Below are 143,390 nucleotides of genomic sequence, written 5' to 3'. Positions count from 1 at the left end.
TTAGGGGATTGTAGATAGGGAACTTTAGGAGGCTCTGGGAGACCACAGTAAGATCAATGATCACTCAAGAAAGCAGGTTTACTTAACCACAAAACCAAGCAGGCTTGCCTAGCCACAAAACCACGTGACAGAAGCACGAGACATGCCCCAAAACAAACAATGGTGGCATGAGACCCACATCCTGCCCAGTGAGCTCAGTATGGAAAGGTGCTCATTGTACAGAGACCTGAAATAATTTTTAAAGTCCTGGCTTGACCATGTAGGGACAAAAAACTCCCCTGCCCAACCTGGACGAGGAGTTGATGATGGAAGCATGACGTCTACTCAAGAATGAAGAAGAGGTGCTTCCCTGGTGGCACAGTGGTTGAGAGTCCGCCTGCCTATGCAGGGGACACGAGTTCGTGCCCTGGTCTGGGAAGATCCCACATGCAGCCGCGGAGCAGCTGGGCCCGTGAGCCATGGCCGCTGAGCCTGCGTGTCCGGAGCCTGTGCTCCACAATTGGAGAGGCCACAACAGTGAGAGGCCCGCGTACCGCAAAAAAAAAAAAAAAAAAGAATGAAGAAGAAAGTGGTCTTTTCCCCCTCCCCCCTTTTCCTTTATTATAAATGTAAGTTCCCACTAAGTTCTCAGGCGTGGCACCCTCTTGCCTGTCCGCTTGTAAGCCTCACAAGCATCCCATTCTAATAAATCACTTCTTATCTATCACTTTGCCTGTCGCTGAATTCTTTCTGCACTGAGACATAAAGGACCAGGCTTTTCGGAGCTCGCCTGAAATGACACCTATCAGTTTCAATAAGACTGCTCTAAATATGGGTTATTATTGAGGACTGGGCAAGAAACCCTTTCTACAAGTCTGGTGGGTTTCTGATTCTTTGCTTTCGTTATGATCTGAGGAGGATTTAATCATGTTGCCAGCTAATGGGTCATTAAAAAAATTTTTTTTGAGGCTACATAATTAACAGAAATGAAAAGAGATGACATTGTCAGAGAAAACTCCTTCCACTTCTATCTGCTTTTTATGTGAACAATGTTTTTAATCAGTGTTTACCTCCATAAAAACAAAACAGAAGGCCCAACTTTTTCCCATTCTTGCAAAAAGTGATATTCATCCCCAGATTTATAAACTTAATGAAAAATAACTGGCTCCATCTATCTCCTAAAGAGACATGTTTCCAATGGCATTTCTAATTAAAACTCACTTTTTATGTGTAAAGATTATTGCTCATATAATGAAATGCTGTATATTTATCATTTGCTCACTTGTAATAGAAATAATAGCAACAATGTCTCAATCCAGAAGGAAAAAAAATAACACGTGGAACCTCATGGGTCACAGGACATTTTTCTAGAGTTAACAAGTTCAAATTGGTATACATAATTTTGTGACATTAAAGTATGATCAGGTTCTCCAGAAAATATTGCCAAGCATGAAAATAGATTATGTTAGGATAAATCTCCATAGTGGAAGTTGAATGGAAGTGTAAGTTGAAGAAGAAAAAAGAATGTTGCATGTAATAAAAAATAAATCCAGATTTAGGAAGGAGAGACTTTATTTGAAAGGATTAGGGGGGTGGGTGTTTGGGAGGGGATATTTATTGCAATAGAGAAAATGCTCTGCTAGTTCTCAAGGGTAGGCAAAAAGGGTTTTCCTTTATAGGGAGGAGTAAAGGGGGCTAGAAAGAACAGGATATGGAGATGGCAGTGACCAGATCCCAGATCCTATTAGGTTAGTAAATTGAAATTAGATACGGAGATTGTTTTACCCTGAGGCCAGCCTATTCCCTGGAGGGGTCATTAAGGAGGGATTGTAAACTGGCTCTGGCTGAGGGTGGGCCATAGCTCAGGGACCTAGGGGAAGAAAAGAAGCTTAACCAAAGTTTGGTTAATGAGCGTTTTATTCCAATTGATCCATGGGTCCAGCAGTTCAGCTAATCATCAATGAGGCAAAGAATGGGAATTTGGAGTGTGCGTGCCAGGACTCGTCATAGGTAAACAATGGGGGAATCCTGGAGTCTTTTCACAATCATATGGGGCAGGATGTTTCTTTGCAGTAACTAGTTTCTGGAACACAGAAGGATGGGAGAAATTTCTTCACCATTGCTGCTTTCCAGGAGCATAGGACTCAGATAAAATTTAACATTGATGGTAAGAGTTTTTTCATGTATTTTTAAAATGGTTAATGTTAGTATCAAATTGCTCTGATAGATATGTGTCCACTACATTCATTTACAGACACAGTTTTTAAAAAGATGTCAATATTTACGATACGTCATTTGTAACTACCACAACTTACAATAGAAAATATTATCAAGCAAAAAATTTGAAGGTCCACAAGTATACAATATGGATGGCCCAATACTGGCATCTTGACTGTGAATGGCAGTACCTCCAACCCCAACCTTTAGGGACTTCACCTTCCCGTTCCTGAAATGAAACTATCTCCTCCTTCCACAAAGACTGGGGCTCCTCTATAACAGACCCTTTTGAGTTGGGGCTTGGTGGGGGAAAGCCCATGATCCAAGCCCTGCCCCCAGGGACCCCACACTATTCCCCCCCAACCCTGTCAATCCAGAAGCACTTGAGACATCGGACTTGACCTGTGTTTTGTGCTTACAAATCATTATGCCACACTCGAAGCACCATTCTGCCTTCCTTGCATGCCTGCTTTGAGGACTATTTGGGATGCTATGGGGATTCCCATGTTGCTGGAGCAGGTGCAGACCTGAAGGCAGGTGTCGATCTGGCCATTTTTTGTAGCAGCGATTCTCTAAGTGTGGTCCTAAACCAGCAGCCTAGGCATCACTTGGAAATTTGTTGGACCCACTGACTCAGAAATTCAGGGGTGGGTGTGGCCCAGCGATCTGTGTTTTAACAAGCAGATTAGCAGCTTCCTCATGCATGCTCAAGTTTAAAATCCGATGTGTTAGAGGGTATGAAGCGGACACAACCTGGGAGCCAATGTAAATAACTTATTTTATTCAAGCACATTCCCGCTCTACTAGCACTCTTGATCCAACAGTGACTTTGAACCTACCTGGACACAGCCTGTCATCAAGACAATTACAGTATTTTATACCTTCTCCCAACTCCTGAGATTTTCCAGGATTTTTAGAACCATGTCAAGTCTCATATGACTGACTTTTTGTGGAAAACTGGCAAGATTTGATCCAGGGGAATTTTATTCTCCACCGTTAACTTTTTCCATTCTACACTACAATTTCTTCACATAAAAAATTAATCTGTAATTATTGCTCAATCTTGGCTGAACATTAAAATTGCCTGCGGAGCTTTAAAAAATATTGACACTTGGGTGACACCCCTAGATTCTGATGTAACAGGTCTGCAATGTGACCTGAATATGGAGATTTTTAAAACTTATCAGGTGATTCTAGCTTGCAGCCAAGATTGAGACTGGGCGCTAAGGCGCAGCTACCTACAAGATCCATCAGAGGGCGCTGCCTCCCCGCTCATCCCTGGAAACGCGCCCGCAGATGGGGCTGCTGGCTGCATAAACCCGGGCGATGCAGTTGAGGTAAGGGGACTCCAGATGCCTGACCCTTGGATCACCAACCATTTTGTGTTCTGAGACTCCTAGAAAGTTACTTTAAGAAGTAGTAAGCTGTCTATTTTGCCGAGTGACTTAGAGGTAAATCATACAACCTAAGTGTTGGTTTCTGCATTTTTAAAACGGAGAAGTGTGGGGAGGGGAGAGGAGGGGGGTGGGGGCGGGGACACTTGGTCTATAATCATTCTTTAAATATATATTGAGCTCCTGAAGTGGACAAGATACTGATCTGGGGAGGGGAAGGATAAACGTTTAAATGGGATAAAACTTCTATGCGATGTGGGAGACTAATAGAGAGATGGTGGTTCTCATTTGTTGCTACTTCAGGAAAGGGGACTTGTGGGTACCCCAGATCCTGGAAAAGAAAAACTATGAAAGAGGAGGCAAAAGAGACTACTGTTGAGTATTTACATATGCCATTATATATTATTGGCACTTCTCTTGATTAATTAACATATAACCTAGCAAGGTAGATGTGATCAATTTCATTTTACAATTAAAGAATCTGAGGCTCAGAGATGTTAAGTGACTGCCTCAATGTCACACAGCTAGTAAGTGGTGCAGCCAGGATTGGAACTGGGGTGTGTCTGACTTTGAAGCCAGGACTCCCTCCCCACCCCCCCAGGGAGTACCTTGCTCCCTCTATTTTGTACCTTGCTACATATCAACAGGGGCAGTCTTGTCCATCTCTCAAATCAGGAGTGCACCCCACTACCCTCTCTAGATGCTTGTTTCGCTGAGGCAGGATCTCTCTCCCTTCTGTCTCCATAGCAGCCCTGGATACTGAGGACTGCCTGGGAGAGATTTCACTCCCCTCCTCCCCTGTTCCCCACCTCTGCCCCCTTCTGCCCAATCCAGGCCCCTTTCCTCCAGTGAAGGGCAGGCACCTGCTGACACCAATTTGCAGCCTTCTCAAGTGTGAATGAGATTTCTAATAGGACTGGCTGCCCACTGGTTTCAGGCAGGATTGGAGTAAAGAGAATTTAAGAGGCAGGAAATGGAGAAGGAGAGAGCCAGTTTGGAGGAGCTGAGACACTGACAGCAGCAGCCTCTGGGTGGAAGTGAAGGACTGATTGGTTCAGAGAGGTTAAGTGTCTTGCCAAAGGTCACACAGCTGGCAAGTGGCAGAAGCAGGGTAAGCTCAACAATGGTTGCATTTTTAGGGTTCCCTAAAGGAGTACAACTCCCAACCCAATTTAAATTGGTAAGATGTGTTAGTGTTCTAAAACAAACAAACACTTTCCCAGTCTTTTTTTTGCCTCCCGAGGCTGCTGACCAACACTTCCTTTCTCTGGCCCAAGGGCCCCAGGAGTGCCTCCTTCTCCAGGGTGGAGGAGGAGGGTGGGAATATACTTAGAAAGGACTGGGGAGGGCATTTGAGTTTGCTGCTTGAAAAATTTGTCCCACTGAGAGTCTCACCATTGGAACTTGGCGACCATCTGAGGGTAAGGTGCCCCCCACACGGAGGCATGGACAAAGGATGGGAAATGGTTTGTATGATCACTGCTTCTGCCATAGTGGGGGACTGGTTTCCAGGCTCAGATGTGGGACTGGGCTTTCTCACCTCAGTTTTCCCTTGGCGACACCTCTGGGCCCAGCAGCACGGAGGCAGATTCTGGGGCCAAGAAGAAGTTCTATACGCACAAGTCCACTCTCTCCTCCCTGGGTAGGCAAGGTGAGGTCCGGGCCGGCCAGGGTCAGGCGTGTCCTCCAGGTGGCTGCCAGGGCACCAACATCGCAGGCACCCTGGTCATAAGTACATGCCGCTTTGTGCCTGCACACGCTCTGGCTCTCTCCTGCCAGAGACAACTAGACGCCTGGGCACCTGCGGGGGGATTCTCTCTCCCTGCCCTTGTCAGTGATGTGGAAGCAGCTCGCCGCTCCCGGAGGACTGTGACCCTGTCCATCCCTCCCACCCTCATGCTTCCCCGCACCCCACCACACACACTCACACACACACACACACACACACACACTGTAGTCTGTTCTTGTTTCTGGAAGAGTCCGCCTGAGGTGTGCTGCCCAAGGTGGTGCTCAGGGTAGTTTCCAGAGGTGCTTTCTAGGAGACAGAGAAGGCACAGAAAGAACACACGGAGGAAGAGCCACAAAGTGCTCGGCCCGCCCCAGGCCCCAGCGCACCGCCCCCCTCCCCCCCGCTGCGGCGGCCGGCACCATGCGGCAGACTGGGACTTGTTGTTGAGCGCAGGGAGACAACAACAAAATCACTAGTCTTCCAGATGGGGCTGGCTGGTCCACGGCCGCACCCGCCGCTCGGGCCAGGCGTTCAGCCAGCCCGACACTCCCGCCGGGCCAGCTTGTGTCCCCGCCCCCGCCCCCAAGGTCACCTCCTCCCACCAGCCCACCACCCCTCGCCCACCCCAGAGTTCTCCGGAGCCTCTGATGGAGATGGGGGGATGGGGGGATGGGGGGATGGGGGTGGGGGGGTGGGGAGGGGATTGTTTTATTATTTTCTTTTTCTTTGGAATGTTTCATTTTCTCTAATGAACGTATTTCCTTTAATAATAGGGGGATCTTATTTTTAAAGGGAGACAGCGGGCGACTCATTTCTCTACCTTTTTCTGGGAATCACAAAGCGCTGTACTATCACGGAGAAGGGAAAAGTGAAGAGCTCCAGGTCACGGTGACCCCTCTCTACCAGCCTCCCCCTTCCCATCTCAGCCCTAGTCCACGGTGAAGGCCCAGGGTGACAATCCACCCAATGCTTACTGAACCACGGCTCCGAATGAAGTGGGGATGGGGGCTGGGCCTAGCAGAATAGGCAGGAGAGGAAAAGGGACAACGGTTGTGGGCCTGCGCCCCCGCCTCCACCCAGCCAGTCCCGGCACTGGGCTCCGGGCTGAATTTCCCCAGGCCTGGGCACTGATGGAGGAGAGGCCAGGCCCCCGGTGCCTGGCCGGCCTCTAATTGTGCTGCCAGGGCATATCCGCTTCATAATTAGCAAAAGCCACAGTATCCTGGCGGCTCAGAGAGCACGGCCCTAATTGTATTTCTGCAGCAGCTGAAGGGTAATTACCCTTCCCTTTTGGTGCTGCTTTTAATTCTTTCTCTCTCTTTTTTTTTTTTGTTTGCGGTACGCGGGCCTCTCACTGTCGTGGTCTCTCACTGTTGTGGCCTCTCCCGCTGCGGAGCACAGGCCCCGGATGCGCAGGCTCAGCGGCCATGGCTCATGGGCCCCGCCGCTCCACGGCATGTGGGATCCTCCGGGACCGGGGCACGAACCCGCGTCCCCTGCATCGGCAGGCGGACTCTCAACCACTGCTCCACCAGGAAAGCCCAATTCTTTCTCTTTTTAATTACAACTCTTCCTCTGTAGCCCAGCCCGCCATCCTTGGGCTTGTTCTGTGCACCCGGAGTGGGGAAGGGCTGGCCCAGAGAAACTGAAGGTTAGAGGGGGGACATGGAGAAGACTGGAAGAACCGAGCTCGGAGGCCCAGCCCCCCAGCTCTCAGCTGGATGTAAGAGAGGGGTATCCCTCCCCAGGAGGTTAAGACCCCCCCCATCTCTCCACTCCCCAGTGAGGTGCTAACTGTCCAACTCCAAGCTGCAGGGAGCTGAGGACTCCCACCCCCGCAGCTAACCCATCAAGGAAGAAAGAGGGACTTGTTGCCTTTAATTTTTTGTAAAATGATAATGATAATAATAATAGGGACTTCCCTGGTGGTTCGGTGGTTAAGACTCCGCACTTCCATTGCAGGGGGTGTGGGTTCAATCCCTGGTCAGGGAACTAAGATCCTGCACACTGCGTGGTGAAGTCAAAAAATTTAAAACAACAACAACAAAAAAAAACCCTGTGTCTCTTTGGCACTGTTGAGAGAGGACTAGTTCAGCATCCTTGGTGTATAGTTTCAGAGACAAGGGCCTGAGTGCTAATATCAGAGGGCAAGCCTAACCAAGGTGCAAGGTGTTCACTGGAGAGGCTAAAGCCCTAGGTATTCCCAGGAAAAACAGGCCTTCCTCAGTGACCTCTCAGGTAAACTTCAGGTGGTAATAGATAAGCTAATAGGTATTACAAAAAGAGTTTGGAGAGACTCCTGACAGCCCTCTGTACACTGCCATGCAGGACTGTCCAATCCAGCCCATGTGAGCAACCCTGGCCCTAGAGCCACCAAGTGGCTGTCCTGCTATCAGCTCACCATGAGAGCAGGGACTGTTTTGCTGATGATTATTTTCCAGTGCCCAGAACAGTGCCTGGCTCATAACATACAAAACTGATTGGCAAGGAGGCAAAGTTCAGAAATGAGTATAATCATGAGGTGTGAACACAATAATTCCATTTTCATTGGCTTTTCCCTTGCAGGACCAATAAAGATGGACTTGAGCCTGACAGTGGCCCCAGTTTTCTAAAATTTTTTAACTCTGGGTTCTGTCTGGGTTGGGGGAGGATGCAAGAAGTGAAAGAGGCTGCTCTAGCCTCAGAGAAATGTACCTTGAAAAATAACCTGCCCTTGAGCCCACCAACTCCCTCTCCCCACTTCTAGTTTCTTTCCTCTGAATTTAGAGCCATCCCCTTAGCAACGCTTGTTTCCATGGTTTCCTCTGTGACAAAGATCCCAAACCCCTCCTCTCTTTTTCCTTCAGACAGTAAGGGTGATAGGGATCCTCAGTGTGGCCACTTCCATGTAACCATGGAAACAATTAACGGAGCCTTCATTTATCTTTTGTGAAGACAGCTAGGGAATAGAAGCTTTTGGAAGAGATGGGTGGGGGATGGTGCAGGGCTAGAGCTGCCACTGTCATAAAAAGGAAGTTGAGGGACTTGCCCTAACAGTAGCCTGTAGGATTCAGTTCAAATATTTGCTGGGCCCCTACTTTAAGCATGACTAAGCTCCAGGGAATCAAAGGTGTACATGACATAGCCCCTAATATTGAAGGGCTTATACTCTGGTCATGGTCCCACTCAAACCCTGGCACAGATTGGGTCACTAAAGGAGATGGCTCTTGATAGCATCCTCATGGTCAAGCATCTGTCCATTCCCAGCATCCCCTCCAGCCAAAAACAAGAAAAGATCGACCAAGGGGATCTGTACTTACGTTAAGATTTCTCAGGCTGTTGTCAGACGGTTTCTGTCTTGGAAGGGAAGGAACTTTGATGCCCCCTTCCTTTTAGAGAAGTGGAGACTAATGCCAGCATCCTTAAATAGGGCTGTTTGGTGGAGGGAGAAAGAAAAAAATAGACCTGCCCAACTCCAGTGCCATGACAGACTGGGGTAATCTCCAGTTCCAGGGATCTCCACCACCTACCTGCCACAGCCTTCCTGGGAAGTTATGTCTTCTCTTACACCTAATTAGAGGGTCATTGTCTCCATCCATCCAGTTTTTCTATTTGTCACTGAAAATGCAGGCCAGCAGGGCAGCTGTGAAGAATTAAAATAGAAAAACAAAAAATAAAACTACCAGGGACACCAAAGTTGGACAGAATGAATCCAAAAGCTGAGATATCTGTTCATCATAAGTAACAAAGCTCTTCTCTCTTCTGACTTCCCATCCTCATCCTCCCAGATTTTCACCAAATCCCTAAGGGTGGGGACCAATTCTACACTTCTAAGGGAAATCAGAAAGATCCCTGGACCACTGGTGTGCTGATACCAATAATCTGCACTGACTTGGAAAGATGATCATAATATATTTTAAAATGGAAAAAAAAGAATCATAGAATAACGTGTAATCCAGCTGTGTTCAAGTAAGCTAAAAATAACTAGGTAGTGAATTCATCATTGCAAGTCAAATGCAATCTGGATTAGTCAAAACAAATAGCAGATCCTGGGTCTCAGAACTCTGAGTTCCAACCTTTGCTACTGGATGGTACTAACACAGATTCAATCATTTTGGGTACTCTGCTCACTTAGCTAGTCAGAAAAGGATAAATGGCATCCTCTGATTGGTTAACAAGGCAATACACACCAACAAATGAAAGAATGCTTCTTCTTTTCTGGCCAATAAGATCTCAGTTCTCTTCTTGAAAGGAAAGTAAAACCTTTGTCCATAAAGAAAATGAGCAGAAAGGGAATAATAATTTTAAAAAAAGAAAAAAGAAACCACTGTTGCTATGGGACATTATTGATGTGATCAATGATAGCTGCCCCAGAGAATTCATAAAGGAAGGCACTTCTTTGGGAAGAAAAGTACAAAAAGCAGACCAGCTGTCTAGTCTGGACTAAAAAGAAGTTTCTATAGTAACATGTGAAGGAGAAGCATTTTAATGCAAATGTCCCCAAAACTATATCTAGCCAGCCCATGGAGGATAATTTTGGCCTTCAACATAGTCTGAAATTATAATGATTTTTTTAAAATTTTACATTAGCAATGAGTGAAGAAAAAGTGAAAAGGAAAGATATGTGTGTTTGTGATGCAGGGCAACAAAGATGAAGATATGACAGTTACTGCCTGGAATAGAGATTTCCTCCATTCCTGGATTGTCAGGTGATAGCTCAGTTTAAAACAAGCTTTTGTTGTGAAAAGACAAAGTTCGTGGCTCTTAAGAAGTGTTCTAGATGAAGTAGTGCACAGAACACAGGTTGTTCTATTAACTTACTAGTGATTTCCCCTTAAATCATTCTGAGAATGTTACAGCTGCCTTGGGAAAATTATGGATAAAATGATTTTCTACCCAGATACTACAAATGAATGCAGGCAGACAAGTCTGACAGGTAAAAAGTGGAATCAATGTTTGTCAATCCAGGGAAATGAAAAAGATCAGAGTATTAGAAGCTTTAAGTGCTGCATTCCCTAATTATGAAGGCAGAGCTGAAGAGGAAGAAAAGAGAATTTTGAGGAATCTGAGGCTGGTGATGCTAGTGGCTTTTTCTAAGGGAGTCCCGTTTCTACCTATCTGTGCTTTCTGTGTGGTCTGCGGGAAGAGGTGAAAAGAGGTGATGATCTAGAATTCACCCCTTCCAGCATGAGAGAGGTGCTGAGGGAGGGAGGAACCACTGCCAAACCCAGGAGAAAGCTGCTCTCCCTCCAGTTCATCCATGAAAAACAAATGCGTCTTTCTCATTCAAAGGGGGAAAAGCAAAGCGTGCGGGGTCAGGGTGGGGGAAGCCCTTGCGTCTAAAGGACCACATGAAAAAAATAAAAGCCCTAATTGTAAATCCCAGAGAAAGGACAGAGTAGGATATGCTCACCTCTCTGAAGGGGGCAAGGGAGAGGGTGTGAAGGACTGCGGTGGTGGAAAGGTAGCTGCTTCACCAGGCACCTTGACTTCAAAGGAAAAATTTGCCTTCCAGGATTTCCTCTTAACCCCCAGGGATTTTACGGGGGCGGTTGTTGACTCACATCCACACGGGGGAAAACAGGGGCTCCCAGCAGATATTTTTAAGAATAAAGGTGCTCACGGATAATCAACGGCCAAAGCCCCTCCACTCACTGTAACCAAGGCAACAAGAGGCTGGGGCTGGTTGCCTGGTAACCACACTCTAGTGCCGGGGTCCTGTCCCCTTCTCCTCCTCCCCCCACCTCTGTTAGCCCTTTTGTGATAACGTCTTCCCCTCTGCGGCTTTTTTCCTTCCTGGCTGAACAGTCATTCAGCTCCTCATACAAAGGGCACATTGGGCGCCTTTGGCTAAAAATGCAGACCTTGATGTTCAATTAGGACAGATTTCGTCTACACCGAGCTATGGCAACCCCGAAAAAATGTGCTTTTAACCTCGACCTCAATATCTTCTCCCACCATCCCACGCTTTTCCCTTCATTCACCGGCGTTAAGGTGTATGGAAGTTGTGGGGAGAGAGGCTGGGCGGGGTCGAGGTGGGGGGAAGAGGTAGAGAGAACATGACTTGAATGTGGCGACCTTTCACAGTACACCAGTGCCTGGGGTTCCCAGTAGAACCACTTTCCCGCTTGTGCGTAACTAAGCTCACCACTTCCAGGCGCGCCTCTTTTCTCTTCGGGCATCCTGCCTGCATTTAGCACCAAGTTATTCCAGCTGCTCTTAGCGGAGGAGAGATAGAATGCCCTCCTAGAATCCGATACCTAAGCTCCTGGAGTAACGGGGAACATGAGTACCCCCCCCCATCCATTTCTCGGTGAACCCTGTCTCGCCTCCTTGCCTCCTCCGAGTGGGATCTGAGAGACTGCGAGCGGCGACGAGCTAGGAAGCGGAGTAGCCCGCAGGAACCCACCCTTGGGCGCAATTCGGCGGGGCGCTGTCCAGCGTCTGGTGCTGAAGCTAGAGCTTCGGACTCGCCGTGGAGGGGCTCTGGGGACCTTGAGCAGCTCGGTTCTAACCCCGAGGCAGGGAGCTGAAGTGCAGGCGCTCCGTCCGCCGGGGCCAAAGGCGAGACTCGGACGTGTTTGCACCAGGTGCGCTTTTTCAGCGGACCCAACTCCCTCCCGGGCTCAATCCCCCGCGCCTCTCCTTTTCCCTCTCCGGGTTAGTGGGATTATTTGCCGCAATCGCAGCGGGTACGAAGAGCCCTTTGCAGTGGGATGGCTACAGTTGCCTCCCGGCAGTTCTCCCCTTTTCTCTTTCAGCACTGGGCTCTCTGGGAGTCTGCAGGCAAAGTCCCGGGACTCCCGGCCCTCAGATCTTGTGGCGGGCGGTGGCGGGCAAGGCAGGGAGGAGAGGCCTGGAACACCTCACCACGCCGCTTTTCTGCACGCAACAGGTCCGCTGCATCCGGAATCTGAAGGTCGAGCAGCGCTGGAGACCAGGCGGCGGCGGTGGGCTTGGGGAGGCTGGGGCCGGAGAGCGCCCACTCCAGAGGCTGTGGTGCTGCCCATCTCCGATGGGGTGCCGGACCGAGCCAGACAAACGGCAAACCGGGTTTCGGCGCGCGCCGAGAGTGGGTCCGAGAACTAGATGTCCCCACAACTCGAGCTGGTCGAGCACCCCGTCAGGAGCGCTCGGGTGCCGGGCTTAGGAGCCGCTTCCCGCTTTCCAGGCGCCCTCACCGTCTTCCCTCCTCTTCGTGAATTTGGCGGCGGGCTCGGCACCTTTAGCAGATGCCAAGCCCGATTGCCCCCTCCTCCGGCCTTCCGAAGCAGCCCCAGACAGCCTCGCGAACCTCACTCAGTTCCAGTCGGCTGTTCTTCCAATCCCGAGCCCTCGACCTGGGACAGAGAATCGGACGGGGGACCCTGGTCGGGACTTTACCTGGCATGGGTCTCCACGGCCAGGGAGAAAGACCGCTGCTCTCCACTTCTTTCTGTAAGAAACCCCTCAGCCACCACGCCGCCGCTGGCTCGTCCCTTCTCCCCCCAAGAGCTGCAGATCAGGGGCAAGGGGGAGGGGCGGAGAGGCGGTTGGGCTTTGAGGAAGATAATTTGTGAAGCATCCCTTGAATACTTGCCTCTCTCGGGTAATCAGTGCTGTCCGGAGCAGTGGCCGCTCCGCCAGGACGAGAGGCAGGTCCAGAGTCCCGGCATAGTCCTCTTGGTGATGACACAAGTCGCTGCGGCTGCGGGGGCCGGTGGAGAACAGCTGCTTTAAAGCGAGACCAACCCACAGGTGGCCTGTCAGGGCCGCGGGCGTCCATGACGTCATCCAGAAGGCAGGCAGAGAAGGTAAGTGGAGGGGGGGTCACCGCACTTCACATCAAAAGTCCCCTGTGGCCATAGCAACAGCTCGTGGAGGGCGGCGGGCCAGGAGTTCACCGCCTTTCCTGTCTCCTCCGGAGCGGTTGGGCTCCGGGATCCCGAGCCCCTGCGGGGTTGAATGCTGGAGTAGCGTCCCGCATAAGTGCCCAAGCCAGCTTTACCCTCATGGGACAGGCACTAGAGCTAGACCCGGGTCCACCTGTCTGTCCTGGTCCTTGTCCCACTGCCCCAGCTGAGCAGGGCAGGAGAGGGGCCCTCGAACTCCAAGGATACTCCCAAAGGGCGATCCCGCAGAAAGCTTCATTTCCACAGGGACAATTCCTATAGCCCCACTTCCCCCAAATCGCCGCGCCTTGGCAGATCAAACCCAGATCGCCTGACCACACGCAGACTAGTTCTCCCCGAATTCAAGTATGCAAACGCTCACCCTTCTCACCAACTCTTCAGGCGCGCGCATCCCTGCGCGAGCGCACCCAGGCAGCGCCGACACAGAACCACCTGCCCCAATCCTCGCCTGTACACGAGGGTAAACCGAGACTCCAACTTTACCGTTTTGCTTCAGAAAACAGCCAAACCAACGGAGAAAAACCCATGGATCTAGGGTTCGCGAAATGGTGGCCGAGGGTGCCAGATGGGGCACAAAAATGTTTACTGGGCTCTTACAGAATTTAAAATATTTGAAGTACTTGTCTTCAAGATCGAAAATGTTTGCACAGAAATCTGGGATTTCTGTGTCTCTTGAACGTGGGAGCTGGCATTGTGCACGCCAAAAAGCACTGACCCCATAGGAAGGGCTGGGGTCCCGTCCAACCTAGGCCCACCTCTCATTTTTGTCAGTGTCACCAAGGCCATTTATCACCAACCTTATTTTTTTTTTTTTAGTAGTAGAGAGGAAAGTGAAATATTTTTGTCCCCACCTCACCTGCTTACTTCATTACTGTCATCTGTCAGGCCCTGCACTCATGTGAGTTTTCTGCCCTCCTGTGTTTGACAGGAACTGATAATGGCTTCACTCAAGCTGAAATTTTTGCTTCACTACTGGCTGGCTGGTGCCCTGCAGGTCCAGAGATTTGACTGACACACAGATATCTGTGCTACCCACAACCAGACCACACAGAGCAGCATATTTCCTGCTGATAAGGCTGTTTTCACCCCCCTTCCATTTTCACATTTCAAAACATGCAGGTATCTGGAAACACTTTTAAAATCATGTTTTTCATTGATCACCCAGATATTTGCTCACACAGAACATTCTTTACATTTCTAAATCTAAGGACTAAAATATCTCATTAATAAAAATACAGAAAAATAGGGAGAAGAAAACAAATTTAATCACTCACCACCTAAACATAACAATGTTTTACATTTTCTGACTGGCAGTTTAAATGTAGCTGTAAAAAAAAAAAATTCTCGTGAACACAATCAACATACAAACAAACCAGCAAAACCCACCACCATCAACAACGGAGCCATATATCAATAGCTGTGCCTCAGGTATTCACACTTATACAGCCACACTTACTGGGACAGTCATTAAGTGTGCATTTTGAATATATGCAACAGTTGGGAAGGGCAATTATCTTTTCTCCCCCTTAGCAGTAGAATTCCCCCTAAGGAGAAAGAGGTTTCTATTTATATGTACTTGCTCTCCTATCCAAGTGTCTGGAAATTTTCGTTGAAAGCCAAGGTAACTTTGTACTAGATCAACTCCAAATCTTGCCCAATATGGATTACTTTTAGCTTATTCAGGAAAATTAGGTAGGAGAAAAGATTCTGCATCTGTCTCTTGGTGGGAACCTGGTAGGTTTCTGGGTAGTACATGGTGTCCTCCAACATCTCGTCATTTGGCCTGATTTTGCCCCTTCATCCAGCATATTTTTCTTAGAGCCATTCTCTTTGTGAATCTTAGAACTCTAGGCTGTCAATGAATTGAGAGTAATAATATTAATTATCTATTCATTACCTTTCTAAAATGTTTGAGAGTTCACCAAGCATTTCACATGGTGTATCTCTCTTGATTCTAGAAACTGCCCGTTTTATAGATTAAGAAGCAGAGGTCAAACTGCTTAATTCACCTTGAGTTATCAGTGCTCTTTCTGCTGGAAAGACCCACTTGTCTCCCTTATGTGAATCATCAAAATTATTTATTCAGTGGTTAAGAGGATTAAACAGACAATTTACAAAAGTGGAAAAACAACGAATATACCAAAATTTGGAAAAAATTTCTGCTTTATTTAATATACAAATGTAAATTTTTTTCTTTGACCCCAAATTTATTCAATTTATTTGCACCTAAAATAGTAACCTTTCAGTGTTGTGTGTGTATGTGTGCACACACACATGCTCTCAAGTGGCTAGTACACATGTGTAACTATGTCCTGCTACTCCCTTCTGGCTTGCAGAGTTTCTGCTGAAAGATCAGCTGTTAACCTTATGGGGATTCCCTTGTTGTTATTTGTTGTTTTTCCCTTGCTGCTTTTAATTTTTTTCTTTGTATTTAATTTTTGATAGTTTGATTAATATGTGTCTTGGTGTGTTTCTCCTTGTTTATCCTGTATGGGACTCTCTGTGTTTCCTGGACTTGATTGACTATTTCCTTTCCCATATTAGGGAAGTGTTCAACTATAATCTCTTCAAATATTTTCTCAGTCCCTTTCTTTTTCTCTTCGTCTTCTGGGACTCCTATAATTCGAATGTTGGTCTATTTAATGTTGTCCCAGAGGTCTCTGAGACTGTCATCAATTCTTTTCATTCTTTTTTCTTTATTCTGGCCTGCGGTAGCTATTTCCACTCTTTTATCTTCCAGGTCACTTATCTATTCTTCTGCCTCAGTTATTCTGCTATTGTTTCCTTCTAGAGAATTTTTAATTTCACTTATTGTGTTGTTCATCATTGTTTGTTTGCTCTTTAGTTCTTGTAGGTCCTTGTTAAACGTTTCTTATATTTTCTCCATTCTATTTCCAAGATTTTGGATCATCTCTACTATCATTACTCTGAATTCTTTTTCAGATAGAGTGCGTATTTCCTCTTCATTTGTTTGGTCTGGTGGGTTTTTACCTTGCCCCCTCATCTGCTGTGTGTTTCTCTGTCTTCTCATTTTTCTTAGCTTACTGTGTTTGGGGTCTCCTTTTCGCAGGCTGCAGGTTCGTAGTTCCCGTTGTTTTTGGTGTCTGCCCCCAGTGGCTAAGGTTGGTTCAGTGGGTTGTGTAGGTTTCCTGGTGGAGGGGACTGGTGCCTGTGCTCTGGTGGATGAGGCTGAATCTTGTCTTTCTGCTGGGCAGGACCACGTCCAGTGGTGTGTTTTGGGGTGTCTGTTACCTTATTATGATTTTTTTTTTTTTTTTTTTTTTTTGTGGTACGTGCACCTCTCCCGTTGCGGAGCACAGGCTCCGGACGCGCAGGCTCAGCGGCCATCATGGCTCACGGGCCCAGCCGCTCCGCGGCATGTGGGATCCTCCCGGACCAGGGCACGAACCTGCCTCCCCTGCATCGGCAGGCAGACTCTCAACCACTGCGCCACCAGGGAAGCCCCCTTTTTATGATTTTAAGCAGCCTCTCTGCTAATGTGTGGGGTTGTGTTCCTGTCTTGCTAGTTGTTTGGCATAGGGTGTCCAGCACTGGAGCTTGCTGGTCATTGAGGGGAGCTGGGTCTTAGCGTTGAGATGGAGATCTCTGGGAGAGCTTTTGCCATTTGATATTATGTAGAGCTGTAGGGTCTCTGGTAGACCAGTGTCCTGAACTCAGCTCTCCCACCTCAGAGGCACAGGCCTGACACCCGGCCGGAGCACCAAGACCTTGTCAGCCACATGGCTGGTTAGTTGTCCTTGGGCAGCAGGGCCCTCCAAACCTGTGGAGCTAGGTTCAGGCTCCAAACACCAGTAGAGTCTCCATGGTGGAGGCCACCAACACCCCGAAAATCATTCTGAGGCTGCAGCTGCAAGCTGACAACTGACAGTCCTCATTTAGACCTGCTGCCAGATCCGGGCTGGGGCTTCTAGAAATGTAAATTTTGAAAATGTGGGATACCATTTTTCACATATGATGTTAACAAAAAATTAAAATGTCTACTTCCCAATGCTGGAGAGCGTATGGTGAAATGAGCACTAATAACTTGTGAAGATTTTAAGTTGGTTAAATTCATGGGAATGTAATTTTGCAACTTGTATCAAGATCCATAAACATATTCACTCCCTTTGGGCCAGGAACTTTTCTGTGGATCTATTCTAATAAAATAATCTTAATTACAGGAAAATCTAAACGCATAAAATTGTCCATTATAGCATTACATACTTTTTTAAAAATGGAGGTGACAAGGGCTTCCCTGGTGGCACAGTGGTTGAGAGTCCGCCTGCTGAGTCAGGGGACACGGGTTCATGCCCCGGTCCGGGAAGATCCCACATGCTGCGGAGCGGCTAGGCCCGTGAGCCATGGCCACTGAGCCTGCGCGTCTGGAGCCTGTGCTCCCGCAACGGGAGAGGGCACAACAGTGAGAGGCCCGCGTACTGCAAAAAAAAAAAAGAAAGGAATTTCCTCAAACTGATAAAAGGTGTCTTAAAACAAAAGAAAAAAACAAAAAACCTCATAGCTAACCTCACACTTAATGGTGAAAGACAGAGTTTTCCTCCTTAAATCAGGAACAAGATGAAGATGTAAGGTCTCACCACTTATATTCTATATTGTACTGGAATTTCTATTCAGGGCTATTCAGCAAGACAAAGAAATAAAAGGATTAGAAAGGGAGAAGTAAACTTCTCTATTTGCAGATAACATGGTCTTTTATATGAAAAATTATTAAGGAATCCACAAAAATCAATTAAAACTAATAAACAAACTCAGCAAGTTTGCAGGCTAGCAATATACAAAATCAGTTCTATTTCTAGCAATGAACAATCTAAAAGTGAAATTAAGGAAACAATTCCACTTGCAATAGCATCAAAAGTAATAGAATGTGAGGAATAAATTTAATGAAAGATGTGTGAGACTTGTACCTCAAAAACTAGAAATCATTGCTGCAAGAAATTTAAACATCTAAATCAGTGGGAAAATATCCCATATTCATGTATTGGAAGACTTAATATTGTTAAAATGACAATATACATAAATTGATCTACAGATGCAACACAATCCGTATCAAAATTCCAGCTGCTCTTTTTTGTTGCTGTGGTTGCAGAAATTGACATGCTGTTCCTAAAATTCACATTGGAATTCAAGGGACCCAGAATAACCAAAACACTCTTGAAAAAGAAGAACAAAGTTGGAGGATTAACACTTCACAATTTCAAAACTTACTGCAAAACTACCCTAATTAAGACTACATGGTACTGGCATAAGGATAAACATAGATCAGTGGAATAAAGTTGAGGTCCAGAAATAAATCCATACGTCTATGGTCAATTGATTTTCAACAACAGTGCCAAGATAATTCAATGGTGAAAAGAAGAGTCTCTTTAATAAATGGTAGTGGAACAACCGGATATCTATACGCAAAAGTGTGATTTTGAACTTGTAACCTCACACAGTATACAAAAATTTACTCAAAATGGATCAAAGACAAAAAGGTAAGAGCTAAAACTACAAAACATTGGTATAAGTCTGTGAACTTAAATCCATGTGGCTTAGGCAAATGTTTCTAAAATATGACACTTAAAGCTCAAGCAACCAAAGGAAAAATAGATAAATTGAACTTAATCAAAATTTAAAATGCTTGTGTTGCAAAGGACACTACCAAGAAATGGAAAGATAACCCACAGAATGGAGGAAAATATTTGCAGATCACATATGTGATAAGGGTCTAGGATCCTTAAAGAATTTTTATAACCCAATAATAAAAACACAACTCAATTAAAAAATGGGCAGAAGATTTGAATATACAGCTCTCCAAAGAAGATATATAAATGTCCAACAAGCACACAAAAAGATATGCAACATCATTAGCCATTAGGGAAATGCAAATCAAAGCCACAATGAGATATACCCCCTAGGATGGCTATAATTTTAAAAGCGTTTGAGAACAAGAGCGGGCAAGGATGTGGAGATTTTGGAGCCCTCATACATTGTTAGTGGGAGTGTAAAATGGTGCAGCTGCTTTGGAAAACAGTTTGGCAGTTCTTCAAAATGTTAACTCGATTTACCATATGACCCAACATTTCCACGTTTAGGTACATACACAAGGTAATTGAAAACATGTTCACATAAAAACTTGTAAACAAAATGTTCATAGCAGCATTATTCATAACAGCAAAAAAGTGGAAGCAACCCAAATGTCCATCAACTGCTAAATGAATAAACAAATGTGGTCTATCCAAATAGTGGAATATTATTTGAAGTCCTGATACATGCTACAGCATGGACGGATCTGGAAAACACTATGCTAAGTGAAAGAAGCCAGATGCAAAAGGCCACATACTGTATGATTATATTAATATGAACTTATTTCCAGAGGAGGTAAGTCCATAGAGACAAAAAACAGATTAGCGGCTGCCAGGGACTAAGGGGAGTGGGAAATGTGGAGTGACTGCTAATGGTGCAGTGTTTCTTTTTGCGGTGACGAAAATATTCTGGAATTGCAAAACCTTTTGAATATGCTAAAAACTGCTGAATTGTACATCTTAAAAGGGTGAATTTTATGGTGTGTGAACTATTTCTCAATTAAAAAAAAATCAATAGCATTCCTGAGCAACACCTTACTCAAAAAGGTAATTTAATAAATGAAGTTATTCAGAATAACAAGAAAAATTCTTAGGTACCTAGGAATAAATCTAATAATTATGTGTTACTTATTGAGGATATTCTAAAATTTTATTTTATTTTATTTTTTAATCATTTGGCCGTGCTGCACGGCATGTGGGATCTTAATTCCCTGACCAGGGATCAAACCCTTGCCCCCTGCAGTGGAAGCGTGGAGTCCCAACCAGTGGACCGCCAGGGAAGTCCCTATTCTAAAATTTTATTGAAAGTCATAAAAGAAGACCTAAATAAATGTAGAGACATGGCATATTTGTGGATTATGACAATAACATTACAATGTTAATTTTCTTAGTTTATAAATTTATGACAGTTCTAATAAAAAGGGGATTTCTTGTGTGAACTTAACAAACTGATCTTAAAATTTATATAAAGACAAAAAGCCAAGAATACTGAATAGAATTATGAGGATTAAGGAGGGAGACTTCCCTATGAAATATCAAAGTTTATCATAAAACTATTCCATCCAGTAATTAGTACTAGATGGAATAGCCATAGAGAAGTTAAAATATGCTGACAGACCCAGAGAGCCCAGAAACAGACCCATGGATAATACAGGAAACTGTTCTATGGGTGTTTGACAATTGAAACATTTATATGAAAACATTTATAAGGAAAATAAAATAAAATTAGTTTCTAACCTCATATCATATCCAAAAATAATTTACATTTAGGATTAAAAACAAAATTGTGAAAAACTTATAGAAAAAAAAGGAAAACGTACAGGAGAATGACCTTAGAACAGTGAATGATTTCTTAAACAAGATATAAAAAGTACAAATAAAAAGATAAATTCAATAACATTAAACTTTAAAACTTCAGTGGAGGCAAATGACATAAACTAAGCTAAAATCAAGCTAGAAACTGGGAAAAGATGTTTGGAAAGCATATCATCAACAAAGAATTGATATCTAGAATCCCTGAAGAACTTGTATACATCAACTCAAAAAGATAAAAATATTGAAAATTGAGTAAAGGGCATAACCAGGCAATTCACAGAAAAGGACACTCTGATGGCCAATAAACTTAGGATAGATGCCCAAATTGACTAGTCATGAAGGCAATGAAGTTAAAACAATTATAACAATCAATCACACCCATCAATTTGGAAAATTAACCAGACTAATAATAGTCTGGTTAATAATAGTCTGGTTATAATAGTCTGTCTAAAAATTCCTATTTCCCCATATCTTCACCAACACTTTAGGACAGCAATGACTTCTAGCAAGAAAGAGAGGAAGTGGGGAAGTGGGGTGGTGATAACTGTATCTGTATCATTTTATTTCTTCTTTAAAAGGATTTGAAGGAAATAAGTTAACAGCTGTTAAAACTGGGAGATAGATAACGTGGCTTTTATATTTTCTATATTTTACATATCTTTGAAATATTTAATAATTTATCTTTACAAGTAGACACAATCCTTGCACAAGGTTGTTTGATGGTAGAAATTGATATTTGACCTTGGGGAGCCCTTTAACCTCTGTGTCACAGGTTCTCTTTACTCAGAACTGGTGACCTTTATTTTTCTAATAGCATTTTAGTGAGCATCAAATACACTTACACACAAGAGAGCACTTTGAAAACTATAAATTCTGCTTAATGCTGATATTAGTGTTATAAAATGAAATGGCAAAAACATAATGAGCTAAGAACAGCTTAATCTGAGATTTACAACTAGAGCACACACTAATTTTGAATTAGGTTATAGATGAAGAGATGGTACTCAATTTCCCCTTCATGTTTCCCCAGGGTGTTCTAAGTAGTGCAGATAAAGGCGTTTTCCCCAGGGAGGGGGTGAGAAGGTCCTGGGTTTAACGTGAGCATAAATCACTCCTTTGGCAGTCTGCTGGGCTATCCATCAGGGGAGCCTGTTAGTGGAAAATGCCAGAGGCGGCAACCGAAAGCAGCGTGTAGAAGTGATCAGTTAGCTCGTCTAGGAGGCAAATCATTTGAGAGAGGATACCAGTGAATTCTTAGCATTCTTGAGATAGGAAGGTCCGCAAGACTTGCCTCTGAGCCGCTCATCTTCTCCTGCCCTTGGGAAGGACATTGATGAGTTAACTAACATGCACAGGAGATGCCAGCACTGGCTGACTGACTGCTGCTGCTGCTCACGATTATTACTAAAATGATCTCAGCCTTTCAGCTAGATGGGGAGAAACCCGTTTCCTGGGGAAATCTCAATAAAATCATTGTTTTCCTATCATCAGATAGAAATCTTATTAAGTGCTCCAAGGACCTTAGTTTTATCGGTTTGTGTTCCATAGCCCCTGGCAGCCTTGGCTAGGATTTCATTCTAAAATAACATTTCCTCTTGGTAAAAAATGTCTTGTTACTCCAGGCTTGGTGGCTCAATGACCTTTGTGAGTTTTTGACTCCAGGAGATGCAGGGGTGAACTGAAGGTTTGCAATTTATGTCAAACACACACACACACCCTCCTAGTTGGCCTATAAAAAGAAGTGAGGACTCCTTCTGTGAATATCAAGACAGGAGAGATACTGTGTTCTTCTCAGTGTGTCATATCAGGGGGTACAAGGTGGTGTTATCTTATTACTGGCGATGTTAACCTTGATCACTTCATTAAAGTGATGTCTGCCAGGTTTCTCCACTATCAAGTTATTTTTCCCTTTGTAATTGATAAATATCTTTAGAGCAATCCTTTGAGATGATGTTAATATCTCTTTTTCCTCAAACTTTTGTCCCCTGATTTTAGCCTCTATCTTGTCTGCAACAAATATTACTGCAGGCACATTATTTCTCTCTTTTTTAAAAAAATTAATTAATTAATTAATTTTTGGCTGTGTTGGGTCTTCGTTTCTGTGTGCGGGTTTTCTCTAGTTGTGGTGAGCGGGGTCCACTCTTCATCGCGGTGCGCGGGCCTCTCACTGTCGCGGCCTCTCTTGTTGCGGAGCACAGGCTCCAGACGCGCAGGCTCAGTAGTTGTGGCTCACGGGCTTTGTTGCTCCGCGGCATGTGGGATCCTCCCAGACCAGGGCTCGAACCCGCGTCCCCTGCATTGGCAGGCCCCACATTATTTCTTAAAACAATCTTTTAAAAATTATACTTTTAATGCATGAATATATTCAGTTTACAGAGTATAACTTTAAAAGTTCCCCTTTATCGTTGCCACTCAGTACCACTTCCAACCCAGAGGGAACGTCTGTTCAATGGTGTTTGTCCAGGCCTTTTTCTATGTATATCAAGAAAAATCTCCATCCTGTTCCTGTTCCTCAGCCATCAAATGCTCTCTGACGGCAACAAATGTTATCAGTTCCTTGACTATCCGTTCAGGGATATTTATGTATATATGAGCACTGTTTATATCCTTCCCCCATTTTTTACCCAAATGGTAGTATACCTTCCATACAGTTCTGCACCTTAATTTATATTTTTACTTAATATACACCTCAGAGATCATTCCATCTTAGTACATAAGGTGTCTCCTCATTAGAGCTAATGGTGGCAGAGCATTTCATTGTAAGTTTTCCATTATAAGGACTATTTAATTAATTCACTAATGATGGATGTTTAGGTAGCTTTCGATCTTTTGATCTCTCAATGACATGGCAATGCATTATATATTCATATAGGTGAAGTATTATTTGTAAGGTAAATTTCTGGAGGTGGAAATGCTAGGTAGAGGGCATGGGCATTAATAATTTCCACAGATACTAATGATAAGTTATCTCCCTATCAAGGTGCTATCAATTTGCACTCCCGTTAGCAATATATGAGGGAGTTCCCTTTTCCACACTTTTATTAACACAGAGATCAAATGATTTGATCTTTGCCGACTTCCAGGTGAAAAATTATATCAATGTGGTATTTTAAAATAAATTTTATTGACATTTAACATACATGCAGAAATGTGTACATATCAGCTCCACCAGTTTCCACAAAGTGAATTCATCTGCAAAACAGCACCCAGATCAACAAGTAGAATTTCACGAGCCCTTTCAAATCCCTGGCTCCATACACCTCAAGATAACCACTACTCTAATCTTTAACATCTTTAATTAGTTTTACCTGTTTTTGAATTTTATATAAATGTAATTATCCAGTATGTCTTTTTCTTTAACTCAATATCTTGATGTAGTCTGATTTTGCAATTAATTTTATTGTAAGCAGAATGAACTACCACATCATGTGGTTTAAGAGTCATTTCTTTTTTAAAAATTTTTGTTTATTTATTTTTGGCTGTGTTGGATCTTCATTGTTGCGTGTGGGCTTTCTCTAGTTGTGACCAGGAGGGGCTACTCTTCAATGCGGTGCACGGGCTTCTCATGGCAGTGGCTTCTCTTGTTGCAGAGCACGGGCTCTAGGTGTGTGGGCTCCAGTAGTTGTGGCACGTGAGCTCAGTAGTTGTGGCGCACAGGCTTAGTGGCTCTGCAGCACATGGGATCTTCCCGGGCCAGGGCTCAATCACGTGTCCCCTGCATTAGCAGGCAGATTCTTAACCACTGTGCCACCAGGGAAGTCCCTAAGAGTCATTTCTTAAATTCCCTTTTCTGTGAACTCTTGGTACATATCTTTTGGCCATTTTTCTCTTGGGCTGTTGGTCTTCATTCTTTTTTTTTTTAATTGAGGTATACTTGATTTATGTTAGTTTTTATTCTTAACAGTTTATAGGAGAACTTTACAAATAAGGAAAATCTTCCTTTGTCTGTGATATAGGTTGCAAATATTTTTTCCCAGTTTATCATTTGCTTTTGCCTATGGTGGCTTTTGCCACACATAATTTTTTTTTTAATTCTACAGTGGCTGAATATATTAGTCTTTTGGGGTATCTGAAGTTTGTGTCATATTTAGAAAGACCTTTCCTATGCCAAGATTATTTTTTTAATTAACCATAGTTTATCTAGTTTTTGTTTACATTTAAATCTTCAAACCAATTGGTTGTCTTTCATTTCTAAATAAATTATAATTTGATTTCTTTTCTTAATCTAAGAATTATTTAGGAGAATATTTAAATAATTTTTCTAGGCAGATTAATATTTTGGTTATCCCTTTAGAATTCTTAATCTTGAATACTATTGCATTGTGTTCAGAGATTGTATACTGTTTATGATTTTTGATTTTTAGAATTTGTCCAGTTTTCCTTTGTAGCCTAAGGCAGAGTCAATTTTTTGAGACTGTTCCCTATATGCTGTGTATTGTGTGTCTTTTTATTGAATTTTGTGTGTACCTATGTATATACATACATGTATAATACATTTATATATGATCAAATTTAATTATGTTATCAAATCTCTTATTTTTACCCAGTATCTGATAAATACAGTCAAAATCTTCCACCATGTGGATTTATTGAGTTCACTTTATTTTTCTATCCATTTTTGCTCTATGTATTTCAAAGTCATGCTTGTAAGTGCATGAGGAATCATGATTTTTATTTACTTTAATTTTACACCCAAGTTAGTACACGAATGCATCCTTGTTAAAATGAAAACAATACAGAAATAGAAGTGAAAGATCACTACTCAGTGTTAACATATATTAAAGATTGGGATTGACATATATACACTAATATGTATAAAATGGATAACTAATAAGAACCTGCTATATAACTTTTTTTTTTTTTTTTTTTTTTTGCAGTACACGGGCCTCTCACTGTTGTGGCCTCTCCCGTTGCAGAGCACAGGCTCTGGATGCACAGGCTCAGCGGCCATGGCTCACGGGCCTAGCCTCTCTGTGGCATGTGGGATCTTCCCAGACTGGGGCACGAACCCGTGTCCCCTGCATCAGCAGGCGGATTCTCAACCACTGCGCCACCAGGGAAGCCCAAGAACCTGCTATATAAAAATAAAATAAAATAAAATTCAAAAAAAGAATAAAACAAACAAAAACAGCAACAATGAGATGCCATTTTCCCAGTAATAGGTTGGCAAATAGATTGGCAAAACTTTTAAAGATTAGTAACGTTCTCTGATGGCAAGTGTGTGGGACACATACATAGTGTCATGTATTGCTGGTGAGAGTGTAACAAGGAGAGTCCTTAGAGCCTTGCCTGGCATGTATTAAAGGTACAATGAATGTGACCTCTTATTACAAGTGAAATTACTGGGTGTGATACCACCAAGTTGCCCACCTAAAAAGCTTTAATTGCTCTACATCAAACCCACTCTGCTGAGTCCCCATCTGGCCTCAGTGTGAAGGAAATGCAGTCTAAGTCATTGTTTCCTCTCCCACCATCAGGGTTGTGCAAAGGTTCTGGGTCATTGGAGATGCTAAGGTATTGAAGTGGCCGCTCTGCACCTCTCCAGCTCACACGTGTTTGCCTGAAGCCATGCATTGCCGGCTGCCCATGTGGTTACTTCTCATCATGAGGTGCTGAGCTACACGTGGGTTAAGGAACCCTTTGGTGCGGTTGGGAGCTCAGGTGCCTGGACTCATCTGAAATTGAAACCAAACAGGACCCTGCTGGGCCTTCCCAGGGACAGACACTACCACCCGCCCCTGCCCCTTCTGAGACTCCTCACATTATCCCTTGTTCTGTGGGTTAATATTTTACCAGAGGGGAAAGGTCTTTGCCTATCGGCTGTTTCTGCTTTCTGTCCTCTTCTGATTAAATAATTACAAGTCCTGCTCAGTTACTAGAATTGAGGAGGCAGGAAGGAAAATTAAAGTGTACACAGATAAAGTGTGATATTTCATAAATTATCCTGCCATGGTATCCTTTATTGTGATTCCATCTTAAAGACTAACACTCCTTTATTCTTTCCCAGCTCCCTTTGCATATGCACCCCCAACACACACACACACACACACACACACACACACACACACACACACACACACACACTACATATAAAAAGACAGCTGGAGCAATGGGAGCCAATGCCAGCCAGGCCTTTCTTGCACCTCTCAGTGGAGCAGAGGCTCATGTTCAATAGCTGCTAACTAGGCTCTCTGGCCCTGCCGCTCTCTCGAGTTTGTCTTTCGGTAGGAGCATCAAGGTTGCCTGGCAACCACAGCCGGTCGGCCTATCACATGGTTTCCTTAAAGAAAATGGCAAAGCACTCGTTCCTGTCACAGTCTGAGCAAGGCCTAATTAGTGTGAACTGGGAATCAATCATAGAGGAGGCTGGGGGGATGGTGCAGGATGGTAAAAAGGGTGTAAAGAGCACACAGGAGGGTCTGTGATGGGCACTTGGGAGCTGGAGTGAAAATAGGCATCATTTCTTAATTTTACCCCTTACTGCCTCCATGATGGAACCTGGGCAGGGCATAGAGCAAGGGGGTTCATAGCAAGGCTCATGTCTGAGCTACTGTTGAAGGAATAGGGCATGTTTAATCTGGAGATTCCTTTTGAGAATTGGAGACATGGTTGTCTTTAAATATCTGGAATCTGAGAGTGCAAATAAGGGATTAGTCTGGTTCTAGGTGGCATGAAAGGGAAACAAATGTGGGTCCATTATGGGGGAGTGGTTTTGAAAATCACGTGGTTTGTAGAGGGAGAGGTTAGTCTTGGGGAGGTAATGACTTCCCTGCAGCATAGGCATGCTTGCTGGGGACGGATGTGCACAGATGGACAGTAATGCCCTCGATGTGTCCATGCACATCCATGACACCTCACTTTGGAGAGGTCTGCACTCGTGAGTGGCTACAAGTAGCTCAGTGTGTGGGCATTGATTCTGTCCCACCCACACCCTGGGTCCCAAGAATCGGACACCCTCTGGTCTCCATTGGCAAGTGCTGGATATGCTGTTGACCTCCTTCTCATCCACCACGGGAATCCCAGCCCAAGGTCTCTTGAACCCACAGGTAGGGTTGGAGCCACAGCTGATGTGGCCAGGGCTGCTGCTGGGGACATTGAGCACAGCAGTGGGGTTTGGGTGGTCTCTCGGATGGACAGTAGAAAAGATTAACCCACTCTTGCTGGAGCAGGTGGCAGTATGAGCAGGGGATGGGTCAAGGGTTATAAGCAGGACTTCTACAGTTGGAATAGGCACCAGAAAGTCATGGAGTGCATGAGAGGAGGTGGAGACAGAGAAGTTGGTGCCAACTGACATCAAAGTTCCTTTCAGGACTTCCCTGGTGGTGCAGTGGTTAAGAATCCGCCTGTCAGTGCGGGTGACACGGGTTTGAGCCCTGGTCCGGGAAGATCCCACATGCTGTGGAGCAACTAAGCCCTCGAGTCACAACTACTGAGCCCACGTGCCACAACTACCGAACCCGCGCGCCTAGAGCCCGTGCCCTGCAACAAGAGAAGCCACCGCAATGAGAAGCCCGCGCACACCAACAAGAGTAGCCCCACTCGCTGCAACTAGAGAAAGCCCGCGCACAGCAATGAAGACCCAACACAGCCAAAAAAAAAAAAGTTCCTTTCAGATGTTGGGTGTGTCAACCTAAGAACAGGTAAACGGGAGAAGCAGACTCCTGAGGGACCAACTGTTACACTGTGACTAGTGCTACCATTGAGCGCGCATCTACTGTGTGCTAGGTGCTTTCCATTTAATGGTCTTTGAACATCACAACAACTGATAATGCAAGCAATGTTATCCCCACTTTACAGGTGAGGAAACTGAGGCACAGAGGGGCCAAGTGACTTGTCCAGAGTGACTTACGAAACAGCGGAGTCAAGATGCAAATACGGATATGCCCCCTCCAAATTTCACCTCTTTCCACCCTGCTGCTGACCACCCTGCCCCCCACTGCCCACCCCTCACCAGCAGGCAGAGATCCAAGCACTGAGGCTCCAGTTGTGCACGCACAGCCTGGGCTCCTTGGCTGTGGGGGGGGGGATGTTAAACCTAAGAGTTTAGCATCATTCAGTTGTGCATCCCTTCTTTCTGTTTGTTTGTTTGTTTGCGGTACGCGGGCCTCTCACTGTTGTGGCCTCTCCCTTTGCAGAGCACAGGCTCCGGATGCGCAGGCTCAGCGGCCATGGCTCACGGGCCCAGCCGCTCCACGGCATGTGGGATCTTCCCAGACTGGGGCATGAACCCGCATCCCCTGCATCAGCAGGCGGACTCTCAACCACTGCGCCACCAGGGAAGCCCCATCCCTTCTTTTTAAATAGATTTTTTTCTTTTAAATTTTTAAGCAGAGGGATAATATATAGAGAGTACATGAATAAAGGGTATTTAGGCATACAGCTGGATGACACTTTACATATGTATACATCTGTATAATCATCACCCAGACAGCATACAGAATATTCCCAGCAGCTCCAATTGTGTTTTTCTTAACACGTATCAGAACTCTATTGGAACAGCTAAGTATATACATTAATGGGTCATGTGCCACTAGCTAGAGCCTAATAAGATTTGCTAATATAGGTACTGTGTTTTCTCCCCAAATACTATGGTTTCCAGAGCCCAGGAGAGGTGGGAATGAGGCAATTGTACAGCAGATAAGATCCTGAAGCCCAGCATATGAGATGATTAATGGGCCCTGAGCTGCAGCTCCCGTTTAGTCTGATATGGAGAGAAGGCAGCCTTGTTTAAATTCTCCCTTTTCCAGACGCTGTAACCATGCTGCTCTGTTATCTCAGCAAGGTCAGAATTAACCTGTGTTTAAACTACCAGGAGCCTCAGAAAGGGCACATCATTGCTAAAAAAAAACCCCATCTCTTAACGAAGTTAAAAAAGTATTCCTGAAGTGTTACCTGAGAACCCAGAGTGCTGCCTTACAGCCCTCGGGGCTTTGGGGGTTTCATTCTCCCTGGCAGGTGTTTGGGACCCCTGCAGCCCACTGGCCTCGAGAAGGTGAGCAAGGACGCCCGAGTGGCCCTGTCTGGAGGATGAAAGTGCCAGATGGCGGGCCAGGTGTTCCAGCTGACTTAACAACCTTATCAGATGCTCTGAGGGGCCCAGCCCCCAGCAGACAGTAATGTTTTGTGAAGGCCGCGGCAGGGAAAAGTGTCCCCACTCCTCCCTCCCCCTCCTCCCATCTCTTCAACCTGCCCCATTTGGTCAGAAGGCCATCCAGTTGTCCTTAGCTGCTGGCTGTCATTCTGTCCCCATTGTACCAGATCCCTGCAAAGGCTGCTGGCCAGGTCCTTAGAATGACTTTGGCTGTCTCTCAAACTTACTATTTATGGACTGGCAGGGGGATGGGCTGCAAAAATCCCTCCCTGGCTGGCTATGTGAGGAGATTCCTGTTGGAGTAGAGGGTGACTGATCTTACTATGGTCACGCTGGTAGGCTTGGGCATCACCAGATGTCATACTCTAACTGCTCTGCCCTCCTGAGCTGGGACTGGGCTTCCAGCCTTTAGTTTTGTCGATGGGTTGGAGGGGAGAAGAGAGCAACTCTGGGTGGCCTCGCCCATGGACGGGTTGACCTACTTCACATCCAACTACTGTGGTTATTGGTTACAGATTGCAAGTGTCTGTTTCCAGTTCCAAATGCACACCCCAGCATCTTGGAACAGAACCCAGCTTCTTTATGAATATACCTAAAGTGGTGTCCTTTTCCTGTATTCAACCACTGGGGACCGGGGAGGCTGGATGCCCCGAGGGCCACAATCCTTTCCCTCACGTCTGCTCCCATAAAAGACAAAAGGAGCCTCCAGGCCAGAGTGGCTCCCTGCACACATGTGCTTTCCTCCTGCCTTCTCTAAATCCCGTGGTGAAGGCAGTGATGGACAGAAGGAAATAGATGCATAATGATGAGGAAAACAGGAAGAGGGATCAACAGCGGATTAAGTGACGAACAAATTTCTGAAAGGCAGAAAGTCATGGGTAATACTGAGCAAAAGTAGCCGAATATTCTCAATGCCACTGAAGACACAGTTGTCACTTCCCCAGAAAACCTCCCAAACCAGAGTCTGATAAAGACAGTGGTCTGCTGCTTGGCATCTATTCCGGAGGAGGTGGGAGAACTTGTCTGGGGACAGACCCGTGAGGCTCCTGCTGTGTTCGATGATGCTCTGAAGCAGTGGCTCTCAAACTCCACTGTACTTTAAAATCCTCTGAAAGCTCTGAAATATCCCCATGCCCAGGCTGCACCCTGGATCAGTTAAATCAGAATACTTGGGGATGGGACCCAGGGCTCAGCATTTCTAAAGCTCCCCAGTTGTGTTCATCGGGCAGCCGTGGTTGAGGACTGCTGGTCTAGAGGACACTCTTCTTTTGGGCACTGGAGAGGGGGTGATTCAGCTTGTTCCCTGCCTGCAATCCTAAAGAGAAGCCCGCCGGTCAATAAGGGGGGCTCCCTGTATACACCCCTTGGCCTGAGCTCTCATCACCTGGAAGGATGGCCCAGCCTCTTCCATCACCTGTCCCCACCCTCCCTGTCTGTCCTCCCACAGCTCCCCGAATGATCTTCTTAAGGATCATGCTAATCCTGTCACCCCCTTGCCCTTCTCTCTGCAGACCAAGTCCAGGCAGTGGAGACCCTCCAAAGACCTCCATGCTTTTCCTTCTAACCGAATTTCCTCCCCCAGCCCTATACTCTAGTCACAGTGAGGACGGGCTCATCTTGTTCTTCTTGTTGCCTTCCCATGCCCCCCACCCTCAATGCCTAGTCAGGCACTGTACAGAAAGATGCTCATGCTCATGTAAAGAGCTCATCAAGCTGAATTTTTAAAAAATTTTTTATTGAAATATAGTTGATTTACAATGTTGTGTTATTTTCAGGTGTACAGCAAAGTAATTCATATATATATATATACCTTTTCAGATTCTTTTTCATTATAGGTTATTAAAAGATATTGAGTATAGTTCCCTGTACTATATACAGTAGGTCCTTATTGATTATTTTATATATAGTGATGTGTATGTTTTAATCCCAAACTCCTGATTTATCCCCTCCTTCAAGCTGAATTGAGCTTAGCAGAAGGCAGTGTCTCTGGGCTGTAGAATGAAGGAAACATAATTTGTCTTCTCTGAGATGCTCTGGCCACAGATGACATTGTTCTGAGGGTAAAAGGGGGATTATAAGCAGCTTGAAAACCCAGCATTTTTCTCAACCTATGTTTTTTTTGCTGTTATTTGTGTTTTACTTTAAATACCTTAAGCATAAACATCTGTACTGATTTTGCTGATTATTAAAACAAAACATGCTCAGTATAAATCAAAAACAAAGATGTGTATAAAGTAGAAAGTGAATCTCTCCCCATTATGCCTCCCAGGAATAACCATTGTCAGCAGATAAGTGTATAAACTTGCTAACTTTTTATCATCCATGTAAACTTTTCCCCCTTTAATGGGGGAAAGCATCTATATACTGCTTTCCTCGCTTAACGGCAGTCACAAGTATTCTTTCTGGCCAACAATCATCCCAGACCTTTTAATCACTGCTTAATATTCCACCGTTCTTTGTTTAACCAGCCTCCTCTTGGTACATTGTTCTCACCCTTACCTATAATGTTTTCAGTTTGTGAAAATACAGTGAAAAATGTAAATCATAAAAATAATAGAAGGTATCTCTTGCCTTGTGCTTTCTCACCTACTGTCCCCTTCTGCTGCCTTCTCCCCGACAGCCGTGCACCAGACCTAGTTAGAGATCACTTCTTTCCTAACTAAGGGACAGCGGGACTAACGACTAACTGTGTGTATCTAACTGCCTGCTGTGTGTATCCTCATGGCCCGGTGCTTCCCTAACCAGCACTTTCCACATCCCATCTTCAGTTTTACTGTGTGAGTTACTCACCCAGATGCTCAGTGGGTGAAAGGGAGGACAAGAGAGGGAAAGGGAGGGACGGGATGCCTGTTCCTCCCCCACAGATTGCTCCTTGGTTCCTCCCAGCCCCTCTGGTGGCCTGTGGTCTACAAGCTGATGGAAGGTCAGTCCTGGCTTAGCCACCCCTGTTAGCCTTCTGCCCCCAAGCAGGTCCCAGCTCACGATTCGTGGGCTCCCAGACCCCAGGCATGGGGTGGTGGCTGGGTGGAGGTTCGTGCCTTGTGGGTGGCCAGGCCACCTATGTCCTCCACCTGTCCCAGCTGCCCCCGTTACAGGACAGCGCCGGTGCAGGGCCAGGAAGGACTGTTTGTTCAATCGTCACAACAGAGGGGCGATTACCAGGTGGTGGAGGGGAGGACCAGCTCTTCCACCTCTGAATCCAGTCCTGGCCCCCCTTACCTGCTAGCCGCCCTAGGTTTTCTCGAATCTCTGTGTCGCACAATTACCTCTAATTTCATTGCCTTCATGGGAAGAAGAGTGCTTTCCCCTGCAGCTAAGATTTTTTATGTTCCCTGGGCTTTGCCTCCTCGGCCGTCCAGCCTCTTTCTTTCATTTCCAGCAAGTAACTTGAGCAATTGTTTTCCAGTAGCTCTGCCTGCACATCTCCACCCCCAAACTCACACCTCAGCCATCCTCCCCTGTCCTGCCCCTGAGAAGGTGGAACAGGGTGGCCCTGGGGTACCCCCAGGGCCCCCGGTTTGAGGGCTCTGCTCAGTGGTTGAAGCAGCTGCTTCCACAGGAAAGGGAAGGGGCTGATGTGTTTCCCATTTCTCCTGCCTCTCCAGAGATCTTCCTCCACCCCCCTATCTCAGGTACATCTAGAAGGAGGAGAGAACTAGACTTTAGCTTTGGCTTAACTCATTCATTCATTCACTCATTCAACAAATATTCATTAGGTCTCTAATATGTGCTAGGCGCTAGACAATCAAAAACATCTTACTGGGCTTCCCTGGTGGCGCAGTGGTTGAGAGTCTGCCTGCCGATGCAGGGGACATGGGTTCGTGCCCTGGTCCAAGAAGATCCCACATGCCGTGGAGCGGCTGGGCTCGTGGCAGGGGACACGGGTTCGTGCCCCGGTCTGAGAAGATCCCACATGCCGTGGAGCGGTTGGGCCCGTGAGCCATGGCTGCTGGGCCTGCACGTCCGGAGCCTGTGCTCCGCAACGGGAGAGGCCACAACAGTGAGAGGCCCGCATACCGCAAAAAAAAAAAAAGTCTTATTTAAATCAGACTTTATTCTCAGCACAGTGCGCAGGTGAGGTGTAGCCCTAGCCATGATTTTAAGACAAAGTAACCGCCTTTGGGAAGTTTCAAATCTGCTTGGCCACGGAAGCGGAAGCGATTGTTGATTGAATACCTAACTGGATCTAGTATTACCTGTTGGAGGTAATACTCTTACCTCGGTTTTAGAGATTAGAAAAGTGAGCCTCAGGGCCTTTAGCCCTCTCTCCTATCCCGATCCCTGCCTACCTTACCCTTTCTGCTTCAGTAACGCCCAACTGCGCTTTGGTGCCTGCAGACACGATGGTATTTTGCATCTCATACCTTTGCCCCTGTGGTCCCTACTGCCTGGAGTGCCATCCCCACCTCTCCTTCAGCATCTTCTGTAGCATCTACCCTTGGAGTCCTGGGTTAGGTGTCCACCCACCTACCCTGCACAGACCTCTAACTGAGTGCTCACGATATCATATCGAAATTAGCTGTTTGTGAGTGTCTTTCCGACTAAACTGCAGGCTTCTCTGAAGCAAGAAGCATGACTTATTCACCTTGGTCCTGCCACACCCAGAACAGCACCTGGCACAGAGCCAGTGTTCCAGAAAGATTAGCTGAACAGGAACAGATTGGTGAAGTCGCTTGTCTAAAGTCACACTGAGGGCATAGGGTAAAAATGAGATTTGAACCATGGTTGCTGCTACCATAAGGCATCTTTGTGTGAATTAGGACAAGGCTCCCTCTCTGAGCAGGTTGATTGTAAAAAAGGCAAGTCCTCTGGGAGGACCAGAGAGAAAAAGACACTCCTTTCCCAGCTGCTGATGCAGCCCTGTGCCGAGGTCCCTGGGCCTGAGGGTCTCAGAGCTTGGCTGAGCCAGTAAGAACTAGATTTTAGCCCCATTCTCGCTCCCCAGGGTCCCAGTCCAGACACAGCAAGGGACAGCCTGTTTAAACCGAGATCAATCTATTCTGAAGCCCATACTTTTCTTCTCTGCCATGTGAACGAGAGAGAGAGAGAGAGATTGATTTTTGGTAAGAAATGGGTAAAATAGTGAAAGCTCCAAACAGCAGCCGCCATGTTCCTCTTGACCCAAATCTGGAAGTTATTCTCCCCCCACAACCCCAAACCGAGCAGAACAAAATTCATCCAGTTTCCTGAGCACTAAGTCATAAGTGCAAGAGGCAGTGGGAAGATGCCTGAGAAAGATCGAAGGCTGCAGCCTCACTGAAGAGTTAAAAAAAAAAGCCCAAACCTATTCGTGGGTCAGGGAGCATTCAGCCAAGAGCACAGGGGGAAGGTACGTCTTCAAACAGTTGGTAAGAACTTGGATTTGAAATCTGAAGGCTGAGGAACGGTAAGCAGAAACTGAGCACTTCTTGCAAATATCAATAAAGGACATATGAAGAAGTGAGCCTTGTAAAGCAAGAATTGGGTGGGGTTTCCACAAGAGGGTCAAGTGAAACTTAGTCTCGGTTTCTGCACCCGTAAAGTGGGGTTAATACCTAACACACAGGGTTACCCAGGGGAGTAAATGAGATCGCCTGAGGGAAATGACTGGTATAGGGTCTGGCGTACAGTAAATATGTACTAAATGACAATTACATTTTTTATAGGGTCTGGCGTACAGTAAATATGTACTAAATGACAATTACATTTTTTTTTTTTTTTTTTTTTTTGGCCATGCCACATGGCCTGTGGGATCTCAGTTCCCCGACCAGGGATCGAACCGCGCCCCCTGCAATGGAAGCACAGTCTTAACCACTGGACCACCAGGGAAGCCCCATCGACAATTTCAATTATTTTTTATTTATTTATTTGGCTGCATTGGGTCTTCGTTGCTGCGCACAGGCTTTCTCTAGTTGCGGCGAGTGGGGCTACTCTTCGCTGCGGTGCGCGGGCTTCTCATTGCAGTGGCTTCTCTTGTTGCGCGGAGCACGGGCTCTAGGTGCGCGGGTTTTGGTAGTTGTGGTGCACGGGCTTAATTGCTCCGCGGCATGCGGGATCTTCCCGGACCAGGGATCGAACCCATGCCCCCTGCATTGGCAGGTGGATTCTTAACCACTGAGCCATCAAGGAAGTCCCCAATTTCAATTATTTTATTAAAGATTGATGATGATGATGATGGTGATGATGATGATGATGATGGGGTGGTGATGTGATACTCAGGGTAAGAATGTCTGCCACTGAATATAGCGGTAGAAGGAGCTCACCAGCCTCTTCAAGAAGGGGAGAAAGAACAAGAGCCTCTTGTCCTGCTTTTGTGCCCATCTTCTCCTCTCATGGCTAATGCAGAAAGCGAGCAGAGTTGCTAAAAGCCTTGGCAGAAGAGCGACAGAAGGACTGGAGTGAGGGGAGAGATGCTCTCAAGCCCTTCAGGCCCCCTCCCTATCACTCCATCATCCCACTCCCTTGGGGACCCTGTGTGTATGGAGACTCCCAAGAGGGAAGAAAAAGGCAGGGGCCTGGGGATGCAGTGGGGGCTCAGGACTTAGTGTTGTTCCCAGTGTGAGAGCACAATGGGAGGGAGCAGTGGGGAATTAGAAGCTGGAACATCTGGGAGAGGCAGGCTGAAGAGCTGTGGAAATAGAAAGTGGCATCCGGTATCCTTGAAAATGGCCCCCCTGAGGCACAGACCTGCAAAATAGTAGCTGCAAAATAGAAATGATCCCTGTCCTCATGGAGCTGACTTCAAATGTAGCCCAATCCAAATATTCTATTACTTTCTGAACAAAAGTATTCAGTTACTTAGGCCAAATATCTTGGGACATTTTTGCCTCTTCTCTTTCTTTCTCTCACACCACTTATCCAATCCATTGGCAAGTCCTCTTTACTCCATCTTCATATATTGAATATATTCCAAATCTGACCACTTCTCACCACCTCCACCTCTATAACACCAGTCCAGGCTACCAACATCTCTTGCCCAGACCATTGCAGTAGCCTCCTGACTGTCTCTTAATAGCCCCCTTTCCCCGTGGAAGCCAGAGTGAACCTTCTGAAACATGAGACTGCTTATGTTATTTCTCTGCTCAAAGCCTTCCTGCGGCTCTTGATTTCACTACAAATTGAAGGCAAAGTCCTTGTAAAGACCCACAAACACTCATGGTCTTGCCTTTGGATGCCTCTTTAACCCCATCATACTCTGATAGCAATAACAGCTGGAAAAATGAAACAACATCCACTTCCTAGAAAAGGCAGGGAGAAAAGACAACCTTAGGCCTCCTATGCCACTAGCAGATTTTCCAGGAAGCACAGTGTGATGCCCTCCACAAGTTAGACTCTGCATTAAATCGACAAATAGCAAGAACAGTAATGGAAGGTCAGAGCATTTTCAAGACATCACTATAAATAAAGTTAAAAATTAAAGACAAGCCTCAGACAGGAAGAAAATGTTTGCAGTCCTAACAAAAGATCAATATCTGGAATATATAAATAGCTCCTACATATAAATAAGAAAAAATATTCTTGTAGAAAAATGGGCAAAGGATATGCAAAGGCAACTCATAGTAAAACTGTAAATGGCTAATAAACATCTGAAAAAATTAGTCAATCTCATTAGTAATCAGGAAAATTCAAGTTAAAACAACAAAATATAATCTTTTGCTAATGCAACTGGCAAAAACAAGAAAGACTGATGATATACAGTGTAGGCAAGGATGTGGAGAAATAAGAGTGCAAATTGGTACAACTTTTTGTAATTAGCATTCTATATCAAAACTTTTTAAATGCCTCAATTTTGACCTAGTAATTTTACTGTTAAATATATGTCATATGTCTATACTTGTGTCCAAAGTTATATATAGATTATTCACTGAGGCAGCTTATAAAAGTGAAAACTGCCAGAAACCTAAATGCCCATAAATAGGAGTATAGTTAAATCATGGGACATTCATACTGTGGGATAGTGTGCATGAATTAGACATCTATGTGCTGACATAGAACAAACTCCAAAACATAATGACAAATGTGTTTACTGAAGGAGCAAGTTACAAAACAATATTAAGGCAATAGCCATTCATGTGGAAAGAAAAAAGTGAAGCAAAATCCTATATATAGATCTCTGCATGTTCATCCATTTACAACAATAATGCATAGAAAGTCCTGGAAGGATAGATATACACTTACTACAGTGGGAGAGGTGGGATTGAAGATGTGGAGGAGTTTCACTTTTTACTCTATTGCTATATTATTTGTAGCTTTACAAGAGTAAAGTGTTCCTGTATGATTTGTGTGATTAAAAGTTTGTGTAAATGTACTCATATATTATTTACTTGATTTAAAAATTCATGTAAAAATTAGGTCTTTCACAAACACAGTGGTTTCCACACTCCTTAACTCCCTCGTACACCCATTTCACAGATGGGAAAGCAGGCAGAGAAAAGTGACTTGCCGAAGCCACATAAGCCAGTGGCAGGATCCCAGGATGGAGCTGATATTCACAGGAAAGTTATATCTGTCAGTCTGAGGTGGGAGCATGAGGGTATGAAACATAATCTTAATTCTCAAGGGACTTGCTTACAGCCTCACTGATGAGACAAACCCATAACATTCCAAGACAAGGTAGTCCAGCATGGTAAGAGCCAAATTAATGAGTTAACATTTATGGGTGCTAATTATGTGTCAGGCAGTACTAAGAGCTTTACGTGCAATAACTAATTTTATTCTCCACTGATCCTATGATACAGGCACTACGATTGTTATCCCCATTTTACAGGTGGGGAAACTGGGGTACAGATAAGTAACTTGTAAGTAAGAAGTACCTGAGGCTGAACTGAACCAGTCTCACTACAAAACTAAACCAGTTTTGGACTTCCCTGGTGGTGCAGTGGTTGGGAATCCGCCTGCCAATGTAGGGGACACGGGGTCGGGCCCTGGTCCGGAAAGATCCCACATGCGCCGAGCAACTGGGCCCGTGCGCCACAACTACTGAGCCCGCGTGCCACAATTACTGAAGCCCGCGCGCCTAGAGCCCGTGCTCCACAGCAAGACAAGCCAACGCAATGAGAAGCGCACGCACCGCAACAAAGAGTAGTCCCCGCTCGGTGCAACTAGAGAAAGCCTGTGCGCAGCAACAAAGACCCAACACAGCCAAAAATAAATAAGTAAATAACTGGGCTTCCCTGGTGGCGCAGTGGTTGGTAGTCCGCCTGCCAATGTAGGGGACACGGGTTCGTGCCCCGGTCTGGGGGGATCCCACATGCCGTGGAGCGCCTGGGCCCGTGAGCCAAGGCCGCTGAGCCTGCGCGTCCGGAGCCCGTGCTCCGCAACGGGAGAGGCCACAATAGTGAGAGGCCCGCATACCGCAAACAAACAAACAAACAAACAACTAAATTAATATATATATATATATAAATAACTAAACCAGTTTTACTGCAAAACTCCCTCCTTTTTTTTTTTTTTTTTAAAGTAATAAGCTCTTGGGGAAAACTTACAGGCCAATAGTCAGCAGAGAAGGGAAGGCATGGCCCCCATTCACCTGTCATCCCCATGCAGTGGCATGCCAGGGACAGGGCAGTACAGGTGTACATTCCAGGAGAGGAAGTTCCTTCCATTCCTCTCTCTTCTTGTAGGTCAAGCATGAGAGTAAGCTAATCGGTAAGTGATACTTGAGTGCCAGGCAGGCTGCAGGGTAGCTTCAGCTTTTGCTGTTGTTGATGTTATGAAAAATTTCAAACCCATACAAAAGTTGAGGAAAGTATGATGGATTCAATGTCCCAGAATGCTTTTGTCCTAAACCACTCCACTCGATAGGAAAAGTTTTCCTTGAAGAAATCAGAGGAGCTCGAGAAAGTCCTGCCTCCCCCATGGTGGGCAGGAGTGTTCAGGGAGGGCTGTGGGGGGGTGTGAGAGAGTGCTGGGCTGACCCCTTACTGGGGGCATCATCTGACAAGCTGAATGGGGAAGGGGAAGGTCGGCAGCCCACTCAGAGCTGGCTCCATGGGCCACCCAGCCCCGAAGCTGGGGGCAACCTGAAATTTAGAGTTTCTTCTTCTTCTCCTTCTTCTTCTTCATCTCCTCCTTCTTCTCCTCCTCTCCTTCTTCTCCTCTCCTCCTTCCCTTTCTTCTTCTCCGTCTTCTTCTCCTTCTCCTTCTCTTTCTTTTTTCTCTACTTGAGATATACTCTGCGTACTATATCTTCGTTTCCTAGAAGAAGAAACAGAGACTCTGAAGTCAGTACATTCAGCTTGGAAATGTCAAGACTGGACCAAGAACCCACGGTGTTTCCTTTTAACCACCCTCATCTCCAAGTCATGGATCCTCCTTGAGCCTCAGTTTCCTCATCTGTAAAAGCCACTAAACAGTCTATGATATTTTGTTATAACAACGTCAACCAAGACGGTTAAGTTAATAAAATTGCACTTAAAAAAAAAGCCAATAAACATTCCTTCCTCATAGAGATGCTGTGAGCCCTACGGGCAGAGCCATTCATTCACGGACTGAACCTTCCTTGAGCACCAGCAAGATGCTAAATCCTGGTCTAGGTGAGGGTAGAAAAGAAAAGAGGACGAAACCCGTGCTCTCACGGAATTTACATTCTAGTCGGGGCAAGGGAAACAGAAGAAAGAAAGAAAACAAAACAAATGGGGTAATATCAGATAGGGATGAGTGCTAGGAAGAAATAGCACGATGGTGGTGAAATGAGAGTGGTCAGACAAGAGTTCTGAGGAAGTGACATTTACTCTGAGACCTGAATTATCTGAAGGAGGCTGAGGCAGGGAAATTTGGGGGCAGGATGTCCAGAAATAGGACAAAGCAGAGGCTTCGGGGGAGGAACCAGGTTGTAAGAGACAATGTAAGTAAAAGTCAAGTAAAGGTTATAGCATTAATTTAATGCAATAAGCTTTTACTGTAGTCCACTGTGTGCTAGTAAATGTATTAGGCACAGCGTTCAGAGATCAGTACAGCCTCGGTCTTTAAAGAGCTCACTGTCTAGGAGGAGATAACAGAAAACGATTAGTTTCTCAGCTGATGAAATGGTGCATTTAATCAAGAGGTGAAAAATTAATTTTTATTCATGTTTTTGCAAGTGTGTCCAGCGGTTGCAGAGACACTGCCATAGGAGATCACTCAGGTGCCGAGGTTACGGCGCCTGGTTCAATTTTTCCTTCGCAGCCCCTGGGCCTCTAGGGCTTCGATCCCCCTCCGGGCAGCAGGGTGCGCTATACCGTCTCTCAGGGCCGGCCGGCCGGGTGCCGCGCTCTCTCCACTTTCCTTCTCGCTGCACCGCACTTCCGGTGGCTAGCGTAAGCGGGAGCCGGCAGCTGCGGGCATCTGGTTCCACAGCATGGCGGGGGCGGGGCTGGGTGAGGCGCGCGCCAAGCAGGCCGGGGAGCCCCTCGCCCCGGCCCTTTGAGCCCGGACCGGACAGGTGAGGACTTCTCCTTCCTTGTTTCAGCCTCCAAACCCGTCAGGCCCTCCCCGAGGCCTCTTCGAGTTACCGCCATGGGCTGCCCCCTTCCCGCCTGACACCGAGGCCCTGCGGCCCCCGCCTTCCCTCAGAATTCTCTTCCCATTGAGGCCCCGCCCCGGGCTTTTCTTTCCGGGGGCGTCTTGGGCGTGTGTGCCCGCCCCTGGGTATCCCCTTCCCGTTTAGGAAGCCGTCAGAAGGAATTGAGGGTTACGTGCACCTGCCTGCCCGGGGAAACAGACCTAGCAGGGAGGAAGGTCTTGCTTAGTACCGCACGAGTTAGTGGCCCAGTTCAGTCAGGCTTTTTTCTTTCGTTCCATAGATAACGTACGAACGCATGCAGTGGGGCAGCCCTAGTGCTAGGCTCTCTGAAAACTAAGGTGACTGAAGTAGCCATGGTTACGTCCTGCCTGGAGAGGATAGTTTACAGGGGAGTCGAACATTAAACACCTAACCATGCTGCTGAAAGTACAAATTCAAATTGTGGCAATGGCTATGGAAAAGAACAGAAAAAGTAATGGTAAAGCAGCAAAGATCTCTTTCGGCAAGGGTGTCAGAGCAGACTTCCTGAACGAGAGGACACTTGAGCTGCGGCTTGAGAAGTATGGCAAGGGCCAGAGGAAATATATGCTGGGCAGAGCGAACAGCACCTGTGGATATTTGAGTTGGTAAAGAACGTTCAGGAAAGGAGGCTTTCGATGGGTCAAATGCTGTGATGGGCATACAGGATATAATGTTTGTGTACCGGTCAGGAGTTCACCATCTAGTGCCACAGACATAAGTAAAATGCAGAAATGAAGTTGCAAGCGTGGTAAGTGCTAAGAAGGAGAGGTATGGCTGGTGTATTGGTGTTTTATCTGGTGGGAAAGGTTAAGGAGGACTTCTCTCAGGAAGTGATGATTAGGCTGATAACCTGAAACAGGAGTTAACTCGGCAAAGTGAAGAGAAGAGCTTTTTTTAGATTGAGGTGAAGAGCATGTGCCAAGGTTCAGAGGCAGGAGGTAGGCCACTTGTTGAAGAAATGATTAGAGTGAAATGGGAAAAGATGAGGCTGGAGAGGCAGCACTGAGCCTTTGAGGCATCTGGTTGGCACGGCAAGGATTTTGATCCGTATCATTAAGAGCAATGGAAAGATATTTGTTTTAATCTGTAGGGGAAAGGACGTGATCAAAAAAGCATTTTGAAAAGATTGCTCTGGTAAGTGGATTGGAAGTGGATAGGAGTGGATTTAGGGAGACCACTTAGAAGCGGTTGCAATAACGTAGACATGAAGTTATAAAATTTTGGGTAAGGGTACTGGCAGGTCATGATAGAAGAAGGTGGAGCATTAGAGGACTGTTTAGGGGGTAAAATCTCCAGAGTTTGGTGACTGATCAGGTATGGGGGCTGAGGGAAAGAGGTATCAAGGGAGACTCTCAGCTTTCTGGTTCCTTTTAGCAGGTGAATGGCCATGCCATTTACTGGACTAGGGAAACGGGTAGAGGGCTTCTGGGAAAAATGTAAGTTACTCTAATGTTTTTCATAACTCCCACTCTGACTAGAAGGGACTTTCATGATGTACTTTTTCTGTATGGTTTGAGTTTATGAGCATGTATTTTATAATTGGAATAACAAGTTGAAAAAGACTAAGAATTCCACCATCTCTCTAAAAACCATAATTGTGTGATGTAAAATATGGAGAGGGAGAGAGAGCACACTGAGAGAAGGGTTAGGAAATTAAGTGTGGATTTTCTGTCCAATTTGGAGCTGAAGCCAGCAGGCCTTCACCTCTACCCACCCCACCCCTCTACTCCCTCCACCACAGTACTGGTGGCTTTTCCCTTAAAAAGACAAATTGGAGAATTTAAGATGGGACTGTTCAAAATATATACAGATTTTTTTTAGAATTAAGCATCTGCTTTGCTTAAAATGATCAATGGCTCTAAGTCGAACAGCTAGTTTACTTTATCTGATTCAGTTATATGTGGTTAGTCTGCTAGATGTTGTCTGATGCCTACTCCTTCTTCCATTCATGGGCCTTACCTGCCTATCGCATCCCCTTCTGGTCTCCCTGACTCCAGCCCGCATCTTAGTTTCGCAGGGTGCTAGTGTCAGAGGTGTCCTGGGCAGGGATTGAGGGAGGCAGTTTTGTACAGTACTTGGTATTTTAAAATGCTTAAATCTTACCAGTATGTTTTTTGGACTGTATCAAAATGGGCACATCAACTATGTCACTGTTAAAAGGAGTAGCCGTGTGAAACTCAGCATTGTGTTCAGAAGTGGAGGATATTGCTCACTGTATCATGCCAAGGTCCTTTGAGAAAACTCATGAGAGAGATTTCTTTTAAAATCCAGTGATGGGTATTGCTGTGCTTCTTCCAAGCAGCTATTAAGTTTTTATCTTCTTGGCAGTGCAAGTTCTATAACTGACTGTATTTTCCTCTGCCTTGTCTGCTGAGAAAGTCAGAGCCAAATTAGAAGCTTGTCCGTTCTGCAGATCCTGATGGCATGAATTTTTGTGTACTTCAGACTTCATTTTATTGTCCTACCTTTGTTTTCCCTTCACAATGATTATTTTCTAATTAAAAAAAAATTCTGAGTAAGCACAAATATTACTTAAAAAACATATGTAATTTTAAAAAAATAACAGTACAATGAATGCTGATTGAAGGAAAAAAATATACACTTAAAAGTGCCAATGTGTCCCTAACTCCCATCCCATTTCTTACTTCCTCAGAGGTAACCACTATTTTGAATTTTATGTTTATGATTCCTTTGCTTTTTGTAATTGTATACCACATATATTTGTGTTCTTAAAGTGGAAATTGTTTGAAGCTTATATAAAGGAAATCACATTGTATGTATTCTGTAGCTTGCTTTCTTCATTCAACACTGTGTCTGAGATTCATCTTTGTTGTTATATATAACTGTAGTACATTAATTCATTACTTCATAAGGTTACACTGCTTGGGGAATTGCCTGGCAGTCTAGTGGTTAGGACTCAGCGCTTTCACTGCTGGGGCCTGGGTTCGATCCCTGGATTCTATCGCTGGTCCGGGAACTAAGATCCTGCAAGCCACGTGGCGTGGCCAAAAAACAAACAAACAAAAACATTAAAAAAAAGAAAAAAGATTCCGCTGTATGAATATGCATGGATGAATTTATCTAGTCTACTGTTGATGGACATTTGGAGTGTTGTCAGTTTTTGCTGTTGCTAACAGTCCTGCTACAGACATCCTTGTATATGTCTCCTGTTACGTATGTGCAGACACTTCTCTACATCAGGATTTCTCCACCTTAGCACTATTGACATTTTGGGCTGGATGTGAGGGACTGTCCTGTTTACTGTAGGATGTTTGGCATCATCCCTGTCTTCTGTTTGATGGACACCCCAAGCACCCCTTCCTCCCTCCCAAGTTATGACAACCAAAAATATCTTCATATATTACAAAATTGCCCCATTTGGGAACCAGTGCTCAAGATCAGGGGTTGACAGACTTTTTCTGCAAAAGACCAGGTAGTTAATATTTCAGGCTTGTGAGCTGTGTGGTCTTTGGTGTTAATAAATGAACTGTGCCTTTGTAGGGCAAAAGCAGCCATAGGCAAGATGTAAATGAGTGCGTATGACTGTGTTCCAATAAAACTTTATTTATAAAAGTAGGCAGGCAGCCTAGACTGGTCTGAGGCTAGTTGTTTGCAGTCTTTTGGTCTAGTCTAGATCAGTAGGAAATATATTTTATATCCTCACCCAGTGCATGTAACTCACATATGTATTGAAAATATGTGATACAGTTTGGTATTTTCTGTTTTATTCCATTTTTTGAAATGTCAATTAGTATATGCACTAGATTGATTTCAAGCCTCCATCAGTGAGTTGTGACTAGCAGTTTGAGAAACTTGATTTGCTCAATCATAAGGTATGCACATTTTTAACTTGACTAGGTAGTATATATACTTACATAAGGCATTTCAGATCTCTTTTAGGAGACAGAATATAAACAAATTCCCCATTGTCTGTATGTTTTTATTTCTAAAGTATAGATTGGATAGAGTCACTCCTCTGCTTAAAACCTGTAATAACTTGCATGACGTGGCATACAAAGGATTTTCCAGTCTGTCTGCAATCTGCTTTTCTAGGCTTCTCTTATCACTCTGTGTTTCCTGTGTTCTAACCACTTGGTATTGTGTTTCCCAAATGTGCCATGCTACACTCTTTTTAAGTATATTTTTTAAGCTACCTTCTTTCTGAAATGTTCCTCCTTTATTTTGCCTAGTGAGTTCTTTATCCTTTAAGACCTTTGTCAAATGTTGTTCCATTCATTCATTTAACATATTTGTTAGCATTTACTGTGCCTCAGGCACTGTCCGAGGTGCTGGAGATTCAGCAAGGAATTAGGCAAGGCCCCTGCTGTCCTGTATGGGGGACAAAGATGCTAAAAAGGTAAACAAATGGTTTCAGAAGGTGATAAGGGCTGAAGAAAATAAAACAGTAGGTTGATATGGATGGAAAAAGTCATGACTTTAGGTAAGGTAGTCAGGCAAAAACTCAAGAGTTGCTATTTTGGCTGAGATTTGAATGATGAAACAGACAGCTGTTTCAGCACTTTAAAAATGTTGCTTTGCTTCTTTTTGGTCTCCATAGTTTCTCATGAGACATCCACAGATAAATGAATTGTTGTTCCCTTATAGGTAATGTGTCATTTACGTGGTTGCTTTCAAGATTTTTACTTTGTGTTTTAGTTTTTCACAATTTGACTGTGGTATGCCTGGGCATGGATTTCTTTCTTTCTTTCTTTCTTTTTATTTTAAATAAATTATTTATTATTTATTTTTGGCTGCGTTGGGTCTTCATTGCTGTGCATGGGCTTTCACTAGTTGCGGCGAGCGGGGGCTACTCATCATTGCGGTGCACGAGCTTCTCATGGTGGTGGCTTCTCTTGTTGCGGAGTACGGGCTCTAGGTGCGTGGGCTTCAGTAGTTGTAGCTCGCGGGCTCTAGAGTGCAGGCTCAGTAGCTGTGGCGCACGGGCTTAGTTGCTCCGTGGCATGTGGGGTCTTCCTGGACCAGGGATTGAACCCGTGTCCCCCGCATTCGCAGGTGGGTTCTTAACCACTGTGCCACCAGGGAAGTCCCTGAGCATGGATTTCTTTGGGTTTATCATGTTTGGGGTTCTCTGAACTTCTGATCTCAGGTTTATATATGTGAGGGTTTATTTCTCAGCTCTTAATTCTGTTCATTGGGTATATTTTTCTGCCTTATGCTAGTACCACACTTTTTTGATTACTGTGGCTTTGTAACAGTTTTTGAAATCAGGGAGTCTGAGTCGTCTAACTTTGTTCTTTTACAAAATTGTTTTGACTCTTCACAGTCCCTTGAGATTACATGTAATTTTTAGGATGAATTTTTCTATTTTTGCCAGAAATGATTTTGGGATTTTGATTGGAATTTTGCATTGAGTTTGTAGATTGCTTTGGGTAGGATGGACATCTTAACAGCCCAATAAATATATTTTTTAAATGAATGCACATTGAATGTGGTGTTTACACTGAACAAATTTGATGTAGTTCTAAGGTTTGTTCTGTTGAACATTCCCAACAGCTAAGCATGCTTTGAAGGTATTCCTAGGGAATTAGTTCCTTCCCTCAAACCTGTTTCTAGACTCAAAAATGTCCTGACCACTTTCTAACTATAACTTGGGAAGAAGGAATGCTGATCACTGTCATCTTGGGAGCTCCTAGGTCCAGGATATATGGAAGGAAATCTATTTGACTTGTATATACACAGTTGGCCCTTGAACAACGTAGATTTGAATTGTGCAGGTCCACTTACACATGGATTTTTTTCATCAGTGAATACTGCAGTACTAGACATCCCCGGTTGGTTGAATACGTGGATGTGGAGGAACCATGGATAGGAAGGAACAATGTATACTGAGCTGACTATAAGTTATACTTGGATATTCAGCTTCAGGGGATTGGTGTGCCTAACCCTTGCGTTATTCAAAGGTCAAGTGTGTTTGTGTTTTGGTAAATTTTGTTTTATTTTCTTGACTACTTCTTTACTTCTCCCTGCAGAGATGTGATAATGGATCATCATGTTTCCACCATCAAACCTCGAAGAATCCAAAACCAAAATGTCATTCACCGCCTGGAACGCCGGCGGATCAGTTCAGGCAAGGCAGGCACCCACTGGCACCAGGTCCGAGTGTTCCACCAGAATGTCTTCCCCAACTTCACGGTCGTCAATGTTGAAAAGCCCCCTTGTTTCTTGCGTAAATTCTCACCTGATGGACGCTACTTCATTGCTTTCTCTTCAGACCAGACATCTCTCGAAATCTATGAGTACCAGGGCTGCCAGGCAGCTGAGGACCTACTGCAGGGCTATGAGGGGGAAATCCTGTCCAATGGCAATGACCAGCGGTCTGTCAACATCCGTGGCCGGCTCTTCGAACGCTTTTTCGTCCTGCTGCACATTACCAATGTGGCAGCCAATGGCGAGCACCTGAACCGGGAGTGCAGCCTCTTCACTGATGACTGCCGCTGTGTCATCGTGGGCTCAGCTGCCTATCTCCCAGACGAGCCTCACCCTCCTTTTTATGAGGTATATCGGAACAGTGAGTCCGTGACCCCCAACCCCCGGTCCCCCCTGGAGGACTACTCCCTCCATATCATTGACCTTCATACTGGCCGCTTATGTGATACACGTACCTTCAAGTGTGACAAAGTCGTCCTGTCACACAACCAAGGGTTGTACTTGTATAAGAACATCTTGGCCATCTTGTCAGTGCAGCAGCAGACCATCCATGTCTTCCAGGTGACTCCTGAAGGCACTTTCATTGATGTGAGGACCATTGGCCGCTTCTGCTATGAGGATGACCTGCTCACTGTGTCAGCTGTTTTTCCTGAGGTGCAGCGGGACAGTCAGACAGGCATGGCCAATCCTTTCAGGGATCCCTTCATCAACTCCCTGAAACACCGGCTGCTCGTGTACCTTTGGCGCCGGGCAGAGCAGGATGGTAGTGCAATGGCCAAGAGGCGCTTCTTCCAGTATTTTGACCAACTGCGGCAGCTGCGCATGTGGAAAATGCAGCTTCTGGATGAAAACCATCTGTTTATCAAGTATACTAGTGAGGATGTCGTAACCCTGCGGGTCACAGATCCATCACAGGTACAAGGTGCTCTCCTGCCCTTTACCCCTCCAGTCTCCTTGGCACAATGGGAAGGTTTCTCTCTTTGCCTATAGCCAGTCTCTCAGAAATAACACATTTTATGTAATCTTGAATTTTTGCTATCTTCGGGCTCATACTTAAAACAGCTCGACTTTTCTAATCATTTCTCAAAATGATTTTTCTCATTTGGACAAATGGAAGCTATATCGTAAGCCATTGACATGTAGGTAGTCAACTCTGTGATTATTACCCTAATTCTTCTGCAGAGCATTTTCAGTACCCTTGAAATGGAAGCCCATATGCTACAGGGTCAAGGTTTGACTCCTGCCTTGATTTTGTTTAAGATTGTGCTTATTGGTCTGCTTAGTTCTGGCAATGAGAATGAACCCACCATACGAAAAAGAAAATCTTCTAAAAATCTAGTCTTTCTTTCCTACTTAAATGATGTCAGTATACTTCCTCACCAAATCTTCTTTAGATTGTAACAGGTAAGTTCATTTGATGGAATTAAGCGTTATGACTGTACTCTGACCTTGCCCGTGTGCTGGAACATAGGTTGTGGAGCAGTGAAAAGATCAAAAGGAAGCCAAAAGTTTTGATCTACCAAGTGAATCATCAAGACTGCAGGTTCTGAGGGTTTTTCAGTTTGGGTGAAAGATGTTGGTAGGGGAGAGAGGCATTTCACAAATAGGAATAACGTGGTGTTAAGAGCATGGAAACCTCTAAGACTTTGGGGTTGAAATACCATATTGAAATTCAGGGTAATTTGGGCATTTCCCTTTGAGAAGCTCCTTACTTTAGTGTTGACCAAGTGAGAGACCTACTTTTCTGTACGTTTGTCCCCCCATTCTCCTATTTCCAGAGTGTCTCCTTAGATACTAGTTTGGAAATTTAGAACAGAACAAACCAGTAAACCACGAAGTCAGCTGAGTCTGGTTTCTCTCATTGACTTGCAGCTGATTCTGCCTGTAACAGTTAGAGACTGTATAAAGAATTGTCTCCTAAGACCGTACCAGCCATCCATGGTAAAATGTTTTCTATTATTTTTCTTCTGAATCATACCTTGTATATTCTGAAAAATAAGGGGGGGGTGGTGAGTAAAATGGTTAGAGATCATTTTTTTTCTGAATTCTTTTTCTTCTCTATTAATGATGAAGTCACCCATTGAGCCATCATGGGTGAGCCCATCTAGTTCATGTTATGAGTCATGGGAGGTTGTCCGTGAAGCCCTTGACTTCTGTACCCTCCTGTCCTGTATTTCCCAGTCTGGCCTGGTGGGAAGGCTAGTAAATGTTTGTGTAATTCTATATTCACATAATTATGATGGATCCTGGTGAAGCCCTAATATGATCAAAGCGTTGTCCAGGCTTATAGAAAGGACATGTATTTAGGTTTGAGCTATAATTACCTTTTTATTTTGGAGGGAATATGTTGTGTGACTGCTGCATTTGAGATTATCCTTTTTTCCTTTGCTAAAACATGACCTACTTATATCCGGTAGCTACAGTAGGTTGTAGCCAGAAACATTACAAGGGCTCTATGCTTTGCTTACAGAATTTGTAACTTTAAACCCAATCTCTCTGCCCTTGTTGTCCTCCCTCCTCCTTTCCCAGTTTAATTTGATAGGTTCCAATAAGGTTAATAAGTAAAAAGTGCACCTAAACACAAAGCCTTGCTAATATTATGGGTATTATTCTCAGGTTACTCTCCAGCCTCTTTAATTTACAGCCAAATTTAATTTCCAGGTGACCGCAAAAGTCATGTAATATAAGCTTTGGGAGGGACTAATTACTATTAAAACAGGTGGGCCAGATGTCTCCAGAAATTGGTAATGGAGATTTAAATTCAATCATAAGAGGCGGAATACTAATCCTAGTGTTCTGAAAACTTCTAGAGTCCTGTTGGAAGCTTGCAGATTGACTCACACTGCCACATTCACTGTGATAAAAACTAGAGGTACCTGGCACTTCCTTGTTAGGCTGAGCAGAGCACTGGAGGTTTAAAGAAGAGGGCCAGTCACCCAGGGGCTTATTCAGAGAAAGCAGTAACTCTGCCACCTATGGCATTTGAATGGTTTTCAAGTTCCCCCTCTGAAATTAATTGTTACGAATCTCAAATGTTTGTTACAAATGCTCTTGGCTGAAAGAACATTTATGAAGAAAGAAATGGAAAATGCTTTTCTGATTTTTCATGTGTTCAGCAGCAGTCCCCTGCTTGGTTACAACTTGCCTAGGTGGACACAGTGTACTTAAGATGTCTTTCTGCATGTTAGAAATATTAAGAGAGAAAAAGAAATGCCCCTAAATTGAACTTTCAACTGTACGTATACAAGAGAAAATAATTTGCCAACAGGCAGCTCCTGGCTACAAATCACTTTCGCAGCAGGAAGGAAAATTAAATCTGGCATTTTAAAAAAGTGGGTTGGGGAGTAAGTAGGGAATAACACTTGGAAGGCAAAATATTAAATTTTCACACAGCTTGAAATGAAAGATTGAAAACCTTCTTATACATATATGCTGAACAACTCAGTAATTCCAGCAGATACAGTGGGAAATCAGGCAACACTGAGCCCCTTGATTGATCAAGTCCACTGAGGCTTCCTCCTTTTCCAGGACTTCTTGGCACCATGTTTCCACCATAGTGCCGGAGTGGAGGTGTTTGCCTGTTTTACTTGGGCAGCTTGATTTTCAACCAAAAAGATATTTGCTAGGCAAGGCATTATACTCAGCTATTCCTTAGGTCTATCTGTTCTTCCACAGGCATCTTTCTTTGTGGTGTACAATATGGTGACAACAGAGGTGATCGCTGTGTTTGAGAATACATCAGATGAGCTTTTGGAGCTGTTTGAGAACTTCTGTGATCTCTTCCGTAACGCTACCCTGCATAGTGAAGTCCAGTTTCCCTGCTCAGCTTCCAGCAACAATTTTGCACGGCAGATCCAGCGCCGGTAAGCTGTTCCACTAGGCTTAACAAGCTTAATTTTTCTTCAGAAAATTTGTTGGTGTGAAGCCAACAGTCATTTACTTCAGGAAACCTCATATTCTTTCTGCCCACCTAGGCTTGGGTCAGTCTGCCTGTCATAACCCATTGTGTCATCCTAAACTTCTCTTTTCTCTTTCTTAGCACCTGAGGAATTACTTGTGTGTTGTCCATGATTCCTCCTAGACTGTATGTTAGCTGCAGAAAGATAGAGACCCTGTCTTTGTTTAGTTCATTGCTATATCTTCAGTGGTGCACTGTCAAGCACTTAAATATTTTTTGAATGAATGACTAAGGACATAATTTTATAACTTTTGGTTAAACATGTGTGTTGAACACGTGCATTTATCTCTGTTCCATCCCCAAACCCCACTAAAATGACAATAAAGGAAGAAGAGGGACTTCCCCGGTGGTTCAGTGGTAAAGAATCCGCCTTGCAATGCAGGGGACGCAGGGTCCATCCCTGGTCGAGGAACTAAGATCCCACATGCCACAGGGCAGCTAAGCCCATGTGCCACAACTACTGAGCTCACGCGCCTCAACTAGAGCCCGCGTGCCGCAAAACTACAGAGCCCACGCGCTCTGGAACCCATGCGTCACAAGTACAGAGTCTATGTTCCCTGGAGCCTGCGCTGCACAACTAGAGAAGAGAAAACCCGCATGCCACAACTAGAGAGAAGCCTGCGCGCTGCAACTAAAGATCCTGCACGCCTCAGCGAAGATCCCATATGCTGCAGCTAAGACCCGACACAGCCAAAAGTAAATAAAATAAATAAATAAATAAATAATAAATAAATCTTAAAAAAAAAGAAGAGGTATAAAGCTACAAGAACAAAGAGAATGGGGAGGAGATATCAAGAGAGTTTTAGAAGCTGAAGAGCCAATGGATGAGTGATAACTAACTTGACATATCTCAGAGGACAAAAACTTAAAGACTGTAGAGCTTAGGGACTTCCCTGGTGGTCCAGTGGGTAAGACTCCATCCTCCCAATGCAGGGGTCCTAGGTTCGATCCCTGGTCGGGGAACTAGATCTTGCATACATGCCACAACTAAGAGTTCGTGTGACACAACTAAGAAGTCTGTGTGCCACAACTAGGAAGCCCTCATGCCACAACTAAGAGTACATTGCTGTACCTAAACAATCCCGCATGCTGCAACTAAGACCCAGAGCAGCCAAAATTTAAAAAAAAAAAAAAAAAAGCAGAGTTTATCCATCAAGAAATAAGTTGCCCTGCACCAGAGAGCTCTGGAAAAGTTCAAGAAATTGGAGGCCTTACATACCTCTGGAGGATTGGATGACTTTTTTTTTTTTTTCCGGCCATGCCACGTGGATTGTGGGATCTTAGTTCCCCAACCAGGGATCAAACCCGTGTCCCCTGCAGTGGAAGCTCGGAGTCCTAACCCACTGGACCACCAGGGAGGTCCCTGGATGACATTCTTAAAAGGAGCAATCAGATGCTCTAGCTCCTTTCTTTAAGCCTACACTGCCAAATGACTGTCTCTTCCCCACCTCATCAAAAGGCTAGAGGTTTATTCTCTGGAGAAATTGCACCGTGCAGGCTCTGGTTTCATGTTCATGAGGCATGGCTGAGAGTAGGGATGAGACATGTCATGCTTAAAACAAGAATTAAGTGAAAATTGTCATACTGTTGGGGAAGACTCCTATCCCTCTTATCAGTTATGGCATCCAAGCTTATACTCCCCAGGCAGGAGATTAGAGATAAATTCCTCAGGGAAACTGACCAACCCGAAGAAGAGACACTTGGAGGCCCCTCTTAAAACACCTAGATCACCCTAAATTGATACCTACCTGTTATGAACCAGAGCTGCTCATAATTATCTGAATACGTTATTGTGAAATGACTAGTTATTTTGGACCAAGGACTCAATTCTACTCTAGTCAGTCAGTGCCTGGTCACATTCCACATACCTAAATTGCTTCCCCAACCTTAGCCAGTTATGGAGAATATCTGCTTTAGGTTCCAATGTAGATCAGACCAGAGTGAGTGGATGAATCAGAATAAGCGTTACTGCCACTGGGAAAAACAAGCAAAGCAAACACCTAATTCAGTGGCATTGTATTTATACAGAATGACAGTAATTGATTAAAAATAGGTGGATATTGATTTTCAGACAACTAAACATGCCTTTTTTTCTCTGGTTCACACAAATTTTCTGCCTTACTAGCATCTCTATTCAGTATAGAAGGATTTTTGGGAGCAGAACATGGATCAGATCTTGCTTTTTTCATTTTGAAATGAATTGTTGTCTTTTAAAATTAACTTTAAAATTAAGCAGATTATTATCGACTAGTAACAAAAACTGGGTACACTCAGTTAAAACATCAAAGAAGTCACTAGAAGGTAAGCTCCATGAGGGCAGGGATTTTTGTCTGTTATATACACTGCCATATCCACAGCACCTAGGCCGGTGTCTTTCATGTGGGAGGAGCATGTTAGATATTTGTTGAATGAATAATGTCATCAGGAATTAGAGGAAGCTATGTTTTCTGAAAATTTATTTCACAATGTACCTATAATTAAGTGAAATTGTAGGAAGCTCTGGAAGAGAAAACAAAAGGTTAAAGAGAAAGGTGGCATTCTAGCTTTGTTATCTTCAAAATTTTGCTTCATACCAGCAAAGATTTTGAAAAACCATAGATACCCTCATGCATCAATTATTAAGTTAATCTTTAAACTTTTTACTGTTAAATTTAAATAGTTGCAAAGGATGCAATTTTCAATGTATTAAACATTGACATTTTTTAAAAAAGCATTACAAGATATAATTGGCATATAACATTGGCTAAGTTGAAGGTAGCCAATGTTATATGCCATTTTAAATATATCCAAGGGAATCTAATACCATAGTAATTTAGTATTCTATTTCACATAAAAAGTACAGAACAAGTATAGACTTCCCTGGTGGTCCAGTGGTTAAGACTCTGTGCTCCCACTGCAAAGGGCGGGGGTTAGATCTCTGGTCAGGGAACTAAGATCCCGCATGCCGCATGGCGCGGCCAAAAGAAGAAAAAAAACATACAGAGCAAGTTATTCCTGTACTGTTTGAAATTTTATATTTCTTTTTCTTTTCAAATTCATATGTCTGTTCTATCTCCCCCAGAGAATTGTGTCCTAATAACATTTTATTAATCATCTTATCATACTTTGCTGCATTGAAAATATAGTGTACATATAAATCAAAATTATTTTTTATTTCTTGTGAACACATGGATTTGAATGCTCAATTTTACAGTTTTCAATAAACTTTTGGTAAAAATAAATGAAAATGGATTCTATTTTAGGTTAGAATAAATGTTTAAGAAAAAATGGACATCAGGGATCATGAGTCACTTAAAGCCTTTATCTTAAAAGATAGAGACCAAATAAAACAAACAGTATAAAAAATAAAGAAACAACATGGTAGTCACTGAAATAATTTAAACTATAAAAACAGGAACATTCCTAGAACAGTAATGCTAAGTGAGATGCTTTAGAAATTTAAACTTTGTTAGATATAGTTTAGGAACTCTCCAAGAAAGTAGAATACAAAGATGAGTAGGAAAATGGGAGAGAGGTGATAAAAATTTAGAGGATTTTCTCAGGAGGTCCAATATCTGGCTAATTTCAGAAGGAGCAGTAGAAAAATGAAGGGGAGGAGAGACGGGCGCGAGCCGCGGCTGAGGGCGCTGACTCCAGAGACGGGCGCAAGCCGCGGCTGGAGGCACGGACCCCAAGGCGGGCGGGAGACGTTGGGGCTGCTGCTGCCGCCACCAAGGGGCCTGTGTGCGAGCGCAGGTCGCTCTCCACTCCCCTCTTCCGCGGAGCCTGTGCAGCCCGCCACTGCCGGGTTCCCGGGATCCGGGGACGACTTCCCCGGGAGAGCGCACGGCGGGCCTCGGGCTGGTGGCCGGACTTTGCCGCCGCAGGCCCGCCCCGCATTCCGTGCCCCTCCCTCCCCGCCGCCGGCCTCCGTACGCCAGAACCCCCGAATCAGCGGCTCCTTTAACCCCGTCCTGTCTGAGCAAAAAACAGACGCCCTCCAGCGACCTACACGCAGAGGAAGGGCCAAATCCAAAGCTGAGCCCCTGTGAGCTGTGAGAACAAAGAAGAGAAAGGGAAATCTCTCCCAGCAGCCTCAGAAGCAGCGGATTAAAGCTCCACAATCAACTTGATGTACCCTGCATCTGTGGAATACATGAATAGACAGCCAATCATCCCAAATTAAGGAGGTGGACTTTGGGAGCAAGATCTATGATTTTTCTCCCTATTCCTCTTTTTGTGAATGTGTATGTGTATGCTTCTGTGTGAGATCTTGTCTGTATAGTCTTGCTTCCACCATTTGTCCTAGGTTCTATCCGTCCATGGTTTTTTCTTAAAATTTTTTTTCTTAATAATCAATTTTAATTTTAAGAACGTTATTATACTTTACCTTCGTCCTTTCTTTCTTTCTTTCTTTCCTTCCTTCCTTCCCTCCTTTAGACAACGAATCATCCCAAATTGAGGAGGTGGTCTCTGACAGCAAGATTTATGATTTTTCCCCCTTTACCTCTTTTTGTGAGGGTGTATGTGTACGCTTCTGTGTAAGACTTTGTCTGTATAGCTTTGCTTCCAACATTTGTCCTAAGGTTCTATCCGTCCCTTTTTTTTTTTTTCTAATTAAGAATTTTTTTTAATTCAATAACTTTATTATACTCTATTTTATTTTTACTGTATCTTCTTTCTGTTTTCCCTTCTTTCCCTCCTTCCTTCCTTCCTCCCTCCCTCCTTTCGTTCCTTCTTGCCTTCTTTCCTTCCTTGCTTCTTTCTTTCTTCCTTCCTTCCTTCCTTCCTTCCCTCCTTCCTTCCCTCCTTTAGACAACGAATCATCCCAAATTGAGGAGGTGGTCTCTGACAGCAAGATTTATGATTTTTCCCCCTTTACCTCTTTTTGTGAGGGTGTATGTGTACGCTTCTGTGTGAGACTTTGTCTGTACAGCTTTGCTTCCAACATTTGTCCTAAGGTTCTATCCGTCCCTTTTTTTTTTTTTTTTCTAATTAAGAATTTTTTTAATTCAATAACTTTATTATACTCTATTTTATTTTTACTGTATCTTCTTTCTGTTTTCCCTTCTTTCCCTCCTTCCTTCCTTCCTCCCTCCCTCCTTTCGTTCCTTCTTGCCTTCTTTCCTTCCTTGCTTCTTTCTTTCTTCCTTCCTTCCTTCCTTCCTTCCCTCCTTCCTTCCCTCCTTTAGACAACGAATCATCCCAAATTGAGGAGGTGGTCTCTGACAGCAAGATTTATGATTTTTCCCCCTTTACCTCTTTTTGTGAGAGTGTATGTGTACGCTTCTGTGTAAGACTTTGTCTGTACAGCTTTGCTTCCAACATTTGTCCTAAGGTTCTATCCGTCCTTTTTTTTTTTCTAATTAAGAATTTTTTAATTCAATAACTTTATTATACTTTATTTTATTTTTACTGTATCTTTTTTCTTTTTGTTTTTCCTTCTTTCCCTCCTTCCTTCCTCCCTCCCTCCCTCCCTCCTTTCGTTCCTTCTTGCCTTTTTTCCTTCTTTGCTTCTTTCTTTCTTTCTTCCTTCCTTCCTTCCTTCCTTCCCTCCTTCCTTCCCTCCTTTCCTTCTTTCTTTCCTCATACGTCTACTAATTCCCTCTACTTTTTCTCCCTTTTATTCTGAGCCGTGTGGATGAAAGGCTCTTGGTGCTCCAGCCAGGAGGCAGGGCTCTGCCTCTGAGGTAGGAGAGCCAACTTCAAGACACTGGTTCACAAGAGACCTCCCAGCTCCAGATAATATCAAACGGCGAAAATCTCCCAGAGACCCCCATCTTAACACCAGCACCCAGCTTCACTCAACGACCAGCAAGCCACAGTGCTGGACAACCTGTGCCAAACAACTAGCAAAACAGGAACACAACCCCACCCATTAGCAGAGAGGCTGCCTAAAATCATAATAAGGCCACAGACACCCCAAAACACACCACCAGACATGAACCTGCCCACTAGAGAGACAAGATCCAGCCTCTTCCACCACAACACAGGCACTAGTCCCCTCCACCAGGAAGCCTACACAACCCACTGAACCAACCTTAGCCACTGGAGACAGACATCAAAAACAGGAGGAACTACGAACCTGCAGCCTGCAAAAAGGAGACCCCAAACACAGTAAGATAAGCAAAATGAGAAAACAGAAAAACACACAGCAGATAAAGGAGCAAGATAAAAATGCACCAGACCTAACAAATGAAGAGGAAATAGGCAGTCTACCTGAAAAGAATTCAGAATAATGATAGTAAGGTTGATCCGAAATCTTGGAGATAGAATGGACAATAGAATGGACAAAATGCAAGAATCAGTTAACAAGGACCTAGAAGAACTAAAGATGAAACAAGCAACGATGAACAACACAATAAATGAAATTAAAAATACTCTAGATGGGATCAATAGCAGAATAACTGAGGCAGAAGAACGGATAAGTGACCTGGAAGATAAAATAGTGGAAATAACTACTGCAGAGCAGAATAAAGAAAAAAGAATGAAAAGAACTGAGGACAGTCTCAGAGACCTCTGGGACAACATTAAACGCACCAACATTCGAATTATAGGGGTTCCAGAAGAAGAAGAGAAAAAGAAAGGGACTGAGAAAATATTTGAAGAGATTATAGTTGAAAACTTCCCTAATATGGGAAAGGAAATAGTTAACCAAGTCCAGGAAGCACAGAGAGTCCCATACAGGATAAATACAAGGAGAAATACGCCAAGACACATATTAATCAAACTGTCAAAAATTAAATACAAAGAAAGCATATTAAAAGCAGCAAGGGAAAAACAACAAATAACACATAAGGGAATCCCCATAAGGTTAACAGCTGATCTTTCAGCAGAAACCCTACAAGCCAGAAGGGAGTGGCAGGACATACTGAAAGTGATGAAGGAGAAAAACCTGCAACCAAGACTACTCTACCCAGCAAGGATCTCATTCAGATTTGATGGAGAAATTAAAACCTTTACAGACAAGCAAAAGCTGAGAGAGTTCAGCACCACCAAACCAGCTTTACAACAAATGCTAAAGGATCTTCTCTAGGCAAGAAACACAAGAGAAGGAAAAGACCTATAATAACGAACCCAAAACAATATAGAAAATGGGAATAGGAACATACATATCGATAATTACCTTAAATGTAAATGGACTAAATGCTCCCACCAAAAGACACAGACTAGCTGAATGGATACAAAAACAAGACCCTTACATATGCTGTCTACAAGAGACCCACTTCAGACCTAGAGACACATACAGACTAAAAGTAAGGGGATGGAAAAAGATATTCCATGCAAATGGAAACCAAAAGAAAGCTGGAGTAGCAATTCTCATATCAGACAAAATAGACTTTAAAATAAGGACTATTAAAAGAGACAAAGAAGGACACTACATAATGATCAAGGGATCGATCCAAGAAGAAGATATAACAATTGTAAATATTTATGCACCCAACATAGGAGCACCTCAATACATAAGGCAAATACTAACAGCCATAAAAGGGGAAATTGACAGTAACACATTCATAGTAGGGGACTTAAACACCCCACTTTCACCCATGGACAGATCATCCAAAATGAAAATAAATAAGGAAACACAAGCTTTAAATGATACATTAAACAAGATGGACTTAATTGATATTTATAGGACACTCCATCCAAAAACAACAGAATACACATTTTTCTCAAGTGCTCACGGAACATTCTCCAGGATAGATCATATCTTGGGTCACAAATCAAGCCTTGGCAAATTTAAGAAAATTGAAATTGTATCAAGTATCTTTTCTGACCACAACGCCATGAGACTAGATATCAATTACAGGAAAAGATCTGTAAAAATACAAACACATGGAGGCTAAACAATACACTACTTAATAATGAAGTGATCACTGAAGAAATCAAAGAGGAAATCAAAAATACCTAGAAACAAATGACAATGGAGACACAACGACCCAAAACCTGTGGGATGCAGCAAAAGCAGTTCTAAGGGGGAAGTTTATAGCAATACAAGCCCACCTTAAGAAGCAGGAAACATCTCGAATAAACAACCTAACCTTGCACCTCAAGCAATTAGAGAAAGAAGAACAAAAAAACCCCAAAGCTAGCAGAAGGAAAGAAATCATAAAAATCAGATCAGAAATAAATGAAAAAGAAATGAAGGAAACAATAGCAAAGATCAATGAAACTAAAAGCTGGTTCTTTGAGAAGATAAACAAAATAGATAAACCACTAGCCAGACTTATCAAGAAAAAAAGGGAGAAGACTCAAATCAATAGAATTAGAAATGAAAAAGGAGAGGTAACAACTGACACTGCAGAAATAAAAGAGATCATGAGAGATTACTACAAGCAACTCTATGCCAATAAAATGGACAATCTGGAAGAAATGGACAAATTCTTAGAAATGCACAACCTGCCAAGACTGAATCAGGAAGAAATAGAAAATATGAACAGACCAATCACAAGCACTGAAATTGAAACTGTGATTAAAAATCTTCCAACAAAGAAAAGCCCAGGACCAGATGGCTTCACAGGCGAATTCTATCAAACATTTAGAGAAGAGCTAACACCTATCCTTCTCAAACTCTTCCAAAATATAGCAGAGGGAGGAACACTCCCAAACTCATTTTACGAGGCCACCATCACCTTGATACCAAAACCAGGCAAGGATGTCACAAAGAAAGAAAACTACAGACCAATATCACTGATGAACATAGATGCAAAAATCCTCAACAAAATACTAGCAAACAGAATCCAACAGCACATTAAAAGGATCATACACCATGATCAAGTGGGGTTTGTTCCAGGAATGCAAGGATTCTTCAATATACGCAAATCTATCAATGTGATAAACCATATTAACAAACTGAAGGAGAAAAACCATATGATCATCTCAATAGATGCAGAGAAAGCTTTTGACAAAATTCAACACCCATTTATGATAAAAACCCTGCAGAAAGTAGGCATAGAGGGAACTTTCCTCAACATAATAAAGGCCATATACGACAAGCCCACAGCAAACATCATCCTCAATGGTGAAAAACTGAAAGCATTTCCACTAAGATCAGGAACAAGACAAGGGTGCCCACTCTCACCACTCTTATTCAACATAGTTTTGGAAGTTTTAGCCACAGCAATCAGAGAAGAGAAGGAAATAAAAGGAATCCAAATCGGAAAAGAAGAAGTAAAGCTGTCACTGTTTGCAGATGACATGATCCTATACATAGAGAATCCTAAAGATGCTACCAGAAAACTACTAGAGCTAATCAATGAATTTGGTAAAGTAGCAGGATACAAAATTAATGCACAGAAATCTCTGGCATTCCTATATACTAATGATGAAAAATCTGAAAGTGAAATCAAGAAAACACTCCCATTTACCATTGCAACAAAAAGAATAAAATATCTAGGAATAAACCTACCTAAGGAGACAAAAGACCTGTATGCAGAAAACTATAAGACACTGATGAAAGAAATTAAAGATGATACAAATAGATGGAGACATATACCATGTTCTTGGATTGGAAGAATCAACATTGTGAAAATGACTCTACTACCCAAAGCAATCTATAGATTCAATGCAATCCCTATCAAACTACCATTGGCATTTTTCACAGAACTAGAACAAAAAATTTCGCAATTTGTATGGAAACACAAAAGACCCCGAATAGCCAAAGCAATCTTGAGAACAAAAAAGGAACTGGAGGAATCAGGCTCCCTGACTTCAGACTATACTACAAAGCTACAGTTATCAAGACGGTATGGTACTGGCACAAAAACAGAAAGATAGATCAATGGAACAGGATAGAAAGCCCAGAGATAAACCCATGCACATATGGACACCTTATCTTTGATAAAGGTGGCAGGAATGTACAGTGGAAAAAGGACAGCCTCTTCAATAAATGGTGCTGGGAAAACTGGACAGGTACATGTAAAAGAATGAAATTAGAACACTCCCTAACACCATACACAAAAATAAGCTCAAAATGGATTAAAGACCTAAATATAAGGCCAGAAACTATCAAACTATTAGAGGAAAACATAGGCAGAACACTCTATGACATAAATCACAGCAAGATTCTTTCTGACCCACCCCCTAGAGTAATGGAAATAAAAACAAAAATAAACAAATGGGACCTAATGAAACTTCAAAGCTTTTGCACAGCAAAGGAAACCATAAACAAGACCAAAAGACAACCCTCAGAATGGGAGAAAATTTTTGCAAATGAAGCAACTGACAAAGGATTAATCTCCAAAATTTACAAGCAGCTCATGCAGCTCAACAACAAAAAAAACAAACAACCCAATCCAAAAATGGGCAGAAGACCTAAATAGACATTTCTCCAAAGAAGATATACAGACTGCCAACAAACACATGAAAGAATGCTCAACATCATTAATCATTAGAGAAATGCAAATCAAAACTACAATGAGATATCATCTCACACCAGTCAGAATGGCCATCATCAATAAATCTAGAAACAATAAATGCTGGAGAGGGTGTGGAGAAAAGGGAACCCTCTTGCACTGCTGGTGGGAATGTGAATTGGTTCAGCCACTATGGAGAACAGTATGGAGGTTCCTTAAAAAACTACAAATAGAACTACCATATGACCCAGCAATCCCACTACTGGGCATATACCCTGAGAAAACCGAAATTCAAAAAGAGTCATGTACCAAAATGTTCATCGCAGCTCTATTTACAATAGCCCGGAGATGGAAACAACCTAAGTGCCCATCATCGGATGAATGGATAAAGAAGATGTGGCACATATATACAATGGAATATTACTCAGCCATAAAAAGAAACGAAATTGAGCTATTTGTAATGAGGTGGATAGACCTAGAGTCTGTCATACACAGTGAAGTAAGTCAGAAAGAAAAAGACAAATACAGTATGCTAACACATATATATGGAATTTAAGAAAAAAAAAAAATGTCATGAAGAACCTAGGGGTAAGGCAGGAATAGAGACGCAGACCTCCTAGAGAACGGACTTGAGGTTATGGGGAGGGGGAAGGGTGAGCTGTGACGGGGCGAGAGAGAGTCATGGACATATACACACTAACAAACGTAGTAAGGTAGATAGCTAGTGGGAAGCAGCCGCATGGCACAGGGATATTGGCTCGGTGCTCTGTGACAGCCTGGAGGGGTGGGATAGGGAGGGTGGGAGGGAGGGAGACGCAAGAGGGAAGAGATATGGGAACATATGTATATGTATAACTGATTCACTTTGTTATAAAGCAGAAACTAACACACCATTGTAAAGTAATTATACCCCAATAAAGATGTTAAAAAAAAAAAAAAAAAGAAAAATGAAGGGGAGGAAATAATGTAAACAGTTTTCTTTTTCCTTTTTTTTAAATCTATCTATCTATCTATCTATCTATCTATCTATCTATCTATCTATCTATCTATCTATATTTTTTGGCCATACGTGGGCCTCTCACTGCCGCGGCCTCTCCTGCTGCAGAGCACAGGCTCCGGACGCGCAGGCTCAGCGGCCATGGCTCACGGGCCCAGGCGCTCCGCAGCATGTGGGATCTTCCCGGACCAGGGCATGAACCCGTGTCCCCTGCATCGGCCGGTGGACTCTCAACCACTGCGCCACCAGGGAAGCCCGCTAATCTATATATTTTTATTTTTGGCTGTGTTGGGTCTTCTCTGCTGTGTGTGAGCTTTCTCTAGTTGCAGCGAGTGGTGGCTACTCTTCATTGTGGTGCGAGGGCTTCTCATTGCGGTGGCTTCTCTTGTTGCAGAGCACAGGCTCCAGTCGGGTGGGCTCAGTAATTGTGGCTGGCAGGCTCAGTAGCTGTGGCGCATGGGCTTAGTTGGTCCACGGCATGTGGGATCTTCCGGGACCAGGGATTGAACCCATGTCCCCTGCATTGGCAGGCAGATTCTTAACCACTGCGCCACCAGGGAAGACCCTAAACAGTTTTCTAGTACTGAAAAATATACATTTCCATGGGCATTCCCTGGTGGCCTAGTGGTTAGGATTCCAGGCTTTCACTGCTGTGGCCCAGGTTCAATCCTTAGTTGGAGAACTGAGGTCCTGCAAGATGTGCGAATACACACATACACACACACACACACACTCTCTCTCTCTCTCTCTCTCTCTCTCTCTTCCAGATTGGCAAGGACCATCCAGTGGTGTGCTGGAGCTGGCTCATTCTGGCTTGTGAGAGCCAACTGTTAAAGTTTCAGGAGTTTCTGCAAGCTGTTAAACACAGCCATTATTAAAAATTAATTATTTTGGGGCTTCCCTGGTGGCACAGTGGTTGAGAGTCCGCCTGCTGATGCAGGGGATACGGGTTCATGCCCCGGTCTGGGAGGATCCCACATGCCGCGGAGTGGCTAGGCCCGTGAGCCATGGCTGCTGAGCCTGTGCGTCCGGAGCCTGTGCTCCACAACGGGAGAGGCCACAGCAGTGAGAGGCCCGCGTACCGCAAAAAAAAAAAAAAAAAAATTATTTTCTAATTATTAATTCATAATTGTTTTACTGTCATACTCTTGAGGTTATTTGTATCTATTTTATCTGGTAAAAATATTATATAGTGATGTGCTACTGCTCATCTCTTGACAACTCTGCATTCAGTGATGTCACTTTGGTACCTTGAAATTGACCACAGCAGGAGGATTTACACCACAGAAATTGGCAGGCACTGCAAATCATGGCTTTTTTCCCTTCAGAGAGATAATTATTAAACTTATTAGCACATCACGGCTCCATCAAGTAACCAGTACAGTCAATAAATAAAAAACCCATACTGAGGCATATCATCATGAAATTTTAGAACACTGGGGATAAAGAGAAAATTATAAAAACTTTCAGAAAGATCACATACATTTTATATATAAAAAATTAAGTCATTAGGGCTTCCCTGGTGGCGCAGTGGTTGAGAGTCCGCCTGCCGATGCAGGGGACACGGGTTCGTGCCCCAGTCCGGGAGGATCCCGCGTGCCACGGCGCGGCTGGGCCCGTGGGCCACGGCCGCTGGGCCTGCGCGTCCGGAGCCTGTGCTCCGCAACGGGAGAGGCTGCAACAGTGAGAGGCCCGCGTACTGCAAAAAGAAAAAAAAATAATAATAAAGAACTGATGACTCAAAAAAAAAATAAGCTTTAAAAAAAAAATTAAGTCATTAATGGTATCAGTCTTAATAATAATACTGAAAGCTTGAAGCCAATACAATTATATATCCTCAGAATTCTGTGAAAAAAATGATTTCCAAACTACAATTCTACATCCAAATAATAGGGTGTAACAAAGACATTTTCAGACACGTAAGGTCTCAAAAAATTACCTTGCATGTTCCTTTTCTATGGAAGCCTCTGGAATATGTATTTTTCCTAGTAAACCATAAAAGAATGGTACAGGGAATAGAGTCTTAACAGTGGAGAGAAGCACAGAGAATTCTGAGGATGATGGTAAAGGGAAGTTCCAGGATGACAGGCCACCAGTCGGACTAGGTGGAAGCAGGAACGGGGAGGTTTCCAAGAGGGATGTATCCGTTAAAATTATTAGAATATCTGATGGGTTTGAGGGTATTAGGAAGAGATTGTCAGTTCTGTTCTAGTGGGGTTGTTAGCATAGGCCTCACCGACAGGGTGATATTTGAGTAAAGCTTTTGAAGGAGGTCAGGGAGAAAGCCATGTGGATATCAGGGGGAAGAATATACCAAGCAAAGGGAATATTAAATCTAAAGGTCCAGAGGTGGATCTCATGCGTTTGAGGAACACCGGGGAGGTCAGGGTGGCCGGGCTGGAGTAAGCAAGAGGCAGAGTAGTTAGAGATGTGGTCTGAGACAGGACCAGACACATAAGACCATTCTAAGGCTTTGGCTTTAAGTGTAGATGAGATTTTGTAGTGTTTGAGCAGAGGAGTGACGTGGTCTCACATGTGTTTTAACAGGATCACTCTGGCTGCTGTTTTGGAGCGGCTAGGCCCGTGAGCCTCGGCCGCTGAGCCTGCGCGTCTGGAGCCTGTGCTCCGCAACGGGAGAGGCCACAACAGTGAGAGGCCTGCGTACCGCAAAATAAATAAATAAGAATAGACCATAGGGGGATAGGGTAGAAGTTAGTAGACCATTACAATGATCCAATAAATAAAATTGCTACCTTTTGTTTCCTGACACTAGGATTTAAGTTCTTTTGTGCTCATTTATAGTATCCTAAGCACCTAGAAGAGTGCCTTGCCCATTCTAGGCTATCAATAATAATTTGTTGGTTGAATAATGGTGGCTTGGATCAGGGTGATAACATTGGGGGTGGTAAGTAATTGTATTCTCAATGTATTTTGAAGATAGAGCCCAGAAGATTAGCGGAGGATGGGATATGGGCTGTGAAAGAGCAAAGTCAAAGATGATTCTAACATTTTTGGCCCAGTCAACTTGTTAAGAGAGTGTTACCATTAAACTCTGATGGTGAAGCTTGTGGGTGGAGCAGGTTTAGGCGAGAAGATCAGAAGTTCTGTAAGTGGAGAGGTCTAGTAGTTTCTCTGAGGAAGGAGTGTCAGATCCTCCTGACAGGTCAAGTACAGTAAGGACTGATAATCAGCGATTAGAGTCATCAACATGGAGATCACTGGAGACATTGATGAGAGTCGTTTCAGTGAGATGGTGGGCGTGAAAGCCTCTTTGGGGTGGGTTTAAGAAAGAATGGGAGGAGAAGAGACAGTAGGAAAAAGTGCTTTGAGGAGTTTTACTGTAAAGGAGAGCTGAAAAATGGTGCATTAGCTGGAGGGCAAGTGGTGTTAAGTTTCTGCTTTTATTGATATTATTTTTTAAATGGGAGGGGAAAATGGCATGTTTGTTTGCAGATGGGACTGATCTGTACATAGGAGGAAACTGATGGGTTAGGAAAAGTTGGGGTGGGGGCAGAATTGGTTAAGTATATGAGGTCAAGGATAGAACCTAGTGCCCAAGTGGATGGATTAGCCTTCTAGGGCAGCACATACAGTTAAATAGGTACAGATGTGCTAATGGGAGCTTTAAAAAGTTTTCTTCTCATTTCTTCTACTTGTCAGTTACAAAGAAGGCAGTGCCATTACGTGAGGATGAACATGGAGGAGGGGGATGAAATAGTCTTCTTAGAGAGTAGGAGACTCGCTGGACTGTGGGAATGCAGCATGAGTGTCCTGCAGCATTAAGGGCCCACGTGAGTTTATGGATATAAATTTTGTGATTTTAATGATTGTGAAATTTAAGCTGGCTAAGGAAGGAAAAGAGGTCATGATGAAGGCGTAGGATGGCAAAAAGTTGGTAGAGTCAATGGAATTTAGGTCCCATTGGGTCTGAAGGATGTTGAAGCTGGGATGAGTAGAGGGAGTTAGCTGGAAAAGTAGGAGAGAAGATAGTTGGAGTCTGTGGTGCTGCACCCTGTTACAGGGGGGTGCAGTCATTGGTAAGAGTGAGATTGAGGATATGACCATTGGAACGAGTGGCTGAGGCAGACAGGAAGTCCAGGACCTAGGAAGCCGTGGTGTTGGAAGGATCATCTGTGAGAATTTTGAAATCGTGAATTAAGAGAGGCGTAGTTGGACAGTGACAGTGAGCTAGGAGTTAATCAGGTGAAGACATCAGAGGGATGACTGCTTCATCTTTTTTTTTTTTTTTTTTTTTTGCGGTACGCGGGCCTCTCACTGTTGTGGCCTCTCCCATTGTGGAGCACAGGCTCCAGACGCACAGGCTCAGCGGCCATGGCTCATGGGCCCAGCCACTCGGCGGCATGTGGGATCTTCCCGGACCGGGGCAAGAACCCGTGTCCCCTGCATCGGCAGGCGGACTCTCAACCACTGTGCCACCAGGGAAGCCCACTGCTTCATCTTTTAGTTGTTGGGGAGCCTGGAGAGTAGAGGTGGTGGGTGCTCCCGGGGAATAGGAGCTGCTTCAGCCCGTGGATTGTCACGGAGGCTTTGATTTGTGGTTATCATGAAGCTGTGGGCCAGCCCCATCATTCGAATCCAACTTTTGAAGCCAGTGAGTCAGGCAGTATTGGAGTACTAGATCTTCACTGACAAAGGGCTGGAAACCAAAGAGCCCAGGATCTTTGATATCAGCTCAAATGAAAGGGAAAGAAATAAGTTTTGTGTGGCCCAGGGTTTAATTTTATGATTTACACTGAGGCTGTGAAAATTACTGTCAAGAGAAATAATGGAAGAGCAGTGTTAACACTAGGCTTTCTTTTGGGGGAACTGAGAAGTGTTAATGTCCATCTAGCACTGCAGGCTAGCAGTGAAAACAAATCAAAACCCATCTAATCAATCTTTATGGTCTCATCAAAGTTACGAACATTCAAGTTTGTTTGTTTATTTATTTATTTATCGTTTGCTGCATTGGGTCTTTGTTGCTGCGCGTGGGCTTTCTCTAGTTGTGGCGATCAGGGGCTACTCTTCGTTGCAGTGCATGGGCTTCTCATTGCAGTGGCTTCTCTTGTTGCGGAGCACGGGCTCTAGGCACGCGGGCTTCAGTAGTTGTGGCATGTGGGTTCAGTAGTTGTGGCTCGTGGGCTCTAGAGCGCAGGCTCGGTAGTTGTGGCGCATAGGCTTAGTTGCTCTGCAGCATGCGGGATCTTCCCAGACCAGGGCTCGAAACCGTGTCCCCTGAATTGGCAGGCGGATTCCTGCACCACCAAGGAAGTCCTGAACATTCAAGTTTTTTATTCCATTAGTTTCAGGGATGAGATGTTATATCGTATATTCTCCCCTGGACTAAAAAAATTATTTTCCCCTTGATTGTTAAACTATATGATATGCTTCAATATAGAGAATAAAAGAAAAATCAAGCTGATAAACAGTTGACATATTTTCTAAGGAACTATAGGAAAGTGAAAAAGAAGGTTAAAAAAAATCTAAAATGTCATTACACAAACACAACTATTACCATTTTGATGTATTTCCACCAGTTTTTTTTTTAAGGCATAAATTTGTGTGTGTGGTTTTTTTTGTTTTTCGTTTTTTGTTTTTTGCGGTATACGGGCCTCTCACTGTTGTGGCCTCTCCCGTTGCGGAGCACAGGCTCCGGACACGCAGGCTCAGCGGCCATGGCTCACGGGCCTAACCGCTCTGCGGCATGTGGGATCTTCCTGGACCGGGGCATGAACCCGTATCCCTTGCATCGGCAGTCGGACTCTCAACCACTGCGCCACCAGGGAAGCCCCTGTGTGTGTTTTTGATCATACTATATATACAGATTGTAGCCTACTTCTTTTACTTACCATTATGATAAACAGTTCCTCTTTTACCATATAATTTTTGAAAATTATGGTTTTCTATTATTAGGTTTTTAATTTTTCTCTCAATTTTTCATTGTCATAAACAGTGCTATATTGAACGTGCACAGGGATTTTTCTTCCTTAGGGCAAATTTCCAGAAGAATAGAAATACTTGGTCAAAGGGTATTAAATTTAGTATTCATTATAATTGTGAGAAATAACTGCTCTATTGTTATTATTAATGATAAGTCAGATAGGTGATTCTGTATCCATGTTACTGTTCTTCTAGATACTGGAGTTTTGGCAGATGTATAAGTAGCAAGCTCCCAAACTTTATTTAAACAAAGAATGAGTAATTTGTCAAAAGGTTTGATGTAAGTTGGCTTATAACTGATCCCAAGAAGAGTCAGAGGCTGTGTCTGTTCAGGATTTTCTGCTCTGTGTAACTCATTTTTAATGTAGTCTAAGGCTGCTATTTGGAGGAAATAAGTTTGAGTAGAAATATTTGTCATAGATTAGTCATACTGTTGTTAACTTTTGTAGAATATTTGCAGACTTTTCTAAAGTAACTTAATGTTCCCAATTTCTCATTCTATTTTTGCTTTTTGAGACTATTTGTAGCTAGGCAGATTTGTGATGTGTCAGAATTCAATATCTAGATTTTGTTTTCAGAATGAGTTGTTTTTAGACATATGTTTGTCAATTTAAAACCCAGTGCAGTTTGTGTGCCACTAACATAGCCTTCCTCACTGGTGCTTTATTTTAGGTTTAAAGACACTATTGTAAATGCCAAGTATGGAGGGCACACGGAGGCAGTACGCCGGCTGCTGGGTCAGCTCCCCATCAGCGCCCAGTCTTACAGTGGTAGCCCCTACCTTGATTTGTCTCTCTTCAGCTACGATGACAAGTGGGTGTCAGTCATGGAGCGGCCCAAGACTTGTGGAGATCACCCTATCAGGTACACCATCCCTGCTTCAGCTGCTCACTGCCTGAGGAGGTGGTCTGCTTTCTCTTTCTCTACTTCTTAAACATCATTTCACTGTGACTCTGTCCACTTGTACTCATGGGTTGAATTCAGAGGGTAGGCTATTTCTATAATGTGGTGGGTACTTTGATCATTCAGGCACTAATCTCATAAATTAATTAGTTCTGCTCTTTGCTTCTCATCAAAACATCAAATTCAGATAAGTGTTGTTCCCTTTTCAGGGTATCCAGAGAAGGAAACCATACTTTTCAATTTAATAATCTAATACCATTTCTTAATAGTGTTTATAATTGAGACTTAAATTTTATCCAGCTCAAATTATTTTATCCTCTCATGTTACCTAATAGAAACAATAGCAGAGATGGTTTGGGAAACAGGCAGGTTTTGGAGAAACTCATGCTTCCTCACTTGGAAGAATTTTGGAATGCAGATCACTGTATTATTGCTAGAACCTTGAAACTAATCTCCTGTAAGCAATGCCTTCCTCACGTATGTCCAATTCACAGACCCGCTTGTCTGTGCTGGGAGCTTGGGTGGTTCTGTGTGCTATAATAGGTACTAGGGAGAGGAACTGGCACCACTGCCACTAGTGGGGTCATTTCAAGGGAGGTGTGTTCCTGGAGCCCTGAGCTGGATTTTGGAAGGTCTTTTTCACATAGAAATAGTGGTAGATAGTATTTCATAATCCAGCTTCATTGTGTATTAAATAGGCTTGTGTAACATACTCTGAACACTTAATCACCATTTGTAATATTTCCTTTGAGAAATTGCAGTCAGGTTCCAAAAGCCAATTAAAAAAATTTTTTATTATGGAAATTTTTTTTTTTTTGTGGTACGCGGGCCTCTCACTATTGTGGCCTCTCCCGTTGTGGAGCACAGGCTCCGAACGTGCAGGCTCAGTGGCCATGGCTCACGGGCCCAGCCGCTCCACGGCATGTGGGATCTTCCTGGACCGGGGCACAAACCCGTGTCCCCTGAATCGGCAGGCAGACTCTCAACCACTGCGCCACAGGGAAGCCCTATGGAAATTTTTAAACATATTAAAGTAGAAGAGTATAATGAACCTCCCTGTACCCATCACCCTGCTTCAACAGTTATCACTTCATGGTCAGTGTTGTTTCATCTCTTTCCACCACCACTTCTCCCCTCCCAACTGCCACCCTGGACCATCACATCCCAGGTGTCATAGCATTTCACTTGTAAATATTTCAGTATGAATTTCTAAAAGGTAAGGACTTAAAAACATACAACCTTAATACCATTATTCCATCTTATGAAAATTAACAAAAATATATTAAGATCATCGATATCTGGTGAGTTTTCACATTTCCCTATTGTCTTGTGCATAGTCTTTTTACAGTTTGTTCCAGTCCGGATCTAAACAAGGTGTGTATGTTGTATTTGGTTGCTATCCTCTTAAGTCTTTTTTATTCTATGGGTTCTGCTTCCCTCTTACTTTCTTTGCAGTGAAATAGTTGAAGAAACCAGGTTGTTCGTCCGGTAGTATTCACCACATTCTAGATTTTGCTCATTGCATCTCTGGCGTATTTACTGCCTTTCTCATTCCCCCATATTTCCTGTAAACTGGTAGTTAGATTTAGGAGCTCAAACAGCTCACTTTAAATTATAAGCCCTTTGTGTGCTGGGGACTATGTGGGTAAGGTGAATGTGTTTTTCACACATGAAAGCAGATAATAGGCCTCATTTGATATTGTCACGAAGCACGAGATACATTTCTCTCCTTTTTTACTTCCCTGTCTTTCTGATTTGAAAAGATTAAACAAATCTGGAAATGCCATTGACCCTGACTTAAAAGATTTTTCTTGTAATTCTTTATTTTTAATTTAAAATGAGAAATGTAGGGATATAAAAGTCATTTGTAGAGGTAATGCCATTACTCTAACACTTATTGTATATTCCATTCTAGTCTTTGCCAGTATGCATGTTTACGTTTACACAGTTGTAATCATGGTTGGCATAATACTTTGTAGCCTGCTTTTATTTAATAAACATTTTTCCATATTGTTACATAGTCCTCACAGTTACAGTCCTAATGGTGGCATATTATTCCATCAAGTAGGTGTACCATAATTGATTTAACTATTCCCCTATTACTGAGCATTATTCTCTCTGCATTTTTACATTAGAGCTAATGCTGTAGTAGGCATCTTTATTCATGTCACTATTTACTGCATTTAAATTAAATTCTGAGGATACAAGTTCTTAGAAATGGGATTGTTGAGTCAAGGGGTATGAATATCTTTACGTCTAGTATATATTTGCTTCCCAAAAGGGAAATTATAGAGCTCTTTATTTCAGAGCTCTTTATTTTCTAGAACTTCCCCCAGTTCAGCCCCAACGCTGCTGATCATCTCTAGTTCCCAAGTTCACAGGGCACTTATTTTGCATGTGGGAAAAAGGCATTTATTTAAGTATTGGGATGGATGGAAGCATCTTTATTCTTACTGTGTTAGATGAAAAAGTAAAAACTACTTAGTATTTTGTATTTGTGTGTGAAAAAGAAGAACCTTCTAAAGGAATTTATTCTTAAAAGTGAAAAACTCAAATATAGGCCTAGACCTGCACTGTTCTATAGTAGCTACTAACCTCATGTAGCTGTTGAGCACTGACATCACTAACATGTGACTAGTCCAAGTTGAGATGTGCTCAAGTGTCAACACACATCAGATTTCAAAGGCTTAGTACAATAAAAAATTTTTTTTAGTATCTTTTATATTGATTATAGGTTAAAATGATAATATTTTAGATACCAATATTGGGTTAAATAAAATATTATTAAAATTAATTTCACCTTTTACTTTGTTTAATGTGGCTACCTGAAAATTTAAAATTATGTGGCTCACATTTCATTTCCAGTCCTGGCCTAGGCAATCTTGGGCAGGTAGCTACTGGAAAAGGGGAGGCTGTAGTTAAGGCTGTAACTAAGGGTCATCTTGGGAAACAGAAATGACCCAGTGACTCAGGACAGCACAGGGAAGTTCATTATCACCCTGCCCGTAAAATGAGCTGATCAGACAAAGGTGATTTTGCAGTTCCAATAACCTGGGGCTGCTGTTAGAGGAGATGTCATCAGTGAGGTTAAATAACGAGTTGGCACATTTTCCTGCTGTTCAGGTTTCAAGACGGTGGTCAGTATCTGTCCCATCCTCTCCTTCTCTCTTGTTCTGTTTAGGTTCTATGCCCGGGACTCTGGTCTGCTCAAGTTTGAGATTCAGGCAGGCTTACTGGGCCGTCCCATCAACCACACGGTGCGACGCCTTGTTGCCTTCACCTTCCACCCTTTTGAGCCTTTTGCTATCTCTGTGCAGAGGACTAACGCTGAGTATGTTGTCAACTTCCATATGCGACACTGCTGCACGTAGGTGCCTCACCAGAGTGGGTCATCCGGTCTTCCAAGACTCTGCCTCCTTCATATCTCAGTGGACTGTAAAGCAGAAGCTCCTGACTCTCAGCCTTGTCGGTTCCAGACTGTATACCTCAGATGGGGAGAGCCAGGTGGCTCAGCCTGACGGAATTTTTTTGTCATACACAGTACAACTACCGATCGACTTAAAGTCCTCTTACCTTTTCCCTGTGGGAATGCCCAGCATTAATTAAGTCCGTTTAAGTTTTTTTTATTTTGCATTTTATTGCTATGAAGATGAGAGCATTACACCTCTGCCTCCTTCATGTCACTTCTTTGGCATTATGGTATGCAGCCTGAAGCAGGTAAATCTTGTTTACTCATGAGAAGTGTGTACATCTTTCCACTTAGCCAATAGCAGGGCTGTCTTTATAAGAAAAAAAAAAATAAAGCCTTGGTATTTTCTTACTTAAATATATCCTGTTTAATGACTGCCTTATGTTCTGATCTCACCAAATGTTTTTCAAATACATGAGTTCCAGGAAGGACTGTGAAAGGGACTAGAGGCCATAGATCCAGCAGCTGCTCTTGGGAGGACTAAGTGATGTGTGCTAGCGTGGAAGACAGCTATCTGCCGGGATTGTTTCCTTCCCTCGGGTGTTCTCCTGGTAATTGTTACAGCTGGAGGAACTGGGCATAATTGCACATCCTCGTGTGGAAGCATGCGCCCATCTGCACCATCTGCGTTGTGCAGGTGGAAGAGTGAGCGGTTCTCACTGCCACAGCAGAAACAAACACTGTGGAGCACTTACTGTAATTTGGGTAGTGGGAGCTGGCAAGCTCCAGGTGTCCCTAAAGAGATCAGACAGGTTGTTCCTGGATGGCTGAGCCATCACTGCTCTCCTACATACACCTGCCAGCCACCAGTCAGCATCCTTCTGTCACTTTCTCAGCCTCCTCCACAGGGCTTGTCAGGATGTTTATGTTTCATCTTCATGCTGTGCCCACCATTTATGTAGTAAGCTTGTTTAGTAGCCTTTGACTTTGAAGGTAGCTTTCAGAGCAGGCTGGGAAAGGAGCCGTGGATGCAGACAGCTGGATCCTATATCCCTCTACCATCTAGGTCCTGACTTCCCTTGGGAACATAATAAATGTGATATGAGATGCTGAGCCCCACCAAAACCAGTTCAGCTTATTTCATAATCTTCAACTTCGAACAGCTAAATTAATTCTCATTCAGCATTCAACATAAGATTTGAGCACCTACTGTGTGTCAGGTAGATGCTGTGCCAAGATGTTGAGGGTGAGGAGAGAAATAGGCAAATAGAATTATAATGCAAAATGGTAAAAGCCCCATTAGTGTATATCTGGGAACAGTGGAGGGGGCTGAAGGAGAGGCAGAGAAGGAAGGCTATACTGGGGAAGGGACACTGAAACTGGGTAAATGGGAATCTGTCATGTGAACCAGGGCAGAGGACATTTCAGGGAGGGATCCAGCATGTGCAATGGCATGGAAGCATCAGTAGGGCTGTCACGGTTGTGAAACGGTGAATAATCTAATGGCTACAGCACAAGATGTGTGGGGGGCCTAGGGCAACAGGACTGAGTCACTAAGAGGAACCTTGTGCATGGTGCTAGGGTGTTATGCAATGGAAGGCGTAGTATGAATTTCACAAAGATAGTTTTCAGCGGTCTGGAAGGTGGCTTGGAGGGAGTAGAGATAGGCCAGACAAGTCAGTGGTAATCCAAAGGGAGAGCTTGAACACTATCACTGGCCATCTGGATGGATGAAATACTGAAGCATTCTCCCAGATTCTGTGTGTAGGTCATGAGGAAATCAGGGTCCCAAAGCTGTCACATGTTTGTGGAGCTGAGTGAACCTTTCTTGGTAGAAGCCCTTTACCTGTAGCTTTTTCTTTATACCAGGTTGCGTGATTGTACCTGAAGACTTGGCAGAGCAGAAAGAGCACAGAGTGTAGAGTTACTCGGGCCTCACTGTGAATCCTGGCTCTTCTGCTCATTAGCTGTGTGACCAGTGGGCCAATTTCCTAGCCTTTCTGAGGCTTAATTTACACTTCCCTCCACCTTAGTCATGCATTCCCTTGGTCATATCTTAGATCTTTTCATCACCTCTAACTGCTGAGCAATCCTCATATACTTTTCTTGTCTAATTTCCCACTCCCTGAAATTGCTGTTTTCATTTCTTCGTTTCACGTCTTCATTTCTCTTTAAAGCCCCTCCTTTGATTTCTCACTGATCACCTTGCCACCTACTTCATGGCAGAAATAGAAACGATCAAGTGGGGATTCCTTATCTTTCCTTTACCATGTCAACCATGTGACTTGCCCCTATGCCCATTCTCTGCCTTTCCTCCTGAATGAAATAGCCCTGCTACTATAAAAGGCCAACCCCTCCACCTCTTCACTGAATCCTGTCTCCTTTTGACTTCTCAAGGTCTTTGCTCTTGCAATTATTTTCTCTCTCCTCCATCTTTCTCTTGTTAGGTCATTCCCATTAACATAAAGATATGTTCGAGGATGTTTCTTCTTTAAAAACTCCTGCTTTGGCCCCATTTCCCCCTTTAGTTACTGCTCATTTCTCTGGGACCTTCACAGAAAAACTTCTCAGAAGAGTTGTACATGTTTTCACTTCCCCACTTTTTTCCTCAACCCACTCCGATAGATTTCTGTCCCCATTACTCCACTGAAGCTGCCCTTGTCTGAGTCACCAGTGATTCCATGTTGCTAATACAGTGCTCACCTCTTGTCCCTCTCTTAGGAAGCCTCCTGACATTAGGCATAATTGATTTCTCTGTATATCAAGAAACACTTGGTTTCTAGGATAGTACGTATTTTTGGTTTTCTTCCTGTCTTACTAATTGTTGCTTCTTTTTTTGTTTTTTAAATTTTTATTTATTTTTGGTTGCATTGGGTCTTTGTTGCTATGCGTGGGCTTTCTCTAGTTGCGGTGAGCAGGGGCTACTCTTTGTTGTAGTGTGGCAGGTTTCTCACTGCGGCGATTTCTCTCGTTGCAGAGCACGGGCTCTAGGCACGCGGGCTTCAGTAGTTGTGGCTTGCGGGCTCAGTAGTTGTGGTGCACGGGCTTAGTTGCTCTGTGGCATGTGGGATCTTCCCGGACCAGGGCTCGAACCCGTGTCCCTTGCACTGGCAGGTGGATTCTTAACCTCTGCGCCACCAGGGAAGTCCTTAATTGTTGCTTCTTGGTCCTGCTTGCAGGCTGCTTCTCTGCTCTATCTTTAGATGTTGCAGTGCCCAGCCCTTGGCTTTGGATCCTCACCTCTTCTTCTCTATATATTCTTTCTTAAGTTGATTTCATCCATTCCATGGTTTTAAATTCTAGGTATAAGCTGATGATTCTCAAAATGATAATTCTGGCCCTGACCCCTTCCTTGAACACCAAATTCATATATCCCATGGTTTATGTGGCCTCTTCATTTGGAGATCTAACAGGCATTTCAGAACTAGCATATTCAGAGCAATGCTCTTGATTCTCACCTCCACCTCCAACCTGTTTTTCCTCCAAGATTTCCCAAATGACTTCAGTGTCTACCCATTTACTAGAGGCAAAAACTTAGGAATTATTCTCAGTTTTTCTTTTTTCCATTCCCCACATATATGACTTCACTCTAGGGGTGTGCCCTGAGCAGTCTAAACCAATCATGGTAGTCCCATACTCCTTGCTAGTGACTAGAACTAGACTAAGACCAGTCAGCATAAGGGGTTAGTTTAGGAATATCATGTGACTTAGTTCAGATCAATGATACCATGAGATAAAGGTTTCTGGGGCTTCTGGGGAAACATTTCTCTTTAGAATATGTTAGTGAGGAAACATGTAGCCCATATTCTCACCATGCAACACCCTATGATCATATTCAGTAAGAATCAGCCTTAGGATGAAGCTGGCCTTCTGGATGGGAAAATGAAGAGGAAAGAACCGGAATCATAGATGACACAGTTGGCTGATTCAGACCCAACCCTGAAACCCACCCTACATCTGGATTTCCAGTTCGGTGAGGCAGTAAATTTCCTTACTATTTAGGCCACTTTGAATTAGATTTTCTGTTTCTTGCAGTTGAAAGCAAATTAGTAGATGCAAAGAGAAAGGCAGGTCGCCTGTGGAAAGAGTCATGAAATTCCTGCTGTCTGGGGACCTTCCTAGATTCAGTTCCAGTGTCCGTGAGGCCCAATTATGATTCCTAGTCTTGGATTTCTGTAAGATTTCTGGCTCTCCTGTGCAGGCATCCCTGAGCTGGCCTGGCTGTTTCTTGTACCTAAAAGGATTATAGTTAAAATGGGAGGTAAAGCACTCAGCCCACTGAGTACTTGACCCATAATTAGTTCTCAACCCCTATGTGTTTACATTAACTTTGTTTCTAAAGGATTTAAAGCTGCTTTAAGTAAATCCTAGCGTCTTCTCTCCACAAATGTTCAAACAATAAATCTCGAGAATCTTTGGAGAAACAAGTTCTTTGAAACCAAAATGTTTAAGAAAAGCAGAGACTTCAGGTGATATACCTTTCAGATTAAATACCTCTGTCCTCTCAGCCCTACTCGGCAGGGAGCTGGCATGTCAACAGTCAGTTTGAAGCTGCTCTGGACCTTTGAGAGAAAACGTCCATTTAAATTTAGCAGAACCTCTTTCATTTAGAGTCCTTACAGAGAAGCACATATATCAGTGAAAAGCCTAAATTAGATAATTTTTAAAAGAACGGTAGCTTCATTATTTTCAAGTACACAGAGTAACTCCATGTCAGCCATGAAGTGTTCCTTTGTAGAAGCCCTTAGGGACTTTTCTTAATGAGTAGATTATAATTATTGGTAATCAGCATAATGGTTCTCTGCAGTGTGTGCTTCCAGAGCAATGGAGCGTATTAAGTGGTTTTGATGTTCTGGGGGTAATTTTGTTTACAACATTAATCTGCTCAGTGTATACCCTTTATAGCTATAACCCTCTGTTGTTTAAAAAAAAAAAATTCTGAAGGCTCTCTCCATCGTACAGCATTTGATTATCAGAGGCAGAAACAATGTAGGAAGCAGAGAGATGCATAGTAGGACTCAGATTCTTTTTTTAAGATTTTTTTGATGTGGACCATTTTTAGTCTTTATTGAATTTGTTACAATATTGCCTCTGTTTTATGTTTTGGTTTTTTGGCCACGGGGCATGTGGGAATCTTAGTTCCCAGACCAGGGATCGAACCTGCACCCCCTGCGTTGGAAGGTGAAGTCTTAACCACTAGACCGCCAGGGAAGTCCCAGACTCAGATTCTTTACAGAGCATGCTCTGATAGAATTATGAGAACAGATCGGGCTTGCAAATGAGGGCTGTGCTACTAGCTTTGTAGCCCTAGGGTTGATAATAAGAACTTGACCGAAGTCTCAGTTTATCCTCCTCTAAAATGGGGATAATTTCTCATTTGCAGGGTTGATGCGAGCACTAAATGAGCATTAACTAAACACTCCTCCTTTCCTTGGTGACCAAGCAACAAGAGCTTGCCCTTCTCCAGGTCCAGCCCTGATCACCCACAGGAGACTGGTGGCATTACCTCTGTCTCCACTTACCCAGGTCTGAGAAGATCAGAACATCCCTAACCCTCTTTGCAGCCAGACACATTGGACAGAGGGAGCTTCATTTGCCACGAGTTTGTTGTTGTTGTTTTTTGTGGTACGCAGGCCTCTCACTGTTGTGGCCTCTCCCGTTGCAGAGCACAGGCTCCGGATGCGCAGGCCCAGTGGCCATGGCTCATGGGCCTAGCCACTCCGCGGCGTGTGGGATCCTCCCGGACCAGGGCACGAACCCATGTCCCCTACATCGGCAGGCGGATTCTCAACTACTGCGCCACCAGGGAAGCCCTGTTGTTGTTTTTGATCGTTCGCATTTAGTAAGGGCTTACCATGGACCAGAAGCTCTGCTAAGCACCTTACATGGGAAGGTATTTACCTCACTGCATCAGTTCTGGGATGCATTTTTCAAAATAGGAGTGTATCTAATTGGCATCTTGTGAGTGTCAGCCAGGCAGCAGTTGTGACGTCACTGCTGTCACCACCTGTGCATGTGCACGTTGAGCATGCTCTTCATATTGTCATCACTTCTGTCAAGTAATATGCATTATTGATGCCACATATGTTAAATGTATGTGCTGTGTAAGATGTCTTCCAAAAGAATGCACTGTGATTTGATATTACAATGAAAGGTTATTTTGTACTCAGAAAGGTACAGAAGCAAAGCAGTGGGGTTCGGTGTTAGTGAAGCAAAGGTTTGCCATTGGAGGAATGAACGTGAGGCTGTATTTTTTGCAAAGCAGCAACTAAGTGCTGCTTAGAACTAAAGAAAGAAAGATCCACACTAGTAATTGAAATTTTACTGACATGCTGAGATTGGTGTGAAAGGTTTGCCTATCAAACACCAAGCAAGGTAAATGAATGAAGGGGAAACTGTTCCATCCTTTGGAATAAATGGAAGAATTTCTTAATGTAGTGAGAGGTCTAGTGTGACCATTTCATGCAGATCACAGGACTAATCATTAAGGTGTGAACCAATTTGTCAGAAACTTCATGCTGACTTTGAGCAGAAGCTGATTTGCTTCTAGGGATATGTGATTCAATATAGGAAGAAAATGAAATTAGACATGAGGTCAAATAGGAAGCGCTGATGAAGCTAGGTATTCTTCATCATGGCTTGGATGCCTCCAATCTAAAAAAGGTCTAAAATGCTCTTTGAATAGGTATACATTTTAAGAGTATCGAGATTTGTTTTAATCAGTTATGGTAAGACACACAGACATGGAGATGACTGTCATGAGGGAAGTTTGTTATACTCAGAAGTCACTAGAAATAGGAAGCATGGCATAGGGAAGCACCCGGGTCAATCAGGAGTCAGAGAGAGTGAGGGGAAAATGTGTGCAAGAGCCTCTAGGGTGGTTTTTACAAGAAGGAACAGGCGAGTCAGAGTGAATAGGCTTGGGATTGGCTAATTTGAATAATTTTGGTGGGCTCTGGGACAAAGGGCTGTCACTAGTTGTCTCATATCAGGCCCTGGGTGATTAGGGCAGCTGGATAATGCCATAAAGGAGCTGGTTAGGTACTGACTCTGGATTGGTGTGTAATGAAAGGCACACTCCCAGAAAGGTGGTTTGCTAACCCTAGGAATTAGCTAACCCTGGGAGGGGCATTCCCTACAGGGTCAGCAAGGCCCCAAGATGTCAAAACATCAGAAAATAAAAGGCATGGTTCATACTGTACAAAATAGTAATTGCAAGTAATAAAAAACATTGCCATGGTTGAATTATCTGGGTTCTTTTTGTTAGTGATACATTGTGGTAACCAGCCTCCAAGATGGCCCACAGTTATCTCATCTCCTAGATTCATGCTCGTGTGTAGTCCCCTCCCAACATTGTATTTGGATTGGTCTGTGTGAGCAGTAAACAGCAGAAGTGGTGGTGTGTCACTTTCAAGGCTCTGTTATAAAAGACATTTCAAGGCTTGGCTTTTGCATCTACCTTGCCCCTCTTGAATCACTCGCTCTGGGGGAACCAGCTGCCATATCATGAGGACACGCATATAACCTCCTGGAGAGGCCCACTTGGCAAGGAAATGAGGCTCCTTCCTCACTCAAAATGTGCGTGTGACTTTTTAGAAGCAGATCCTCCAACCCCAGTCAAGCCTACAGGTGACTGCAGCCTCATGAAAAACCCTGGTTGGCTTATTTCATTCATTTATTAAACACTTATGGAGGACCTACTAAATGCCAGGAACTAGGAATATAAGATTGTGTAAGTCATAGTTCCAACCTTTGAGTTTCTAGTCTGGTAATGTCTTCAGATACCGATCTCCTTCTCTTTGAAAGAAAGAGGTGTCTTGCCCTCTCCCCGGCTCACCCATCCCACCATCAGTAAAGTGACCAGGTAACCAGTCTTTGAGTGTGTGGAGTTAGGATGGAAAAACTGAGTGGTGGACTGCTTTTTTGTGGGAGTCCACTGTTTCTCCTTGTTTCATTAACTCTCTGATGATGAAGTTCTGTCCCCTGCAGGCAGCGTTACAGTGGCCCAGGAGAGCTGTTTGAAACTGCCGCCTGGCAGTAAGTAGTACACAGTAACTCTAATAGCAGAAGCGGGTTTCCTGGCTGGTCCCATTCGGCTTCCTGAGACTGGAGATTGCCTGGTCTTCAACTACCCTTTCTTTTCCAAGCTTAGTACTTAACTTTCCAAGATTAGAAGAAGAGGCTGTCTCTTATCCTTAGTAAATTGTTGAGAGAATAGAGAGGGGTCTATATTTCTACTAAAAGAAAAGGAAAAAAAAGGATGGAAGGATGGAAATATTCTGAACAGAGGAACAAAGAAGTAAAGGGTAATTTTCAGGCTTCCCTCAACAGCTTTTGTTGGGCGTTATGAGGTTTGAAATATGTCCTTATGGAGGAATGTGTTACTCAAAATAAATTGCTTCTAGATTGTTTTTCCAAGTCAATTTTTAAACTTTAAATGTCATTCTATTTATGTTTTTTTAAAAATAAAGTTTATCTGAAAAGTGGTTCTCAACTCAGTGTAAGTTAGGGTAAAAGTTGAAGTAGTGGGCATGTTAGAATCTTGATGGAGATTCCTTTTGAAAAAACAAGTCTGTATCATTTTTATTGAGAAAATGAAAAAATGCATATGTTTTCACATTACAAACTGCGGAGACATTGAAAAAAAAAACCTTATCTGGTGAGGTGAAGCAGAAGACACAGGGATTCATAACCGGAATACATCCACTCAAAATCCTAGAGGGAGAGGGGATTTTCCTGGTTATCAAGTAGGGAGATGACTTTTGGAAGACTGGAAAACATTTTGTTAGAAAGATGGCAAGTTTCATAAAAAAGACTTAATGGAGAAAGTTGGAGAAGGAACATTTCTATGAGTCTCCTGAAGAGAAGATTCAGGGAGGGGCAGGCAGCAAGTGCCAAGGTCGGAGAAAGACAAGGTACACAAAATGGGCCTATAATTGCTGAGGTGCCATTGTCTTCTAGATTTCTGTTTATAATTTTGCAGTGAGTAAGCCCCTTTTAAGAAGGGGAAAAAAAACCTCCATAAAATTGAATACATACAAATGAAAACTTGGCAAAAAATATCAAAACAAAATCCAATGGCAAATGACAATCCATTTATCAAAGGATTAATTTCCTTAGCTTAAAACATTTAAAAAATATATAATAAACAGATGAACAATCCCAAAGAAAAGATGGGCACAGAATATTATTATCAGGGTGTTCACAGAAAAAATAAATACACGTGATCAACTGTATGAAAATGCTTATAATATTTATTTTTCACCCATTAGATTAGCAAAGGTTAAAAATGTTTGATGACTCAGTATTGTCAAGAAGGTAGGGTGCTCTCACCCACTGTTAGTGGGAGAGAAAGTTGATTCGGATTTCTTGAAAGACAAAGAGTAGTGTCTTAATAAATGTGCATATCTTTTAGCCCAGTTAAATTCTGTGTTAGTAAGCCAAAACGTGTGCATATGTGACCAAGGTATATGCCTAAGGCTTTTCATTGCAACTTTTTTATTATGAAAAAGTGGAAACTACTAAATGTGCATCAGTAGAGCTAGACTAAATAAATTATGAAATGTCCCTAAAATGGGGTCTGATACACCTGTCAAAAATAATGAAACAGATCCATACATATTGATTTGGAAAGCTCTCTGAGATATATTAATTGAACAAGTGTGTTTAGTGTGATGCTATTTTTTATAAAAAAGAAAAACGACTAAAATCTGAAATGAAATTGAAATCAATAAAGACATAAATACATACATGCTCTTAGAGCCGTAAAACATTTTTGAAGGCCCACAGAAGATGTTGTTAATGATGATTCTCTGTGGAGAGTGGGCCTGGGGGTGAGGGAAGGTGGATATTTAATTTTTACCTTATCTCCTTTATCTTTATGATTCTTTTACTGTAAACATGTATTACTTAAAATTTTTTAATGAGTTTTTTCTTAATTTGTAACTGGTAAAAAACACGTGACATGAAATTTACCATCTTAACTATTTCTGAGTGTACAGTCGAGTAGTGTTAAGTACATTCACATTGTTGTACAGCTTATCTCTACAACATTTTTAAAAATTTATTTATTATTTATTTTTGGCTGCACTGGGTCTTTGTTGCTGTGCATGGGATTTCTCTAGTTATGGCGAGCGGGGGCTAATCTTTGTTGCGGTGTGCGGGCTTCTCATTGCGATGGCTTCTCTTGTGGAGCATGGGCTCTAGGCGTGCAGGCTTCAGTAGTTGTGGCACGCAGGCTCAGTAGTTGTGGCTCACGGGCTCTAGAGCGCAGGCTCAGTAGTTGTGGGGCACGGGCTTAGTTGCTCCGCGGCATGTGGGATCTTCCCGGACCAGGGCTCAAACCCGTGTCCCCTGCATAGGCAGGCAGACTCTCAGCCGCTGCGCCACCAGGGAAGCCCACTACACATTTTCATTTTGCAAAACTGAAACTCTACAACTTTTTCAACTTGCAAAACTGAAACTTCTATACCCATTAAACAATAATTCCCCATTTCCCCCTCACCCCAGCTCCTGGTAACCACCATTCTACCTTCTGTCTCTGAATTTGATTACTTTAGTTACCTCGTATAAGTAGAATTATACAGTATTTGTTTTTTTGTGTCTGGCTTATTTCACTTAGCACAATGTCCTCAAGGTTCATCCATGCTGTGGCATGTGTCAGAATTTCCTTCCTTTATAAAGGCTGGATAATATTCCATTATATGTATATAGTATTATACATTTTGTTTATCCATTCATCCATCATTGCTGGACACTTGGGTTGCTCCCACCTCTTGGCTATTGTGAATCATGCTTCTATGAATGTAAGTGCGCAAATAATCTCTTTGAGATCTTGCTTTCAATTCTTTTGGATATATACCCAGAAGTAGGATTTAATGAGCTTTTAAAAGTGTTTAACCAATGAATTCACCTGTAACAGCAGAAGTGGTATTAGGTAGCCACTCTGTGGGCTTAGTTGAGCTGAGTAGTCTGAGGCCAGGATTTTCTTTACTTTACCAACCTCCTGGAGGTTCAGCAATTTCACTCCTGTCCCCTGAGCCTTTCCTCTGCACTGACAGGAGGGGCCTTAACAGGCTTGTGAACCTGCTGCTCCCAGCTTGCTCCTGCCTGCATTGATTCGGCACATTTCTATAGCTCCCTGAAGGAAGAGACGCTGCAGCAGCATTTAATTAGAGGCCAAGAACATGCTTTCCGAGGGACACGACTTATTTCTCAGCCAGCTGTTACCAGTTGCTCCCTAGCAACATGCAGCACTCACATCTGATTGCTTCTCTCCAGACAAGGTGGGTGGCCGGCCCACCTGCTGTCACAGCCTGGGGTGGGGGTGAGCGGGGGTGGTCCCTGGGTCTAGGGCTGGCTCTCCAGGGGAAGTGAGTGATCTGAACCTGTTATTCCTGCAAAGCCAGATATGGTGCTAAAGCTCCTGACCTGCCTACTCCACCCCGCTCCTTCAAGTTCATGATGAGAGCAGAAAGAATGTCACCAGCTATAATACAGACAGAGCAACATGGTCCAAAAAAGTCTGCTGGGGTTGTGAAGTGCAGCTGGGAGACTTTAGGGGAAGAGAGAGATCTTGCCCCACAGTAGGCGGAGCCTACCTTTCAGGAAGGACTTGGTGGGTGTTGGAGGCCCTGGGGGCACCCTGTCCCAGGCAAGGGGAAAAGGAAAGCCTCGTTCCTGGTGGCTCCAACTGCTCTGGGTTTCCAGGGGCTTTGGAAAGGGGAGTGGGGACAGAGATGTCAGCAGCAGCCACAGCCCCGAATCTGAACTTGCCACTCCTTAAGGGGTGTGAGAGACGGCTACTCAGGAACCAGACTCTGGGCCCCAGTTCTTCCCAAATGCTTCTGCAGAGGCTGCAAACTGGACGCTTTGAGATGAGATGCTGCTCAGTGACATGCCTTTTAGGTGTAAGTGGTGTTTTTACAGATTTGAAGGTGTATAAAATATCCTGCATTTTCACATTGCCATCAGGAGGCCCGTAGTCCCACGGTTGGTGCCGTCTTAGACTGGGCGAGTGTGCCTCCGGCTTGCATAACCCACCTCACCGATCCATTGGCTTGTTTGCTGTGTGACCCCTGCACTCTTCTGTATCCTCAGCAGTGTGAGGGAGGCTGCTTCTGCAGGGGTCCTCTTGTATTTACTCACTAATTCTTTTCACAAACATTTCTTGAGCTTCTGAGCATCGCAGCCTGAGCTAGGCACTGGGCTGAAAGGACAGTAAGCCATGGTCTTTGCAGACCTGAGTTGACAGACCAGATGGGGAGGCAGAGAAAGAAGCTCTGAGAGCAGGTGAGGATTCACTGAGAACAGGTGAGAGATGGGTGCATAGGAGCCAGGGGAGCAGACACCTGGGCACCTGACCTAGGCTGGTGGGGTCCAGGAAGGCTTCTGGCAGAGCTGTGGCCTAAACTGAATTCTGAAGGATGAGAGGGGTTAGCCTGGTGAGAAGAGGGGAGAGGAGGGGAAATGGAAGAGAAGTGGACCCCAGCCAGAGGCATTGACCACTCCCTGCGGGAGGGAGTCCAGTGAGTGGCTGGGACTTTGGTCTCTAGAATTCTCATTCCACACCTTCTCAGTCTATGACGCTAGAGCGTCGCCTCTCTGAGCCCGTTTTCTCACATATAAAAAGGCATGATAATACTGACTTTCGAGGGTTGTTGTGAGGATGAAATTAGAGACTGCACATCTGGGCCCCCTTTGCTGTGTAGTTGGTGCCCAGTACCCATGGCAGAAAGCGCTCGTCAAGTGCCAGGCTAGGCAGCCCCTCTCCCAGGGAGCACACACCCTCTCCCCAGGTTTGGGTGGGCGCAAGTGAGTGTTTGAAGGGTTAATCTGGCATTTTCAAATCATTCTACCCGTGGTGAGAAAGGACTAGCTTTTCCGTTTCTAGAGAGGCCGTGGGGGATGGCAGCCCTCAGTTCTGGCTTCCCTTCCAGCTGCTGCTTATGGAGGAAGTGAAAATAGGAAGCCACCCCCTCCCAGTTCCCCCACTGCGCAGGCAAAGGCCAGCTCGTCTCAGCCTGCAGACACCTACCAGGTATGTGTTTTCTTTTGTGCGAGGCACAACACAGCAGGACGCCTGCTCGGGTGGGTGTGGAGGAAGGCCGGGGAAGAGCATGTCCTCTGCACACCTTCTCTAGAAAATAGAACAGAGAGACTGGGCTCGGGCCACCTGGTGCTGCAGGGATCCCAGGACGGAAGGCAGTCATGCGCTGCAGCATCACTGTGGTGGGGCATCGCCGAGTCAGAGGCCATGCAATTCAGAAACGCCCAACAGTTTCAGGTTCGAGGCCTCCATTCACCCTTACCTTGCCTTTCGTGGGCTGTCCCCCGCAGTTCTGCTTTTCAGACCATTGAGTGCCATTGTCATTTGTTTGCTTCCCCCAGCATTGGAACCTCTTTCTGGGTTTGTGGGATTCTATATTTTCTGAGTTCTAATAGGGAGCAAAGACCAGCTCCCCCTACAGGGGCCTCATAGCTGAGGCTCTGCCAGTTGGCCCACCCGTGGCAGACTTCCTACTCCGCTGGACAGGAGGGGTACATGGAGAGACCCTTTCCTAGGGCAGTGGCCCCCAAATACTGATATTTTAATATAAAACTGTGTTTTCTAAATCCAGTTCACATCTGGAAACAGCATACAATTAGTGGGATTCTGCCGCTGGAGTAATGAGGATTAGGCAGCATGATTCCCAGGTTATGGACTAGGAAACCAACTAGAGAACAAGAATAAGGGAGTCACTGACAGAGCCAGAATTAGCGTGCAGGCCTTTCCACTAGATTCTGAAGGTCCTCATAGATTACAGGACGCTTTCCGAAGAGGGTTATAAAGGTGCTTCTTTAGCTTTCCTTATCGAGTGCAGACAGATGGAGTTGAAGGCTCTGTTTGAGTTAAAGGAGAGGTCTGCTGTCGGGGTGCCTTCTGGAGGGTCCGAGGGAACGCAGGGGTCTAAAAAGAGCTAGTTGGGACTTCCCTGGTGGTGCAGTGGTTTAGACTCCGAGCTCCCAATGCAAGGGGCCTGGGTTTGATCCCTGGTCAGGGAACTAGATCCCACATGCATGCCACAACTAAGACCCAGCACAACCAAATAAATAAGTAAATATAAAAAAAATAAAGAGCTAGCATTTCTCGGGCACCTGAGTCAGGCACTGTGTAAAATTCTTTATCTGTGTTGACTTACTGACTCAGCTCAGCTCTCTGAAATGCTTTGTCCCCATCTTATAGATAAGGATTCAGGCACAGAGAGAATAAGTAACTTACCAAAGGTCGCAAAGCTGGAGCCAGAATTCAAATGGACTTCAGAGTCTGCAGCTCAGCCCCCTACACCCTCCGCATGTGGTAAGGGGCCCTGGGGAAGGGCGTGGGATAGTTGAGGGCAGATGGCATATCTGGGACTCACTGCTGGCAGTCAGCCGGCCTCGTGGGAAGGGTGGAAAATCCCCATCCGAGCCACAGAACCAAGCCAGGGGGATGGGAGGGGTGGTGCTGTGAGGGATAAGGGCCGTCTTGAGGACACCTGAGCATCTCTGGCCAGGGAGGGCGGGTGGCAGATGGGCAGCCGTGGAGCCCAGCCCCGACCAGCTGTTGTTTGCAGAGGAGGGCAAGTGCATGGTGACAGCTGGATTAGGTGTGCCCAGCAACCTCAGTGACCACCGGGTGGAGATGCACAGTGGGCCCTTTTGGCTGCCCCTTCCAGCACCTCCGAGCCCGGGGAGCTTAGTGCTTGCTAATCTCTGTCCCCATGGCAGCAGGAGGTGACAGGGCCATCGCTAAGGCCATGGAATCTTCCACCTCGTGATGGCCAGGGAGCTTTTCCAAAGGTTCAGAGAACCTCTTCCCTTCTAGAAAGTGAGATGTAAAACTAAGATGATGGGCCCAGTGTCTGTCTGTAACTGGTGAGTGGTATCTCTCCTGTCCTACTCAGTCCGCCTCTTGTCCACGTCCTCTGTATCTGCTTTGATTTGGGCCTGCTGGTTTCATTGGTTTTGTCTGCCCTTCTGTCTGTTTCTTGCCTCATTTCACAAAGGATTTGAAGCAGCTCTCAAAAATACATTGAAAGTAATAGGACAATGAAATATATATTTGAGTAGCTTGGAGCCAGAGGACTATATGGGTAAGCCACTGGAGGAGTGTATGGAATGCTGCGATTCCTTAGTGACCCCTTTCCAGAATATTGCTTCTGGAACCATTCTAATCTGTCTTATACTTTAAAACTTAGAATGATATTTTGGGAATATTTTCTTTTTCATTTACATAGGCAGTTGATTCATTCAGTAAATATTTATTAAGTACCTTTTTTTTTTTTTTTTTTTTGGCGGTACGCGCGCCTCTCACTGTTGTGGCCTCTCCCGTTGCGGAGCACAGGCTCCGGACGTGCAGACCCAGTGGCCATGGCTCATGGGCCCAGCCGCTCTGCGGCATGTGGGATCCCCCCAGACCGGGGCACGAACCCACGTCCCCCGCCCCGGCAGGCAGACTCCCAACCACTGCGCCACCAGGGAAGCCCTATTAAGTACCTATTTAAAAAAAGAAGAAGGAAAACATCCCCACTGTTTTCATTTCTAAATTCTTTTGTCACATTTTGGGGACATCAGTATGGTGTCCTTTCAGAATCAGACACTGGCTAATGTTTTGAATTCTAGATAACACTCCAGAATCCACTCCTGTATATCATTTTAGTTGTTCGTCTTGTTGGTAATCCAGAGTCTTCTCCTTATCGTTTTGGACCATTTCTCCAGGAATGTTCTAGAAAACCATTTTAAAAAAATCACATTTTCTAATGCTCGTCAACATTCTCATGGCCTTATCTGGAACATGGCTGAGTTTGCAGCTGGGTATCGGCTTCCCTGCAGTATGGGCCAGTCAGGGCAGCCTGGGTGACTGATGTTGGAGATGAGGTCCTCACTCCAGCCACTGGCTTAGGCTCCTTCATTCGGTGAGATTTACAGGTGTTTACTGAGCACTTTCTTAGGCCCTGGGCACTGCAAATCCGCAAGTCCCTGCCTTCATGGAGTTCCATTCTAGTAGACAAGACAGAACATAAACTAGGAAACTGATAAACAAGTGACATTATCTGGTTTATATTTTAAAAAGATCCCTCTGGCTGCTACGTGGAAAATGGGCTGTGCTCAGGGGAAGGGGTGGTAGGAAACAGGGAGGTCACTTAGGAGGCCAAGGCAACAAGCCAGACAAGACAGTAGACATGTGTAGCAGTAGACATGGTGAGAGGTGGTCAGACGGGGACATATTTTGGAGGTAGGGCCAGCTGGACCAGCTAATGAGTTCCCCGTAGAGGTAAGAAAAAGGAATCCAGGTTGCATCCAAAGTTTTTTGGCCGGAACTGGGTAAGTGGTTTCATTAGCTACCTTACGTTAGACTGGGAGAGGGAAAGGGTTTCTGGGGAGGGGATGAGAATCAAGAGTTTTATTTTGGCCATACTAAGTCAAGATGTCATGTCAGTAAAGAGATCTGTAAACTTCTAGTGATCAGTCAGCACTTCAGTGAATCTGGACCGGGTGTGCTGGAGCAGAGGGATGGTGCCAAGGAACAGGCTGCCCAGTGCCGCACTGCCTGTGATCAGGGCAGACCTGGACTCCCTTGGAACCACCCCCCCCCCCACCCCCGCCCAAGGCAGCTTGCTCTAGGCTTATACATTCATTCATGCATTTGACACATTCAACACATATTTATTGAGTGCTCTACTGGCTATTTTCCATTTGCCCCTCAAAAGCACATGCTTTTGGTGTGATCTAAATGGACAACATGTTCTTATCTGGTGTTCCATTTAGTGTTCTGCTTTTGAAGAAACATGAAAGACAGCTGAGTGAATGGGTCTGTTTATAAAAGATAGCTAATAAGGCCCACGGAGCTGGGCTCCTATAATCCGGGGCTTGTGTGAGGACATGTGAACTTGGAACCCTTTTTTTTTTTTTTTTTTGCGGTACGCGGACCTCTCACTGTTGCGGCCTCTCCCTTTGCGGAGCACAGGCTCCGGATGCGCAGGCTCAGCGGCCATGGCCCATGGGCCCAGCCGCTCCACGGCATGTGGGATCTTCCCAGACCGGGGCACAAACCCGTGTCCCCTGCATTGGCAGGCGGACTCTCAACCACTTTGCCACCAGGGAAGCCCTTGGAACCCTTTTATCCTGTGTCTCTCCTCCTCGGGCCACCACCTCCATCTCCTCCCGATGCTGTCATGCCTCTGATTAGAGCCCTGCTCAGGATCCTTAGGGGCACCCCAAATTCCCTTGCAGGGCCTTCCCAGTTTGGCCTCAGCCCCTTGTCAGTCCTTTCCCTCAGCATTCCAAGCCCGACCCTGCCCCCACTCTGCCCATGATGACCCTCGCATGGCTCAGGAGGGCTGTTTACAGAGCATGCCACCCAGCCTGGCCTTCCAGCAGTGGTTCCACTGCTCCTCGCCCACCCATGATGCCCTCACCCTGTCACTGGGGCAGAGGCCCAGCTCGGCAGCTGCAGCCCCCTGCGCCTTCCTTCCTTAGTCCACTTCTGGGATGAGCGCCTTGCCCCACTGTGCTCCTAAAGTGCTCGTCTGTTGAGGAGCGGAAACCCTTATCCAAGCAGGAAGCACTGCTGGCTTGTGCCTGGGGAGCGGGACAAATCCTTTAGTCACCAGGCATGGAGAAGGCGGGAGGCTGTGTCCCCACGGCCCACTGGGCTCTGTGCCCAGTAGGAGATGGCTCACTGATCCTGGCTTTGGCTGTTTTAGGTAGAAGAGGATTTGTTACTGGAAATTCAGTGTTTACAACACTGTTGGAAGGGCCCAGAACACCCCTGCAGACCCTCTAGAGAGCTGGTGCCTCTGCCCCATCAGGAAGGCAGGGCTTCAGGAGTGATTGAGGCCGTGGGCGACCCCAGACCACTGCCTCTCTTTGACCCAGAGATGGGGACGCCGCCGCAGCCACTGCCGCCACCACCTCTCCACACTGACGAAAAACCCAACATCTCCCCAGCCAAAGCAGCGGGGAGGCCATGATCTCTGCCTCTCTTCTTCCTTCCAAGTCTAGTGCAAGCACAACTAATTCGCAGGACTGCTTTGTACAGCCAGGACTGCTTGGCCCTGCTTTGAAGTCAAGTGATGGGGGAAGAGCTTGCAGAGTTTGGGGCCCCTACCAGAAGGGGAGGGTGGTGTCTCATGCCCTGGCTGGGAGCGTACTGAGTTGCAGAAAACCAGAACCTGCTCCATGCCACCTCTAAGGCAGGGTTCAAGAGAGTTCTTGGGAGCAAAACATTGATGGTATCTCACAGGTAGTGGGGAGGGCATATACATGAAGACGGAGGGTGGTGCCTGCTTCCAGCCGGGAGAAGCCTGGAGTGGGGAGGCTGGCAGAGCGGGGCAAAGGGAGATGGGGCAGCAGCGGGGTAGGCCATGCTGCTGGCGTTTGGTGGGGCAGGGATAAGTGGGGCATCCCCAAGGTCCCTGTGGCTCAGTGGGGACTGTGCGGGGAGCTGGCCTTGAGCCAGCATTGCCGGTACCTCACTCACCTAACGGGGCTCAGGGCTCCCCGCAGCAGCACCCTGGGTGGGGTGGGCCACAGGGCCAGGGGCTGAGATGGGTGGGGAGGCGTCAGCCCGAGTGCATGTGCTTCTTGCTAAAGGGGTCACGTGCGGGTTCTCCGGGGAGCAGACTTGAGACACTTGTGTGGGGTTGTTTATTAGGGAGTGGCCCAGGAGCAGCACTATGAAAGGGAGGGGAGGAGGCAGGGTGGGCAGAGGGAAGCCGAGCTGTGCTGCAGGCCTAAACCGATCCAAAGGTGCCTGTCAGAGCTGGCCAGGCCCTATGCCCGGGCCGCCATCAGCCATCGGTGGACCTGCCATTGGAAGGATGACAGCTCTCTGTGACTGTCCCTGGGGCTGACTGCAGCTGGGCAACAGGCCCTTCCTTTGGGGGTTGTCTGGGCAGCCATCTCCATGTCCACCACAGAAGACCTGGGGCAGAGGTCTCTGCGTGGGTGGTGGGCTGGGGCCTGGTTCCAGAGATCCCACCACGGGCCCACACGAGAGCCAGCCTGTCAAGACGAAGGTGTGACGGCCGGTGTTGGCCAAGAGAGCCCCACAGAGAGCAGGACGACTTTGCACTTCCCCCCTCATTCCATCCTCCCTCATCCCGTTCCTGGAGGAGTGAAGACGGGGTCTACAGAGGGGCGAGGGGAGAAGCTGTGAAAGGTCCGAGATCAGAGTTTTCTAATAGATTTGACTGGACTTTTAGATCCCTGGAAGGGAGTTGAACTATCAAAATGAGACTTATTCTTAAAACTAAAAGAAGGCCATGGACTCTTCCTGAGATGGCGGTTCAGGGGTACAGAAAAGGAGCTCTGACATAGTTGATGCGAGGCAGAGATGGGAGAAAAATAAATTTGTACCCTGATAGTCCAAATTCAGCCTGTTTGCTGAATTTGGCCGTCACTGAGGGGCTGCACAGAGCTGGCGATGTCCTTGGTGGGGCACAGGAAGGGGGTGGGCCTGCACTCTTTGCTTATTGCATCCAAGAGGCTCTGGAGCTTGTGTGGTGACCCAGTTTTCTGCCTTGTCTGAGTGACATGTGCTCTGATTATAGGGGTGTGAGGGCTCTAAATGACTGCAAAGTACTTTTCAATCAGACAGAAAATAGGTAAGAAATGCATTTCCATTAATGCCCCAATTATCTTGGTCCCAACAGGACAAAAACCTGTGCTATGCCAGCTCCTAGGGATGTATCGTCAGGATCCCAACTGTCCTCTCCCAGAGGCAGCTTGCGCTCCGCTCGCACACCTGAGGGGCTAGAGAGGGGTCCTAACGATGGCTGAGGCTCATCCCTCCCTTCAGAGGCCTGGGTGCAAGGCCCAGGAAGGGAGCCCTGTCGGTCCCTCAGAGGCAGGGCCACCGGCCCAGGGTGTCCGTGTGAAGTGGGAACTGCCGCAGCCCGACCAGTCCCTTTTGTTAGACACGCCCTGTGGCAGCTCTGGGGTTTCTCGGCCCCCTTTAACCCAGAGAGCAATTTTGTCTCATAAACCGCTCTTGAATGGGCCCTGCGCAGCAGTCCTGACTGTCTGTTCTCTGTCAGACTCTCATCTCTCATCTCATCTCCAGGGGAGAACCTGTTCCTTGCCTCTACCAGCTTCTGGTGGCTCCGGTAGGTCTTTGGCTTGTGGCTGCATCACTCGTCTCTGCCGACGTGGTCACATGGCCTTTTCCTCCTCTGTGCAGTTACATCTCCTGCTGCCTCCGTTTCTTAAGGGTACATGTGATCTCATTTAGGGTCCACCCAGGTAATCCAGGATAATCTCCCCATTTTTATATCCTTAACTTGATCACATCTGCAAAGACCCCGTTTCCAAATAAAGTGACACATACAGATTCCAGGGTTAGGATCTGTTATCTCTGGGGGCTGTTATTCAGCCTGCTACAGCCTCCCTTCCTCCCTCACATTATGTTCTAAACTGCTGGTAGTTTACGGCACAGACTGTCATTTTTGCCCCCTGCCCTTTGTCCATGCGTGCATCCTCTCTGCTGGAAACTACCCCCCTCACCCCTCATCCCCCGCATTTGCCTCCTAATGCTTACTCTTATTTTGAGCTCAGGTCACCTCCTTCAGGAAGTGTTCCTTGATACCTCTTCTCATCACACACACCCCTGTTCTGTGGTAGCACCTGCGGGATTACAATGGATTTTTTCTGAATTTGTCTCCCCCACCAGGTTCGAAGCTGCTGAGGGCAGCTACCAGGTTCTAGACATATTTTATCTGAGTATGGATAGATTTTCGAGGAAGGAGGGATGGAAGAAAGGCTCTTGAAGGATAGATTTTGGAATCATTTGGCTTTTAAATTTAATTTAATTTTTGGCTGCAAATTTGTAACAATCTGGCTTAATCTACAATTAAGTGGGTTTAAGGGAGTAGGAGGATGGGTGGTTGGCTCCATCAGAACCTTCTCTGATTAAAATCACAGGAAAGAAAGCTTTGGGAATAGTAATAATAATAATGGCAGCAAAATGGGCTTGCATCTGCATCCACCACCGTTCTCAGCCAGAACCCCACAGACTGGAGCCCGAGGGAGCAGTGTGGGGAGAGCGCAGAGGCGTCCTTCATGAGCACCAGCTGTGTACAAGTGGGTACACAGCTGTCTGGGCGAATGCTCCTAACAGTCCCGTGGAGGTGGAGTAGCTGAGCGTCAGACTGATGCCAAGCCGGTGTCCCAACCTGGGCTGGGTGTCTCCAAAGCCCCGGCCCTCCCCACTGCAAGCAGGCAGGGGGAATAGAGCCCTGGGGAGAGCACACGGGGAGAAGAGTGAAGGGCATTTCCGTGGCATCCAGTCAGACCTGTACCGCAGCCCTGAGGGTCTCCCCCAGTGTGGGCTAGTGCATCCGAACCCGCGCTGTCCTCCCAGCCACAAAGGAGCTGTGGGTTCCTGGGTGCCAGAGCTACAGCCCACTCAACCGCCTCTTGGTCCTGAGGGGGAAACTGAGGTCCATCTGGGGAACAGGAGTGTGGCTGACAGCCTGCTGAGTCTGTGCTCAAGCTGGGTTGAGACAACAGGTGTCCTGCCAGCCAGGGCCTCCTGTGACACCACACTGCCCCTCAGTTGACATTTCCTTTCCGTTCAAGGGGATTACGCAAATCCAAGGTGGTTAAGCTGCCACAGGGCACTATGGAAACGGGGCGCTGTGCTCTGTCTGCCCCTTCCTTCCAGCCAAGCAACAATGACACTGAGGCCAACTTTTCTGGCCAGACTTGTTAGGCTGAATCGCAGAGCATGTGTACAATTTAATTTGAACCTGGGCGGGCAGAGGGGAGAAGCCAGATTGATTACCAGAACAAATTTCAGAGCCAAGTCAGAAGTCCTGCCCCAAATACTGGGCCAGCTGCAGCGTGGGGGGGTGTTACAGACCTGTGTGTGTCAAAATGTCTATTGAAAAAATGTGATCTGCCCACTTGAGATAATTTACATAGTGCCTGACTCTGCAGCTTCTACGCATTTCTTATAAACCAGTTTTTTATTTCTATTTTTATTTTAATTGATTAATTAACCTGAATAAGCAACAGCATGGACAACTGACCCTTGAACAACACAGGCTTGATTTGCGAGGGTCCACTTCTATGTGGATTTTTTTCACTAAATCCGTTCAGTACTACGACACCCAAGGTTGAATCCGTGGATGCGGAACCATGGATACGGAGGGTCACTGTGAAGTTATACGTGGATTTGCACTGCATGCAGGGTGGGCGCCCCTAACCCCGGCGTTGTTCAAGGGTCAGCTGTACATGGCACCCTATTCTGAAGGTGGAAAAGGTAAAAAATCTTCTTTCTGCCTGTTACCCAGTCACTGAGTTTCTCTCCCTGGAGGGAATGCTCCCATTTGGGGTATGTCTTTCCATATAGTCAGTGCATCCACATTTATGTACACATATCCTGTCCTTTTCTACAGCAGTTCATGACTGTACTCTGCACTGTCTTGCCTGTCCCGCCCCCCAACCCCCGTTTATCACTTAGCAATACATCTTGGCTTGTTTCAGGGCTAACATTCCATTATCTGGATGGGCTGTAATTTCCTTGGCTAGCGCCCTGTTGATGGACATTTAGGTTCCAATCTTCTTCCGTTACTCGCCGTGCCTCAGTAAGTATATATCTCTGCCTACTCCCACCCCCATGAGAGCCTATCTCCGCTGCGCTGTCCGATACAGTAGCCACCAGCCACATGCCATACTTACATTTCAGTGAATTTGAACTAGATAAAACCGAACTGCCAATTCCTCATTCATGGTCCTGCTCGCCACATCGCAAGTGCTGGAGAGTCCCACGGGGCTGGTGGCTGCTGTGCTGACCGTGCAGCTCCAGGGCACGTCCATGAGCAGGGACAGCGCTGCTCAATGTGGGAAATTCCTAGAAGGGAACTGTGAAGGTCTGTACATCGCAAGTGGTGAATGATATTGCCAGATCTCCCTCTGAAGAGGCTCTAGCTGTTTACATTTGAGAGCACTTTTATTTCAGAACAATTTATGGAATATTGGGAAAAAAAAGAAAGGTTCCCCGTGTACCAACTGCAAGGACGTTCTGTTTCCGTTGTCAATGCCACGTTGCTGGAGTTGGACGCTGCTGTTCCCGCCTGTCACTGGAGCCCCACTCTGGCTGTCTCCCCCTGAGGCCTGGCCTCCGGCTGCCTTGCTGAGGCCTCTTCCCTCCCCCCTCCTTCAGGTCCAGGGTCCTCCACACCCCGACTCACAGCTGCCATGTCTCAAGGGAGACAGCCCGTCTCCTCATCCACCCCTGTTGCCATGACACAGCCTCTACGGAAGACTAGGCATCCTGACTCTTCCACCCTCCTTCCCTTCGGTGAACGGGGACCTCCACATTGCCAAATCCATGGCCATTGCCCAGTCCTCACCTTGCTTGACCTGCCAGCTGGTCTCTCAGCCGCACCGTGCACCCCAACTGTTCCCTTCTTCTGAAGTGCTCGGCCCTTTGGCTTCTGAGACGCCACACCTGCTGTCTCTCTGATTGCTGCACCCCTGCCTCTTTGCAGCCTTGCCCTCCTTGCAGCATTTAACACTGGGTCGTCTTATTTTCCTCATTCTCTGCTTTTTTTCTGGGAGAGCTCATCCCCACTGTGGCTTGGATTAGCATCATTTAGGGAGTGATGGTCATGCTTTTTTTTTTGCGGTACGCGGGCCTCTCACTGTTGCGGCCTCTCCCGTTGTGGAGCACAGGCTCCGGACGCAGAGGCTCAGCGGCCATGGCTCACGGGCCCAGCCGCTCCGCAGCATGTGGGATCTTCCCGGACCGGGGCACGAACCCGTGTCCCCTGCATTGGCAGGCGACTCCCAACCACTGCGCCACCAGGGAAGCCCATAGTCATGCATTTTAATTCCCATTTCCTTGATTACTTGTAAGAAGGGTCATCTTTTCATGGCTTCCGGCCATCTGTATTCTTTATGAAAGCAGCTTAGAAGCAGAGCAGACACTGGACACAGGTTACAGTCCAGACCACAGCCATGGCAGGTCCCTGTCCTTGCCCCCTCCAGGCCCTCCCCAGCCTCATCTCTCTCCACATCCTCTCAGCATATGCAAAGTCACCACGCCGGACACCCCCAACCCAGCCCACAGCCTGCATTCTTCTCCAGGACTCTCATCACCCCGCTCCTTCTGTGGTCCCCAGAGCTTGATTCCACTGAGAAGAGACAGTCTCTCATCACCACACTCCTCCCCATTCCTCCCCAACTCTGCACATCTCACCCCAGTGCCCAGGGATGCGGGTCAGCATGTGGCCAGTGCCTCATCTCCCTTCTGGGACATCGTTCTGCTACCTCCTCCCAACAGTCCTTCTCTTTTGAAGTTCGTGCTGTTACTCCCCTCTTCCTAAACCCATATACTGCTTCCTGTACTCTGGCCGCTCTGTGTTGTTTCGGGACTTTGATTCTCCCAGACTTTTCTGTCCCCTGCCCTGATGTCCACTTTGGGATTTCAGCATCAAGATTGACAGCTTTCTTTGTCCACATCTCATAGTTTCTTGACTTAAACCTCAGTGACTCTTTCTACTCTATTTTAGATGCCTACACACCTACCTTCATCGTCTGCAAATGAGCTTGACTGCAGCCTTCTACACGCCCACCTCCCTTTCTCCATCACATCTTGTGTGGCCAAACGTTTTTTGCCTCCTTCCTTTTCTCCCAATCCTTTGGTAAGATTTTACCCCCATTCGTCTTCCTATCATGACCCACCACACCAACTAAGCCATATCCGGTAACCTGGGGCAATGCTGCTTTGCCAGTTTCCAATCCTAAAGATACTTGGTGATCCTGCTGGGATGAACTGAGGGGATCATCCTTTCACTCAAACACCAATAACATTCATGCCTCGTATGGAACTTCCTTCTGACTAATTCAGCCATGTGCCTGTCCCACTTTCTTGGTCTGTGAGCTCCAGGACAGGAATGACAGTGCCGTATCTGTTCTCCCTGTGCTCAGCCTGTGTTTGTGCAATAGCCCATGTTTGTTCACTTTGGTTAAATAGACTTTTCTGCTTTGGTAGTGACCACTCCATCACTGTGGGCTGATAATACTCAGATTTAAAAAGCAATGTGTCTATCCAGGGTAGGAAAAAATGACTAGAAAGAAAGAATAAAGGAGTCCGGGGGAAGGCATATATGCATTAAATGCCTTTTAATTTAATATGCATTAAAAAAATGGACATATGAGAGTCAGGTTGCAGGCAGAGGCAATTGCAAAATGGTTTCTCCTAAACTGCTGAGTTATATTCTGCCAGCATCCAGGTACTCTACTGTTAAACAGGTTTATTTTGGTGGTGAAGGTACAGCTTGGTGTCGGGTGATGACCTTGGCCAAAAGAACGGAAAACATTGCATCTATGCTGAAAGGAGAGAAATTATATTTGCCTTTTTGCCTGCAGACGAAAGAAGAGAGGGGAGAGGGGAGGAGAGGCTTTCCTTATGCTAGTCCTGGGCCACCAGCTTTGTGCTTTGATGTACTCATAGCAATAACGCAAGGCCCTGCTGCCAGGAAACAAGGAAGTGTGTTGTCACACAAGTTGATGCCAACACTCTGCTTGTGCAAATACTCAGGACCCAGTGCCAGGCTCTGCATCTTCTCTGCCAGGGGGAAGTGCAAGCACACGGTCACCTGTGTCTCAGGACCGAGAGGCTGGCTTCGGAGAAGGGCTTGTGGCAGCAGGGGAAAGGGCAGCCTGGCATTTAGATGAACGATAACTGCCTTAAGTGGTCAGTGAAGGTCCTCCCCTGAGGAGGGACCGGTCTCTGAGGCCAAGACCCCACGATTAAGAGGTGATAGAACCTAAGAGAGCACAAGTTCACTGGCCTCTTAGAGCCTGGACGCAGCAGGGCACTGAGGCTCCCAGCAGCAAAGCTGTGTGCGTTCCCCCTGGGCGCCCTGTCGACGGTGCTCCCCCCACCTGGCTCCCGGGGGTGGTGCCAGGCTTCCATTTCTGGCCCTAAGACCATTGATCCTTTAGGGTCCCCTGTGTCCTGTCTACTTGTAGGCCCTCTCAGGCAGTACCTTCCTTTTTGATGCTCTTTTGGGAATAAAATAACTCTTTCTAAAACCACAGCGTATGGAAGATTTCACTTATGGAATGATGGAGACCGCCTGTGCTTCCTCTTCTCCACGTGCCCCTCCAGATCCGTTCTGCTGCCTGCGAGGCTGGCCCTCCAGGGACGGCACCACCCTGCTCCCCTGCTCTGGTTCTTGTTGGGCTCAGCCACTGGGCACGTCAGGTAGCCAGAGGCTGGAGCCATCAGTGTGTTTCTGTCCTCTCCCTCTGTGGGCCACGGCTTTGGCAGAGGCCGCATCCCTGTGACTAGAGCGCCGCCAGGTTCTGGGGGCTTGTCCCTCCCCGGCTCCTGCTAGTCCTTGAGTGCTGCAGCCTCTTTATCCCCTGACCCTGCCCACGCCTCTCTAAAGGACTTTCTTTAAGCTTCTCTTTTGAACCGCCTGTTTCTTGCTCTGTTAAACTAATTGCTCCAGGCCCTCTGTCCACCCGAATAAAGGCCAAACCATATCACATCACAGAGCGGTTTCTCATGAGCCCCATGTTTTTTACACAACGTGTTTATATATACTTTTAAAGTGTAACTCCTTCCGTCGGTGGTTTCGACACAAGAAGCCTCCAGTTGGGTTCCTTTAGTCATTGGTCACAAGTTAACCTTCATAGGTCCTGCTAAGGATGGAAGAGAAGGCAGTAGAGAGACATTTTCCTTCTAAATTCACATTCAGGTCTTGGTCCTTTCCCCTTCTCTAACCTTTGTAATGCAGCGGCTTCCCTACATAAGAGGGCATTTGTGCATTTACTACACGGGGTTCAGGCAAATCGCAATGCTTGGCTGGCTGTGCAGGCGTGGAGCCCCTCGGTGGTCGGCAGGCCCTTCCTGCAGACTCCCCTCCGACAGACATGCACCTTTTCATCTCCTGGTAATGCTCTCACCCTTGGTCCTCTGTCCAAGGAAGAGGGGGGTCTCTCCTGCTGGGTCCCCAGAGGCCCCACCTTTGGCTTCTGTGTGGCATCCAGGGACCCCAGAGTCCCGACTGAGCAGTCAGTGCTGCCTGGGAGCCTGCTGTGTCAGCACCACCCGGACTCGCTTTCCTGCATGTCTCAATTTGGGCTCTGCTCTCGCCCATCCCTCCACCTCCCCTAATTTCTAGAGAACCCTGTTTTATACCACTCTACCCTCCCTCCTTTAGGGTCATGCAGTCTCGGGTGTTGGGGTTGCTGACGCCCACGGAGTGTGTAATGCAGCCTTCACTGTGGGGAATCTCTGATGGTTCCAGGACCACTCTCCCGTACTGTTAGGGCTAACTAACTTTAGAAACACCTGCTAACAGTGAAACCTGCTATCAGAAAACTCCAGAGGTAGGAGGCACAAAGCTCTCAATTTGGGGCCAAATTACAAGTTAGTAAGAAAAGTTGCTAATGAGCTCTGGAACCCTTAGTTAAGGGGCTAAAAAGGAAATATGTGAAACCAAAGAGGAAGGTGCCTGGTACTTAGCGGCCCACATTTACATCTTAATCCTTCCATTGAGGGTCTCACCTCAATTCACAATCTCGTTTTCAGGAGGAAGTGGGGGGTTACTGTTTGCAACGCTGGAAGCAAAAAACCCACAAATTACTACAGATGGTGGAGATATTTTTATTTTTTCAGAGCAGCTGCAGCATTTACTGGTTGGCGTCTGGGCCACAGCTGCTCCTGTAGCTCCCTTCCTGTCCAGGAGAGGCACTTCTGGGCATACTGGTCTCCAGTCGAAGAAACAAGCAAAGGCCATCCCATAAAGAGGCAGAGCTCTCCCTTACTGTCTGAAGGGTCTCTAACAAGCCCTCCCTGGAGAGAGCTGTGACAGTGTGCTTTCCATGACGTCCAGCTGGAGGTGGGACTTGAGGTCAGGTTCAGGTGCAGGTTTCCTGCCCCTCACAGCCTCCGAGCCTTCCTGGGGCGGCAGCCGTTGTGCGGGATGGGGGTGTTGTCTGTGATTGAGATCACTTCCAGGCCCCCCATGGTCAGTCCCTTGATGGCAGACTGGAAAGAGAAGGAATAGCAGGATGGCACAGTCCCAGAAACGATGCCCCAGTGTGTCCAGACAGGGCTCGGAACCGGTAGGGGGTGAGTGGGGCGCAGCGTAGGGATGAGAAAGCTCACTGGCTCTGATATCTACAGTCCCAACCTGATGCTCTCACAGAGCTCTCCCTACCAACCCCTTCACCAAGCCCTCAACGTCGCCCACATCTCCAATCCCACCTGCCACATCCCACCTTGCGCTTTACAGTCTAAGAACAAAGACTGTTGTAAATCTCAACGCATCTTAAGCATTATGCTTCTGTAGTTTCCTCTGCCTGGAATGATCCCCCCTCCCCCAATCCCATACGCATACCTGGTTAGTCCCTCGTCATTCTCAAAAAATCAGTAGAGATGTCACCTCTTTGGGGACGCTTTCCTGATCACACCCAACAGGCTCCCAGCACCCTGGGCACAAGCTTTACCACTGCACTCACTAGTCTGTACTGAGGGACCCATTTGTGACAGTCCCCCAGGGGCCACCTTTCTGTTCCCAGTGCCTGGCACACAGCAGGCACTCTGTAAGTGTCTGATGAATTGAAACTAAGTGATCAGGGCTTGCTTTGAGAAGCTTAGGAGATTAGAGGCAATGGAAAGAAACTTCAAGCCGTTAGGAGAATCCACTACAGGGTCCACTCTCCCTCCTCTGCTCTCACTCCCGTTTCTCTCACTAACTGAAGAAGCAAGCACACATGCTGGGCTGCGAAGAAGCGAGGTCACTTACCAAGCGCCCTGGCCCCAGGCCTTTAACCACAACTCGGACGTGGGTCACACCCTTCCCCGTAGCTTTCTGGAGAGGAGCAGCAAGTGGTTAGTGCTCTGAGAGAGAAGTGCGACATCCAAACCCCTTGCTACTGCCACCTGGAGCAACAGGGTTATGAGCTCCATGGAACAAGCACCCACACATGTAAACAGGCAGAAGACAGGGAAGGAAGCAAAGAGCAGATGGCCGAGGTGCAGGACAGACACCAGCAGTCAGCTGGGATCTCTTTCCGCCCAGGACAGCACTGCCACCTAGTGGAGACTTCTAAATATTGCTCAGATTTTTCCCAGGTGGATAAAGGCAGAATTTCAGAACATAAGGTGCCCTGGACTCCAAGGCTAAGCCTCAGTACCCTCTTAGAAAGTGTCATCTTATCATTTTAATCTTTAGTTACAGTTAAAATTTTCTTTCTTGTTTATAAAGGCAGTTTACTGCAGAAAATCTGGAAAACACACAGGTCACTCAATCCACCATGCAGAAGCCACCGTTAACACTGACATATTTATTTTAAGTGTATAAACCTGCCCACTGGTGGCCATTTAGTGTGTTTTGATGATCACTGATACATAGCAATCAGTATTTTGGGGCATCGAGCTTTGTCTGAAGGTCAAGGTTTTCCTTTCAGAGATACTCCCGGTTTGGCAGTGAGCCCTGTGTTGTAGCAGACAGTGCCCAGGCTCTGGTCCCAGACCTGGCAGGGTCAGTTCAGAGAACTGGACTGGCTGCATGGCTCTGAGCAAGCCACACACTCTGAATCCCAAATGACTCTTAAAAACATGGGTAATACCAAGGGTATTCTGAGGATTCAAGATAATGAATGTAAAATGTCTGGCGTATAGTAGATACTGAATAAATACACCAACTGCAGTTCACTGCCACCTTGCTTCTAGAAAGGTCTGCAACAGTTCACGCTCCCTCTGATACTGCAGGAGAGTCCTCACATGCCACACCTTCTCCAGATGGACCATTACCACAACCACACCCCACCCACCGCACTGGTCTTTAAATCCAGGAGGCTTTGCTGAGCCTTCAGCACCTGGCTCCTGCCTCTTCTAGAATGAACCGAGTGTTTCACTTCTACTGAAGCTGAGAGAAAGAGAAAAGAGAAGCGTTTTCACACACCTCTTCAAACCACCCCCCATGTTAGGGTAGCCAACAAGAGTTGGCCAATACTCTTGCTTTTGAAGAGCTGCCTCAAGGACAATTTTCCTGCCAGTGATCAGCCATGCAAAAAGTGGAGCCCAGCACAGAGGGAGCCGGAAAGAACACACACTTACCGCCGCGGCAGCTATGCCCGCTGTTTGCGCTGCAATGCCTGTGCCCTTCTTGGCATTCTGAAACCCCTCCGTGCCACAGGAAGCGCGGGCAAGGGGCTGGTGAGCAGCAGAGACTACCTGGATCTGTGTGCTGGGAAAGGAGGGGAGGTGTACAGAATATAATGGCTCTTCAAGGGAGTAAGAGAGCGCTAACCCATGCCCAGACAAGCCCGAGTGTGAAAGAAAAAGACCGTTAGCTGCTTTCAGTCTGAGCTTATCCTGTAGGAGGTGCCAGGAAAGGTCAGAATCAACCTCTAAACCTCATTAAAAACTGACAAGTCTAAATGTAATCTAAAGAGAGCCGTTATGCATGGAAGGTTTGGGCTCTGCCCCCTAAATTCATGTTGAAATTCTAACCCCTAATGTGAAGGTATTGGGGAGTGGGGCCATTGGGAGATGATTAGGTCATGAGGGTGAAGCCCTTATAAACTGGATTAGTGCCTTATAAAAGGGACCCCAGAGAGCTCCCTTGCCTCTTCCAGCATGTGAGGACACAACGAGAAGCCAGCCATCTGCAACTTGGAAGAGCTGTCACTAGAACCCAATCCTGCTGGCACACTGATCTCTGACTTCCAGCCTCAGAACTGTGAGAAATAAATGCCGTTTAAGCCACCCAGTTTGTGGTATTTTGTTATAGTGGCCTGAGCTGACTAACAGAAGCTCCATAATCTGAGGGTGCTAAGTGTCATCCAGAGGAAAGGTGGCATATTTTCCTCCTAGTATCTTGCCTGTAGCCAGTGTTTAATTAGATTCAGGGTCCTTTCTGGCTTCTTCTTTTTTTTTTCCTAAGAAATTAGATTTTCACATCAGGTAATTTTTAATGACTTTTCATTGGTAAAGTTTCAAATATACACAAAAGTGGATAGAATAATGTCTGAACTCCCATGGACTCACCATTCAGCTTCAACAATTACTAACTCATATCCAATTTGGTTTCACCTATAAACCCTGTTTCTACACCCCTCTATCCCCTAACTAATGGATTATTTTGAAGCAAATCTTAGACCCATCATTTCATCTGTAAATATTTCAGTATATATCTCTAAAAGATAAGGACTCTTTAACAAGTTAAATTAAAACTAAGAATAACTTCAAGAAATCCTTAGATATGCTTTCCATTTCCCTCTTGATCACTGCCCAGTTTCCTGGTCTGAAGAGCTCCCTGAGAACTCACCACAGAGGGAAGTAGAGAGTGGTTATGGGGAGACCTGCTGGAGCTGGCCCTGGGCTCAGGCCACCTGCTGTTGGCCTGGCTACGGCTGCCATTTCCCTACCACGGCTTCTTGGGTTTTCTACACTGAACAGAGTAGAAATAGACAAGAGAATGGCTTGTCCCTGAGACAACCTCAATAGAAATCTACAGAGTGGGCCACAGACCCTTAAAAAAGCAAACAAACAAAGAGCTTACCTATGTCCTTAGCAACCTGAGAAGAGAGGAAAATCCAGGGGCTCTCATTCTGAGCTTACCAGATGAAAGCTGAAATGCATCCCATGGCACCTCGCCTGTGCTCACCCTCTAGCCCTGACTACCAACAGTCTCTTGTATTGTTCTCTAAATTGTTTCATAGGCGACTGCTGACCAAATACCAATCCCATCTCCAAGTGGGGGCTGGTGTGCAAAGATGTTACTGATGTCAGCAAGGTTTCTGTTGCCAACACACAGTTGGGAACTTACCCAGCACTGTCTGAAAGCCACACAGAACGCTAGTCTTCCAACCTTGTGCAGCCCTACAAAGGCAGAGGTCGGTGCACGGTGGCCCAAAGCGAGTACTTTAAAGCGACCCTTATTTGGTGGTTTCCATTTTGCTTAGTTAGTAAATTATATATTCTGAAATAATTTCTCTCATTTATTAATCACCCATCCCCAGTACTAACACTTAACAAATACTTTCACAGAGGGACTTTCTGGCCCTAAAATATACTCTTCTCCAACTCTTGAGCAGAACCAGGAAATACAATTCCCAAGGACAGCAATGAAATCTTATGAATGGGATATGCCTAACCTAGTTCACATTTTCATGAAATCTGAATAAACTATATAAAGAGAGAGGTGGTCTCCCCAAACCAGGAGGGAGCCTGGGGGAACCTCTGCATCAGCATCTGTGTGCAGAACGTGGCAGCCTGACTTGTCCGCTCCCTCTGAAGGGGAAAGAAGCCCACTCTAGCCCTACCAGATGCTCCCTTCCCTGCTTACTTGTTGTACGATGCTTTGATGTGTGCGATTGGGATCTCCTCAAATTTCTTTCCTGCCCACCTCAGAGAACTCTCTTGTCCTGGAATTGGAGGGTAAATGCTGCAATTAGAAGAAAAATTTTAGGTAAAGTTGTCCTGATTTTTTTTTTAATTAAAAAAAAATTACAAGGTTTAAAAAAAGCTAACAGTACAGACAAACTCATAATAAGAAACAGCAGCTCTCTGCCTCAACCTGCTCCTGAGGTCACTGCCCCCAACCCTTCTGGCGCTGCTGCCACATCTGTGAACATGGTGCTTCAGCAGCCATTTCCTGAGTTGCTGACTCTAGACACAGCTAGTGACTTTCTGCTGGGAGGAAAGAGAATTTAATCCATGCTCCCCATCTTCCCCTGTTCCTTCTAGTGTAATCAGATCACTCTCCAGTCCTCTATAAGCTACTCTTTCTGCATTAAAAAAAATAAAGTCGAATCTCTATTTCTTGTTTTATCAACCACAGATATCTTGACTATATTATTGTTTGTTTGTACAAACAATATGATTTTTCATATCATATTGATAAGACAAAATTATCTTAATAAAAAAAGACAAAATTATCTTAATAATACTTATAAAAATCATTATTATTAAAAAAAAATCCCTGGAATAGAGGTCAGCAAACTTTTTCTGTAAAGGGCCAGATAGTAAATATTTTAGGTTTTGCTGGCCGTAAAGTTTCTGTTGCAACTACTCAACTTTGCCACTGTGGTGCAAAAACAGCTACAGACAACAGTAAGTTAATAGGTGTGACTACTGTCCAATAAGAAACAGGAAACTGGCCAGATCTAGGTAGGGGCCAACTTGCCAACCCCTATCCTAGACCAGCGGTTGTCCATGCTGGCTGAACAGCAGGATCACGTGATTCTGATGCTTACATTCCACCCCAGACTTCTGGATGGGGCCTGAGAATCCATTTCTGAAGTAGCCCAAGTGAGTCAGAATGTGAACTCAGGGTTTAGCACACTGGCCTAGACATCATGTTGAGTTCAAGACCCCTCTCTATCTCAGTCCGATCTGTCCTCTGGCTGTCTCTTGGTCAGGACTTCATTTTCAGGTGGAGAAACTGAGTACAAATAGGGGAACAGGGTTAACAAGGGAAGTCAGGCCTTGGGTCGAGGGGCTCTACCTTGGTCCAGAGCTCTGCTCACCACCTGCGCTTTTTTTTATTCTAGACTCGAGCAAACCTGCTGCTGCACCCTGCTTACACGTACAGATCAGATCAGTGTTTGTATCCCCTCAGCCACCTGAACTACAACGGGTTCTGATTTAGAGAATGCACTGTTAGCTGAGCATTATCCTCCTGACTGGCTTCCCTAGAGAGATTTAAAAAAAACAAAACAGTAACACAGTGGTATTCAAGAGTTACAAGTGTATTCTTTCCTGCTTGGCCTGATCTTAGAGATGATTTAGCCTCTCAGCAGGTTGCCAGCTTATCAGCCTACACTGAGGTGGAATGTGGACGAGGCTCTGAGATGACATTAATATTTAAAACATTATCATTGCCCCATTGATAATTTCCCCTATTGACTTGTGGGTCAAAAACTTAAGCCTTCTAAAGTCTGAACATACCAGCATAATGCCTTTTATATAGGGCAAGATTTTTGGACTAGGAAGGATTTGGAGCTTGAACCATTTAACTGAAGGCACAGACAAGATCAAGCTTTTAAGCCTCCCAGGTCCAATGTACAAACGAACAAGTGGTTCACCCCGAGGCTGCCCAGAAACAGGAAAGACAAAGCTTTCTGCCGCTGTTCTGCTGCCTCTTCATACCCATCCTCAAACCAGGCCCGCACACACGGCATCTCTTGCAAATGGCTGACGAGGATTGAAAATAGCCTGCACAGTTGGGTAGAGAAAAATACACAGTAGTGCAGTAGTACCTACTGTCTCTCTCTCTCTCTATCACAGTTTCTTGACCTCAGTACTACTGACATTTTGGGCAAGAGAATTTTCTGAAGGGGGGCTGTCCTGCACACTGTGGGATATTTAGCAACATCCCTGGCCTCTACCCAACTAGACATTGTTCCTCAAGTTGTGACAACCAAAAATGTCTTCAAACGTCGCTAAAAGTCCCCTTGGAGGCACAGCCGCCTCAGGCTGAGAACCGCTGCTTTACTTTAATGACTTCTAACATCCAGTGGGCCCTCATTGCTGGCAATCATACAGCGCATCCACAGTTCAATTACCCTTTCACTGTCCTGGATGACTATTTTGTACCTTCTTTTGTCCCCTCAGACCTCCAACTCCTTCCTGCTTCCTCACTGCCCGCTGATGACCTTCACAGAGAAATAGAAGCAATCAGAAGTTCTTCCAGCTCCCACTACCAAACATCTGTGCCCACAATCTCTGCCTTCTCTCCTGTTATGATGCTCCACTTGTGTGTTAGCCCCTCAAGGACAGCAGTCCGGCATCCTCATTCTTTCCCCTCTCTACTGCATCATTCCCATCAGCAAAACATGTGGTCATTTCCCCAACCTAAAAACAAACAAAAACCCCTTGATCCTAAAGCCTCCTTTAGCACCTGCCCATTTCTATATTCCCGCTCAAAGAAATGACCATACCTGCTGTTTCTTCCTGTCTTCTATTCTCCTTGAACCCACGCCACTGAGACCTTAGCCCCTCATACCTCCACCGAAAATGCTCTAGTCAAGGTCACCGACCAACTCACAATGTTAAGTCCAATGAGCAATTCTGTTGTCAGTCTATGGACCTACCATATCAGTAGCATTTGATATAGCTAATCTCTCTGCCCTTCAACCACATTAAAAAAAAAAAAAACACAAAACCCTCCAGGTTTTCTTAGTACTTCTCTGGAGATTTCTTCTTTTTCTTTTGCTGATTTTTCCTCATCTCCCAAATCTCTAAATGCCAGAGGCTCCAGGGTGCTGTCCTTGGACCTCTTCTTCTCTTTGTTTACCCTTTCTCTCTTGATGATCTTGTATCTTATGGTTTTAAATATCATCTAGGGACTTCCCTGGTGGTCCAGTGGTTAGGACTCGGTGCTCTCACTGCCAGGGGGCCCTGGGTTTGATCCCTGGTCGGGGAACTAAAATCCCATAAGCCTCATGGCAAAAAAAAAAAACCCCAAATCATCTATATGATGAGTCTTCCAAATGTATACCTCTAACCCAGATCTGTCCCCTGAACTCCATTTCTTTCTTTTTTCTTTTTTTTTTTGCGGTATGTTGGCCTCTCACTGTTGTGGCCTCTCCCATTGCGGAGCACAAGCTCCGGACACGCAGGCTCAGCGGCCATGGCTCATGGGCCCAGCCGCTCCGCGGCATGTGGGATCCTGCCGGACTGGGGCATGAACCTGTGTCCCCTGCATCGGCAGGCAGACTCTCAACCACTGCGCCACCAGGGAAGCCCTGAACTCCATTTCTAATAGTCAATATTGTATCTCCACTTGGATGTTAATGAAGCATCTCAAACTTAACCACCCAAATCCAAGCTCCTGCAGTCTCCCCTGTCTTAATGACAACTCTATCTTTCCAGCTCTTTAGGCCAAAAATTTTAGAGTGCTCCTTCAGTCCTCTCCTTTTCTTACGTCTTACATTAACAAACCCTGTTGGTCATCTTCTAAATGTATCAGTCTGACCATTTATACTACCTCCACAGCTGCTACTCTGGTCCAGGCCAGCATCATTTCTTACCTAGATTACTTCAGTAGTTTTCTGGCTGCTTAGGAGACTTCTCCCATCTTCCACCCTCGCTTCCCTACAGTTCAATATCAACACAGTAGCCAAAGGGACCCTTTAAGATGTAAGCAGGATCATGTCAATCGTCTGTTCAGAATTCTCCAGTGACTTCCCACTTCACTCAGAGAATAAGCTGAAGTCCTCACGATGGCCCACAAGGCCGACAGGATGTAGCCCTGCGTGCCTGTTACACCCCTTTGCCCTCTTGCCCCCACGTCCTGTTTTTACTCATCACTCCACGTTGGCCTTCTTGCTGCTGCTCTCAAACACTGGACACACTCCTACAATCTGTCGTATTTGTTTTTTTTGTTTTCTATATACTGTCCCCTATCCACTCGAATTTAACTTCTACAGGGACAGGGACTTTTGTGTGTTTGGTCACCAATGCATACCCAACACCTTGAACAGTGCCTGACATTGCTGAGCGACTATAAAAGAATCTGGGCTTAAATTCCTTTGGCAGCTCCCCACTGCCTACAGTGGGGACTGCGTAAAAGCCCCAGTGTTACAGATAAGACCCTCAGCATTCGCATTCCTTCTCACCCTGCTGGCCTCATCTGCCATCACACATACACCTGAATACACTGCATTCTTTCACAATGCATGCGTTACACAGACTGTTAGTTTGCCTAAAACGACTTTTCATCTTTTCCAGCTGAACTCCCATTCAATTCAGTTCTGAGCTTCACATTATTTTCTTGGCACTCTTGCCTGATTTTCTCTGGAGTCAGACACTCACTCTTTCATACTTCAAAGCAACCATCTCTTACCTCCAATATACCACTGGTCAGATTATGGTGAAAACATTTGTATGTCTGTCTTCCCTGGTAGACTGTGAACTACTTGTGGGGAGGAATGATCTTCTGCATTTGTATCCCCAGCACCTAGCACGGTGCCTGGCACCAAGCAGGTTCTTAGAAAAGGTTTGTTAAATATAGTGAAGTATAAGTAGCACAAAGAGGTAGTGGCACTGTGGAAAGCAAGTTACCAAGTCGCTAGGGCTAAGCACAGAAACCACCCTGGACCTTAGACCAACTCAAAAAAGTGCATAATAACATACACCCTAGTGTAGCCACCCATCTCCGCCCGCTTTTGTGTCCGAGACCCAGGGAAGGCTGTTAGTCTGACGTGATCCCAGAGGGAAACAAAAGTGATATTTACTATACAACTTCGACGTTCACTCATTCATTCATCAAATGTTCATGAGCATTCATTTTGTGCCAAAGCTCATCTCATTTGATCCTCACAACCTCTTCCGGCGTTATCTCCACTTTCAGACGAAAAAGCTGTGGCTCAAAGATTAATCTGCATAAGGTCCCGCAGATGGCAAGTGACAAAGAGTTGGGAATTCACTGGTTCTCTGACTCTGGAGGGTGGTGCCAGTCTCCCGAGGGCTGGACCTAAGTGGCCCTCACCTGAAGCTGCTGCGCCTCGGAGCTGGCGCTGGAGCCTTCGCCTTCTCAACTTCCGGCTTGGCCGCTGCGTCTTGCATCTGCTGGGCGCTAGTGTGGATGGTGGGGGCCGGCACTCCGGCCACGGCGACCCTGTGGAGAAGGAAAGCTCGGTGAGGTCCAGGCCTAACCGAGTCCTAACTGGAGTCCAAATGTCTCATGGGACACGGGCAGGAGCGAATTCCCGCGGGTGGCCGTAGGCTCGGAGGGGATAATCATTCTTACCTTGTCGTCGGTGGCCAAGCCCATAACCGCAACAGCCAAAACCCCGCGTTTTTTACAACCTGCATGACTTGAGTTGACCCCACTCAGCTCCCGTCCGCGGCGATCGCGGAGCTTGGCGGGGCTGGAGCGGAGCCAGCACCACGAGCGCTTGTGGGGGGGTGCAGAGGAAAAGTCACCTGATTCCTTTTTATAACGTACATTAAAGATTTTTATTACCACTTAAATGCTCCATAATAACTATCGTTGAGAGTGGCAACTGGGAATCCTCCCCCCTTTTCCTGATTTTCTAACATGAGATCTTCGCCCACCCCTCTATATTGGAATGGTTCGTTCTACTAGTTCCGGGGAACCTAGCTCTTCCCGTCATGCTGTGCCCGCACTGCCTTGTGGGAATATAGGATTGGCCCAGGACCTCGCTGGTAGCCGCGGTACATTGTGGGAAGGTTGACAGATGGCGGGGCCCGTAAGGGTGACCGTATTAGGGGTGGCGAGGGGCTGGCGGCAGTTCGAGGGCCCCTGGACCCGTAGTCTGGGTTCTCGCAGCTTGGCCCTTGCGGCCGCACCCTCGAGCAGCGCGTCTCCATGGCGCTTGCTGGGCGCGTTGTGCCTGCAGCGGCCACCGCTGGTCTCGAAGCCGCTGACCCCATTGCAGGAAGAGATGGAGGCTCTGCTACAGCAGGTGGGATTGAGGTGCGGGTCGTCGCTTCTCGGTGCAGTTGGGGAAGCAGTAGAGGCACGCTGACTTGCGTTTGATCCCGATTCCGCCACCGATTAGTTTGTGTGACTTTGGGCAATTTACTTCACTTCTCTGAGTTTCAGTATACTTACCTGCAAAATGGTGCCTACCTTACTGGGTTGGTGTGGTACGTAGTACGCGTTCAATAAAAGGTACTTCGTTTTCATTGATCTTTTCTGTTATCGTCGGCAACTCTTTGGAGATGCTCTCCTTTTTCAGTCAATATACTGGGTATGCGATGGTGAACAAGACGGATTCAGCCCTTATCATAGGTAGTTGACAGTTTAGAGAGGAGAGAGTCTTTGTTATGTGATGAGCGTAAGGAAAAGGCAACGGGCACATCCGTAAGATGTTTGTGATAAAGTCTTTTGTGTGAAGGGCAAATGAAGAGACATGGGCAAAAGCGGTGTAGTGGCTATGAGGGTCTTAAATCCCCATAGTGATTAAAGGATATTATGTTTTTGTCTTGGCTACTGAGTGATAAAAACTTCACTTCTGTCCTTTTTACTTGGCTTATTAATTTACTCTGCAAACATTTTATTAATCGCTTTATAGCTAATCATTTAAGACCCACTTTGTACAGACACTGCTAAGTGCTAGGGATGCAATGGTGAATGAGACAGACATAGCTGTGGTTCTCAGAGCGCTTCAATTTGGTGGAGGGGGCATCAGTCAATAACCAAATAACCACATGATGATGGAATTGAAGTCTTTGGTAAGTGTTGTAAAGGAAAACACAGGGTACTGTAATAGTGTTTAACAGGGACATTAATTTGATTTTAATGGGAGGTGTCATAGAATATCTTTCTTAAGAAAGTGATATTTTTTTTAAAAAGTGATATTTAAATTGAGATCTGAAGGATGAGTAGGGATCTCCCAGGAGAGCATGAGGGAAAACATTCTAGGGAGAAGGAATGGCACCTGTAAACTCCCTGAAGCAGGAACGTTCATGGTGAGTGAGATTCTAATCAAAGACTGGCCTGACTGGAGGGAGATAAGTGGGCAGGCATTGCCTGTCCTAGTCCGCTGTTCTTTGTGGCAGTCTTGACCTCCAAACACATTCTAATGTTTTAGTAAATATAACTCAAGCCCAAAGTGCAGCTGATCTTTTTTTCCCTGTTTTCTCTGTGGTGTTTTGGTTGTATGTCTGTCGGGTGGTAAACTTCTGAGTCTGTCAAGTGCACTGTAGCTCTGTTTTATTTTGTTTTTTTGTCCTTTTAATCTTCCCAGTTTGGGGTAGATTTTTGCTCTTTTAATTTTCCCAGATCGAGATAGAGAGAAGCCTGTATTCAGACCATGAGCTTCGTGCTTTGGATGAAGCCCAGAAACTGGCAAAGAAGAAAAGTGACCTTTATGGTGAAGAAGAAGACGAGCAGAATATATTGCTGTTGCAGGATTTGGAAGACATGTGGGAGCAGAAATTCCTACAGTTCAAACCTGGAGCTCGAATAACAGGTTTGTGGTCTTTTCAGGCCAGTTAGAGGTAGAAAAGGGGGGTATTCTGGTTCCCAAACAAAGGATTCTTGCTTAACCCCTGCTTGTGTTTTAAGTAACAAATAATTTCAAATGATAGAACTTCTTTCACGTGGGAGAAAAAGAAATTCTTTTCCCTGTTCCTCACATCCACCCTAATATAAATTTTTCAAAGTCTGTGTTATTTTTGAGTGGGATGTAAGGGTATTGGGATAGCCTTATCTGTTTCAGTTAAGCCTCAGGAATGTTATCTGGGTTTAACTCCTAGTTTGGGACTAAGAGTGGGGTAAATTAAGTGTTCCCCACTAGTTTCCTGTATTTTATCTGAAATCCCTCCCAAAGCAGGGGGTTGAGTTATTTTATTCTTATTTCACGATGAAGACTGAAGAACAGAGAAAGGAGGGGCTGGTTAAGTCAGTAACAGTGTCAAGACCGATGAAATAGTAGTGTCCGGGTATTGCTTCTTTTCCAGAGGCTCAAAGTACTTTGTATTTGGCTCTTCAAAGGAGGAGTTCAGCTTTTGGTTTCTTCTTGTTAAATTTTAGTTTCCTCAAGATTGTGAGACTCTGTCCTGAGAGAGGTCAGAGTTAGAGAGACGGGTCAGGGTTCTAATTTGATTATAAGTTCTTTGAGGGCAGAGGTTGTGGCTCTACCTTAAAGAAGGACTCTAAAACTCTAATCTTCTTGGTTCTGGCAGAACACAGTCCTCTTGTCTCCTGTGACGCCCTCTTTTCTTCACAGAAGCCGATGTAAAGAATGACCGAACCTCACTGCACCGGAAGCTAGACAGGAACCTCATTCTGTTGGTCAGAGAGAAGCTTGGAGACCAGGACGTTTGGATGCTGCCCCAGGCAGAGTGGCAGCCCGGGGAGACCCTCCGCCGAACAGCTGAACGAACCCTGGCCACACTCTCAGGTGAGTTCTCTGCCTCCCTCTAAACCCCACAAGACACACTTCAGACTCAGCCTGAGGATTTGCAGGCTGACTGTGGGCCTGGCTTTAAGGGTAGGAGTTTGGAAGGTTAATGGAAACTTTGATATTTATAAAATTTCAGCTAGGAAAAAATCTTAGATCAAGTGAGAGTCTTTGTGCCACTGAGATTTTTTTTTTTTTAATATCTATTTATTTTGGCTGCGCCGGGTCTCAGTTGTGGCACGCGGGATCTTTAGTTGTGGCATGAAGGCTTCTTAGTTGTTGCGGCATGCAGACTTCTTAGTTGCAGCACGCATGTGGGACCTAGCTCCCTGGCCAGGGATCAAACCCAGGCCCCCTGTGTTGGGAGCAGGGAGTCTTACCCACTGGACCACCAGCGAAGTCCTGGCACTGAGATTTTTAAATTTTATTTTTATTTTATTTCTTTTAAACTATTTCCTTTTCTTTTTTTTTTAAATAACACATTGGTTTTATTGATGGCAGAAGAAAAAATTCTTTCACTTGTAAAAGGTAGTTGCTTTATCTGGCTCCATATTTTTTCCCATTCTTTGTGTGGGTTGATTTTTTTTTTCCCCCTAAAATCTGTGTTTTCATTCTCCAAATAATAATATCCACAGTGGCTGCATTTTATTCTAAAGGGAAAGTAGGAGGTCTAGTCACTGGCTTGTTTCTAAACAAAGACTCTTGTCATACTCGTTCTGAGCCTGGGGAGGTTGGTAAAGCTGCTGGGTTGGCTGAGTGGATCGTCCTGGCTGGCCATCATCTCCTCTACGAGGCTCAAGAGTTTGGCTGTAGATGCTGTCTTCCTCCCATCTCCCTATTTGAATGGGCCTGATGTTGTTTAGTAGCGGCTTCTTCATAGTTTCTGTACTCAATGAATTAACAACTGCTGTCATACCTGAAGGATGGAGAGTTTCCGCTTCTGATCACTAAAACTTCTCTTCCCAACAGAGTGCAAAACATTCACCTTCTGGTTTCTACAGTTTTGCATTCTCCATAGGAGTAGGTGATTCTAGTACTCTTTTTTTGTTTAATTGGCCCAGATCTTCTTTGGGGCCCACTATTGTAAAATATTTTGTCATTATAGGGTGTAGCTATGAGGGGTCCTGTTGGCTTAATAGATCCTACTCGCTTTCCCTTCAGGCATTTCTGTCTCTCCACTCAACACCAGTGATACTATTCGTTCTAGTGGGATTCTGGTAATCAATACTTACATTAAAAGGTGCTTCAGTTTTTACGACACTGAAAGCTTCTGTATTTATTTTTCATGGTTTCTTGTCATAAAAATGATCAGGATTAGCTGTTTGGTTTTCTCTCTTTTTTAAAAAAATTAATTAATTTATTTTTTGGCTATGTTGGGTCTTCGTTGCTGTGTGTGGGCTTTCTCTAGTTGCAGTGAGTGGGGGCTACTCTTCGTTGTGGTGTGCGGGCTTCTCATTGCGGTGGCTTCTCTTGTTGTGGAGCACGGGCTCTAGGCGCGCGTGCTCAGTGGTTGTGGCGCGCGGGCTCAGTAGCTGTGGCACACGGGCTTAGTTGCTCTGCGGCGTGTGGGATCTTCCCGGACCAGGGCTCGAACCTGTGTCCCCTGCATTGGCAGGCAGATTCTTAACCACTATGCTGCCAGGGAAGTCCCTGTTTTTCTCTTTTCCTACATTTTTGATTCTTATAATTTATGGATTCTTCAGGATTCTTTTTTTTGTGCCTCTGCATAGTATGAATCTTTTGCTTTGCACAGTTACTCCCCCTCCTTTTTTTTTTTTTAAAGCAGCATTGTTGTGCTAAGAACTTAGAAGATAAGGAATTTCCTTAGTTCTGTCGCATCTAGAATATGGTCTGTCCACACTTGATTTTCTCCTCAGCTCATAGTTCAGATCCTGAAGAAGTACTCAGTTTTGCAGAACCTGTTTCTAGGTAACCCACTGCCTTCTAAAATTGACTTTGAATTTGGGGTCTCTTTGAAAATGAGATTTTTCATTTCTTGGCCATCTGGTGTCATCTTGAGGAAGATACCCTGGTTGGTTATCATCTTTTGCTCCATTTTGTTCAGTATTTGACAATCTGTGTTATCCCTGACAGACCTGTGATTTAGGCTCTACCCCAGAGCCCAGTGCAGAGGCAGCCAACTGAAAAACACCCAGACTTTCTATGAAAGAGGCTTGTTTGTTTAACATAAAGCATCGGTCTGGGGGAGCAGGCATCCAATTCAGCACACATCTGGGGGCCTGTGGAAATATCCTGCGGAGACAGAGGCTGGCAGATGCCGTCCCTGTGCTCTCCCTCACCCCCACAGAGATTTTAAAATTTATTACATTCAAAATTGATGTTCCTGCCAGTCTCTCAGCCTGCTTCTCTTTTTGTCCTTGCAGGCTTGCTTATTGGCATCACCACTTACCCATTCACCCAACTAGAAACCTCAGAGTTATCCTTGACCTCATTGCAATATCCATAAGTTCTTGAGTCCTATCTAGTTTGTTCTAAATAGTCCCCTCTTTATTCCTGCAGCTTTTCTGGGAGCCTTTTCACTTCTCACTAGTCCAGATTTTCTCATACTTGGCATTATTGAAATTTGAGGTGGGATAATTCTTTGTGGGGGCTTCTGTGCCTTGTAGGCTGTTTAGCAACATCTCTGGCCTCTACCTGCTAGATGCCAGTAGCACTAACCCATCCACACTCGCACTAGTGTGACAACCAAAAATGTCTCTCGACACTGCCAGACATTATATGGGGAGTGGAATCACAGTGGTTGAGAACCGCTACACTGGCCTATTGAGGTAGATGCCAAGTGAGTTCCCCCTTGCTTTTGTGTTGTCCTCTTCAGTGCTCCCAGAATGAGCCTTCTAAAACACAAATCCCTTGTCACTTCTCTGCCTTAAATTCTCGAAAGATTCCCTATAAAAGCAGACTTTCAAGCAGGGCCTACAAATCCTTTTTGCTCTCGTCCCGAGCTCATCAGTCTTCCATCTTGCCACTCATTAATGTATATTCCAAGTTCTAACCTAGCAAACCTTTTGTATCCCATGAATAATGTGGTTTTTCATACGTCCCTGTTTTGGGACCTGCTGGTCCCTGACTGGAATGCTTTACTCCTCCCTAGTCTGACTGCTTAGTACAGTCTACCTTCTGTGGTGGAACCTTCTGGGTAGAGAGAGCTACTCCTCCCTCTAGGCTCCCATAGCACTTGTGTGTGCCCTTACTCAGTTTATGCAGCAAACATTTACTCTCTGCCTACCATTTGCTGGACGCTCTCCAGGCAATGGGGTCACAGTGATGAACAGAACACTACCCATGCTTCCTGGGAGCTTATGTCCTAGTGGAGAAGACGCTCTTCACGTATTCCATTGCCGTTTAATTGTTTATTAACACGTTGTCCTTCCCCAGCCAGAATTCTGACTCCCTTGAAAATATGGATACTGTCTATCCCTCTCAGTCATCCCAACTCTCAGCAAAGTATCTGGCACATAGTAGGTACTTGCTGAATGTTTATTAAGTAAATGATCTGGTTGTATAAGTGCACAGCCACTTTTCTGGCTCTGCCACCAGCGTAAGTACCTGCTAATGAAATGTCAGCAGCCAGTGTGCACCCCCTTGATCCTTTCCCGAGAGTGACCTGTGTGGCGTGCAGGAGAGGGAGCAAGACAGAATGGAATGGGAGGGGCTTTTGCTGTGTTCTCGGTTTCCTTAGCCATCACACAAGAGTTGGCAGCTGGGTTTCTTGCCAGGATCATTGGACTCAGATGCTTAGCTTCCCTCGGTCAGTCGTTCATGTTCACGACTGGTGCTCAGCTCCACCTGCTGTGCACCACGTGGAAAGGGGCTCCCCTTGGCACCATGCTTTCCTTCTTTGAACATTCCTGTTGCCATAAATAAGTGTGAAAGGATATATTAGTATTTTATAGGTGCATATAAAATATGTTGATTTATTTCAAATTCATTAAAATCGTAAAAATAATTAAAATGGCAAAGAAAAGCTCAAGCAGTATAAAAGTATAAATATAAAACAGTCAAAAAAGCTGTGTATAAGAAGAGAAAGGAAGGTGCACTTTTGGTGCACTTCCCGAGTAGTTCTGCAAGATGGAATTCCTAGAGGTGGAATTAATGGTCAAGGATGAACACATTTACGTTTTTGATAGGTGCCACCCAAGTGTCCTTCAGAATGTACACAGCATGTGACATTTTCAGGAGTGGGGTATAGGAGTGCCTGTTTGTCTAGACCTTACCAACATGTGAAATAGTCTCTCTAAAATTTTTGCCTGTCCAGTCAGTAAAAAAAATGATCTCTTTTGGATTAGCAGTTTCCTGATTGCTAATTGATCGTCTTTTCATATATTCATGTTTCATATGGCTATTTATATTTCTTCTTCTGTGAACCGCCTGTTCAGATTCTTTGCTCATGTTTATAATGAACTGTTTTTTTTCTTTTTGATTTAATTACATTTAATCCATTTCCCCAGATTATAGAAAAGTAATATGTATTCATTGAATTAAGTGGAAAATACAGAAAAGTATAAAGAAACATGCCAGTATAATTCCACCACCCACAGATCCCCACTGCTGACATTTTGTATCGTAGGTGATTTCACATCATACATGAATTCCTCATCTAATGCTGATGCTGTTGTTATTGTTTATAATATTGAGAAAAGCAATTCATTGTATATGGTGAAAAACTATCAAACAGTGTCTGGTAAATGTAGTACTATAAGAAGTAATAAGTAATTTTCCCATCTTAGAGGTAATCACCATGAACACTTTGTGTATCCTTTTAGAAACTGCAAGCACATACATATTTTATCTGTTCCTTTTTTCCACTCAGTGGGATATACATGGTTACATACCTTCCTTTCTCTTCTTATACACAGCTTTTAAGCATATCTCTATATCAGCAGGTGAAGACATATCTTACACTTTCAACGCCAGTGTAATATTTCATATATGTATTACTGCAGTTTGTTTAACCAGTGTATTGCTTTTACAAGCAAAGCTGCAGTGAACATCTGTGTACACTCCTCTGTGCTCACAAGGGCAAATAACTATATCCAGGAGGATGAATTCTAGAAGCAGAGTTGCTAAATCAAAGGGTTTGTATAATTAAAATTGGTATCTCTCGCCAAATATAGTACTTGTACTAATTACACTCCCACAGTATGTTTGAGAGATCCCAGTTTTCCCTTATCCTTGACAAGCAGTGTACAGCTCAAAGTTTTTTTTTTTAATTAAATTAATTTACTTATTTTTTTTATTGGGGTATAGTTGTTTTACAATGTTGTGTTAGTTTCTGCTGTACAGCGAAGTGGAGTTCCCTGTGCTACACAGAAGATTCTCATTAGTTGTCTATTTTATACATATTAGTGTATATATATGTCAGTCCCAATCTCCCAATACATCCCACCCTCCTTTATCCCCTCAGTGTCCATACGTCTGTTCTCTACATGTGTCTCTATCTCTGCCTTGCAAACTGGTTCATCTGTACCATTTTTCTAGATTCCACATATATGTGTTAATATATGATATTTGTTTTTCTCTTTCTGGCTTATTTCACTCTGTATGACAGTCTCTAGGTCCATCCACGTCTCTACAGATGACCCAATTTCGTTCCTTTTAATGGCTGAGTAATATTCCATTGTATATATGTACCACATCTTCTTTATCCATTCGCCTGTCAGTGGACATTTAGGTTGCTTCCGGACCTGGCTATTATAAATAGTGCTGCAATGAACATCAGGGTGCATGTGTCTTTTGGAATTGTGGTTTTCTCTGGGTATATGCCCAGTAGTGGGATTGCTGGGTCATATGGTAATTCTATTTTTAGTTTTTTAAGGAACCTCCATACTGTTTTCCGTAGTGGCTGTATCAATTTACATTCCCGCCAGCAGTGCAAGAGGCTTCCCTTTTCTCCACACCCTCTCCAGCATTTATTGTTTGTAGATTTTTTCATGATGGTCATTCTAACCTGTGTGAGGTGATACCTCATTGTAGTTTTGATTTGCATTTCTCTAATTATTAGTGATGTTGCAGCTCAAAGTTTTTGAACTTCGGTAATAATGATGTGTTTTACACATCAAATAGAAAATAAATTTGTATTTCTTGAATTATTAATAAGATTGAGCATCTTTTAATGAGTTTATAGTTCATTGATAACTATTTTCATGTGAACTTCTTGTTCATATGCATGGTTCATTTTTCTTTTAGAGTTGTTTTTTTCCTCATTGATTTCTAAGTACTACTTATACCTTAAGATATTCGTTTGTTGAATGTGTTGAAAATATTTTTCCTAGTTTGTCATTTTGTCTGTGACTTTTGTATGCTTCGTTTTTCCTTGCAGAAAGATTTTAATTTTTATGTAGATAAATGTTTTTTCTGTTTTGGATTTTTGAATTTTGTGTCTTGGTTAGGAATTCCCCTCTCAAAAATGATACAGAAAATATCCCACTTTTTTTTTTTTGGTACTCTTATGGTTTCTTTTTTCTTTGTGAAAAATTTTTAAATACAGAAAAATTCAGAAAATATTAAATCTCTATGAAACCATCAATCTAGAATGAACAAACCATTTATGAAAATTTTAACTTACTGTTAAATCTTTGACCTATATGGTGTCAATTTTAATGTGAGGAGTGAGGTTGGGATCCAGCTTTAGTTTTTCCTTTTAGCTAGCCCATTCTCCCAATGCTATTTAGTAATTAATCCATCATTTTCCCATCCTTTGAAATGCTGGGTTGGGGTTATTAACCCATTGTTGTAGATTGCAGATGTTGTTTGTCCATCTGTCTTTGCCTTTTACCTTTGGTTTTCACCCTGCAGCAATCAAATTGGGTCCTTTTTATACTTTCCACATGACATTGCGTTTAAAAGCCTGACAAGAGAGAGGCATGGACATATATACACTACCAAACGTAAGGTAGATAGCTAGTGGGAAGCAGCCGCATAGCACAGGGAGATCAGCTTGGTGCTCCGTGACCGCCTGGAGGGGTGGGATAGGGAGGGTGGGAGGGAGGGAGACGCAAGAGGGAAGAGATATGGGAACATATGTATATATATAACTGATTCATTTTGTTGTAAAGTAGAAACTAACACACCATTGTAAAGCAATTATACTCCAATAAAGATGTTAAAAAAAAAAAAGCCTGACGAACTTTGCTTTACAGATACCAGGTGTCTTGGTCCTTCATCAACAGATGGTGACAGGGCTGAGTCTAGAAGCTCGGTGCTCTGACTCCCAGGTAGTGATATTTGGGCTGCATTGCTGACTTCAGTCTGAGAGCAGTAGCTTGGCACGAGGAATGGACTCAGTGAATCTGGAGCCTATGGGCCAGGAACCTTTGGATTGAGAGGAGACAAGCGTCTTCAGGAATGACCCTAGTTCTCACTCTCAGGGATTGCTTTTACCTCAGGCTGGAAGTGGCTCTCGCAGAGACCCCCAGTGATTTCGGGTGCCATAGTAAACAGGTGGGTGTATCCTCATCTTCCGATTCTGTTCCCCCCTTCTCAGAGAACAACATGGAAGCCAAGTTCCTGGGAAATGCACCCTGTGGCCACTACAAGTTCAAGTTCCCCCAGGCAATGCGGACAGAGAGCAGCCTCGGGGCCAAAATATTCTTCTTCAAAGCACTGCTGCTAACTGGAGACTTTTTCGAGGCTGGGAAGAAGGGCCATCATGTGTGGGTCAGTAAGGAGGAGCTGGGTGACTATTTGAAACCAAAATACCTGGCCCAGGTTAGGAGGTTTCTCTTGGACCTCTGATGGACAATGCCCAGACAGGTCTGCAATCGGGCCTCAGGACGTTGGGTTGCCTCTTCTCTGTAGGGAATATCAAGCAGCAAACTAAATTCTGAGAAATAAACAAGTTTATCATTGTGTGCGTCTCTGTTGATTTGTTCTTTGAGGACTACTGGCTTCTTTCTGTCAAGAGAGAACTGTCTTTTAGGGTGCCTTTCCCTTTTTTTCCCATGCTCATAATTGAGTAGGATTGTATTACTTGGTAGTGAATCAACTGGCTTCATGGACCCAGGAAGAAAGAATGGAAGGAAGTGAATCAACCTTCTAAAAGCCTTGAGTTCTGTGAAAGCTTCTAGGCCCCTGAAAAAAAAAACCTACTGCTATGTAGTTTCCATTTTCTGTTTTGTATTTCTCTCCCTTTCTACTTGATATGAGAATATATCAATCTAGCCTAGGAAATGATTCCTTCCTTGTTTGCTTTGCTTTGCTTTGCTTTGCTTTGCTTTCCTTCCCTTCCCTTCCCTTTCCCTTTCCCTTTCCCTTCCTCCCTCCTTCTCTCCCTTCCTATTTTCATTCATTCTTTTTTTTAAAGCATTTTATATTTAAACAGAATATAATCACTTCTTACATGTTTTGAAACAGTCATGTGAAATAAGCAGGGTCAGCCTGTTATCTCCCATTTTAGAAAAGGTGGGTGGGTGTCGTGGCCAGATGTGATTGGTTGAGAGTCTTACTGCAGGTCACTGATGGTGCAGGAGGAGACTGCTGATCTCTTGCCTCTGGGTCAGGGCTCTTGACCCCTTACCAGGTTGCTTGGGTCACCGCTGGGCCCGGTGCCTGTCACAATGGAGGGCATTCAGTGAGCATTTGCTAAAATGAGGGGAAGGGAGGGAGGGTCTCAGGCATGCTTCTTTCTGCCCAGAATAGTGGTTCCAGTAGCAAGACTGCAGTCCTGGATCCTATCAAACTTCCTGGTTTCCTCTCAGAAGGCCTTCTTCTGGGTTAAACAGTCTGGCCTCTAGCAAATTAATTGCACTCAAGAGGGAGTCCTTGGAACCTCTGATTTATAACCAGTTGGTCAGAAGCACAAGTGACCACTTGGACTTGTGGTTGACACCTAAGGGGGGAGAGGAGGAGTCTGGTAGGATGGAGCCCTTAACCTGTGGGAGCCGATGCTTTCTTCAGGTAGATAGTGTCAAAATTGAGTTGAATTGTAGGACATCTAGCTGGTGTCACAGAATTGCTTGGTGTGGAGTTGATACCAGAATCTTAATGGCCATTCATAAGATGGTCTGTTTTGTTGCAGGGTTGTTTCTTTAAAGGGAAATAGCATATATAAAATTGGTAAGTAGAGAAATGGTGTCAGGATAACCTGGAATTAGGTTCCTTCCTGTGAGGTTTTCCCCAGACTTTAATATTTTGAAGAGATCAGGGAAAGGATAGAATACCTTAAGAAAAAAGCTGAAAATTGTGTAGAAGTGACTTTCTTTATTGCAAGTAGTGGCTAGTTTAGTAGCTTCAAGACTCACCACTAGCTTTTCCACTATGTTAGGCTGTCTGGGGAAACTGAGTGGAAAGGAAGACCACGGCCCACCCCCGCAATCCTGCTTTGTTTTACAAAACTGATGAAGAAGGCTCTGTCCTGGATCACATTTTTGATTTTGATGGAACTAGTCTCTGCTAGGACCTGCATCTCAAAGACCCTACATCTCAGGAAGAAAAGAACCCTAGGATTTCAGGCTGTAAGCGACCAGTGTACATGCCAGTGGAGGTTTAACTGTGTTGGCATCATGTGGGGCTGGATTCTGTTTTGTCAGCACCCTGGCTACAAAATTCTGGAGGTTTTGAGTGGTCTGCCCCAATCCCCTTTCTCCAGAAGCCCTGTTATTTGGGGAGTGTGATTTTGCAGAATGCAAGTGTTTTTTGGCATTATAGTAGAAATGACCGCATATGCTGAGTGCCAACCTGAATTGTCCATTGGCTGCCAAGCATAACCAAAAAACTATTTCTAGTGTGTCCTTGGGGGAGAGATTGCCATGGAACAAAGTAAAAGGTGATGATCTCTGTATTTTAAGGGATGTCCTTAAAGAAAACAGTGAGAGGAGGAAGGAATATTGTGTGTGATGTGGGTGTTAGGAGTTGCAATTTGAGGTGTGTTTGTGTGCTCTAAGAAGAGAAATGCTGCTGCTGCTGCTGCTGCTGTGTGTGTGTGTGTGTGTGTGTATGTGTGTGCGTAACCTGAAAAACAGACCATCTCACTAGAAGTCTCCTCCAGAAGTTTAGTCCTCACCTGGTCATTTTCTTCCCCAATGATTTCCAGTCACTTGTTTTTCCCCTTTGCGGGGACTATGGAGAAAATATCACTTTTATAAACTTGTTTTCCTGATAACAGATCCTCAAGAGTCACCTCCTGCTGGGCCATCTCTGCACCTTGAACATGTCTCTACACATAGCACTTGATAGGACAATGGTCTGGCTCCCACATCTAACTGAACTTCCAAATCCTAGGGCAGGGCCCGCCTCATAGCCATACACAGACATATTCAAGTGAATCAGCTTCTTTCCCTGTGAGCGCTGAACTTGGAAATCAGAAAACCTGGGTTTGAATTTGTTTTATGACCTTAGGCAAATTACACCTACTGTCACTATTTACAACAGTGGAATGACCCCTGAGTGCCAGGTACTGGGGCTGGAGCCTGTACCTACAATGTACATTTCTATTTAAAACAGCAGGGCAAGTATTGTTATTCCTATTTTATAGATGGGAAAATAAACTCAAAGAGGTTAGTTAACTTGCTTAGGGTTACTTTCTAGTAATTTGAACCCAGATCTGTGTACAAAACTACCCCTTAACCTTTCTTAATTTTTGTCATCTGTAAGATGAAGATGAAACTGTTTCTCAGGTAATGTGATAATTTATGTAAGAGCACTTAGCACCATGCATGGCTTATTATAAACACTCAGTAAATGTTTCCCTCCTTCTGACATATTTAGGCTGCTAAGTTCTCCGGAGTTCAGCTGTATCATCTTTAGCTTTTGCAACTCCCATTCTCACCTTTCTCAGGTTATACATGTGACAGCCAAGCATTTCTGACCCATTTGGAGAGGAACATGGGTAATTTGGACATTGATGGATTCCATCAGCCCATCTCAGAGTGAGTGGATGGCAGGTCAGTCCCATAACCACATCCATCTGGCTGGGCATGATTCCCACCCTGGGCCAGGAAATCCAGAGCTACTGTTAGGCACAGGCTTGGGGGCACTAAAACCAGAATGGACTGGCTGACCCATTCCGTTACCCCAGCAGGGGGAAAAGGAGCACAGTGGAAGGGTCAGCAACCCAATTATTAAGAGCTCACAGGTCGCTAAGTTGCAAGCACACACAGCAAATTAAAGCCTGTTTGCCTGCAATCTTAGGGCAGCCTCGGCCCCCCGCCCTTCTCTGCTTTATTTCCTAGAAGCCTGGATTATAGCCAGTCACTTCAGGCCATCAGTCACTTCCCACCTGCCTTGGAATGTCAGTGCTTAAACCACAGGACATGAAGGAGGAAACTGTTCTTGTCCTTGCTTCCAGAAGTATCTAGAATAGGTGCCTCTGTAAAGACTCAGGGATGGGTCCAGACAGTGAGTCACTGCTGCAGCTGAGGGGCTGGCACTGGGAGGGGAGGCCATTGCTAGCCCACAGCAAGGAACACACACACACACAGACACACACACACAGATACACACACACACAGACACACACACACAGACACACACTCTCTGTCTGTCTCTCTCCCTCCCTCCCTCCCTCCCTCCCTCCCTCCCTCCCTCTCTCCCTCTCTCCCTGTCCCAAGCCATCCTCAAATGCGCCTGGGGAGCCAGCAACACGTTTTGTTCAGCTAGCTGCTGAGTGGCTGAAGAAGAGATGGAGATGGGGGCGGGGAAAGAGCCCCAGGTTCTCTTTGGGCCCAGGAGGGAGAAAATGCCCCTAATACAGTTACATGAGGACCACTGAGAGTAGGGCTCTTTGAGGATGACAGGACTAGTAGTTAAAGTTGAGAACACCCCGGAACTAGGGGCCTTGGGAGGACACGTAAGGAAGCCTTGGGGTGGCAGAGCTGAGAAGAGGGGAGGGGACGTCCTCAGAATAAGAAGAAGGCTGGAGGCGGAGGGGGTAAGGCGGGGCTTCAGGACGGGTAGGATGGTCTCTTATGCACGGGCACCACGAGGTGGCAGGATTTGCCTGACAACCACTTTGTCTCCTGCAGCCTCACCAGGCCTGGCCTTAGGCCGCTGCCTTGGAGAAGCTTCTTTTCCCAGGCTCCGCAGAGCCTTCGGTGCCCAGTCCTCTGGGGTGAGACATGCACTGACCAGGACAGATGCTGGGGGTGTTCGCATACTCTGCTTCTCTTGATTCTCGTGTTAGCCCTGTGTGGCAGCTTTTACTTTCGCCGTGTTTTGATCAGCAGACAAGCTTGGGGAGGTGAGGGGACTCTGTGAAGGTCCCATAGCCAGCGTGCAGTGGAGCCAGGATTTGAACCCAGAGCTGTGTGATTCTAAAGCCACCACTGCCCCGTGCTACCTGGACAATTACCTTTGTGTCAGAATTCCCACACCTGTTATCAAAGGGCAACCTATTGCAGGCCCATGGACCCCTGGAAAGGCCTGAATGGGGGCAATTTGGGAGAACATGAAGAGGATTTGGAATGGAGAACAATTGAGACTAAAGAGATTGAAGATGTTGAACTTGAAGGAGATTCAGAATCACACTCAGCATTATGAGATGCTCACACAAAGATAGGCATTCGGGACACAATGGAGTTGCCTCACCCATCTCAGGCTCGTTCCAGAGCAGGAGCCCTGGGAGCAGTAAGCTCATCAATAGTGGATGGAAATGCCTGCAGTATTGGCAGATTATTGGTCTCCCCTTTAAAAGTCGCAGTATAATAGTTTGAGTTCATAAGAGTATGATGGGATTCTATGGATTCATTTGGTTCCCAGTTGTTTCTGTAGCTCCCAGTACACTCCCATCTGCAGGAGCTAATTATCAAACAATGAAGCTTATACCCAAATAACCAATATACCCAAAGGAGGCTTGGCCTCAAAGGTGACAAATTAACATTTTTTTTAAGGTGAGAGATTTGCATTTTAGGAAAGTTCTAAGTCAAGCCAGTGATGAGAGTGATTAAGTGATTAAAGTTGGGTAATTCTAGCCTCAGCCAATAAGAATAAGTGATGATTGTAGTAGTGAGTGTAGATTTTATGTATGGCATACAAACCAACTGAAGGCAGGTCCCGAAACTTCATTGCACTGTGGCTGCGTCAATAAAATAAGAATTTAACTTTTTTTCTTTTCTTTTTTTTTAAGAATATTATTTTTTAAGATGACTGCTTTGAAGCAGGTGACACTCATTTGGATGGAAAAGTATGTTTGCTAAAGAAGTACGTTTCTTTTAATCACACCTCATATACAACCTTCTCTGAACATCATCCTCATAGCCATTTTGTGTCTATAGGCGAGAATGAAAAGTTTTGATTACATATCTGTCCCCAACGAAGACACGTGGCCCCATCTTCTCCCATGTCCATAGAGAACATCTCTGTGCACTTCCGTTCTCCCATCCCCACTTCTCACTAGTCTCTCACACGCATCCTTACACATCATGTCACACGCCTGTGAACATTCACATCACACAGCTTTGAGCATGCACAGCACACATCCACCTCCTTGAACATTCACAGCATACACACACACCCCCCAAGAGCTTTAAATATTTTCATTACATATACACATACCTTTGAATGTTCACATCACGCACAAACACTTGGATGCTTGCTCCCATGACACTCTTATACAGACCCCTGAAATCCATCTGATACATATGTACCCTTGAACAGTCACACTGAAACACACACTGCACATTCTGCAAGCACACGCCTTTGAAACTGATAGCAGAATACACATGCAAATTCTTGCACGTTCACATTACACACAGACGCTTGAAGATTCACCTCACGTGCTGTTCGCTGTGCAGGTCATTTGCCTGTTGCTCTCAGATTTATCCCCTGCCCTTCCCCTGCTCTGCAGTGTGTGTGTGTGTGTTGAGGGGGGTGCTGACCCCTGAAAATTACATTTTCCAAGCTTTCTTGCCACTGGATTCCAGTTGGGTTTGGCCAGTAAGAGTTACCAGTGAGAGGTGGGAGGGTGAAGGGAGAAGCCAGGTATTTCTCCTCCTTCTTTGCTTGGGTGGCCTTCCCAGCATCCCTCTGTGGTCCCGTCTCCCGCTAGCAGACTTATTCATGATTCCAGTTCCTGCAAGATGGCAAGGGTCCAGGCAGCACCACCTCTTTGCTCTGTCCCTCCAGCTCTAGGGGTGGTGGTGGCTTCTACTCTTGCTAATCTCTGCGTTGCTTCATCATCCTCTGTTTTTGTTTTCCATACTTTCCAACACTTCTGTAACTGGTTTTCTGTATTAAATTCCCTCTTCTGAACTACCTGGAATGGGTGACTTTTCCCTAACTGGACCCTGATTTATGCTTCTCTAACACCCACCCTTTAAAATATTCTCATCCCTGACCGACACTTTGCTCCAACTGTGCTCAGGTCTTTTTTGGATGGAATCCTGGTACAGAGTAGGTGTTCAGTATTTGTTGGAAGCACGAGTACAGTGCCTCCTTCCCTGTTCCAGGATTTTTCTGGGACAGAGCTTGCTGGACCCCGGGATTAGATGGCTCAGGGGCACATCCTGTCTAGATGGACCACAAATGATGACAGTGAGTGCAGCCTCATGAGGGTCCAGGCCATCTCAGACGGAGCCCATTTGGAGAACGGAGGGTAAATGGCCTTCAGCTGAGTCGTGGGAGCTTTCGTGGAGCCTCACGATTTTGCATCACGAGGCCAGACATGGTTTCAGAAGCAAGGGGACTCTCAGTGCCGGAGATAAATAGGGAAGAATGGGAATGTCTGTCCCTCACGACTTGGGTGCACCTGTTGTCTGAGCAATGCCCCCAAATCTAAATTCCTAGTTGTGAAACTGACTTGGGCAAGTTGTTCCTTATCTCAGTTCTTGCTTATAGAATCATGAGGGACCATGACCCATCACTTATTCATGTTTATAAAATGTCTAAGGAACTATTTGGTCTTGAACAAGTAATATGCCCCCATGTGGGCCTCGGTTTTCTCATCTGCAGCCTTAGGAAGTTGGCTTCGCAATGCTGGTGGGCGTTGCCTTGGGTTGGTGATTGGTGGTCAGGGTGGGTCCCAAGCAGTACATAAATCGTCCACAGGGAGGCGCCACACACAAAGACATACACAGCCCCAGACACCCCAGGCCAAAAGCTGTGCGGCCCACGGAGTCAGAAAGCCCACGTTCCTCTTCCCCGGAGCCTCCCTGCATGCCAGTGCCTCTGAGTGGCCCTCTGCCTGTTACAAACTGAGTTAAAGCATTGGAGATGACTGCAAATATGGAAGGATAGGGTGAGGCAGAAGTCACCAAGTCATTAACACATTAGAATTACTATAACTCATAGGATTAAACAGAAGCATGAAGAGGGTGTGGGCACTCAGGACAGGTAAAATTTGAAAGGGAAGACAGAGCCAGGAGAGAAAAAGTATTAACACCAACATCCAAGTGTTTTCACACATGTTTGATTCAGTTTAATGTAGCTTTACTTCGAGCTGACTGATACGCTATATTCTCCCTGTAGTCCAGTGTCCTAAATTTATGTGATTTTTATAGTGTGCTCGAGGAAAGCAGCACACTATAGGTAGGTAGGTGTCCCTAATTGACAGGTGCAGGGAACCAGGAGCTGGGGAAGTGGAGTGGCATGGCCCTTGCCACACACCTAGTAAGCGGCAGAGCTGGGACTTAGATCAGGGTCCCCATGAGCCATGAAGGATACCCCTGGGTACTGGAAACAGTCAGTAGGGTGGGCACCCACCTCAGGGTGGTTTGGGTGATTCTGTCAGCTGCGACAGGGAGACAGTGCTGACCAGGTCACACATGGCAGCAGGTGAAGTGGGTGAGCCCCTCAAATCACCTGTGCTTCTACTTCCTCTCTTTACGTTTGGGGTAACGAGGCCTAGAGATGGAGGGTCTCTTATCTCAGGCCTTATACGGAGCCAGAGGCAAAGGCAGGAGACACAGGGAGTCCTGACTCCCACCCCCAGGCTTTTTCCCAGATGCCCTATGCAGGCTGCCTGGCTCCAGTGTGAGAGCTGGTGCCTTCTGGAAGCCTCGGGAACTCTGCTCCAGCTCACAAACACCAGGCTCTGAGGAGCCAGCACGGCCCTGGGGAGAGCCTCTCCTCGGGCCCCTGGCAGGGCTGCTTGGCCCTCATAACCCCCACCCAGTAGAGCAGGGATTACTCAGCATACCAGGGTCTGTGGAGGCAGGAAGAGCTGGACTCTTCGCACAACTTCCCCTGGGATTACAGGATAATGCATGTGAAGGAACATTCACTCATCCAAGTTATGGGTTATGTGGAAATCAAATTGTAGTAATCTCCCCTGCTATCTGGTCTTGGCACTGCTAGCCAGGACCTCCCAGAGGTCTTCTCAGACCCCTGAGCAAGGCTGGGGCCAGGGCTGGATGTGCTTGTCGTGCCTGGGCCCAGGCCAGGATTTTCCAAGGGTCCTGGAAGGGTTTCTATCCCCAGTACCAGAGAGAGGAAGGCAGGGCAGGGCAGCTGTAGCTCAAGCAGGGATGTGGAAACCCATTCATTACCAATGCTACTACCTATGGACGGTCCACCTGCTCTTGTAATGAAAACTCAAACTTGCATTTTAGAAGGTCTCATTAGGCACATTTCTGGGGTTGGGATGGTGGGAGGAATTTTTCTCAAGATTAGATGCAAAGATCTCCCATCCTCCATAAGAAGTCTAGCCTAAGAGGTAGAGTGTGCTTTTGAAGCCCAGGCCTTTCCTGCCTTCAAGGAATGGGAAGTCAGGTTTTCTGTAGCTAGTAATTTGGGCTCTGCTTTCACGGCTGACAGAAAGCCCATAGCCCACTGAAACGTTTGAGGGAGGAAGAGAAGAGGCAGGGCAGTGTCATGTAGGGGAGAAGCATGTGGACTCTGGCTCCAGATGGCCAAGTTTGAACTCAGCTCTGCCCCCTGGTAGCTGTGTGATCTTGGGCAAGTCATTTGACCTCTCTGTGCCTCATCTGCAAAATGGGGATACACATGGAACATACCTTGTCGGGTAGCTGTGAGGATCAAATGAGTGTGTATATTAAAGCACTTACAAGATTGCCTGGCACCAGGGTCCCGAGTCCAGAGACTGTCCTGTGTGTGGGGTTGTGGCTGATATTTAGTCGGTGCCAGCAGTGTGCTGGTGAACAGGTTCTTGGAGGTGGTGGGCAGTGGGGAGAGAGTGCTGTTTTGTAGCATTTGCCAATTGCCATGGTGTTAACACTCGCACCATGGCTGGTTTTGAGCCACTACTGTGGTGCCACTAAATGAGGGATAGGGAAGAGGTGCTCATAGTTGGCTCTCAGGAGTTGGTGTGATCTGGTTTCAGCACAGTTCTGGTCCAGTACTACTGGTGTGATAAGGCTGCTTAATAAATATTAAAATTTTTCGTACTGGTTGGTAAATAGCCACTGCCTCAAGAGTTCTCCTACTGCTCCATTGACCCTGGCCTCCCCTCATGATCCTCCCAGAGCTCCCACTGGTCCATTAACTAAAAGAGTTATGAGGACCCTGCTCCTGTGATTTGGCCAGTATCAGTTCTGATGTGCCAGACCAGTAGATAAATTATTTGGGTATCACAGGTCTATAGACTAGAAGTGTCAGGCCAGTAAGCTGAGTGACCATGGCTTGTGGACATGATGCCTGGCCCACCACTGTTGGCTACTTGGGAGGCCCCATCCCCAGAGTGTTCCCCAGCACAGCCATAAGACAAAGATGGAGCCCTGCATCTATCTGGAGGTTGAACAGGGGCAATAGTGTACATCTCTGTTAATGTAGAGTTTGCACATGATTTGCTTCAGTGATTTAAAAAATATAATCAATATGACCTGCTTTGCCAGCTTGGAATGCAAATACCAGCACATTTCTTTTATTCCTTCAGTTGATTGCTTGAACAATCTTTATTATCCGGAAGATCATGGTCTCTCTTTTGAGGCTTCCTGCCCCTTGAATCGTTGGCTAAGTATGAAGGAGAAGACCTACTTCCAAATACCAGGCAGAAAGACAACTAGAGTCTGACTAGTCCACTCCCTGGCTGTCTTGGTGGGTGGCTGCTGTGGTGCCCTCACTCAGGACTCCCAGCTTGACCCATGTGCCAAGATGGTTGGATCTGGTTGGAGCCAGGCAGGTAGCAGAAATGAGTGTGATGAGTTGTAGGTGAAAATAGAGAGTGGTGGCGTCTGTGGTGAAGTGGCACGTGCATTCCCCCAGCCAAATGTGGCCAAATGTGGGCCCTGTGTTGCCAAATTTTCTCATGTTTTCCAAAGAAAGAGGATATATGTGGAGTTGTATTTTTGAGGCATAATTTAAATACAATAAAATATATAAATCCTAATGATTTTTACATATGTATACACTTTACATATGTAACCACCATCCATATAAAGATATGGAACATTCCCATCTCTCAGAAAGTTCTGTTGTGCTTCTTTCTAAGTCAATAGCTACCCCTCCCTCCCCAAAGGTAACCACTGACCTCTGTATCCATAAGTGAGCTATGTCTGATCTTGAACTTCTTATGATTAACATCTTACAGTATGTATTCTTTTGAGTCTGGCTTCTTTTGTTCAGTACAGTACTCTTGAGATTTTCCATCTGGCATGTTATCAGTAGTTCATTCCTTTTTATTGCTGAGTACTACCAAATACCACAATTTATTTACCCATGCTCCCTTTGAGGGATATTTGGATTGTTTTTACTTCTTGGCCATTATGAGTACAGGTGTTATGAGCCTTCATGTGTAAGTCTTTTTTCCTGGACATATGCACTCATTTATCTTGGGGATATATATAGCATATATACTATATACTATATACACACATTGGAGTAGTATTGCTGGGCCATGGTATAAGTCTTTGAAACTTTATTAGACATGGACAGTTTTCCATAGAGGTTATGTCAGTTTACATTCTCACCAGCAATGTGTGAGAGCTTTAGTGGCTCTATATCCTCACCAGCACTTTCAACCATTCTAGTGGGCGTGTAGTGGTATCTCATTGTGGTTTCAATTTGTATATCCCAATGAATAATGATATTGAGCACCTTTACATATATCTATTGCCCATTCAGTATTTTCTTTTGTGGTGTTCCTTTTCAATTCCTTGCCCTCTTAAAAATTGGGGTGCCTTATTTATGTAATACATATGATATATATATATAACATATATATATACATATATATATTCTCTATTCTTTATGTATTCTGAACACAAGTCCTTTGTCAGATATGTGTGCTGTGAATATTTTCTCCCAGTCTGTGGCTTGCCTTTTCACTTTCTTGGTGGTGCTGTTATTTTTTTCCTTAAATGTTTGGTAGAATCCATCAGTGAAGCCATCTGGGTCTGAAGTTTAATTTATATGAGGTTTTTAACTACAGATTAAGTTAACAAAAATAGGATTTCCTTTTTCTTGTTTCAGTTTCAGTGGTGTTTTCAAGGGATATTTTTCATTTCCTCTAAGTTGTTTATTAACATAAAGTGCTTCATAATATCCCCTATTGTCTTCTTAATGTCTATATGATGTATAATAACATCCTCCTTCTTATTCTTAATATTAGTATTATGTCTAATCTCCTTTTGTCTTGGCTATTCTTACTAGACATTAGCCAATTTTATTAATCTTAAATAACACAATTTTCGCTTTTTGGATTTCTCTATTACTTTTATCTATTTCATTGATTTTTTGCTCTTATATTTTAATTTTCTTTCTTCTACTTTGGGTTAAATTTGTTCCTCTTTTCTTAGCTTCTTGAGGTAGAATCTTTGGCCATTGATTTTATACCTTTATTCTTTTCTAATAGATACCCTCTATAAATTTATAATTCATAATACCCTCTATAAATTTATAATTTATAAATTTCCCTGTAAGCATTGCTTTAGCTGCATCCCACAGATTTTAGTATGCTCTTTGTTCACTTCAAAATATTTTCTCATTTCCCTGGGATTTCTTCCTTGATGCTTGGAGTTATGTTGTTTTTTTTTTTTTTTTTTTAAGGGTGCTACTTAATTCCTACATATTTAGAGACTTTTAGGTTTTGTTTTGTCGATGATTTCTATTTTAATCCATTGTGGTCAGAGAACATACTCTATATGATTTTAACCCTTTCAGATTTATCAAGACTTGCTTTATGTCTCAGCATATGGATTATTTTGGTGACTGTTCCAAGTAGATTTAACAAAAGTTATATTCTGCAGTTGTTGAATATTGTTTTCTATGAATATTAATTAAATCTAGGTAGTTGATAATGTTGTTCAGATCTTCTATATACCTCTTGGTTTTTTGACTAATTGTTCTATTAATTAAAAATATTCATCTATGATTGTAGATTTGTTTATTTCTCCCGTTATTTATTTATTTATTTATTTATTTGTGGTATGCGGGCCTCTCACTGTTGTGGCCTCTCCCGTTGCGCAGCACAGGCTCCGGACGCGCAGGCTCAGCGGCCATGGCTCACGGGCCTAGCTGCTCTGTGGCATGTGGGATCTTCCCAGACCGGGACACGAACCCGCGTCCCCTGCATCGGCAGTCGGACTCTCAACCACTGCGCCACCAGGGAAGCCCTTTAGTTATGTTTTTGCTTCATGTATTTTGAAGCTCTATTGTTAGGTGTATATGCATTTATGATTGTTGGGTCTTCCTGATGAATTGACTCATCGTTATAACATGTTCCCTTTATTTCTAGTAATATTCCTTGTCTAGAAGTCTATTTGTCTGATATAAATATAGCTACACCAGCTTACTTCTTTTTTTTTACATCAGCTTTCTTCTGATTAACATTTATATGGTGTATCTCTTTTCACCCTTTACTTTCAAACCATATCTTTATATTTAAAGTGTCTCTTGAAAATAGCATAATTTGAGCTCAGTTCTTTATCCAGACAATCTTTTATTTTTTAAAAATTGAAGTGTCTGGTGTATTTACATTTAGTATAATTATGGCTGGCTTTAAGTTTGCCCTTTTACTTTGTGTCCAATCTCAATCCCTTTCTTATATATTTGTTTCTTATTTTCAGCCTTCTTTTGAATTAATCAAGTATTTTAAATTATTCCTTTTTATTCCTCTGTTGGCTTTTAAACTGTACTTTCTTATATTATTTTAAATGTCTATTACAGAAATTATAATATGTATGCTTAACATTTTCACATTTAACAAATTGTGTAATTAGTATTAGTCCATTTAATAATGTAAGAATCTTGGAAAGTATGATTCCTTTTACTTCCTCTCCCACCATTTGTGTTATTTTTTCAGATATTTTACATACACCAATATTTACCCTTTCCCTTTACTCTTCATTCCTTCCTGAAGATCTGGATCTCCATCTGTTCCTCAGCCAGAAGAGCTTCTTATAGTATTTCTTTTGGTGCAGTCTACTAGTGCTGAATATTCTCTTCTTTCATTTCTCTGAAAATGTCTTTTTTTTTAGGCCACACTGTGTGGCACACAGGATCTTAGTTCCCTGAGCAGGTATCAAACCTGTGCCCCCTGCAGTGGAAGTGCAGAGTCTTAACCACTGGACCACCAGGGAAGTCCCAGAAAATGTCTTTAGTTTGCTTTCATTTTTGAATAATGTTTTCACAGCATATAGAATTGTAGGTTGTCTGTTTTTTCTTGCAGCACCTAAACAATGTCATTCTATTGTTTGCTGTAAACAGTGTTTATATTACTGAGAAGTTTTCTATAAATCATATGGTTATTACTCTAAATTTAATGTCCCTCCTTTCTTTGGCTGCTTAATTTTCTCTTCATCTTTGGTTATCAGTGTTTTGACTATTATGTCATCGGATGTGATGTTCTTTGTATTTATCCAACTTGAAATTTGCTAAACTTGAGTCTGTGGATTGATATGTTTCATAAACTTTTGAAAATTCTGGTCATCTTCCCTTCAAATATTTCTTTTGCCTTAATTTTCTCTTTCCTCTTCTTGGACTCCAGCTGTATTTGTATACACTCTTTGATTTTTTTCCCCCAGCACTCTGATGCTACATTTTTTTTAAGTTCTTTTTTGTTTTTAATTCTCCAAGGACCAATTTATTCAAACTTTAGTTCTTTTTTTCTCTTCGTGCTTCAGTTTTGTTATTTTCTTGTTGATCTTTTGTTTTGTTTTGTTTTGTTTTTTTCATTTACTGGTCCTTTCTTCTGCTTTATTCAGTCCATTATTGAGTTACTTCTTTATTTCAGATTTTTTTTAGGTCTGAAATTTCCATTTGATTCTTCTTTAGAGTCTCTGTCTCTGATTAAATTCTCCATCATTTTACCCACCATGTTTATACTTTCTACTTATTTCTTAAAATATTTATAATTGTCATTTCAAAGTTCTTGTCTGTTAATTCATTATCTAGGTCATCTGTAGGTCTGCTTCTATTGACCATTTTTTTCTTGATTAGAGTTGTCATCCTTCTTTGCATTTATTGTCATTTTGGATCAAAAGCTAGAGGTTTTGTAGAAGAGAACAGTAGAAACTGAAGTAGGTAATATTTATCCCCAGAAAGGTGATGTCCTTTTTTCTCTTAGCAGTAAAATAGTGGTTTCATCATCATTGGTTTCAAATGCCTTGAGGATGGGATCAGCCCTCTTCTCTGCGATCTAAATATTAAATGATTTTAATATCTCTCTCTGATTTCCTTTCCTGCTGTCATATTTTCATTCTATGGGAGACTTCTTGCTCTCTTTCCAGCCCAAGTCCACATGCTGCTGCATAGTTGATAAACACCCTATGGGGGAGGATTGGCAGGTAGTGACTGCCATCTCTACCTGAGGGCTCAATCAGAACCCAATTCATTATGCCAGCCCTTATGGTCATTATGAGTTAATCTGGTTTCCTTTTAATTCAGCAAAATACCCCTATCTATTACGAGTTTGCTTCTCTGCCTGCCCATGTTCCCAAGAATTAAAACAGCCACTGGTCTCTATTCATTTATGAAAGGCTTGTCTCTGTCTAGAATTTAGTTCATTTAGATCTCTCTCCATCCTTAACTCTTTGCTGGGTTTACAAAATATGATTTTATGGTTTATCTGATGTTTTCTCATTGTTATGGTAAGAGTGACTGTCTTTTATGACCTGCTCTATTAATTGGAAACCCAGATGATTGTTCTTTTAGTGTGAAATCATCTCATTTTCAGGGTAGCAAAAAATTCCAATATTTAAAAAATGTTATGTAGGATGAAGGAAATGCTTTTGTGGGCTAGATTGCTTTAGGCCATAGGCCATATGTTTGCATCTCCTGATCTAAAATAATTCACCCTCCAAAATTTGCAAGCAGCTCATGCAGCTCAATATCAAAAAAACAAACAACCCAATCCAAAAATGGGCAGAAGATCTAAATAGGCATTTCTCCAAAGAAGATATACAGATTGCCAACAAACACATGAAAGAATGCTCAACATCATTAATCATTAGAGAAATGCGAATCAAAACTACAATGAGGTATCATCTCACACCAATCAGAATGGCCATCATCAAAAAATCTAGAAACAATAAATGCTGGAGAGGGTGTGGAGAAAAGGGAACACTCTTGCACTGTTGGTGGGAATGGAAATTGATACAGCCACTATGGAGAACAGTATGGAGGTTCCATAAAAAACTACAAATAGAACTACTGTATGACCCAGCAATCCCACTACTGAGCATATACCCTGAGAAAACCATAATTCAAAAAGAGTCCTGTACCAAAATGTTCATTGCAGTTCTATTAACAATAGCCAGGACATGGAAGCAACCTAAGTGTCCATCGACAGATGAATGGATAAAGAAGATGTAGCACATATATACAATGGAATATTACTCAGCCATAAAAAGAAATGAAATTGAGTTATTTGTAGTGAGGTGGATGGACCTAGAGTCTGTCATACAGAGTGAAGTAAGTCAGAAAGAGAAAAACAAATACTGTATGCTAACACATATATACGGAATCTAAAAAAAAAAAAAAAAAGGTCATGAAGAACCTAGGGTCAAGACGGGAATAAAGACACAGACCTACTAGAGAATGGACTTGAGGATATGGGGAGGGGGAAGGGTAAGCAGTGACAAAGCGAGAGAGAGGCATGGACATATATACACTACCAGACGTAAAGTAGATAGCTAGTGGGAAGTAGCCACATAGCACAGGGAGATCAGCTCGGTGCTTTGTGACCACCTAGAGGGGTGGGATACGGAGGGTGGGAGGGAGGGAGACGCAAGAGGGAAGAGATATGGGGACATATGTATATGTATAAATGATTCACTTTGTTATAAAGCAGAAACTAACACACCATTGTAAAGCAATTATACTCCAATAAAGATGTTTAAAAAATAAATAAATAAAATAAAATAATTCACCATTATTGATGAGATAACTGTGAATTATTGTAGTATCTTACTTCTCTCAAAAATGGTTTGAGATTTTTGTTAAAATCTGCCTGTACTTAGAGAGTCTATCATGCTTATGTACTTCACATATTTCACAAGTGTTATGATAGGGAAAATGTTAAGAATCTGCTTGTTAAAGCCATTTGTGCCCATGGTCAACAGTCTTTCAACCACTTAAGTCCTTGGATCACAGCAAGTCCTACCTTGAATGCAAATAGGATGGGATCTCTTTGTGGGGGGAAGAGAAAGAACTGACATTGCTAGGGTTTGTGTGTGTGTGTGTGTGTGTGTGTGTGTGTGTGTGTGTGTGTGTGTGTGTGTGTGCAGCGTTGGGGGATGGGGAGCACGTAGGGAAAATAATTAGCTGCATAGGTCTAACTGGTAGTCCAAATTGTCAAGTCCAGTATAGTGTATAATCTTAAAGACCTGGACAGAATGCAAGGCTGCTCTTTTAAGTCTAGTGAGAGCCTGAGGCATGGATCAGGAATTCTGTCAGAAGGATCCAAAAGATAGAGAACAGCCCCAGGGGCAGAGGCCGGGAAATGAGCCATATCCAGTGTAACTAACACACTTCATTTCAGCAGATCTCATTGTGATATTAATAAAATCATATATATATATATTTATCTCATTGTGAAAAGTTAATCTGACTCTTCTCAAATATAACCCTTAATGAGCTCTATGATAAAACTCTTGACAGAGCATATCCTTCTCCAGTATTTGAAGTTTTGCCAAAAGTTTTTACCTGGGGGCTTATAGGTAGGTGATCACTGAAAAATCAGGAACCTGTTCTTTTGAATATGGAGGGGAACAGCGGGAGTGAGAGGTGAATAGTGTCTGAGTTCACTGTGATGTTCATATTTGTTACATATTTCCTATCTTGGGCCCCAACCATGTTGATCATAGCTCAGGTTGCTATAACAAAATACCAAAGACTGGGTGGCTACAGCAGATATATATTTCTCATGGTTCTGGAATCTAGGAACTCCAAGATCAAGGTGCTGGCAGATTCAGTTCTTGGTGAGGGCTCTCTTCCTGGCTTGCAGATGGCTGCCTTCTCACTTTGTCCTCATAAGGGGGACCGAAGAAACTCTGGTGTCTCTTCCTTTTCTAATAAGGGCACTAAGCCCATCATGGGGGCTCCATCCTTAATATCTCTTCTAAACCTAATTACCTCCCAAAGGCCTCATCTCCTAACACCATCACATTGGGGGTTAGGGCTCCAACACATGAATTTTGGGAGACATAAACATGCAGTCCATGGTACTTATTGATGATTTATATCACACCATCTCTTTGTCTAGTCAGTTCTGCAACATTTTCTTTCCTCCAATTTGTAGTCTTTCCTGCACATCTTCATTGTGACTGTTTCATTTCAGCATGACAGTTTATTTCATTGCGTCTCTAAAGTTGTATAAGTAGTTCCTTTGTGGTTTCTCGGAGTTCTTATACTTGGTTGGCCATCTTTTCCCTTCTTGAAAATTTAAAACCTTTAATTAATTAAATAAATGCACAAACACATACAGATTTATCTGCTTTTGATTAAGCAGATAAATGATCAAAACAATGCAATTTTTTTTTTTTTTTTTTTTTTTTTGCGGTACGTGGGCCTCTCACTGTTGTGGCCTCTCCCGTTGCAGAGCATAGGCTCCGGACGCACAGGCTCAGTGGCCATGGCTCACGGGCCTAGCCGCTCCATGGCATGTGGGATCTTCCCGGACCGGGGCACAAACCCGTGTCCCCTGCATCGGCAGGCGGACTCTCAACCACTGCGCCACCAGGGAAGCCCAAAACAATGCAATTTTTGTGAATATTTTTATGTACTGCATTAAGAGAAAAATAAGTGACATGCTTAACATGGCACTTTGTAGAAATTCAAAGGTTAATTTAGAAGATTAAGTAAATACTTGGAAATGTATATCATTTTTATAAACACTTTTATATACAGTTCAAAATAGGTGACACATTTAATATCAATATGTAAATATTCTAAATTTAATTTGGAAATATTAGGTAAACAAATGCTCAGAAGCATATCAATTCTTTCCAAGGCAGTCACCAAATGGATAGGCATGTTTTCAGTGGCTGTAGTTATTATTTTAAAAATGCATGATCAGTGGAATCTTGGGGAAATAAGCCTTTGAATTTTATACGTCAATAAATTAGGTTCATAACTCAGCCCTGCCTTGCTCCAGCCTCAGTAGAGACCTGAAGGGTTGCAGGAGGTGGGGGCACTAACAGAGAATCCATTAGGTTGCCTGGCACCACAGTTCTCAGCTCAGCATTCATTCCTGCCCCCAGGGCTTAGTCCCCAGGCCACATGACCTAGGAGCAAGACTATCTCCAGATTGTAGGGATAGAGACCCTGCTGGCCAGTTTACTGGGTGGGCAGTGGTTTATTGTGTCTGAATCTAGCTGGGCTGGAGCAGCAGGGGCCCAAACCATGGTGCTGATGTCCTCTCCTTGTTTCCCTGGGTGACCACACAGTGGAGAGGAAGGAGCCCATACTTTAGGCTGAGAAGTCCTGCACTGAGACTCGGCTCTGATACTCACCAGCTGGACAAGTCACTTACCGGTCGATGAGCTATTTAGCTTCACTCATCTTCAGTTTTCTTACCTATAAAGAAAGACTAATAATGCCTTTCTTACAGGGTTTTTGGGAAGATGAAATTAGATAATGGATACAAGAATGTTTGCTAAATTGTATAAAGTGCTGCATACAGTGCTAATGAAGTCCACTGCAGATATTCATTTCAATCCAAGAAACAGGTATTAAGCACTACTGTTTACCAGGCAGGTCCTCTATTAGGCACTTCAAGAGGTAGAATGATGAATAAGAATCAGCCCTTGGGAGGAAGATAAGATACACTGAAAGTAGCTATGATGGAATTCTTTTTTTTAATGTGTATTTACGTCTGCCATGGAAATGCACTTTTTAGCAATATATGAAGTTTAGGATAACTTGTTATAATGGACATGTGTTATTTGCCTCTCAAGTATTCTTTCCCCATCATCTGGTAATAGTATCCTCCATTTTTATCTGGGGGTACACCTCTCCCCATCTCTCAGCCCATGTGGTTTTAGTAGACTCCATCCCTGGTAGGGGTAGAACATAAGGCTCAGGCTTATAGAGTCAGGGCATTTCATTCCCCTGCTGACAATGATTGTTTTAAGAACGAGCACATAGCTCAAGTTGGCCAATCAGAGTCATTGAGATTTAACTCTGGGATTTTTGTTTGAGTACTGGGGAAGTAGTCTCATGCTTTCTCACAGGACTTGAACCTGGAAGTATGTGGCATTAGAGCAATTATAGTCATCTTGTGGTTTTGTCAGGAGAGCCTTTCTGAGAATGGATCGTATCCAAAGAAAGAAGACCTTAGAGATGAAGAATCAGGTTTTAGTGATACTCTTTGAGTGACTGGATCCAGCCATGCCTGAAGCTAGCCCTGCCTGTCAACTTTTCAGCTACATGTATCATTAAATTCTCTTTTGGCTTAAAACAATTTTTTTTTTTTTTGGCCGTGCCGTGTGGCTTGCGGGATCTTAGTTCCCTGATCAGGGGTTGAACCCACACCCTTGGCAGTGAAAGTATGGAGTCCTAACCCCTGGACTGCCAGGAAATTCCTGACTTAAAACAATTTGGATGGGTTTTTTTGTTCCTCCTGACTCACGACAGGATGCCTTGAAGAGACCACACAAGCCAAGTATTTCACTTCATGGTTGCCCCCTACTATTATGGCTCTTTCATATACATACCCTCACCTACTGAAGACCATGAAGCAGCATCAGGACCCAGATCATTTTTTCCCCAGTTTTACTGAGGTAAAATTGACATAGAAAATTGTGTACAATGTGATGATTTGATACAGGTGTATATTGCAAAATGATTACCGCAATAAGCCTAGTTAACACATCCGTCACCTCACATAGTTACCATTTTTTTGTTATTGCTGTGGTGAGAACATTTAAAATCTATTCTTTCAACTTTTAAGTATACAATACAGTATGGTTAACTATAGTCACCATGCTGTACAATAGATCCCAGAACTTATTCATCTTGTAATTGGGAGTTTGTCCACTTTGGCCAGTACCTCCCAATTTCCCCCACCTTCCAACCCCCTGCAACCACCAATCTACTCTCTGTTTCTATGAGTTTAGCTTTTTTATTTATTTTTTAAATTTTTAATTTTTTAAATTTATGGCATGCAGGATCTTAGTCCCTTGACCAGGGATTGAACCCGTGCCCCCTGCAGAGGAAGCATGGAGTCTTAACCACTGGACCACCAATGAAGTCCCGAGTTCAGCTTTTTTAGATTCCACATGTAAGTGAGATTATGCAGTATTTGTCTTTGACTTATTTCACTTAGCATAAGGCCCTCAAAGTCCATCCATGGTGTTGCAACTGGCAAGATTTTCTTCTTTTTTTTAATGGCTGAGCAAACCTTTCAACAGGATACTGCTCTGCTGTTCAGCCAGATGTACCTGTCCTGTGACAACGACTCGCCTTCTCCCCAGTGGCACCAGGCCTGAAAACTCTTTCTCGATGTCGTTTACTGCCCTCTCCCTGCCCTCTTTTAACCAATGCTGGGACCTGATGTCATGCAGGGAATCTTTTCTGACTAAGTAGGGGAAGGCCTGAATCATCTTCTCTTTTACATCCCACCCCACTAACACTGCCCAAGATGTTCCTCAACCAAAGAACCTGGAAGGGCAGACTGTAGAATTCATTTAGGTGCAGAGAGAGGATGTGACTTGTCCACCCTCATTTGATGAGCTGGTTTCCACTTCAGGACAAACAATCAGGTCTCTGCATTTCAAGTCCAGCCCTCCTTCTGCCACCATGTGACTGGTTTTTGTTTACATTCTGTATTTTTGCATGGGACATCCTAGATACTTTTAGACCAGTGTGGTCTGTCTTGACATTTACACTCCTCGGGAGCAAGGATGGTGCTGTTTGGTTGAGTCATAAAGCTACCTCTGGTTTGGCATCCTGCTCATGCAGGAGTATGACAGGACTTTCTGTTGGCAGGCTGAGGATGGAGGGGTTGTGTGGGGCTACAGGTTCAGGTGAACCAAATGCCAGGCTGGTCAGTGTGGGACACAGGATGGGTTTGTGTGAAGTGTCGGTGGATCACTCCTATAGAGACTCAGTTAAGTTCCTCACCTGCGATAGGGACTTTCTTCTTTGAACTTATTGTTCCACCCTGGGAAATGGGACTGATGCCTTGCTCTCATTTCCTTGTTGAAGAGTATACTTGAGGGCAAGCTCTCCCAGTAGACGGTGAGCTTTTTGAGGGCTGGGGCCAGTCAGCAGTGGGTATGTGAGTGCATCTGCATCTCTGCTTGTACAATCTACTTATCTGGCTCACAGCGCTCC

General features: G+C 44.7%; 3 protein-coding genes across 17 annotated transcripts; 2 read left to right on the top strand and 1 right to left on the bottom strand.

The window, feature by feature from the left end:
• The first annotated feature begins 40,926 nt into the window (after positions 1-40,926).
• On the top strand, positions 40,927-108,052 carry DET1 (DET1 partner of COP1 E3 ubiquitin ligase). 12 transcript variants are annotated; one of them, XM_033852104.2, is made up of 7 exons: positions 40,952-41,079; positions 47,172-48,264; positions 49,222-49,290; positions 51,025-51,212; positions 69,251-69,442; positions 95,400-95,500; positions 98,964-100,369. In XM_033852104.2, exons 2-6 carry the CDS (start codon positions 47,182-47,184, stop codon positions 95,464-95,466), a joined length of 1,599 nt encoding a protein of 532 aa, XP_033707995.1. In that variant the 5' UTR covers positions 40,952-41,079; positions 47,172-47,181; the 3' UTR covers positions 95,467-95,500; positions 98,964-100,369. The 12 variants fall into 12 exon arrangements, with proteins under 12 accessions (XP_019801365.1, XP_019801361.1, XP_033707995.1 ...); XM_019945804.3 differs by lacking the exons at positions 95,400-95,500; positions 98,964-100,369 and adding an exon at positions 72,663-73,328 and having other exon boundaries at positions 47,172-47,697; positions 47,911-48,264; XM_019945806.3 differs by lacking the exons at positions 95,400-95,500; positions 98,964-100,369 and adding an exon at positions 72,663-73,328 and having other exon boundaries at positions 40,927-41,079.
• Positions 100,520-110,851, bottom strand: MRPS11 (mitochondrial ribosomal protein S11). 3 transcript variants are annotated; one of them, XM_019945808.3, is made up of 7 exons: positions 110,642-110,851; positions 110,381-110,509; positions 107,485-107,543; positions 105,233-105,311; positions 103,000-103,129; positions 101,684-101,749; positions 100,520-100,923 (listed from the first exon to the last, which is right to left on the bottom strand). In XM_019945808.3, the coding sequence occupies exons 1-7, from the start codon at positions 110,704-110,706 to the stop codon at positions 100,816-100,818; spliced, it is 636 nt and encodes a 211-aa protein (XP_019801367.1). In that variant the 5' UTR covers positions 110,707-110,851; the 3' UTR covers positions 100,520-100,815. The 3 variants fall into 3 exon arrangements, with proteins under 3 accessions (XP_019801367.1, XP_019801369.1, XP_004325671.2); XM_019945810.3 differs by lacking the exon at positions 101,684-101,749; XM_004325623.4 differs by lacking the exon at positions 107,485-107,543 and having other exon boundaries at positions 105,233-105,331.
• A 104-nt stretch (positions 110,852-110,955) lies between these two features.
• Positions 110,956-121,634, top strand: MRPL46 (mitochondrial ribosomal protein L46). Of its 2 annotated transcripts, none has more exons than XM_004325622.4 (4): positions 110,956-111,320; positions 112,643-112,832; positions 113,592-113,765; positions 121,270-121,634. In XM_004325622.4, exons 1-4 carry the CDS (start codon positions 111,093-111,095, stop codon positions 121,518-121,520), a joined length of 843 nt encoding a protein of 280 aa, XP_004325670.1. In that variant the 5' UTR covers positions 110,956-111,092; the 3' UTR covers positions 121,521-121,634. The 2 variants fall into 2 exon arrangements, with proteins under 2 accessions (XP_004325670.1, XP_019801366.1); XM_019945807.3 differs by having other exon boundaries at positions 111,057-111,331.
• Positions 121,635-143,390: the final 21,756 nt, after the last annotated feature.

The sequence above is a fragment of the Tursiops truncatus genome, chromosome 2 (assembly GCF_011762595.2).
Source record: "Tursiops truncatus isolate mTurTru1 chromosome 2, mTurTru1.mat.Y, whole genome shotgun sequence".
NCBI lineage: Eukaryota > Metazoa > Chordata > Mammalia > Artiodactyla > Delphinidae > Tursiops > Tursiops truncatus.
This window is presented reverse-complemented; position numbering and strand designations above follow the sequence as displayed.

Bases quoted from the DNA above. Each gene is read 5' to 3' on its own strand.
- MRPL46 (XM_004325622.4), top strand. From the start codon at position 111,093: ATGGCGGGGCCCGTAAGGGTGACCGTATTAGGGGTGGCGAGGGGCTGG. The intron at 111,321-112,642 runs GTGGGATTGAGG...TAATTTTCCCAG, and splicing joins TGGAGGCTCTGCTACAGCAG to ATCGAGATAGAGAGAAGCCT. The intron at 113,766-121,269 runs GTGAGTTCTCTG...CCCCCTTCTCAG, and splicing joins AACCCTGGCCACACTCTCAG to AGAACAACATGGAAGCCAAG.
- MRPS11 (XM_019945808.3), bottom strand. From the start codon at position 110,706: ATGCAGGTTGTAAAAAACGCGGGGTTTTGGCTGTTGCGGTTATGGGCT. The intron at 110,510-110,641 runs GTAAGAATGATT...CCTTCTCCACAG, and splicing joins GCTTGGCCACCGACGACAAG to GGTCGCCGTGGCCGGAGTGC. The intron at 105,312-107,484 runs GTACAAAATAGT...CTCCAATTCCAG, and splicing joins GTCTGAGGGGACAAAAGAAG to GACAAGAGAGTTCTCTGAGG.
- DET1 (XM_019945806.3), top strand. From the start codon at position 47,182: ATGGATCATCATGTTTCCACCATCAAACCTCGAAGAATCCAAAACCAA. The intron at 49,291-51,024 runs GTAAAATGTTTT...GTTCTTCCACAG, and splicing joins GACCGTACCAGCCATCCATG to GCATCTTTCTTTGTGGTGTA. The intron at 69,443-72,662 runs GTACACCATCCC...TGTTCTGTTTAG, and splicing joins TGTGGAGATCACCCTATCAG to GTTCTATGCCCGGGACTCTG.